This window comes from Spea bombifrons, chromosome 3 (assembly GCF_027358695.1).
Source record: "Spea bombifrons isolate aSpeBom1 chromosome 3, aSpeBom1.2.pri, whole genome shotgun sequence".
Classification (NCBI taxonomy): domain Eukaryota; kingdom Metazoa; phylum Chordata; class Amphibia; order Anura; family Pelobatidae; genus Spea; species Spea bombifrons.
In genome coordinates this window covers 13993241-14120578 of record NC_071089.1, presented here as the reverse complement: position 1 = coordinate 14120578, position 127338 = coordinate 13993241, and the positions used below count along the sequence as shown (strand labels likewise).

At 36.7% G+C, this 127338-nt stretch overlaps 1 protein-coding gene across 1 annotated transcript; it reads left to right on the top strand.

Moving 5' to 3' along the window:
• Positions 1–16129: 16129 nt before the first annotated feature.
• FSHR (follicle stimulating hormone receptor) lies at positions 16130–70260 on the top strand. Its single transcript, XM_053459670.1, has 10 exons — positions 16130–16287; positions 48097–48168; positions 52883–52957; positions 57360–57434; positions 58503–58574; positions 60408–60485; positions 60959–61027; positions 61604–61678; positions 62508–62693; positions 68926–70260. The coding sequence occupies exons 1-10, from the start codon at positions 16136–16138 to the stop codon at positions 70148–70150; spliced, it is 2079 nt and encodes a 692-aa protein (XP_053315645.1). The 5' UTR covers positions 16130–16135; the 3' UTR covers positions 70151–70260.
• The last annotated feature ends 57078 nt before the right edge of the window (positions 70261–127338 follow it).

Genomic DNA, 127338 nt, shown 5'->3' with positions numbered 1-127338 from the left:
TCAAGGGCTAAATTTAGATATACTACCCTATAGTGATACTTTTACACTTGGGCTGACTATACATAGATGGTCCCATTGTTCATGAATTCAATGAACAGCTACAAATGAATAAGTCCTAATGTAAGTAATATACATATTTAGTTCCCTTCTTACACATTATTCTGTGACACAATATGACATTTTTCCAAATTATGTGAGCAAAAGGCAGGACACCCCAGAAAGAGCCATCAAAAACACCACAAAGGTCAAGACAGCCATAAAAAAACATGAATGCAGAGTGATCAATATTTTGTCCCAAAAACAAAATAACACGGACAAGTTGACTTCTCCCAAGGACTGAAGAAGGTTTGTATAAGCTATTCCAAGCTATTTCTGAACTACAATTATTCTAGGTAGCATTATGGCAAGATCTGGGCAAAAAAGTAAAATTTTATCACATACTCTTGCCAGTTACTGCAAAAGTTAGTGCTTTTGGGCATGAAATGTGTAAATGATGTCTTTTCTTTTCATGTTTGCAGCTTTATGAGAGTTCATATGAAAGATTCTACTTGATTCCCAAATGGTATTGTTATAGATGGGCGAAGTGAGTGCACAAGTCCTCCTAAGGGTTGTGATAAGTTAAGACACACTAGAGACACTATGACTGGACTACTTCCTGGAGCTATTATTGGATTTAAAATGTTTTGTGAACATGTATTCTGGTACTTATATGAGTGACAAAACACACAATATGGGCATTTAAAAATATATGTAATTATATATGCGTAGGTGCACATATATGTACGTATATGTCTTCTCTCCCCCAGTCTAGAGAATGCTGTGGGAAACGGGTAGAGAAATGACTAGGGGTATGAGGGCAGGTGGCACAGAGAGACCTAGCGAGAGACTGCACGTCCCTTGTAACAAAGACTATAGTATTTTCTTCCTTTTGGCTATATGTAACCCATTGTATCCTGGCCTTGATTTTTTCCTGGGAAGTTTGCATTTGTTAATACTTAATAAGCAGTGCCTGTTAGATTGGACTCACAAATGCTTAATCATGTACTCACTTTAAAACTTACAGCTAGTTGAGCTAGTCAAGCCTGCCTGATCCCCACAAAAGTAACATATTCTAATCAACTGGCAAAAGTCCCAGAAAATGAGGGAGAAGATGACTGAGCTGCATCAAGCAAATTTTTGTTTGTTTCATTTGGGGCCCTCTCTGTTATCGGGGATTCATACAAACGCATGAAACTGGCAACGTGTTAAAAATAAAGTTTATACGAATGCACAAGTCTAATGTATACTGTGTTCCTATGGTCAGATTAGCTATGTTTTTTTAAAAGAATAACTGTTTTCAATTCCTTAAACAATACAACTATTGCCTGCGACATAATCTTGTGAACAAAATAAAAAAATAACAATAGGGCATGATCGATGTAAGGGTTGGCAAATGTTTTTAATGTGGAGCATCACATCCTATTGAAAAGCTGAAATTGAGTGCCCGGATATATATTATGCCCTGATGTAAGTCAACAGTTGAAATTTCCTCAAATTCTTGCTCGCTTGTGCCATTACTGAGGAAACATATCTCTAACAAGCTATTATACTAATTCCAATCATGAGGTTAGTCAAGAACAAAAATGCAAGATAAATTTCCTCTGCAAGAGAAACTGACAAACATGGTATGTTTCCAGCCTTTATAATCATCAGTCATGTAGGTGAGATTCATTTCTGTTTATGTACAATGAGCAAGGCTGTATGGGGTAGCATTTTCGTTATTGGTTTGCTACCTAGGGTTGGAGTGGCTTACCAAGAGTACAGACAATGTTCTAGGAGGAGGGAGGATGAGCAAGAGGTTATGAGCAATGCTTAGGTGTCTTTATTCATTACCCTAAAATTAATAATGGGGAGTATCTTTGGAATCTTTAGTTAGAATGATATGAGTAGGAGCCGTTAAAACACCATACTCATGTTGAGTAGAAATATGTGCCAGGTGGTGCCGGCATGGTGGCGGTGAGTTGTTAAGGGGGACGAAGGAATAAAAATTAGGGCTAAGACCCCACAAATACGTGTACATAATAATGACATTTTTTTTTTTTTGTTGACAATGAATTATGTTCCAGAGAGATTGAAGTTTTAAAAAATGTGACGGTAGAGTTATCAAATCAGCCATTTTGTCAAATCATTCATTTTACACAATGTTAAACAGCACATATGAAGCGTTACCATGCGGAATGGATGTCTATATAAAAAGAAACAAAGAATGAAATGAGTTGCTCAGTTGTTTATACAACACGTTGTGTGCAGGCTGCATTGAAGATAGGCTGAAGCTTCACTTAGGGTAGGTGGGTTGCATGAGGGTCTGTGTATGTTAGTATGTATGGGTGTGTGTTAGTGTGAGTGTTAATGTGTCTATATATGGGTGTGTACGTGTCTGTTAGTGTGTGTACCTTTGTATAAGTATCTGCGTGTTACATTGAGTTTGTTTTTGTGTGTAAGTGTATGTCTCACTCTTCTCTCCCCTCAGTTGTCTCTATTCTGTCTTTCTCTCATCCTGCCCCTTCTCAAATAAAATACAGATCCTGCATGAAGATGCCAGCTTGGTACTGAGCTGCTGACACAGATTATTAAGGACAGTATGAAGTATGCTTATTTCATTCTGGGATGTGACACTGTCCAGGAGACCTGGTGATCCCGTGTATTACATATTTTGCATTTAGGATACACTTTCTTTAAATAAATAAATGAATGCTTAAATGACTGCCTTATTGGTTGCAGAGAAGAATGGAGTCTTAAGAAGTTAGTATTACTTTTTTGTACCATGTAGTGTTGCATTAGCTGTTAAGACATATGAGCTTAATTTAATGGACCTGCCTAAATCTAGTTGTAATCAGAACATAAAGAATGGTTGTTCTGTACAAAGGATGTATGCAGTAATTCAATGCCCCGACTAAAAGCAAATTAACGACTGTTCTCAGACAAAATGCATGTAAGCACCAAACAACCATACCACATAATCATTAGACTTGTGCATTCGGATTCGTACAAACTTTATTTTTAACAAAATTTGGCAATTTCGTACATTTGTATGAATCTCCATTGAAACTAACAAAAATGAGTGGAAGAATCTCTGAAATTTGTTAAAATACATTAATTTGCCACATTTTGGCTCCATTACATACATGAGCATAGGAACCGGGGGGGGGATCCCCAGGAGAAGGAGTGAGAGGGGGTAGATAGTAAAAAAAAGAGGTGAGAGAGGGTAGATGAGAAAGGGGGAATAGAAAGGAAGAAAGGGGGGTAGTATGAATATTGAAATAAAGAGTGAGCATGAGAGAGAATGAATTAATTAATGTGTGGATGAATTGTGTGAATGAGTGAGAGAACAAATTAATGTGTGGATGAATTGTGTGAATGAGTGAAATAATGAATTAATGTGTGGATGAATTGCTTGAATGATTTGTGAGAATGCATGAATGGATATGTGTATCATGGATGTGATTTAGGGAAAGGCAAAATGGCACAAGCAGGGTGTTTGAGCCTTGGGGACCAAGATGGCAAAGACAGGGTGTTTTTGGGACAAAGATTGTGTAGGGCGGGCTGTTTGGGGACAAAGTTGGCTCACGCTGGGCTGTTTGGGGACACAATTGGCTCACTCTGGACTGTAATCTGTGTAATCTGGGTGCTGGTCAGGTTCTATGTGGGGAATGTAGATGCCATGGTTGGCCTTTGGGGTGTGCAACCTGTGATCTATGTGATCTGTAATTTAGGGGGTTTTATCTATACCTTCATATATCTATATTAATTTACATGTGATTTCCAGTTGATCTGTACCTGCAAAGCTGGATTTGTGTGTTACGCTGTTGATTCCTATACCTGCTAAAATATGTTTCCTTACATTATTTATGTATACCTGAAAATATAGGGTTTGTATGTCTTATTCAGTTGATCTATATATGCACGTGCTGTTTACATGTGTTGTTTATTTGATCTATACCTGGACTACAGGGAGCAAGTAAAAGAGAGGTATGGCTTAGTGAATGAGGGGATAAAGGGACTATGGGGATAATTACAGGAAGAGAACCTGTCACGGTAGGGTCAGAAGGAGGGAAGACTGCACTGACTCTCACTAATCTGCAGATTCAGTGTGGCAAAGATTTTGTTTTGGTGTGGGAGCAGAGGGGGTGATTGCATGCTAGGGAGCATGGAGCTGGGCCAAGGAAATGCTTGCCTAGGGTCAAATTTTTCAATATTTAAAAAACGTTGTTGACAACGATGACCTGGATTTAGATTAGGAGCCAAATGAGCTCTTTCCACCCTACAGAAGCAGTAGTGTAGCTCCTACATTACTGTCACCACTATCTCCAGCGCTATCACAACCATCGCTAATACTGCCATGTAAAAAAAAATAAAAAAAACACTAGTATTGCTGCTACCTCGCCTGGTGGACAACGCAAAATCAAGTCTGGATATCTTTCTTAACCTTGATGGTGCTGCTGTAACCAAAAGGTGAGTCAACTTTGGACGGCATACTGTGTTTTTATGCTTACATAATCCGCAGCTTGCATATAAAGCCAGTGGCTGCACACTGCTGCACACCCTCTGCCACTGGGGTGGATGATTAGGTGAGTGATTGGGTGGTATACTGTCAATAGCCCACCGGGTATTTGTATAGTGTGCGAGATGGCCAATAGTATGTATGTGCAAAAGGGTAGCGCTGCATTTGGCATGTCCTGATAGGACTTGTAAGTGAGGTTTGAACACGCTTAGCTATGTGTAAGTAGGGAAGGAGTAGCAGTGTGGTTTATATCGTATGGTACATAACATATGCCAGCATCTATATGATTATTGTGTCTACTTTTAGTTTGGTCAGGTTTAGTAGAGGTTAGATGAAAGATTTGGTAACAATTAGAAAAGAGCACTCCAAAAGTACTTCATTTTACAGGTAAGTCATCAAAGACTAATTATAGTCCTGTTATTCTGTGATACTACTTAATTATGAACCAGTACGCATCAAAAATTATGAATACAAATATATGCTTAATAGCTAAATTAACTGATTTATTATTATATAATTGCATTAAATGGATTATTTTAAGCATTCATTGTATATTAGGTTAAATAAATGTCATGATGTGAGATGTCAGAATAACTGTTTATTCACTTTTGTACTTGCGTATTTTAGTTTTTCTTTAAACAATATAGATATTCTTGTTTATTGGTCCCTAATTCTTTTAATTTTCTACCTTAAAATATTTTTTTTTCAAAAGAAAGAAAGTAATAATTTACATAAAGTGAACATAAAACAACTGGAATGGTTGTATAATATTATGTAGATAATAAAAGTGATATTGTTAAATGATTTTGGCATTCTTACTGTTTGCTGTCATTTCATCTTTATAATAGCGTTACAAAAACAATTACATGAAAAAGAGCACAGTCATAAACCAATTATATAAATGACAATAACAATTCAGTAGAATAATTATCTAAAAAGGAAATGGATAGACAATTCTCTTCCCACTAGTGATTAATAAACATCTACCTGATGCTGACTTTCATTTAGAGTTTCACATTTACTTTGCCTGAAATGCATTTGTAAGGTATTCCCAGTAATAAAAACTGAAAACAGAATTTCATTGCTTAAGATATATAACAAATTAAGCAAAACCAACATTATTTAGTTTTTTTAATGAGTTCTAGTACACTATTTCGACGCAAGGAGATCTTTTGTAGGTTTAAGCCTAATGAGCTGCAGCAAAAATATGGATAGGCCTTCCTATTTCCAAACCATATAGTGAAATAAATCACCGTTTGTTACCCTTTTAATACATCCTGCTGTGTACAATGTTTTTTTCATTATCATAACATACGTTATCACATACCTCCCAGTGGGCCATCATTTTAAGACCCAACGCCTTTTTTCCCCTGACGTTCTACTTTTCTAGGAGTGGACAGACCTGTCCTGGGCCTATATTTGAACTGCAGCAAACATTTAGCCCCCTAGCCTGTAGGCCGATGTGGTTTAACTGCCCTGACCTATTTTTGGTCACAGCCAAGCCCTGTTGGTTGGGTAGGAGTGTATTGCAGACTTGCAGAGCCCTAAATGTAATTAATACAATTTGTACACAGCAGCAACTCAACTGTTGTTAAGTGACTCAATATATCAACACATATGTTTTGCAGTTGCAGGGAACCCTCCATGACAAAGCATGGGGCATCTAGCTGTCTGATGAGAGCCCAATCCCCACTCTGCCACTCAAAGCCACCATTGCATCTATTGCACCAAGGATGATGGCACTGCAGGAGTGATATCTTAAAGTGTCAAATACCCTATCTATAATAAATATTGTGCTAGTATGAACATTGATTTGTATGACTTCACTAAATTACAAATTAGTCATCCACATCAATCAATAAGTTATCCACATCTTTAAGAGGTAAAAAACTTAAGTCACGTTTGGTGGGAGACGTGGAGATGACTTGAAGACTTCAGTGATCCCCTTTATAGCACTCTTGAAAGGAGGTGCCACATCAGAAGATTTTGGGGTCTAGTTTCCACTGTGGTCCTTACCAATCACTTCTTGGATCACCCCTCCACTTCTTCACATAGAAAAAGGGACCAGCACCTCAGGCTTCAAAAAAGAATATCTCTTTGTATCAGTTTTAAAAAATAAACCTAAAACCCAGAATACTGTACATTTAAACATAGGCAAGCTTGGATTGTCTATGGCTAATTTAAATGTTTTTTTTGTTTTTTTTTTAGACTGTCCATCAAGTTGGTTTACGTATATCAGTCATGTCATCTTGCAATGGTATGAAAATGTTTTCCCCAACACCTAAAATACCCACATGTGTTTGCATAAAATATAAGGAATAGATACTTGTGTTTTAATCATCAAGTATAAATGTTCTCTTGCAGAATTTGAAGGAGACATCTTGTTTCTGTCTGCTTCTGCTGTGTCCATACCATATGAAGTTGGTGAGTTCAAATGCTCCTACAAACGCCTATTCTTCTGATCAACCCTAATGATTACCAAAAGAATAATTTTGCAGAATTTGAAGGAGAAATCTCATGTTTCTGTCTGCTTCTGCTGTAACTCACATAGGAGTGTCCATACCATATGAAGTTGGTAAGTTCAAATGCTCCCACAAACTCTTATTGTTCTGATCAACCCTGCTGATTACCAAAAGAATAATCATGTTATCAGGTGTGTAAGTTGGCCAGGGGGTGTGTATATGCCAAGTCAGACCCCAACCATATTAGCACAAACCAACTCAGAGAAATGTTCAGCTCTCATCCCTATCTTTGTGGTCAGTTCTACATTTGGAATCAAATCTGTTCATAATTTTTTTATTATTATTTTCAACAATTCATGTATATAGTTACAGTATCACGATTACTAAAATTGTATTGTTACTGTTCCAAAATGTTATGGACCTATGCTTAATATTTGATTAATGAAATGATTTTGCAAACTTTTGGCATCCTTTCTGTTCCAAATTATTTTACCCAATACAGTTTTTTTTTATGGATGATGTAAATATATGAAAACTCAGAACTGATGAATTATGAACTTTTTCTCATCTGACAACTTCTAAGTAATTTGAAAGCAAGTGATTAGAATCCTTACAGTAAACTCGTCACCATCCATTACCTTTAATATCACAAAATGACAATCTAGTTAAGGCTGCTGATGGTGTCAGTTAAATGATTGGTTATGTCTCACGTGTAATAAATATGAATCATTTCTGCAAATCAATGAATGGCAGCAAAGCTACCATATGTTCTCATTTCTACTGACATTCAATTAGTGTGTGTAAGATGTTTTATTCATAAACAGATTACACAAAAGCAAATAAGTTATCTGGCTGTTCATTTGAGTTATACATAGGATTTATCAATTGTTTGAGGAACAGAATTACTGTTCATTATTGTCTCAGGTTAAAGGTTCACTAACCATGTTATACCGAGTTCATCATTCTGGATTCAATTCCAGTTAAAGAAGGTATACTACATAGAAAATGGTAGCAAATTGGTTTGGACTGTGCGATTAGCTGGCCATTCTTTCATATAAAAAGATTTCAGGATACAAATATAAAGAGAAATGTTTTTTTGCAATCAAGAGCATTTGGAAAACTAAGGTATGTTAGGAGCATTGACTAGAATGTATACTTTTATTGTGATAGTCACCACTTGACCAAGGGCAGACATTGCATAATGCACTTGTCTAGAGGGATACAATTTAGAAGCAACCTAGCTGTAGCTTTTTTTTTTCTTATACGCGGCAGTGTCGAATTAGGTACTTGTGCCAAAGGATGCCGGAACTGTAATGGTCATATATTCATTTATACTTCCTTAAAGTGGCAGGAAATGTAAACAAAATAAGTCAGGTTCTTTATTGTCATTTTAGCTCAAACAGTTTAATATGGATTGCTTGCACTTTGGGGTAGTTGGCTAAGGAAGTACAGTCTTCATTAGCCCTTTGAACTCATTAGGGAAAGACACCTTCCAATGCCCCGGCATGGTGTTTGTTCTAAGACGGTACTTTGGACTTGCATGATAAAAATGTGTGTATGAATAATTGACATTCGATACCTTAAACCCCTGGTTAATACGAACAGGTATCAGACTGAAAAATAAAGTCTTAAAAATAACTCTTAACTTCCACTCTGCTGTTTTTGGGATTGATGGGACCCAGCACCATCTGGAGTAGATTTTGTGATGCAGCACAAAAGCCAGTAAGGCTATGAAATACATGAATCAAGTAAATGTGATGGTACTGATAGTGTGTATACTCTAGGAACTCTGCCTTCTGCTGCTAATCCTAGAGGCTAATTAGAATAACTGTTTACATAATAATAATCAAATGAAGAATCCCCTTTCCTTTGAATGCATCTGCACAACGGTAACGTCTACAAGGAATTGTACACTTCTAAGTATACCGCTGACAACAAAATAATGTATTTCAGCTCTTTGCAATGATGATAAATGGAAATTAAAACTGTAACTTCTCTTTGTATTGTGTTTCTCTTTCGTCCACCGTCTGCACTTTTCAACTCATGCCACCGGTTCATTACATACCTCAGGTTTGGCAAAAGAAAAGACAGAACACTCACTGCGTAGTAAGTTTGCAATATGGATAGATGGCTAAAACAAGCTGAAACTCACAAATTAAGATGCAATATCACACTTTATGGGACGGGCAACCAAATATCCACAAATGAAAAAAATGATTAGTTAGTCTTACGAAATGATGACATTTTGTCTCCATGAAGTCTATAGATGATTGGGATTGTAGCACTCCTTTGATAGACAATTAGTTTTATCTGAAAGCTAAATTTCCAATGGCACATAGACCTATATGTACATGGGTTTCTTATTATAGATAGAGAAAAAAGAGAAGAAGAAAAAGGAACACCAAGTAAACATGTATCTTCTGACATTATTGAGTACAACCAAAAAAAACAGTATTTATAACAAATATTCCACTTGGATGGCATGTTCATAATACTTATACCTGTAAATGTATGAGCATTGTATGGTTTAAAGACTTGCCCAGTTTAAGTTTGCAAACATATAAAAATTTATGTTTAAAAAAAAATGTATTTCCTCCTTGGATGATTTATTAACTCTACAAGTTCACAAACAATTCTATAGACACAACACTGCATTTAAATGCATGTCTCACCTACAGTTGAAGGTTTTTAACAATCAATTCATTATTTGACACCTTGAAAAGTCAGTAAAATGAAATAAGGATGCCACTTGCTTTTACAACCTTGAATTGGAAGTTTTTTATTATTTTTTGACAGGTCCAAAGGCTCTCGAAACACCTATGTAAAATGAGCTGTTATTTCCAGGCTATGGTGGAAACATCTAGGAATGTGCCTTAATATCTTTCCTCTTCTATTAGTACAAATATATCAGCTTTAACTGATTTTGACATATCCATAGGTACAACATAAGCAATGAAGATGAATATTGTATAAAAACTTAATTTATTGCATTATAAACAGAATAGAACATAATAAATTGCATTATCTTAATATACAATGTCCACTGGTTTCTTTTAAATTATTATTTAAAAAGGTTTAACAGGGAACATGGTGTGAGAAGTTGGATGTATTTTAAAGTATAAGAAAGCATAATGTTTGCAATTTTCTGATACACACACTGCCCAAGAATTCCAAAATCAGGTACGTTTGGAGAAAGGAGCCTCCACGCAATCGTGTGATGTGACATCTGTGATGCAAAACAATAGGATATCATCCTGTTAATAGAAGTGGAAGAGCAAAATGGTGAAGCAGCAGAACACAAGGAAGGAGAAGCCACCAACACACTTAGTATTTATAGTAAATACTAAAGGAAAGGAGGCGTTCGAGCCAACTACAACACCTACTTCCCTCTAGATTGTAAGCTTGTTTGAGCAGGGCCCTCTTCACCTGTTGTCTCTGTGACAAAGTAGTTTATACTGCTACCAAATCTTATTAATGTGTGGTGGGTGAGCTTAATTATGCTTTGGCCAATCATATAACCAAAACCTCTCATTTACATTATGTTTATATATTTGTTGCCAACCTTATTAGGGTGAGAAGTGCAGACAGTTTTTGTTTTTTGTATTCTTCTCTTATATGCATAAGATGATTTTCTAATAAATATATATATATATATATATATATATATATATAATTGTGAAATCATTGAATGATAAGCAGTTCTAAAATTCTGGGCGTGAGGCAGCTGAGCGGAAGACTTACACGTTGTTCTTCTCCACAAACTCACTGCTTTAGAGTAACCCCCACTCCAGTGCAATAGATTTAAACAACATGGACCCTCTGCCATATAAATCACAAATAGAGTGTTTTAAATACTTTTTACCTGTATTGTTTATGTACTGCATCTCCACATTTATATGGATAATAATAATGAATCCCAAATGAGCCTGTGAGTCACAGGAGGAAACACATAACACTTCAGTGCAATACAGGTGCATAAAGATACATTTTGAACATATTTCTTGAAATATTTGGTTGAAGCGTAATAAATATTTTCATAGCAGGACACTATATCGCTACTTTTTATGGGTTATAGCCACCATAACCATAAAATATATTGGCATTACATTCTGTGGGTCTCGACTTGCAGTTAAACATTTCTTCCTTGATGGTAGTCATACCTGCCTCTATGGACTTCCAAATTCCTGCAATTTAATGCTGCTAGGATCTGTTTTTTAACTTGATAATGCAGCTGAGCCTGGAGTTGATGATGAATGATGAAGTTTTGGACATATTTGAGTTATGCTTCTTTTAGAAAAAATTAATATTTTTTTAATAGCCCGAGATAAAAGTCTTTAGTTGAAAATGATACTTGTTATTGAGCCAACATATAAAAATATGTAAACTTGTATAAGCTTTTAGGACTACAGAGGTATCTTTGAATAAGAGACCTCTATGGAAAACCTCAAGAGTCTCTTTTTGTAGCAATCGGCATGAGCATTGGAAAAGCATTGGAAAAGTGAATCACAGATGTCTTGGTGTGGCAAGGGAGCTTTAGTAAGTTGGCCAACATGCTAAATTAGCCTGGATGGGCCAGAATAATGCAGACAGGCTCACAGGCCCTTTTTGTACTGGAGAAATGACCGAAGAAAGAACACACAGGCAGAAGTGGATGAAGACACAAGAAAGAACAAAACAGATTAGCAAGATGAGGCAGGAGAGGAAGCTGAGCTACAAGAAAAGGAAACAGGGACATTGTAGCAGTAAGCAGAGAAGGTAGGGAGATGTTTAGAGAAAGTGAATGAGAGTGTGAGAGCATGAGAGGGTGTGAGATAGTGAATGAGCGTGGGTGACAATGAATTATGTTTTGGGAAAAGGCCTCCAAATGTTGGTGGTCTTCAAATGAATGGATCGAAATTTGAACAAAAAAATCTCCTGAATCGTGTTTGGACCATTAGCACAAGTCTAAACTATATATATTCATACAGACCTTTTTTTCACTGCTTCCTTGCGATGCTGCCAGCAATTGCCATCAAAGAGAAATGGGGAGATAAAGAGAAAAGGGAAAGATAAAAGGGTGTAATGAAAAAGGTAGAGATGGGAAGAAAGGGGAGAGATAATGAGAAATAGGAGAGATAATGTGATAGGGAGAAAATAGTATTTATGTAAGGGGAAGTAACTGTGTGTCTATGTGTAAGGGCAAGTGTTAATGTGCCTACGTATGTATGAGTGTATAGGCAGGCATGGGTGTTTATGGGCAGGCATTTGTAAGGGTAGTGTATGCATGTATTTTGTCAGTCTATCCGATATTGTTACTTAAATGGTATATGTGTAATAGGCTTAAATGGTATATAATGAATAAAGGAGGCACCTGAGCCAGACTGATAGGAGACCTGACTGAGAGGAGAACTGAGACTCCTGTGGGGTACAATGTGGGTGCTGGGTAACCTGTGGATGCATTCTGGACAAGTCATGTGTCTCCGTGCAATATGAGTGCTGGGGCCAGTCCTGTGGGTGCAATCTAGGTGCTGGACAAGTCCTCTGTTTGCAGTCTGGGTGCTGGTCAGTGCACACATACAAGTAAAGGCTGTTTTCAGGACCCTCTTCTTCAGGGCGTTTCGTTAGCACTTTGAGGGCATCTCGTTAGCACTGGACGTCTTGTTGCTCAGGTTTGTGCATTTCGCTACACCTCGTCTAGTCCCACCTCCCTGGGCATCCCTCTCTGTGCCTCCTGACATTCTCATTGGCCGGTACTTCTACTTCCTCTATGGTGGAGCACCGGAAGGGCATGTCACACCCGGCAGCAGCAGAGGTCGTCTGCGTGTATCGCACAGACGTATATCGGCTGCCAGAGAGGAGGATCCAGGTCCCCTGCAGCGCTGCAGCAGAGCTAAATGAAACAGCACAGTATAGTTAGAGAGGGCTCCAATTGGGAGCTAGGTTGTTTCTTTTTATGATTTTGTTTTGGGGTGTTTTGTTTGAGCCGTTAAAAATAAAGTAATGTTTTGGTACAAGTTGGTGTTCTTGAGCCTGTATATCATATACATTATCACATATTGGATCATGTATGTTTTATATATCTTATCTTATAAACATAATGTTGATTTATGTAACAAAACACAGGCCTAAGATTATAAACAATACAATGTGATATGGCAGCATTGAAAAGTTTTAGAAATGAATGCAATGTAAAGGACACACAGAACACAGCATGCCTTCTAATGTTTGGTATGGGAGGATTTTAATGCCTTGAGAATTACTGTAATACAGCCCTAAGAACAGACAGTACGTTATGTGCCTTCTAAAAACAACTTAAAGAGTCTAGTTAATAAATTACAAAAATAGCAGCTTTATTCTTGTGAGAAAAGTCCAGAGGTAAAAAAAGAAATGAACATCCCTCTGGCATGTTAACATTTTAATTTATAACGTTTTGTACTATAGGGTATATAGATCTGTGATCCTCCCCTACCATTAATAACGTGTTTTCTTTTGCATTTTTTTATCTAAGTCATAACAATTGTTAGTTCTGTAGTACAACTTCTACAACTGAACAGATCTGTGATTTATCAGACAAACTATTTTTAAATACAAAAATGCAGATATTATGGCCCAAAATAGATTTAGATTATAAATTGTTTCAATGCAATAACAAGAATACTTCCATTCATGAGTGCTGAGCCATAAACTCAGTGAAGTAATACCTAAAGTTGGAAATGATCCATTCTATTATGCTGTACCTTCTAAACAAATATAACACAATACACACGACTATGTGCACATTTCGCGTAACCCTTGCAAAACTTTGCAATACTGAACCGCATTCAGAAACCGAGACTAAGCCAACACTGAGTGCTAGAATGTTTTAGCACGCATGGAGAACTCGAAACTTGAATATAGAATACCATTACTTGCATGTAATAATTTATTTCTCAGTGGGTAAGTGTCTAACAATACAAGAAGAATCTCCATGGAATCATTTTGACTCCATTATTATTTATTGATTTATATAGTATTTATCATACTCTTGCACTGTTGTACAATGGGCAGTACATAATCAATGGGTATGAATAACATTTGGGTTAAGAGGTGCCCATATAAAATACCATTTTTGGCTGTTTAAGGCACAGATCTCCCACTATTGATAATATATACCATTGAGAAACACAACCCTTCTTGACTTATCCCTCAGTAGATATGTAAACTGGAAGGATTGTGGTACGGACAGAAGGTCTAACAGGATCTCTACAAAATATTCATGCATGGGATGCCCATCAGTTATATTTCCGGGAATTGGCTAACTCCAAGGGTGGCAGGCAGAGGCGTATCTACTGAAAATAGCGCCTATGGCAAGCACTGAAATTGCGCCCCTGTCCAAATATCTAAAACCCATTTACTAGCCCCTGCTGCCCATATATATATATATATATATATATATATATATATATATATATATATATATTAGTCCCTGCTGCCGATAGCAGGTATAGATCAACACACAAACCCAGATCAATTGAAATTCACTTGTGATCTCAGCACTGAAGGAATATATACCCTCTCCCCCCCACCCACTATATACCCTCTCCACCCTACCCACTATATACCCTCTCCACCCCACCCACTATATACCCCCTCCCCCCCACCCACTATATACCCTCTCCCCCCACCCACTATATACCCTCCCCCCCTACCCACTATATATCCTCCCCCCTACCCACTATATACCCTACCCACTATATATCCTCTCCCCCCCTACCCACTATATACCCTCCCCCCCAGCCACTATATACCCTCTCCCCCCGTAGTTCTCTCACTTTGAAGTCCAGCGACGGGAGAACGATGCTGCTGTCATCCTGCACCGCTCGCTGGTGCCCGCTGCTTCACTGCTGAGCGCCGTAATATGACGTCATATTTCGGCGCCCAGGAGTGAAGCAGCGGGCACCAGCGAGCGGCTTTTAAACACTGTCTTCTTTTTTTGATGCGGGGGAGAACGAGGGGCGCCGGTTCATATTACGTCGCTCAGCATGAAATGGCGGCGCCGGCGCTGGCACCGGGACCGGGACGGAGGTAGAGGCCTCCGCATCAAAAGACGGCTCACTGGCGCCCCCTTCAAATGGCGCCTATGGTACGAGCCATAGGTGCCATTCCCTAGATACGCCTCTGGTGGCAGGTCTTGGAGGGTGGCAGCAGCCCAATTGCCTCAGACAATCAGGCTTCCTGGTGGGCTGCAGCCCAATGGGCCAATTTCTGGAAATCAGAGATCTACTTTGTAAATAGCCCGTTTACAATATGAAAACCTGTGTCTAGCCAGCAGATAGCCGGTAAAATGTCACGCTGCACAACATTCTGAGGAAGAGCGCCGGGATATAACACCATGTGCAACACAAGGATGAGGACCCCCCTTCCTATAAGGTACGGCTGATGGATCAGTATTGCCTTTGAGAAAAAAATATACACTCAAAAATCCTTTTTCCTTTGAATAGAATCTAATCCGCACTTTCCTACCTGAACAGATGTAACGAAATACAGAAGATACAAACGTCAAACGTGATATTACGATTTTCATCTAAGTTTAAAAACGTGTATGTATAATAGGCATGCTACGGACGTGCGCATATATATGCCTATGTGTTCCTGTGTGCGCATGAGTATGTATATAATGAGGGTGAAAGAGCAATAGCTAAAACAGGTATTATAAACAAATCTTCATTTTACTTCCAAAGACATAGCAGTGGCAGAGAATTCAAGGACAAGAGCAACTTCAGATAAACACAGTGTCCCCTGCTCTATAAAAAAAAACCAGTTCCTTTCTACACTCACAGTGATACGTTCAAAGCAAAGCACTACTACGGAGTTTGGAAAACATTACATCTGAAACATACTCTTATCTCTGTCGGTTTTGGTTTAACTTCAAGGTTATGCTTACTCTGGAATCCTTCATAAAAATTGTCACAAAATTGCCACCAGGTCTGTTCTGTTGCTAAATAAGATTTCTCAAGACGGTTGCAATTAATCAGCATTTTTCGGAAGGCTTAGGGAAGAAGTTAGTTTCTCATTCTTAATATCCCATGGTACACCTCTGACAGAAGGCGGACCTTATACACACTGTCACAGAAAGATTTGGAGACGGTGAATAGGAGCAGCAATGGATGTTAACATGATATTTTTAACTTTGATCTGCATGTCGTTTGGTTTGCATCTGGGTTTTGGATGTCATCCCATTTGTCAGTGTGCGGGGAAGATTTTCTTGTGCCAGGAGAACAAAGTGGTCCAGATTCCACAGGACATCCCAAGGAACTCTACAGAATTGTAAGTCTTGGGAAAATGTATCATTGTGGACGTTAGTACTGAAACATGTATGAAAAACAAAATCCTACACGTTATATCCTTAAATTTATAATGAAGGAAGGGAATGAATTGTTATAGTAATTATTAAAGGGATACACATGTGGTTTGCCTGATTTAGGTTTCTCACTGTAGACGTATGAGTCTAGAGGTTGTAACTATAGGTTCTAATTGTTTACAGAATAGTTTTGTAATTACTGCAAATATTTTATTTTAAGGTCATAACTTATGGGACATTTTTGTTCTGCTTGAAAGTAAACTGTCTGTCATGTATGTTACAAGTTGTTACTTGCTACTTACAGCCACAGTGTAGTCGTAAATGTTTGTGTTCAGCTCGTTGCATTATTGAGGTTAAGGACGAACTGAAATGAGGTAATTGAAGAGTTCTCCTTATCTTACCCTCTCTTGTTTGTTTGCTGTGATCTCGGTTTGGCTCTGTAAGTGATTGTTCATTTAGCAGAGAACGAGGAAACACTTATACTTCTCCTTCTGACAAAATTGATGTGTAAAGATTTTAATTGGATACATTTCTTGGAAAACATAACTATCTATTTCTTATCTGTTTAGTCCTTCTGATCATACATGATCAATGCATGGTAACTGTAATAGAAGGCACAGTTTTATTTGAAGATCTGGAATAATAACAGCTTTTTGGATTATAGTTTAAAGCATAATTTACTATAATTAATAATTATTGGGAACCTTTACTTACCCCAAGAAGGGATATGAATCAAATTAATTTTAAACTATGAGATGATGCAGAAAAGATAAAAGCGGAATTTTAGGATTACTATCTGATAAAAGTATAGAGAGGAGTTGGATTTATGGTTTGGTTTTTCATATGGTCTCTCCTTTTCACGTTACCGGGTTTATTAGGTTCTCAGTTACGTCTCCGAGTGGAGTGAATCCTTGAATCCTGTTCAAATATTTTTGCGTGTTTATTCTCAATTATGAGAATAACAACATTATTCACTGATACACTTAGGTTTCACAATATATTATGAAAGAGTTAAGTTGCACCTAAAGGGAACACACTCTGTTTAGTAATATTTATTTATTTTTTTGAGTACTTCCTAAAAGTATTTGGGGTTTATTCACTAAACTGGGAATAAGACTTTGCAGTTCTTGTTACTGTGGGTAGAGCTTAGCTTTCCCTGCATGAGGCATACTGCAAACAGCAAATGACTTTTAAGATAAGTTACTGATTTATCAATGTATTGTCCAGGAGAAGCTCAGCCCATCATGCACTACAAGCTCACTGGAGTTAGCCCTTCAGAAAGCATAATGAAGTTGAAACTGCAACTCTCTTGCAAACTCATCCTTTAATGCCTTTAATGAATAAAACATGTCTCACTGACATGGTTTGCTTATTACACATGTTTATGGGTCTACCCCGAAGGGCTGATTTTTAAGAAGGTCACAACTGGTGTCTTTCATTGTTACCCAGCTAGACAGTCATATGCAGTTCTCATCATGCATCAAACTTTAGGGGGTATCGGAGTCACCAAGCAGCCCATTTCTAGACTATATTCAGTGATGCCCCAAAAACTAAGTAACTTTGTATTTATTAGTTTTTGAAAATTGTCCTAATTTTGGCTGGCATATTGACCAGAAAAGATTTTGGCTTTTTTATAATTTACTTCATATCAGTTTTATGTCTTCACTATAAAAACCGGTCAATCCATTCCATACCTAAAACAAACAAGTCATTTACTCTTAACAAAATATTACATGTCATAATAAAGGATTTTAAAGCAAACTATTGTGGTTTGACTGCGTCCCCATGTCTGGTGTCCTGTAATTCTTAAGATTGTTTATATCATTTAAGAAAATTAAGTTTTTACAAGAAATCTTATGAGGTGTGGTTGATAAATATTGCACGATCTGATCCTGGGGTTTCCAATACATCTGCTTCTTTTCTTCTTTCTTTGTCCATTTGATTACATTCCAGTCATTTCAACAGACCTATTAATAGGAACATGCTTTCTTATCATTTTATATGACCATGTCCTAAAATAAATTAAAGGCACTGTTCTACTTAGAAAAGGCATTACATGTACTCTCTGGTATGTTAAACGAAAAAAACTAAGCTTCTTCAATTTCCATGGTAACATCCTTCTTTTGTGTCTCATGACAATTAATTGCTCCAAGCAAAAATATGAATGAAAATTAAATGTTAAAATATTTGTTTCTGGAAAGGGTTTGGGCATTTAGCAGTACTAACATTTTTTTAAATGTTGTATTAGTTAGAATAGTGTTAAATGCAGACGACTAGGGGAAACAACACATTTAAATGTGAGTAGCAGTGATTTTTACTAATTTTATTATAAATGCATAATGCTATAATTATTTTTACTTATGTTCAATGGAAGCTATTGAATGTCCAACGTAAAATGTACACACAGGTGTCTGGAGTGCTTTGAAGGCTGGCAAGCGAGTAATTAGTAGTGCACAGGATGTAGCAGATAACAATGAAAGAAAAAGTACTAAACCTCTGTACCATTGATGATATTTTACTTGTAGTTTACATGGGAAATACTAATAATTAAACAAAAAAAGTTTTAGCACTTATACTTTGACATTCTAATGACATCCCTAAAAATATTTTTCTTTGAAATTAGTTCAGACTTGTGAAAACTAGACTTTTTATAAATGTTATTTTGCACAAAAAAAGTATTTTTTGTTAACTTGTATTGTCACTATGGCATGCAAATTGTACCAGAGAGGCACACAAAGGTGGGTACACAGAATACAGGCGTTTGCGTAGCCACGGTGCTGAGTAGGGTCATGTAATGTGCGTTATGCACAGCGAGTGTGTGGGTGTTAGTGAGGAGTGTTAGAGTGTGTTAGTGTATGGTGGGTCAGATAATGCATGTAAGGATAATAGTATGGGGGGCTGAAGAAATTCAGCATCTAGGCACCACTAACTCTGGACTCATCTCAGTTCTGCCATTCCTTCAAACCAATAAACTTTGGCATAGAAGATGTTTAAAAAGAAATTAAAAAAGAATATATTATATCATCAATTACACATGATACCCACATCAGATGATATTTGCAAAAGCCAAATAAACAATAACAATTAGCCTACCTATCTCATTCTCCCATATGGACAGATATCTGCTTATCTGCTGCATATACAGTTTACATACCCATATGAGTTCTTACATCAGAACATAAATGGGCAGACTAGATGGGCTGAATGGTTCTTACTGTATCTGCAATCAAATTATATGTTTCCTTGTTTCTAGACTAACCCCCTGACTCCCTATCATACTGCCTGTGGTAAGGTGTAGAATGGGTGAGTGCTTAATCACTCAGCCAGACCCTCTGACTAATGAAAGTCTATGTGTAGAGTAATTTAACCATTAGTACATAATATGTAGCTGGCAAAGTGGACCTCTACAGCCATCATCATTTTCAGCTTTTGAAAGACCTTTTTGAAGACCTTCCTCCACACTGCAGGGCAGCTCTTTTCTGCAATGAAGCTGCAGATTCGCTCCTGTGAGAGGGGTCGTCCGGACTTTTCTTCAAACCAGCGATCGTATCCAAGCTTCAGGGGCTTCAGTAAGTAACATGAGTGTGGGGTCCTTCCTGAATCAACTGGAATAAACTCAAAACCACTATGCCCTCTCCTGATTTTGGTGCCTCTTGCAAGCATGTAATCCTGATATACCACATATATGTGGTATCTATGTACTCAGGACTAGTTGTAGACTCTTTTTTGTGTTTTCTTTTTTTTGTTCCAGGTAACCCAGCACATAACACCCATCCTGAAAAGGTATGGGAAAAATTCCCAAATCCTTTGTTCCCATTACATTTGTGGGTATACTAGGCTACCTCAAATGGTAAGTTGGATGTCTGAAATGTATAAGCTGTCTGCTGTTAGAGAATATACCATTTGTGGAGGTTATTTTGGTGTTTAAGGGTAGTTATCTCAACAAAATTACCAAGTGTCCATTTTTGGTTGACCTGTGCAAATTTCTGAGCTTGAAACAACTTTACAGATTCATGATTTGGGGCTCTCTCATGGAGGTGAAATGCTGATATATAACCATACCTGGAAACTCTCAGTGTTTTGCCTGTAAACTCTGAGTGAAGCACCAATTATCAGGTCATTGCACAAAATCTCTGGGTCGGGTTTGGTGCTAGCCCCGTCCGCAATGTCATTGGCTCCACCCACTAACGGCAACAGGTTAGCCAACTGAAATCAGCAGACCACCCACCGATGTCAGCAGACCCGCCCGTTGACATAATTTTTTTTAGTTTTTTTCCTGTTCCATGTTCCAGGGTATGAGGGAACAACTACAAAAACTATCTATTCTTGGAAATTTTCTGGGGTGTTCTTGAAATCTTTAAGCACAGTGCTTTCAAACAGAATACATTTTTTTAGGTTAAGGGTAGTTAGTCCTTTCAAACCAAAAGCTGCATGTTTTTGGCTCAATGAAAAAAACGAAGATTTGAGGGCATGTTGGGGCCCTTCTCACTATGTGGTATAGCACACATGTGGCATTCTGTTATTTGCGACACTTTAGAGATTCATTAGAATATAAGTATATATATATATATATATTCAGCTAACATTTGTATAGTCTGATGCTGTGTTTATTGTGTAAAAATACATTTCTTTCAAAGGTGTTTGTGACTCACCGTGTTAATAAACAGATGATAAAATTGATGTGATGTGAGCTTTCAGGAAATATATACTTTATTCATATCTTGTCAGCTACCAATGACAATCGGAACTGCCAAAAAAACTACCGTATTTGCTCGATTATAAGACAAGGTTTTTTTCAGAGCCAATGCTCTGAAAAATACCCCTCGTCTTATAATCGAGGTAGTCTTCTAATCAGACCTCAAAAAAATGTCCGTTGGGGCCAGGCTGCTTACCGGTGCTTTAGTCGCGAGCAGCTTCTCTTCTACCAGCGGCAGGAGAACAGGAAGCTAGCAGAGTGTCACATAATTCTGCCCCCCCTCCTTCCTCTGGGGGCGGGGCCAGAGAAATTGCTCGCACAGCCGGGCCCCTGCAGAAGTCTTCGAGTGAGAGATCTGCAATTCAGGTAAGGGGGTGGGGGAGGGTTTTTGAGCAAGTATGTGTGATTAATGGAATGAATGAGTATTTAAATGTTTGTGAATGAGTGTGTGTGTGACAGCATGGATGTGTAAGGGGGGTGGGGGTGGTAGCATGGCATAGGGAGGCTGTACTCACACTCCTATCATCCCCAGGTTCCAGCATGTATTGGCTGCCTTGGCTTGATAGGAGTGAGATATATATATATACCTCCAGAAATGCCTTTTAACCCCCTATATGCCACTCTGCCCCATGATATACCTTTTAACCCCCTATATGCCACTCTAAGACATTACTGGAGGCAGAGTGGCATATAGAGGGTTAAAAGGCACATCATGGGGCAGAGTGGCAAATAGGGGGGGTATAAGGCATTTCTGGGGGCAGAGTGGCAACCCTGGGGGCAGATGTGCATAACTGGGGGGGGGGGCAGGTTGGCAAATAAAAGGAAATAGAAAATATATATATTTTTCTCAATCATAGCTTTCATTAAATATGAAAAAAAATAATACCGTATTGGCTCGGATATAGGCCGCCCCCGTATATAGGCCGCACCCTAAAAGTTTGGTGCTTTTTTAAAGAAAAAGTTTTTTTTCTTTAAAAAAGCACCAAAAAAAACATGCTGCCACTCTGCCCCCCCCCCCGAGATATGCTGCCACTGTCCTCCCTCCCCGAGATACGCTGCCACTGTCCTCCCTCCCCGAGATACGCTGCCACTGTCCTCCCTCCCCGAGATCCGCTGCCGCTGTCCTCCCTCCCCGAGATCCGCTGCCGCTGTCCTCCCTCCCCGAGATCCGCTGCCGCTGTCCTCCCTCCCCGAGATACGCTGCCGCTGTCCTCCCTCCCCGCGATACGCTGCCGCTGTCCTCCCTCCCCGAGATACGCTGCCGCTGTCCTCCCTCCCCGCGATCCGCTGCCGCTGTCCTCCCTCCCCGCGATCCGCTGCCGCTGTCCTCCCTCCCCGCGATCCGCTGCCGCTGTCCTCCCTCCCCGCGATCCGCTGCCGCTGTCCTCCCTCCCCGCGATCCGCTGCCGCTGTCCTCCCTCCCCGCGATCCGCTGCCGCTGTCGCTGTCCTCCTCTGCCCCCCCCTCCTCGACTTACCGGAGCAGACTCCCGGGTGTCTTGCGGGGCCGGCGAGGGACATCTACGCAATACGCGTATGCAACTTCCGGTACCGGAAGTTGCATGCGCGTATTGCGTAAATGTCTCCCGCCGGCCCCGCAAGACACCCGGGAGTCTGCTCCGGTAAGTCGGGGGTGGGCAGAGGTAAAACGCTTAGATAACCTCCCGTGCCGGCACCCCCCCCCCCCGTGGGAAGTGCTGGCAGGGGAGGCTGTCTGAGCGTATCGGGGAGAAGGATGCAGGTCCCCTGCACCGCTGCGGGGGATCTGTATCTTAACCCCGCTGCCTGCCCGGCGCCCGGGACTGCATGTCCCGGGCGTCGGGCGCTAGAGCCCGAATATAGGCCGCACCCCCACTTTAAAAACTTAAAGTGGGGGAAAAAAGTGCGGCCTATATTCGAGCCAATACGGTATTTACTAGTAAAACTTTTTTTCCTATAGGGTAGTCTTATATTCAGGCTTTTTGTTTTTTTTTCCTAAATTAATATTTAGATTATGGGGTGTCGTCTTATAATCAGGGTCGTCTTATAATCGAGCAAATACGATATATATAGTTTTTCATTAGTAAAGTAAACACTTTTCCTTGGAAACGTGGTTAAACAAAAGGATGAGGAAATTTGTGAAAATGTCTCGGTCTCCCAGGGGTAAAAATTTGGACAGACCTCCAGCACGCAAAAGGGTTAATAAAAGGGGGGGCATTAATAATTAATGATTCGATATTAATGCTACTTTATCACGTTACATGGTTCTCTAATAACTATAATATGATTAAAACTTAGATTATTTTATGCACTCGGCAACAGAACAGTATATTATTGGATTCTAGGAAATGTAAATGTTTACCACAAAAGAGAAAGCTGTACCCGCTGTTATGGCAGACCACAAGAAGTGCTGATTCTAAACATGACATAATTTAAATGTACCTTTAACTTGCTTACAATAACAGTTGCAACCCAACATCCTCTTTCAATTCCTACCACCAAAGTACTGTTTTGTTCTATATTCAAGAGGTACACTATGCCCTATATAATGTACAGGTCGCAGTGTAATAAACACCAGGAACAGACTGGGGAGGAAAACTGGCCCTGGAGTGGAGGGGGGCCCACTGGATATACACAACCACACGCTACCAGCTTGTATCACCCACCTAGACTGTCGTAGTGTATGGCTGCATGTATCCAGCGAGAGACTGCACACTAGACTTGTGCACCACAAGCTAAATGGATTCGGACAAAATTTTTGTTACGTTTTTTGCCGCTTTTGTTTTCAGGCAACAAATTTCGTTGCCTGGCCGTTCAGCTCGGACAAAATTTATAGGTCTTCAAAACTACATTCGGGGGAGGGGGGGGTTCCACAGGGTACTTCTACCTATCAGTTATTGATATGTACCCTCCTGTACACAGTCTCTCCCACTTTACCTCATCAAGGAGTGCCACAACGGCTAGTAACACTGCCAAAATAGCTTGTAATGGCAGTGGCTACACATGGCAACGAATAGACGAATCAGGACATATTTTCAGCACTTTTGCAATTCTTTTTCGTCAGTTTCGTCAGGGATCATTTTTGTTGATTACTACGAAAGCATGAAACAGGGAATTTTGTTAATAATAATGTTTTTTAAAAAAAAGAAAACAAAAAAACATAAAACTTCTGTGGACTACTAGATCAGCCGTGAGCTACAATTGTGTTAAGTGGTAGGTACAAAAATAATCAGCTCACTGATATATTCTTGTATTCCTGTTTTTAATTATGTGTGTCCCTAGCCATGGTCAGAAGTGGACATCTGTCCTACAACCCTTCCCATCCCCAAACCTTTCATTTATAAATAAATATTGAAAAACAGTATTAAAATAGATACATGAAATTCCAAGTGAAAGTGTCTTTGCCACGAAAACAGACTGATCACTGATCAATAGCGCACGCTGCCAATATTATATATATATTTCCAATAAAATAATGCTCTTGTCCTTTTTGTTTCTGCTGGGAAGATAAGGTATCCCAACATGGTACTGGCCTCATACCTATCCCCGATCGGCCGCTCATTTGGTAGTAATGTTTTATAACTAGAATAAAAAATGGGAGAATGTTAATAAGAGTGCCTGCTATGCCCAAACAAGAACTACAGAACTTTTAATGAAATATCGAATAATATCAATATGATGTTAAAATGCCTCAAAATGTATACTTTATGTAAATGTACTGGTCTTTCCAGAAGAATGATGCTATTATATGTAAGTCCTTGCACTTGAGTTGGATCAGTTATGTATTATGATATACATTTGTAGAATAATAGCCTTTTGTAACTGTTAATTTTGACCATCCTAGCATATATTTACAAATATTTTTGTTAGACATGAGGTATTTTGGCTTTGATCAACCTGTCAGAACAGCAATGCTCCGTTTTATTCCTTTTTAAGCAATAATATTATGCTTTAGATATATGGCATGTTTATTGAAAGACTAATGTGACCGACAAATCGTAGAATAAAGCCTTCAGGATTGAATGTGTGAAAACAGAAATGAATTATATGTGATATAGGCTGTGACCAATTTTCCTAAACAATGCGATTACCTTAAATTCCCCCTTATGGTGCCGTAATATGTCTTATTATATTTTAAATGTGAGTTTATTAAGAATAATTTTGGCCATAAATAATAAGATAAAACAAACAGAGGTGAATTCACAGAACTGTGTTTACTGGGTTTATGTTTATAGTCTCTTACATGAAATAATTCTTAGTCGGTCAACCCTCAGTGGGTTATAGCACGCTAGTTCATTCACACTACATCCAAAATGAATTAAATGTGATCATAACACAACAAGCGTGTCATATACTATCTAATAAGATCTAATGTTTATTTTTAGGCAGTAACATTACATACTAGGCAGTACATTGGGCATTAGCGGCACAACGTTTCCCAACATAACAAGAGGTCACTGAAGTCTGGTACTGGCCACTTACTGGGCAAATGCCAAACTATTTTGCTATAATTTATTTGTACCATTTGTGTAGGATGATGTCATTCATTTTGTAGAATTCTCCAGCACGGCAGGTTTAGATATAATAGACATAATTATGCAATTATTTGTTTGTGTCATGTGTTTACTGAACTGGTGAAAATGTAAATAAAATAAGCTGCTGAGAGATTGTAGCAATTCTACTTAAACAGAAAAGCAATTTTTCATAGGTTTAGAGAATGAATATTGTTGTGTACAACCGTTCAGTGGGATATAAGTATATGATCCAGCAATGCTGGCACAGGTTGGCATAATTTATTCCTGAATATTTCATTTGCAAGTAATACAGACTGAGAAATAAGTATAATTACCATGTATATTAAACAAATTGAAGCCGATTCTGAAATTACAAAAGCTCCAGAATACATGGCTCACCCCAAAACCCAATATTAGTATCAAGCAGCCAGCTCTTCTGATACTCCTGGTGCACTCACTATATGGTTAGTTCCCTCATGCTTGACCCAAGTCCTTTTTTGTGTTCTTGAATATGTCTCATTCCCCAAGTACTATGTTCAGGTATAACTGCACTTTTTATATTGACCCCGGATTGACCACAACTACAAGTCTCGATAGCCTACTGGTTATATTCTGTTTACAGAGAGCAAGATCTCTATAGCCAGGGTGCTTTACAAAACTCACTCCTAGGTGTCTGGTGTTTGGTAGGAAACAAAATATTATTGGCAGCTGAGTCTTTAGAATCACAACCAAAGGGAAATTGGGGCTTTTGTGTGTTAACATTATTCACACTGATCATCCTAGCACTGAAGTCCACAAAAGGTTATTTTGTTACAAATAAGATAAATAGAGATACAGTTGTCTACATTTAAATATTAAAGTAGCTGGTTAGTGTATGACCTGTGTATTGTTCTAATGCGGTGTGTTATGTGTGGCTGAGAGTGGTGAATTGTGTGTGGTGTGTCACTGAAAGTGGGCATAGTGTGGATGTGGCATGTGGTGGTGTGCATATGTATGTGGTCAAGTGTAATGTATAGTAGAGAGTAGTGTAGTTTGGCTGGCTATGAGCAGTGTAACGTGTATGTGTGTGGATGAATGAGGTGTGAATGTTTGAATGCATGCCATTTGGATGACAAAAATCTTTGTGTTTTAGCTAAAAGTGGAATGTGTGTTTGAATGAACCTCTGTGCCCGAGAGTGGTATGTGATTTATATTTGCGCCACTTTGACTCAGGGTAGTCAGTGGGTTTGAATTTCTTTCAGTGTGGCTGATGGTGATCCGTCTGAATGCGCATCTCATTAAGGGGGTATCTTTTAAAATTTGAGTGTTTGTTTGCTCTTTCAATTTAACCAGACCATTTAATAAGGGGGCATTGCATGATATTGAGGGTTATAATGAGGTTGAGGGAGATGAAGATTAGATGGTGGCAGCATGTTGATGGGGGGGTATTATGTATGGAGAGTGCTGAACAAAAAATATCTGGGCTAGGACAAATATGCATCACATCTGCAATAATAGTATTACGATGTATGGGGCTGGTGTTAAATTATTTCGAGGGCATTTATTTCCAGTCCAGCCCTGAATACAATTTATTGCTTACAGCACACAAATTACGTGCGCATATTATAGTCCGTTACACTAGACAAATCTTTAACAGTAAAGAAATATTGGGATGAAAAAATGTTTTTGAATGCATAATTTTGCTTGGGGTTTGCATCAATCTTACTAGTTTTCTGAATTATATATGAGGTCATCATGATGTTTACATAATTTACATCATCATCATAATTTACATCATCATGATGTTTACATAATTGTGTTGCATATGTATACAAACTTTGTAACACTATCAGTAACATTGCATGGTTTTATTTAGCGTCAGCAAAGAAATATAAATTTCATATTAAGAAAAAAAAAAGGAAGCTCCATAGCGGAAAACGTTACAAGTTATTTGGCAGTATACCAAAAGTGTGTTTTACATTTGTTTCCTGAATGCTACAACTTTCACAGAAACACAAGCACAGCTGTGACTGCTGAAAACATGATACGTCGCTTGCTAAGATTCCGCGTGATTAATGCACACTGTAGAAGACTGCCGTTTTATTATTAATAATAAAAACACTGGTGATATTCATTACAGAATTATAGTAAACCAAATAGCTTCATTTTATACCTGAATAGGCAATAGGCGGAACGCTCAATCCTATCAGTACAGAGCAGGCAATCAGTCCCTTATCAACAGGATAATGATTTTTACCACTGATTATGGCTCTGTTATGATTGGGGTAGACATTAGGACATTATATTGCAGACTTGATTACCGAATTCTCCTTTCGTAAAAAATGCTTGCTGTATGTTTCTTATTTCTCATTATAAAAAAAAAACAAAACTTTTCAAATGTTAACTTTCCATTTGATGGTTTTTTTTAATGCTTGTCAGCACAGCTAGCATAATATGTAGCAGGAGTATACTCCTAAAATATTACTCCTTGCTAAAAAATCTAAAACAATCAGAAAGTTCATGAACCCCAGATGCACAATTGGCAAGAAAATGGAGTTGACATGGAGCAGTAGGAATGGAAAGGCGTAGGGGCCCAGGCTTTAAGACTGAACTGGGCTCCAAGATTTTTGAAGGCTGCCCTGATCCCATTATCCATACTTTTAAACTCTCCCGGATACTCCCGGAAACTCCGGGTCACGTCACTCAATATCCAAGCTGCCGGAGCAGAATTTAGGCACACTCATTCCGTGTCCTACTTTTTGGGGCTTGTCTCCTCCACACACATGGCTCACCTCGCCCCCACATAAGTTGCTAGTGCCACCCATTCACACCAACAGCCTAGTCCCTTACAAAGCCACTCAAGCCAAAATTCTCAGGTATGCCAGTTCCCTTCAAATATATAATAGTGTTCATTTTGTGTTTCTGTGCATTTTGTGTGTGGGGGGGGTGAGCTTCTAGAACTGGCCATTGAACTTCTATAGGCAAGCAAATCTATTCTTTCTTTCAGGGTTTGCAAGTAACCAAAGATATAACTTGAGTTAGACAAGAACGAATTCTCTAAAGCCAACTCGCATTTGCACCTAAAACAAAAATCATTAATTTGACATCCAACAAACAGAATCATTTATGCAGTTAGCAATAAATTCAGCCACGTTTAAATGAAAACATTAAAAGACACCTATGTTATATATCAAAAATATATATACATTTCGTATAAAGACATTAATGATTCTATAGCAAACGTGCTATCAAAAAATGATAATGTACATTCAGACCACCAAAGTAGACAGAATAATATTAATAGAGCTACAGCTGTTCTTTTGAGAGTTTTTTTTTCTAGAAGAACAGATGTTCTAAATTGAATGTGAGAATCCTAATACACTGTGTTGTGACATGCATTGTTCCCAAAGATTAAAGATATTGATGCTAGAAGAACTGTCTGCAGTGACTAACATGAAAGTCCGGTAATAAAAGATGTTTCAAGAACTGTAATTATAGCCAGCATTCTGACTTGTCTTCTCATGCTGGGATGACTGCGCCAACAAAAGGTCTATTGCGGTTATAACAATGAAGATATGATGGTCATACAGACAGAGGAAAAAATTCAAGAGGTAAATATACTGAAATGGTCTACACAATCCTTTAAATGAAACATACTGTAAAAGTGAACTGATTATTAAGAATGTGTTTTCACGCTTTAGTACATAATAAACATTTTGGAAAGTTTTTGGAAAGCTAATATAAAAACTTATGAAATATGCTGAACCATGGTCAACATTATGGAACAAAACACGGACAACAAAAATGTTGGTTATCCATTTGAAATAAATATGTTTTTGATTTGTAGTCTTTATGATGGTAAATTTGCACTGAGCTACTGTCAATATTTTAAACTTGTTGTGAAACTTGGTTCAAAAGTGAAAGAATTGAAAGAATTTGTATGATTTCATTGAATTCATTGATGCTTGAAAGGATTTTATGGGATGCCCTACGGCATGCTAACATGCAACATTGTATTTTGCACAGTGTTTTCTAGTTTGACTATCTGACAATATTTTAACCATAATAAGTGGGTGCAATACAACAAATAATCATTTAGCATTAAAATATATGGATGGATTTGTGGATTATTATTTGTGGATATTGTGGCACAAACAATATGACTGTCACATCTCATTGGCAATGAGCCAATTACTTTACCCCCTAATTGTAATCAGAAGTGGATGGATATTTATTTATTCTTGAACCCCATCTGCAGCAGGCTCCCTATAGTGGGTGAGGTGCATGATAAGTACATTGCCTTGTGGTATTTTTAACATATTAAGCAAGGGCAAGTATTGCAACCTAAGAGCACAGCTGCAGTTGGACCATGCTATGAAAGCAGATCCTTGGATATCAGGATGATAAACATCATTGACATCATGATACTTTTGTGTTACAGGGGGATAATTTGTTATAACTTCTTTAACCCCTTAATGACAAAGCCCGTACATGTACGGGCTCAAAATGCATTATTTTCAAAGGGTTTAGGTAGGGACTGCCCATTGTCCTTAAGGGGTTAATATTTATTATTTTTTTATTTTACTTCATTGGATCATAATTATTGAATGTGGTCTTGTAGAACCCATATAATCCTTATTAGCAGTGGATTGGAGGTGAGTAAAATATCGACTTTCTCTCTTTAACTTGATTTTCATTGATCCTCACTTGGTTGTATCATCAGCAAAAAAAGAGAAAAAGTGCTGGTGGTCTCTACTTTCTATGTCTTATTTTGTGAAAGTCAATTCAAACCAAATCTGCATTGACAAAAAAAAGCTGTATTTTTAGTCATTTAAAAATTAAATATAAATTATGCTACTTGGACCACATTCCAGAATCCATTGCATCAACAGTATTGCTGTTGTTTTATCTGCTTGCCAGATTATACGTACATATAAAATGAAAACACCAATTAAACACATTAATTAATTGTACTAGTTAAAACTGCAGCTGTTTCAGAGGATATTTTATTCACTACTTTACCATGGCTATAAATATCTCTGTAAACAAGATAAATTCCACTATTTACTTAAAAGATGGGAAAACCTGGGACGATTTTTCACTGGATGGTTATGCAAAAAGTAAAATAGCCTTACTTTTGAAACAAATATCTCCAAAATACTTTACCTTACATATAACCCTCCAGCCCCCAAAAGATCATTAAAAAATTTTTTTATGATGTCATTTTAATTAGCTCAAATATAATTTACTCGTATATATATATATTTACTATTTTTCTATTTGCCATATTCAAAGAAATTCATAGAACGTATTTTGCCTTATTTTTGCCTGATATTTCACTGTCTATCTATTTAAACACTGCCTTGAAATTCCTGTTAACAAAATTACATTTATATTCCACTTCCTTATCTGCTAGACCTTCACCTTTTCTGAGAGAAAAAAAATCCACTTCATGCGTGTTTTCCTGTGTGTGTCCTGTTTTTTTTCTCCTGTGTTATTTGCCCTCCGAAGCTATGAGTTATTTTATAATATATTTCTTATTCCAACAGTATATATTACAGTGTCAGGTTATTTTATTTTTCCTTCCACTGGGCCTTCCGTCTTTTGATATATTGTTCCTATCCAAAAACAAATCAGTGTTATTATTAAATTATATAAACCATAGGATGATATATCCATAAATCAAAGTATTTGAACACTGTTGTTCACAAGGAGGATGAGGTCTAGCGGTTGATTATAATTGATTAAATTTGAAGGTTAGAAGTACAGCAAACCAGGGCCACAGTGATTTATATTGATGTTTATTACAATTGTTACACTGGTTTCCTTTTTTTTTTTAAGTCCGGCCTGATCATACCAATACAGGACCTTGTCATACGATAGCTTAGGTTTTGACCTCAATATAGAGGTAAGGTAAACCTGAACGGTGAGTTATTGGAGTTGAATACCATTTTTGACACACAGAAAGAGGTTTTTTAAAAAAATATTTACTGATTTATATTAGAACTGGGGGAAAAAATAACATTTTTCCTTCAAAGGAGGTACAAAAAAGACACTTGCTTTTGAACGCATTCACAAAAAATCTTACAGGATCAACAACTTCTCGCAAAGGAGTTGTGGGAAGAAGCAATTTTTTGGGTATTATCTAGTATTATTACTACATGCTTGGTATGCTCGTGGGAAGACAGAGCTTTGCCACCCAGGGCACTTTATTGACTAGTTAGCCACAATATAATAAATAATCTGTCCTGTTCCATTCAAGTCAGCTCTAGACAGTAGGCACTAGGCAACCATTATCCTGAGAAAAGTGAAAGGATTTCAAATGACCTTTCCCATTTTCTCTCTGCGTGCCACAGAAAAAGAAGAAGGAATAACAATTCAGCTTGGTCGGAAGTTGTCGGGATTGGAAGGATTTCAACAACAATCAGATTGTTTGAATATTTGAATATCACTGAGTCTGTTTCAGAAGCCCCGCTGGATGTAAAAACACAAAATTAAGATTTACCACTGCCTGCCTATACATATATTTTAAAGTGCTATGGTTTTTCAGATCAGGGGTCAGCACCACGATCTTCTTGCAGCCAGGCGGCCATTATGAGAGCAGAAACATAAGAATTCTTCATTAATGGAATTTGTTGCTAACATTTGTATATATTTTGCTCCCTGTACTCCTTGTTTAGATTGCTAAGTGTTTCTGCTTATATCTGGTTTCATTGAAGATTCACATTTGTGTTTTTAATTTACATTTAAGAAATTGCACACAATTATGCCATATTTAGAATAAGTGTGCTTCTTTTGTCTGGGGTGGAATCAGTGTGCGTCATTGTCAGATGTTCATTATCATTATCATTGCCTACCTCTCCCTTGGTAGACCCTTATCTTGCTGGATACATAGATTGTTTACAGCACTGAATTAGGTCAGAAGCACTGCGCTGCATAAAGGCAGTTACCATGTCTGGTGCTTTTGGACAACTCCTTGAATGACTGGTATCCTTGCGACTGATTTACACTATTCTGGGAGTTGATAAACTTTTGTCATCATCACCATCAGCAAGCTCCTTTCCTTCAATTATTGTTGGATGCAATTACAAACTAGAAACATAGAATCTGAAAGATGATAAGAACCATTCAACCTATCTATCAACAATGGGTTTTTTTTAAATAGGGGGCATAGGCTGGCTTTATAATACATAAAGGGTGGGGTAAGAGGGGAAACACTTGTCTGTTGTATTACTATTTATATATTTTTATTTATATTTTTTTTTTTTTTTTAATATTCTTTATTAAATTTTGTAGACAAGACAATACAATACTAGAAAAATAAAGGACAATAAAACATACAAATATTACATAGAAAATTACTAAAAATTCATCATACATGGGTATTTACAGGGAATAACCCTAAGTAAGTACTATAACATATAGAGTAGATAAAGCTCTTAATCTTACAGTATTTCCAAGTATCTTAACTTTACTACCATACCCATGAATTATAAGAACATATAACAAATTATGTTGATGGAAAAAACAGGAAATAAATAAATAAATGCAGTTTTACTCGTTGGTCGTTAAGAATTAACTTTTTCTCTCTCTGGGGGGAAATTATTTCAGTCAATTTGTCCAGGGGCTAATTATTATAAAAAAAAAAAAAAAAAAAAACTAGATGTTATAAAATCATATTCAAACAGCTTTCCCAGATCTTATGTTTTTTTAATGATGTAGAGTTATTTCTAGACACTCCTAATTCCATTTTTAGTTGAAGTTCTAATTGTCCCTTAAATTTAGTCCATTCAAAATCCGCATTCTGTTTCCATTCTCTAGCAATAATTTTTTTTACTGCCACACAACTGTGGATTGCTAGAGCCATTTTCGATTGGGACATTGTGGGCCAAGCTAAATGTAATAAAACTGATGTAGGAGTGTTAGGAATACTAATGTTAGCTACAGTTTTCAAATATTTTATAACTCTATCCCAGAATGTTATCAATTTTTTACATCCCCACCAAATATGTAAATATGAACCACAGGAATCCTCACAGCGCCAACAGATATTACTTATATTGGGATACATCCGCGCTAGAGTGGTAGGTACATAATACCACCTATTAATAAGTTTATAATGTGCTTCAACAAGAGATAGATCGTGGACCCATTTAGTAAATTTGATAAATGTTGAATGCCAATCTTCTGCTAGTATCAGAGTATTCAAATCTTTCTCCCACTTCAAAATATTGACATTTGATGGTGATGGGGAATCTTTTAAAGTAATACAATTAACACACTTGGCGTATACCTTTTTAGCATCAGGTTTTTGAAAAATTTTAGCAAATTCGTCTTTTAATTCTCCCCCAGAAAAGTCCAGGTGGTTTTTTAGACAATTTTTTATCCTAAAATATTTGAAAATATTTCTATTAGGAAGATTATATTGGAGATTTAAAGTTATAAAAGGCATAATCCTCTCCTCTATTAATAAATCTTCTAAGAAAACAATTCCAGCTTGTTCCCACTCTGTAAGTGTAATATCTTCAATAACGGATTCAAGTATATGTATTTTCAAAGATTTAATTAATTTGTCCTTTAGACCCAACTTTTTCCTTATTACATACCATGCTGGAATTATTTTAGTTAGAATCATATTTTCCGCTTTAGTGATCTTATTTGTTTCAGAGTATTTAATCTGCCATATAATAGAATTCAAATTCTTCCTCCCGCAAACCTCAGATTCAATTTTAAACCATCCTTGATCTAAGTAACTATATGATTGGGTCTTAGCTATATGCAACAGTAGGCTAGCCTCGTAGTATTGTTTGATCAAGGGAAAACCTGTACCTCCCCTCGAAGTTTTAAGGGTTAATATACTTTTACCAATTCTTGGTCTGGTACCTTTCCAAACAAAATTTTGGAAGTTTGTTTGGAGTATTGCTAACCAACTAGGGGGAATAGTGAGTGGTATCATTCGAAAGAGATATATCCATTTAGGTAGAATGTAAGATTTAATGATGTTAATGCGGCCCCACCATGTGAATTCCAAGTGTTTCCACTCTTTTAATAGTTTGTTGGTTTGTTTTAGCAATTGTAAAAAGTTAGTCTCCATAATTGTATTAATTTGTCTAGGAATTTTAATACCTAAATATGTATATTCTTCTCTAGTTTCTATAATTTGGAAATTCTGTTGAATTATCTCTGTTTTTTGTTTATCAATATTGATAAAGTGAGCAACAGTCTTATCCCAGTTTAATTTATAATTGGAGACATAGCTGTATTTATTAACTTCTTGCATAAAAGCTTCCATGGAAACTAGTGGATTTGTCAAGGTAACTATCACATCATCTGCATATAAAGCTATCTTTAGATCACCATTTCTCAAGTGGAGCCCCTTAATGTTTTCGTTTTTCCTAATATTAATGGCAAACGGTTCTAGAGATAATATGTATAAAATTGGGGAAAGAGGACATCCCTGTCTAGTTCCGTTTTTCAACTCAAACCAATTCGAGCATAAGTTAGTTCCTACGACTCTAGCAGTCGGAGAGGAATATAGTGCCATAATTGCACCATGTAGCCAGTCTGTTATTCCGAATGAGATCAGTACTTTACTCATATAGTTCCAACCAACTCTATCGAACGCCTTTTCAGCGTCCAATGAGAGAGTCACCAAAGAGAGATTTTTCTTTTCTGCATAGTCTAGTGTGTCTATTAGGCGTCTGATGTTATTGCTAGAGTCTCTTCCCGGAACGAATCCGATCTGGTCTGCATGGACAATTTCATTAAGCACTTTTTTTAATCTTTCTGCTAAAACAGACGAGTATAATTTAACGTCTACATTAATCAACGATATCGGTCTGTAGTTTATAACTTGCTCTGGGGACTTTCCTTGTTTCAATATAGGTATAATGTTAGCTTGTAGCATTTCGTTGGGGCAAAGACCTGTCTGGGCAATCTCTGCAAAAGTATCTAAAAGATGGTCTGTTATCTCCTCTTTAAAAACTTTATAGAAAAAATTTGTGAACCCGTCAGGTCCCGGAGATTTATATTTTACTAAATTGTCTATAGCTTTAATTAATTCTATTTTCTCTATAGGTCTATTTAAATTAGCCCTATGTTTCTCGGAGAGAGTTGGAATATCGGTTTCACATATATATTTTGTTATATTTTCTTCCGTAGAGTTTTTAGGTAAAGAGTATAATTCCTTATAATAGTTTCGAAAGGCTTCTGCAATATCATCTGGAGATCTATATACATTGTTTCCACTTACTATTTTATCTATTTTATTATTAGCACGATTTCTTTTGAGTTGGTTAGTCATTAATTTATCCGATCTATTATTTTTATGGTAAAAAAGAATTCTCATTTTTTCCATATTTTTTAAAGTTCTTTCTAATTCGATTTGATTGATAGATTTACGGATTTCTCCTATTTGTTTGATATATTCATTTGACAGATTTATTTTGTTTAGAGAGGAAAGTTTATACAAAGAAATATATAAATCCGACCTAATTTTGTCCTGTTTAACTTTATTTATTTTTTTAATTTTAATGAAATGTCCTCTAATAACAGCTTTATAAGCATTCCATCTATTTGACAAAGTTGTGTCACCTGGGTTATTTTCTAAGAAAAAAAATTTTGTCATTCTAGAAATAAATTCTATATTATCTTTAGAATACAGTAAGTAGTCATCTAAACGCCAGGAGACTTTACTAGGTCTGGGATATTTGTCTTTCAGTTCTAAAATCAACAGACTGTGGTCAGACCAAATATTATCTTTAATAGAAATATGTTTAGTTAGTGTGATCAAAGAGTGCTCTCCAAAGATCAGATCTATTCTCGAATAGGTTTGATGAACTTTAGAAAAATGGGAATAATCTTTTTCTACAGGATGCATAGTTCTCCAAATATCATAGAGATTTGCTCTCTGAATCATATTAGTAAAGACTTTTGAATTTTTTACTAAATTCCTGTGAGGATTTTTATGAGGCGCAACTTTTTTATCCAATTCTAAATCCTGGATACAATTAAAATCTCCAGCAATCAAAAGAACACCCTGTTTAACCTTCTCAATTTTATCTAATATTTTAGAAAGAGCACCAATTGGCTCTGTGTTGGGGCGATAGATATTTACCAAAGTGTATTTTTCATCGTTTAGTGATCCGACCCAAATCAAAAAACGTCCTTCAGAATCTTGATCAATAAATTTAGTCTCTACTTTTAATCTATACGAAAAAGCTACAGCAACTCCTCTTTTTTTGTTGTTTTCTAAAGATGAATCAAAGACTTTAGGGAAATATTTACCTCCCCATCTAATGTTATCAATTTTTCTCCAGTGGGTTTCTTGGAGTAAAGCTATATCTATTTTCTCCCGTCTCAAAAAATCAAATACACGTTTTCTTTTTATCGGTGAATTGAGACCCTGGACATTGGCTGAAAGACATTTAACCATACTTAAGTAAGATTAAAGAAGAGATCCCCCCAGAGAGACGACCATCGAGCAATCTAAGATTTCCATCATCATGACAACAAAGAAAGGAAAAAACAACATAAGAGAGAGAAGAACATTCTCTCTCTAAAAACATAGAATATAACACATAGTAGAAAGGAACATTGTGGAAATACACAATCTGAACTTTCTCTGAAGCTCCCATAGAGCAACTTAGGCGGGGTGAACTGCCGTCCCCCAAAACAATAGTCCCATATTTGTCTTATTTATAATTTTGATGGGAATTAAAGGGGAGAAAAAGGAAATCAGAGAGAGAGTGAAGATGGAGAAAAAAAAAAATATATATATATATATATAAGTCAAAGTATAATATTCTATTCCAATTCAAAATGATAATTTATCTATAAAAGTTTGAGATACGTGTCATAAAGGAATATATATATATATATTCATTTTGGGGGTTTATCCCGATCTAATCAAAGATAGTTTATCTAAAAAAGTTAAAGTGCCTTATGAAAATTAATTAATTCGAAAGATTAAGAAAATTAAAGTGCTTATCATAATACTTCGTATAAGTGTAGTTTCCCCCCCTTTTTTTTTTTTTTCTTTTTCTTTTTTCTCTCTTTCCTCTTCTCTTTTTTCCAAACAATACTTTATAGTGGTCTATAAACCCGTCTAGGTATGATTAAAGTGCATATAATAACTTATAAACCATCCAAATTGTATCTGCATCCTATGAATAAGATGCGAAATCAAAAAAAAAACAAAAAAAAAAAAAAAAAACAAATCAATAAGACATAATTTATATATATACTGTATCACCCATTAATGTGTAATATTGTATCACGATCCAAATTATATCTGCATCCTATTAATTATTTTGGAGTGCATTTTGTTGTGCAAATATTATAGTATCCTATATCCATATCAGTCTAAACCATTTTTATAGTTGATAACCCCACACAAGGGAAGAAAAAAAAAAAAAAAAAAAAAAAAAAAAAAAAAAAAAAAAAAAAATATATATAATTCATTATGGGGATGAATCACGATCTAAACAAAAATATTTTATCTATAAAGATTTAGATGCAATAAGAAGATTAATTAGGAAGATTAAACAGATTAAAGTGCATATCTTAGTACTTCATATATGTATTTCCTTCCCCCTTTTTCTTTATTTCTTTTTTTTTTGGTTTTCTTTTTTCAAAACAATACTTTATAGTAGTATATTAGCCCATCTGAGCATGATTAAAGTACATATAATTAATTATAAACCATCCAAATTATATCTGCATCCTATAAATTGTTCTAAAGTGCGTTAAAAAAAAAAAAAAAAAAAAAAAAAAAAAAAAACATTTCGTTATGGGGATATATCCCGATCGAAACAAGAATATTTTGTCTAAGAAGATTAAAGTGCATTAAGAAAATTAATTAAAAAGGTTTAGGAAGGTTAAAGTGCATATCGTAATACTTCATATATATGTTTCTTTCCCCTTTTCCTTTTTTTTTTTTTTCTCTTCTCTTTTGGTTTTCCTTTTTCAAACAATACTTTATAATAGTATATAAGCCCATCTGAGCATGATTAAAGTACATATGAAATTATAAACCATCCAAATTATATCTGCATCCTATTAATTATTTTAAGATGTAAAAAAAAAAATTTCATTATGGGGGTATATCTCGATCTAATCAAAAATAGTTTGTCTAAAAAAAATTAAAGTGCATTAAGAGAGTTAGTTAGAAAAATTAACAAAATTATTTATATTTTTAAGAGCAGGCTAAATTAGACTCATCTCATGTCACCTCCTCGTGGGTTAATGAATCCCGGAGTACCTGTTTTTTTTTTAATGGGTCTAAACACAAACAGTCAAGTTACTGTGAGTTGAGTATAAGTTGCTTATATAACATAGCGATATATGAACATAGTCTCTGTGTTTATTGGGTAAATTCAGAGTTAATATTTTTCACCTTTTCCTAGCCTCATGGTGTTTCACTGCTCAAAGCTTGAGCTGTGACCTTCTCTAGACACGTGGCAGAGACATATTGATATTTCAATATGTTCCTGGGTCTAATGAAATATAAAGAACATAGGTATGTATAACTCCAGCGGAAGTTGAAGATGGTTAAGATATGATGGCAGCCAGCCACCACACGTCCCCAAGACACTGGTTTGTTTTTGTATTTATGTGACCTCAGAACAGGAAGAACTTTGATCAAAGTAATGTAACAGGGGAAAAGTACAGGTGGAGTTTAGCCAATTATCTAGACAATAGCAAGAGTAGTGATAGCATAATATACAATAAGTTACAAGGAGTGTATTTCAATTTAAATAACAAACAGTAATTATCAAAATAAAAACTATACATGTCAAGTCAATGTGTGTTATTTAATGAAGAAACTTCATTATATTTGTTTATTTCAAGTTGTGTCATTGTCCTACTAACATTAGTGTTACTATTATCATTTTCCAATTCATTTTATGACTCCAGTCATCATATGCGCTTTGATGATCATGATAATTTAAAGCGCATGTTTAGAGGGCCTTTCTCTACCATCCAACTATTTGGCGTGGAGGGGATGTGTTTCAGACCAACGTGTTTTCTGATACACGATATACTTAAACACCAGTCTGCTCCAGCTCTTGGTCAATGAACATTTTGTGGGGCTCTAATGAGACATTCTATTTAATAGGAATGGTTTCCTGTCACTGAGTGGATACTTTAAGCGGCCAATCAGACCACAGAGAAGGAAGAGGGGAACTGTAGCCAATGGCGTAACTACAGAGGTAGTAGTTATCCCCTTCTCCCATTCCAGTCCAGGTCGGAAGGGCCCTTTCGAAACTATTTTAAACTGGCACAGGGAGACAGGAATGTATCAGGGTTACATCACGTGACCCTGTGGTGAAACCGAGGTTCCTCTCACAGTGTGCAAGCAGCTGGAGAGAAAGCTTGTGTGAGCACGGATGTGTAATTGCGTTTGTATGAGCTTGGATGTGCAATTGTGTGTGTGAGTACAGATATATAATTGTGTGTGAGAGCATGGGTGTGTAATTGTGTGTGTGTGAGCATGGATGTGTAGGCGTTTGTGTGTGAGCATGTATGTGTAAGTGGGCCGAGATGTGTGTTAGAATGGATGTGTACACGTGTATTAGTGAGTGTGTGTAATTTGTATAAAGTATTTACATATGTGTGCCAGAGTGTATATTGGAAGAGGGCAAGGGGCAAAGAAGGCACAGACAAGTTGTTTGGGGGAAATGATGGGACAAACCAGCTGTTGAGGTTGGGGGGCCCGAGGCCAATTTCCGCACCCGGCCCTTGACTGTAGCTGTAGGCCCCTACGGTGAGTGTTTAGCTTAACAAATTCTATTCATATATATTTAATCTATGTATTTATTGTGAACAATAATTAAAGTCTTTTCTGTCTTCTACTATACAATGCCTTTATATTTTTCATTTTTAAAATTATGAAAAAGAAAATATAAGGACATTTACAGGTTGCCTTTAGTTACATTTTAAATTCAGAAATCTATGTTTAATCTCAATAAATACTACACTAATTATAATGTATATAATATGTCTACAATAAAGCAGCAATATTTTCCAAATATGGCCTTGAAAATTAGCAGTTCGTTGTTTTAATTAAATGGGGCATGTCCTAAAATTAAACTTGAATCTTTGTTTAGACTTGAAAAGTAAGTGTTATGGGGAAAAATAAAAAAAACAAATAAAATTAATTTTGTGTGCTACATATTGAGTCCATTAAGTATGTTTAGAAACTAAATAAGCAATGTTTGGTCTATTCTGTCATCGTGGTTTCTCTCCTTCTAAAATTATAGTAAAACTTTCAAAAAAAGATTAAAAAAAAACCTGTTTCAAATGAATTCATATATTTCAGATGGTTATAATAAGGTAATTTTTCCCTGGAGGCTCTTGTAGAACGTTTAACTTCTGATGTCCACAGAACACATCAATGGATTGCTTCATCTGAGTGATATACAGCAGACATACATTAGTTTTTACTTGTGCTGAAACTGCCATTTCATCATCAAAGTAAGAACATAAATACACCCAAGAAAAGGAAATTACATTTCTTTCATAAGCTATTCTGTTGACAAAGTGTCTACTGTAAAGGCTTAACCAGATAACATCAAGGACTCATTTTGTACTTAATGTAAAAATGCTTATGTTGTAGTTTGAATAACAAATCTATGAGTTTGAAAAATAATTCTCAACGAATATAAATGTAAGCACAGAAACAGATAAAACAGGCTTGCTTATATATACCGTATAGAAATATTGTCCTGACACAATACAAAAATACTATTGCAATAGTGTTCCAAAGAGCATGTCTCAAACATTAATACATAGTTCATTTTAATTTATGATCAGCAGTCAAGGGTCTATAGGACTAGATTCCTGATTGTAGTACCTTTATCATCCAGCAGGGAGAAGGCTAATCAAAAATTACAGCAAGGTCTGCATAGACCTATTAGGAACTCTTTGCTTTATATCATCTTTTCACTGACACTGCTGGCAATTATTTAAAAGTAACTGGTCTAATCTGGCCAGCAATGCAGGCTCCTACTAACAGCGAGGACTTCAGGCTGCCTTTTATAGCCTGATCTCCCAAGTACCTTCAAGGCGATCCCAAAGACCATAGGATTTGTTATTATTATATCATAATGGTCACCTAGCATGCAATCATTAGGGTGTCAAAAATCTTATGGTCATTAAGGGGTTAACCAATATGGCAAAAGTTGACTTTTCTCCTCCATGATAAAAAATGGAACACAACTCCACCTTAATAAGCCCATCAGGATGGTTTCTGGGATTAAGATGTAATTCTAATACCTATATAATGTAGGGTACTTCTCTTCATCCTCAAAGCCATCTGTAAACCAAACAAATATATATATAAATATATATACATTACTTAAAACGTAACTATAAAAAAAGACAATACTAATGTGTTGAATAAAAAAATGTTAAACATTTTATAAAGCTTTTAATATTTTTACTATGTGAAAATGTTCCAAATAAAGGCCAGAGCAAATTTGTTAATATTACAATATCATAACAAATGAGATGTTGGAAAGCTACTACCATTCTACAATCACATTATTTATATTTCAGAAAATTGTACCATATTTCAAATTTATAGCCACCAATTATGTTACTTTTGTAGGCTATAATTCTTGTATTTTATTTTGCATGAAAAAATATATGAAAATCTAAAACAATATTTTTTGTTATACTTTATGCTTATAAGTGATGCTTTTGCAGCTGTTATTCTGTGCATATTAGTATACAAATATAGGTCTGCATTAACCAAGAAAAAAAGCCAAAAAAAAGTTAAGTATAACCTAGCAGTAAAGATGCTAAAAAGTAGAGATACAATTTGTAAATTATAGAATGCTTTTTTGTCATTTGCAGTGCAGATGGAAAAATAAATGCCTCAAATTGAGAACAAGCATTAGTGAGCACATAATTTATTCTAAAAATGATAATTTTAAATGTACAAAAAGCAACAAATGTGCTTTTATTATGAATTAGGATGAACTGTCTTAGTATGCGCAATTGAAAATATGATATTAGGTTACCTAGGATATTCCTAAGAAGTTTTCTAGCGTCTAGTGAAGTCAGGGGCATTTGGTCATTCTCTAAACCCTTCCCGTTCCCCCAGCCACTGACCACTTATACCCTGTCCATGATATGCCTATGACTTATAGCACATAACATAGTCTATTTGTAAAAAAATAACTAGTAGATTTCTCTTACCCTAGGATTTACAAAGCAACAGGATCATGGATATCAAACCTACTTATATAGCTCTTTAACGAGGCACTTCTGACTTTTAATTAAGAATTGCAAGCAAAGCTCCTGCTATGTAGCCCACTGTACTGCTATCTAGCATGATGATTCTCTAGAGTTCTCATTAAGGAAAGGGTGGTTAATCACACTAAGGGCAACAAGTATTCTAACCCTGTAACTCCTTGACAATTGCTTGTACTTGTACTTTTCCAGTTCTCTTCTACACACTGCCACTAGGATTGACTGTGACGTTTTTGGCTAAACCATGCGATACCAATAAAGCCTTCTAAGTGGTTCTAATAATAATAACATACATATTTATCCTGCACAGAGCTGTCAACTGATGGTTAATTCACCGCTGAATTTCTGAATAATGACCTGTCCACTTCAATGAGTATGACTTATGATAGAATTTAAGAGCACTAGCTCTAAGTATCACACCCTAGTGATTTTACAGTGATTACACCTAATATGAATGATACATTAACATTTATGTATGTATGAATTCATACCACATTGTGCTTTCAGGATGTTTTTTTATACATTTCTGTTTGTTGATAGGCATCGTCTGCTCTTAGCTGATATGTGGCCAACTACAGTTGGACAAAAAGTAAATGTTGCTTTCTACAGGCATATTCACCCTGTAACTTTTCCATCCTGCCCAAACATTGCAGGTGTTGACAGCAAGCATGTGAATGAGGAAGGGTAGAACCAGAGATATGAAAAGGTGGGGCTAGGGCAGGTTTGTGCTACCTACCCTACTCGGAGAGTCACCTCTCGTTCAGCTTCACAGCATCATGAGATGGCCAAATGGTCATCAATTTTACAGCTCTCTGGGCCAGGATCTCCCTGACCAACCCATGATCTTCACTTCCTGCAAAAGTGGGACAATGTCCCAAAATCTGGACACTCCCGTAGGAATCTGGATAGTTGGGACGTATGCCTCTCTACTTTACCTGCAGAGGTAATGAGAAAACTTTGAATATATACTCACTAACATTACAAAGGATGTAACACTATTTACTTCCTGAAACATTGAGTGAGGCAGGACATAAACAGTAAAAGTGAGATAAGTGTCATTACACATGTAATGGCAGTGGTGGCCGACATTACTACTGGCATCAGAAATCCTGATCTTGGCATATTTTATTTAAATTAACCTGTCAGCCATCAATCTAATTATATTTCAGCTGCGCCCTGTAATTATCTATTTTAGTTCCATTATACCATTACATAAGTTATGGTGGGTAAAGGTGATGGAAAACCCTTCCACTAAAATTAAGGGGGTAGTAGAAGTATTATTAAACACTCTTATTTACCTTATTTGCATGCGCCTACCCAGAATCCCTTGTGGTTGTGGCATCACCATGAGATTTCTGAGGGGAAAACAAGCCTTCTGGCTTGTCTGGTGTCTGTAGATTTAATAATGCGTCTACTAATTCCATTATAATAAGTAAATATTTAACATGGAACTAAAACATACAGTAATACATTACAGTAAAACATTACAATAATACATGAGTATTTCAAAATAAAATAGAGCTATAGTTTTCTTGAAGAGGGTAGCCCATATTAAACATACTAAATGTACCATATTTGCTCGATTATAAGACGACCCCCCAAAATCTGAATATTAATTTATTAAAAAAAGAAAAAGCCTGAATATAAGACGACCCTATAGGAAAAAAGTTTTACCAGTAAATGTTAATTCATGTAAACTATGTGAACAATTGTTTGTTAATAAAAGCTATGATTGAGAAAAATATTTTGTTTTTATTTCCTTTTTTTCAGCCTGCCCCCCAGTTTTGCAGATCTGCCCCCAGGCTTGCCACTCTGCCCCAGAAATGCCTTATACCCTCTATATGCCACTGTGCCCCATGATATGCCTTTTGACCCCCTATGTGCCACTCTGCCTCCAGAATTGCCTTATACCCCTATATGCCACTCTGGCATTCAGGGGGTTAAAAGGCATATTATGGGGCAGAGTGGCATATAGGGAGGTATAAGGCATTTCAGGAGGCAGAGTGGCATATAGAGGGTTAAAAGGCATTTCTGGAGGCAGAGTGGCATTAAGGGGGTTAAAAGGCATTTCACAGAGCACTCTGCCTCCAGAAATGCCTTGTGCCCCCCCATTTAACACTCCCTCCCCCTCCCTCCTCCAAACTTACCGGTGCTTTCGAGTCCCCAGTGCTTAGTCCGGGCAGTGTGTAGAGCTCTACGCGATTTGCGTAGACAACTTCCGCTTGAGTTATAATTGGGCAAATACGGTATATCTAACATATAAAAATATACCACCATACTACCTGGCATGGCAAACCTGTAGCTGCTTGTACAGGCACTCTTTCCTTTCTACTCTTACATTGGCTCTTTGAGCCCACTAGGATGCCATAAATGTTCTCCCAACATCCTAGATAAGACAGATAATTGACAGACGTGTCTGATGATATGTACAAGGTCAGGTTCTACGTTTTCTTTGTGGAGTCCTGGGCAACCCTCTGTTGTTGGGTCCCATATATACATTGTATTCATTTGGACAAACATGTCCATTTGATCACATAAGACCCTGGTTTATACAGAAACCCACTGCAGATGATATGGCAAATTTATACTTTGATATTCTAAAGGTGCATGCAGTAGATGCAGACACACAAATAGATGCAGATATATATATATATATATATATATATATATATATATATATATATACATACAAATTACATTATATATACAAACACAAAAGAGTTACAACTTAAGTTAAATTTTGTACAATCAAAGACTTCCCATCACGCAACTCTATTTAAGGACCTAAAAGCAGACGGTCTCATTCTCCTTGTCATAGAGAAGTTGACTCCAGACAAGCTCCAATGGATCAAACCATTTAAGTGACGTAGAATACATTCTCAGTGTAAGCTAACATTTCTTTCAGTTCCCCTGCCTTTGATAAAATCACGATCTACAGAGGTTAGTCTGAATATTGAAAGACTATTGGCAGGAAGGGATTTCTGTGAATGGGCCCCTGAAGGATGTTTGGGCCTTGAGCAGCTGCCCCTACTCCCCTCTGGTAAAGATGGTCCTGGATATGCACATTTTTTGAACTTCCCAAACACTTTTCTCCCCTAAGAAATAAAGAGAGAGCAAAAATATAAATAGTTTCATTTTAGTAACCTTTAAAGACATTTTGGTTGTCAATTAGAGGAGAGCTGTTATCATTGGCATTTTTGTGAAGCATCATTATTCACATAAAACTAATTTGGGATTCCATACACTTGCATAGAAAATATGCGTAAAGCTTTTATGTTGGTGGCATGACTAATTCAAACTATAAAATGATTTTAGGAGGTTCGAAAAATGCAAAGGCACTTTTATGACTACAATGAGATGTGTCAGTATGCAAAATGAGAAAGCTTACAAAAGAACAGCCTAATGGTGTGAGAAAACACTAGTGATTTGGTATCCATTTTTTGTTTTAAGTGTTCTTTGTAAGACATAAGAACATTAGAGAAACAATTCAGCTCATATACTCCACTACTGATATGATAGATATAATTTGATTGGCAAACATCATTTCATATATGAACATTGTGTACAAATGCCGGCAGGTTAGGGAATAAGATCCCTGAAATTGCTGCAATAGTAGTAAGCGTGAATGTGGATTAAGTAGCGATGACTGAGGTCTGGTGCAATAAGAAAGATGATTGGGATGTTGTCATATCAGGACACTTATCATACAGAAAAGAGAAAACAGAAAAGTAGGAGTGGTTGCCCTTTAGGTAAAAGAAAATAGTTTAAAGGGTAATCTCATACAAGGCATGGAAGTTAGCCTATTGGCAGTTTGGGTAACTTCAGATTGTTGTCTGCATAGGTGTGATCTATAGACTCTCCCCAAGGCAAGTAGAAGAGTTTGATCACCTACAAGCTGAAGAAATAACTAAGATGTTAATGAAATAATGGGGAATTTTAATCTCCCTGATCTAGATTGGAAAAAACGCACAGTCGGGTGAACCAGGAGCAGAGAGATCCTACATTCTTTACAGGGATTGTGCCTTAGACAATTGGTAGAAGAACCAACAAGGAAGGAGTCTGTGCTAGATTTAGTATTTAAATTTAAAAATGGAGACTGGATTTTACATGTCACTGCGAAATGTTTAGATCAAGTCCAGGTGAAATGGAATTATTGAAAGTTGCTTTGCTAAACGAAGCAGAACATTGCATTTGACACATCAGAGATTTTAAACATCCACGGGACATGCATAAATCTATCCCGAATCTAATATGAGCTCAAGGACTGATTAAGGTTGGAGTCTTTACATCATTTAAAAGGGCAGACAAGATGCCATCAAAAGTTTGTGTGTAACAACAGTAAAGATACATGTCTAAATATTAATTCTGAACATGTATTATATTAATGTAGTTTGCAATATACCATAAGAATTTACAAGTCATTTAAAAAACATTTTAAAAAGCCCAATGATTAAAACTTTTCAAAGAGTGTGTAAAGCTTTACTTTTTGAAGTTATGTTAGAAAGTTAGTGGAATGTTGATATTTTATGAATAAGTAATATTCAGATGCCCTTCTGAATAGGGAAAGTGAGGTAATACATATCTAACGTCCTTGGTCAAGGTGACCTTATAGTCAGTATAAAGTATACATCCATTGCACAGGTGTCATGGTAAGCCGCATGTTCTAAGAAGTGAATTAAAATTCTCTAGAGATTAGGAACATACCATAAATGTATGTGTGGTGTATGCTTTAAAATGTTCAGAATTGGAAGAACGAACACTAAACCACTTTTAGTTCCAGTTCAATTACCTCTTAGATTGCCTACAGAAATGTAAGTTTTGCTTTAAGTTCAAAGTACAGCTAGGACTAGGGCAATTAGGTCAATTTTTAAATTTATTTTAACACCATTTTCATGGACTTCTAAATGCAACAATTAGCATTTTTCAATTGACTACAATACCCTCCGACCGCAGAACATTATGCCCCAGAGTGACTCTGGTCATGCCTTGTTCATGTGGTTAAGATTTTTACTATTTTGCCGCAGGGCCACATAACATCGAGTTATGTGGTCCTGCTGAGCGTCGCCCTCTCTGTGCAAAATATTGTACAATAATTATAAATTGAAATCTGACAGCATTCATCAATGAATTGTGGATGTTCCAGAAGGACAGTCGCATGATGGATGGGTTTACAAAGTGATAAACCTGGGAAATTTACTGATCAATCAAGAGGCTGCTCTTCTTCTGTAAACTGAGAGGGGGTTTCTTTTATAAAGCATTAGCAATCCAGTCACTTTATGTTTAGGTTTACAGTAAGACTGGCATATGTGGATTATTTATGTCATTTCATTTTATCTGCTTTATCCACAGAATATTTATGCTTACAAAAGTCACAGTTATACCAAGAGGAGCTTTCTCTGGATTTGAACACCTTGAGAAAATGTATGTATCATTGTATTTCTAGCAATACCTTATTAAAATGTGCACATGTTGTTAATTTCTTATAATTAGCTAGACTGATTCAAAACGTGTTACTTAAGTAAAGTAATGGGTGCAAATCTTAATTATTCACCCATATACTCTATGAAGTCAAATGAAGTAAAATATCAAATAGTATTTCAATGTAAAATGTAAAACGGTTTAAGATGGGTCAATCAAACATTATATAGACGTTTTTCATAGATAAATGGCTTAAAAAGCTAGCTTAAACAACTCCCGGAGTTTAGACCACTGAACACATTGTGCTTAAAAGTAAGCATCAAACTATATAGGAATTGTAAATTCCTCTGGCATCTGGTATTATTGTTTATGTATTTTAGTTAATTATTTAATCATACAAAGATTTATTTTTAAATGAGAACTACATAACCTAATTCAGCATGGAAGACTTGTGCAAATGGCCAAAACAACATCTAGAGTGTGTGAAAATATTTGTGCCAGTGTGTATTTGAGCTAACAGGGCTTGTGTGTGTGAGCATTGATGTGTGTTTGTGAGTGAACATCTATGTGTGTATGAGCATGGATGTGTGTGTATGTGGGCATATATGTGTATGTGTATATATGAGCATGGATGTGTGTTTGTGTGTGAGCGTTGGACGTGTATGTGTGAGCATAAATGTGTGTGGGTTTAAGCATGGATGTGTGAGCGTTAATGTTTATTTGTGTGTGAGTATAACTGTGTATGTGTGAGCAGGGATGTGCACGTGTAAGTGTGTGTGAGAGAAAGTATGTGTGAACAATGATGTTCCAGTGTCTATTTGAGTTACCTTGTGAGGTGCCGATGGCGGGTGCAAGGGTTACAGAAAAGCAGATGAAAAGCAGAAGACAGAAGACAAAAGAACAAGAAGAGACAACTGAATAAGTGGAACTGCTTGAAAGGAGACAGGGACAGGGAAACAGTCAGTGGAGAAAGTAGGAAGACATTGCAAGAGAGATTATGAGAAAGCATGAATAACAGTGTGAAAGAATGTGCCTGAGAGAGAGCATAAGAGACTGAATGTATTATTCATGATATAACATAATGGATGTGGGCATGGTTTTGGTCAGCGAAGTTATGATGGGGACTCAGGCCCAAAGAGCAAGCATGCTGTACAATCCCTTGACAATGGTGTCCAGCAGGAAGTTCAAGGGGATGGGATCTGCAACATTTTTCATGGTTGGCTCACTATATAATGATAGGAGTCAAGTTTTACTACCGATTGTGTCTGGCTTGCTATATAATAATAGGAGTTATGCTGTACCACCTTCCATGTGTGGATTACTATTTATTGATGTAAGTTATCCTGTGCCATCATCAGTGTCTGGCTTGCTATAAAATGATGGGAGTTATGCTGTACTACTTTTATCTGGCTCAATGTATAATGATAGGAGTTATTCAGTATAACTAGCAGTGTCTGGCTCAATATATAGTAATGGAATTAATGCTGCATAAATCAGGCTCAGTATATGCTTATTCCCACTGTGAGCTGCACTGTATCATATCTATATCTGGCTCATTGTATACTAAGGAGTGCTAAGCTATAATACCAAAACATGCATAATGGTGATTAAAGTACACAACCTCTAGTGTGCCAAAGGTTGCTATACTATGCCATTGTCCCCAACATCCCATTAAGTTCATGCAAAATTGGAAATAAATCTCTGGACAACATGTACCACATAAGTGGCATATAGCATAATTTCAAAGCACAATAGATTGATAATAGTTATATTTTGTTGTCTTTTTATATTTTCGTGTTATTGATTCTTGCTGGGTTATGTGTGATATCCAATTTCCTTTCTCTGTAGAAAATGAGAAATATATTTAATAATGTGTGCTGAAATTTAGCTTTTATTTAAGCAGGACAGAGAGCGTGCTTTTATCTGTACATTCTTACTTTTTCCAGTTTAACAACACCTGGCTTTTGGCTTGGTTTCTTTTTTTGCAGTAGAGGACAGATCTGTGGGAGAGACCTTGAAGTTTGCTTTTCTGCCAGATACATGCAGATGTACAATAATACTGCAAGGAGGGGGGTTTATATAACTTTTTGGAAGAACAGTGTTATACTATAATACGATGTTGCTGACAAGCCATATTCAAGCTTTATTATTCATGTTTCATTATGGACTGGCCAGACTCCATGTGCATTTTATATGTGTGAGTGTCAATAAGACCATAGGGGTAGCAGGTGTGAGGCGAACACACTATGACTAATAAAAAACCGCGGCTGTAGTAAATTTGCACATTACTTATTTAGGCAACATTTTTCATATTGTTACTTCATATAAATTTAAAGAGACAGTTTAATGTCCCTGACAGCCTCACCAAACAAGAATGCATATTAAAGTACTTCATGAGCACTTTAATAAACATTCTTCAAAGGGTCAAATAATGCACTTACCTAAGGGAGAAGTTACAACTTCCCTCCTCCTTCATGGTCCAATGATTCTTATCAGTGACTGGCTGCTTGAGGCCGCCAATAAGTGGCAAGAAAGCATGTCCATTAAAATCAACAGTTTCTGTGCATGCCCATGTGGAGTCTCATTAACCCCCTGACACACAAAGGTTTCCGAGGAAGTTCTCAGAAAATGTGTTCAGCAAAACACATCAACCACGTGGAAAGTAGCTGCGGTGTGGAAAGGATCATGTAGGGAGATTCTGCAGATTTCCCCATGTATTTACAAGGAGGACACCATGTAAAGTTAAAGGGACATAACATATATCATATCAATGAAAGTGCATATGATAACTGGAGTGTCCATTTAATTCCAACTGTGTCATTTTGCATTCTCTAAAACTTGATGAGTAGTCAGGCATGGGGGCCACATCTAACTGCTTCTGCATGTTTTTGAATTAGGAGCAACTATCTGTATATTCTGGAATATAGCTTTTCATTTGCTTCCTTGCAGTTTCCCACAAGGCTTCACCCTAAGGTGCAGAGATATGACTTTTTATTCTAGCACTTTATTCTTTGTAAGATGTGTGAGGACCGCAAGGACGTTATAGGAGTGTCCATGTTCTAGGTGTGCCATTGGGAAGAACATCAGTCCTTGGCAGTCCTGTGCAAATATAGATGAGGAACAACATACATGATCATTCATGGTCAGAGAAACCTCACACATCAGTGGCGTGAAAAAAAAAAACTAGCACTAGGATTGCTTTGCACGCAGGAGCCGGGGGATCTGAACAGACTCCCATCAGCAGCCTTCACTAATATGTGACAGGTGTGTTAAGCAAAAAACATCTCCAGCACAATAATACGTGCAAATGGAACACAACTGAAATCTAAAGATACCTTTCAGCTATCATATGTATTAAAGTGCATATGATAACTGCAGTGTCCTGATGGAACCCAAGTCAGTCATTCAACAGGAATTAAACATGATACTGAAAAAATGTATTTCCGCTACGCCTTATATATTCTTGCAACAAGCAGAATATTTTCTTTTATTGGACTCACTTATGCTATACATGCCAGAGAGATAAGCAAATCAATGTGTCTGACATCTTCGTTGTACTCCGGGGACTAATGCTCAGAACTTATGAACTAGTATCAGTTGGGAATTAATTACAGAATATGTTGCTATGGTAATTCTTGTTAGTGAATTGGAATATTCACATGTAAAATAATCACATTGCCACTAAGAGGAAGCAACTGAATTGTTTTCTTCCTTTTATACCAAATAGAAATATAATTTTAGTTAGCATAATTGATCACTACATTTTCTTTTATTCAGTTTCATATATTTTAATATTTTTCTATTCATATTTATTGTTGTGTTAATAACACATGACTCTATATACTCTAGGGGATGGTGTGTTAGCAGGATGGTGTGTTAAAGGGGCATTCCAGTATCCCAGAGTGACACTCAAACAATTAAAAAATTTTGTATGGTGCCAGCACTGTTACAATCCGAGGAATAAATTAAAATCACACACAATAACAAACTGGTACAAAAGGAGTCTGTGATTGAGGGGAAAGCGAAACAACAGGAGAGGACTGCTTGGATGGGGATAAGTTGATAGGGTCCATATTGTCTGTAGAGGTTGTTGGTCGTTCAGATGGCTTGATTAGGGTGATGGCTGCCGATTTCACAGGGAGATGGTGTTGCAGTTCCCTATGTTTTCCCTCCAGTTTGACTCCAGTTTGACTCCAGTATAACTCTTATCTGACCACTTAGTAAGAGACCAGTGTAACTCTTATCTGACCACATAGGGAGAGTCCACTTGGGGTGAGGCCACTGCAGCTACTTTTCCAAGCAAGCTTGTTTCCAAGCAAGGTCTAGGAATTTATAGGGATATCTCACAAGTGTCAGAGATTGCATATAGGATGCAGATGTTTCACGCTTTGTCTTAATAATTGCAATTAAGCTAGATAAGTTGGCACCAAAGTTAACCTTTTGAAATCAGCACGGTATGGAGACAGGCAGACAAACTCTATTTGATATGAAAAAAACCATGCAACACCTTTACTTCTTAGAGACTTTCAAAGTTTTTGTATTCAAAACAATACAGAAAAATAATTGCAAATCTATATTTAGCTGAACGAAGGATCCTATTTCATTTAGTTTCATTGTACAGTGAGATTATATTCTTTTGAAACATAGCTGCTGTGGAAATATTTGTGTATGTGCAAAATCCATAATTCAATATGTATCATCTAATTTTGTCCTGCAGAGAAATTTCTCAAAATGATGTTTTGAAATCGATAGAAGGCAATGTGTTCGCCAACACGCCTCAATTACAAGAAATGTAAGTAAATTTAGGATTTCATCAACTTTGCAATAGCTCTTTATTTCAATACCAAAGTTATTGCTATAATAAATAGAAATTCAGGTCAAGAACAAAAAAAGGTCACCCATACCCTTACATAAACTATATGTGTTTTTATTCATGAGCTTCCTTAAAAATTAAAATGTATATATATATATATATATATATATATATATATATATATATATATACCTATACATACATATATATAAATATATAAGTATTGTAGGCAGATAGGCAGAACAGGACATGGAAATGGCATTTTTGAGTCAGCTTTGGTGCCATACATTCTACTGTTAAATGACTTTTAACTGTACACATCCAGTTTGCATGCATGTATGTATCTTTTTGTACATATACATACCAAGGAACTTTCCAAGGAATAATACCCAGAGCGACTTCATGAAGGGGCAGATCTTGCCAAAGATAATGGTTTGTTTAGCCACAGACTCTAGTGAGTATGAAATAGGAGAGAAGTGGGTGGTGGAGTTGGTGTGGCAAAATACTCTCCCTTATTATTTCACTCCATTATGTTGTTTGTTTTCTATAATAATAGTGGAATTATTCATTTTAGGGCATTTTTAGTATAATGTCTATAGAGATTTTTTTTTTTAATTAATAAGGTTCCACGCTACAGAGGATGATTCTACATCACACAACGAAGACTGAAGAACTATTGCATGTCATTTCAATTTGCTTTATATCCCACTTTGAAATTTGCTCATAAAAGAGGAAGATGAGTTTAGACGTAAATGAAAAGCTGGTGTAGTTAGCAAAATCATTTTAGCTTAATTTCATATTGAAGGTTCAATCAGGCATCAAAGTGAGTACATGCCGCAGCATGTCGATGCAGTAAGTCTACTAATGGCCTTCAACCAAGGCTTTGATACCATACAAATTCATACATATTTTACAATCTTCTTCTTCCTTGCATAGATGATTGGATAATAATAATTGATTGGTTAGTTTTTTCTACTGTGAATTGCTGATTGGTATTTTGAGACTGTCACTTCTAATGATAAACCGTCTCACTTAACAAAACATTTACTGCGCATAGTCAATCGCTCATATTCTGCAATCGAGCAACTGGGCCATTCCAAAGACATATCACACAAGAACCCTTCAATAAATATTGTTTAGATCATTGGGGACATACAAAAAAGAGGATAAGATTGTCACCAAAAAGAGACAGCCGCTTCTAAGCCTGTCCTACGGTGTGTCCCTGCTTGGGAGTATCTCAAATTGTAGCTCTTTTGTGCCATTACAGAGGAAATGATCCCACTCAAAAGGGCTGTCCAGAAATGAAATGTGGATGTATTTTCTCTGCACGAGGGAACCAACAACCCCAGATGCATGTTTCTGCCTCGTCAGTGGGGTACGGTTTGTATCCCTCTTGGCATGAGAGAGCAAGGAGGTTCATGTCTGGGCTCACCTTTACACTTGGGGTGAATCCCAAGAGATCCACAAAGGGTGAAATGCCACACAAAAAGAGGATGAGATGCTCACCAAGAACAGACCAGAACAGGGTCAATAAAACTGAATATTCAACCTGAGCTATGGACTCACTTGACAGTTTGGCCATTTGATAGGATCTGCATTTGTGAAATATATGGGTACAACTCTATAGATGAATGTTAATTTAAGTATTTGGAATAGCACTATGTACATATATAATATTTCTAATATTTCTATTTATGGAAGTTGACATGTAGTTAAGAAGTTTAACTACATGTGGGCAAATAATAGGTTTATTATTACCAAGAAAAGGAATAACGTTCTTTGGCCTATGGGTCAAATTCTGAGAAACTTCAAGCTAATTGAGACCCTTGAGATCATTTAGCTGTCTGCCCTCTTCTATAAATCTTTCAGGGATCGAGAAAGAAAGCATGATGTGTCAAGTGTACTACATCTTGCTTCACATTGCAGTCAATAGCATCTAAATCCAAAATGACTCCGCAGGCATAAGTGGTCATGACGGATCACTACTAAAGTTAACGTCAATTAAGACATTGGCTGTGTAGTTGCACAAAAACGTACATAGTTACATAGTTAGATAGGCTGAAAAAAGACATGCATCCATCAAGTTCAGCCTTTCCCATATCTGTTTATTTCTTGCTGTTGATCCAAAAGAAGGCAAAAAAAAAGTTTGTTGTTTAAACGTCTGTACAGACTCTGATAAAACTACCTCTGCAGGCAGAGAATTCCACATCCTTATTGTCCTTACTGTAAAAAACCCTTTCCTCTGCTTTAGACTAAATCTCCTTTCTTCCAGTCTAAACGCATGACCACGTGTCCTATGCATAGTCCTGTTTATGAACAGATTTCCACACAATGGTTTGTACTGGCCCCGAATATATTTATATAACGTTATCATATCCCCTCTGAGGCGACGTTTTTCTAAACTAAACAGATTTAAATTAGTTACCTTTCTTCATAACTATATTGCTCCATTCCTTTTATTAATTTTGTAGCCCGCCTCTGCACCTTTGCAATAATATCCTTCTTTAGAAAAGGTGCCCAAAATTGCACATCATATTCAAGGTGCGGTCTTACCATTGATTTATAAAGGGGCAAAATTATATAGTTATCCTGCAAATTGATGCCACTTTTTATACATGACAATACCTTACTGGCCTTAGCAACTGCTCACTGACATTGCACATTGTTTTCTAGTTTGTTGTCTATAGTATTAACTTTGTTTTTCTTCTGCCAGCATATTATCCAGCTTATATCAAACCAACGATTTACTTAGTGGTACAATGAACATTGAGTTTATAATTACTTGCTACAAATATCATCTAACATATATACTGGTCGCAGAGGCGCTGGTCTAAACCTGTAAAGTACTAACAATACAGTCAAATAAAGAGAGGTCTCAGATACCCTGAACTATATGTGTCATTCCTTACGTGTTTTATGTCTATGGAGTATTTACTCCTAAGTGATACCTTTTATTGGACCAACAGAGAAAAAAGAAACATTCTTGTACGTTTTCAGTACCTTAGACATATCCTTTTCATTGAAAGAAGAGACCTCTTAACGCTTGGGCCACTTATTCTTCTACAAACAAGACCTCTCTCTCTCTTATATATATATATATATATATACACACAGTATGTCACAAAAGTGAGTACACCCCTCACATTTTGGTAAATATTTTATTATATCTTTTCATGTGACAACACTCAAGAGATGACACTCGTCTACAATGTAAAGTAGTGAGTGTACAGCCTGTATAACAGTGTAAATTTGCTGTTCCCTTAAAATCTATATAACACCTTTGGCCCTATAATTAATAACCTTTAACCAATAGATGTTCTTGGAACTAAAATGGCTATATCAATTGTGCTTTATGTCTGTCGACCACATTTACCAAGGCAAAGACAGTTTTGTCTATGTATGATCAGATAAGAAATGGATCAGGTTTTGATGAACCCTGTGTGTCTGTTTAAATCGTCTATAAACCGACCATACTGCTAATGAAGAACAAAATAGGATCTATTCACTAAATTCCATATTTATGTGTGTTAGTTAAAAATATAGAAGTTGGACAAAAACCCAACTCACAAATCCATCAAAGCCAACTTGATAGGGATGAGTTGGAATTAGTCCCCACCGCCAAGCCCCTAGCTGAGGAGGATGATGATATCCACTTTAAGTGCCAGGAGGGCAGACAGTGAAAATTACTGTGCTCCCCTTTAGCACTCCATTACCTTTTCAGGTATTATTTTTCACTATTTTCCATAACCTTTTCAGGTACCATTCAGTGATGATCTGTTTAGGTTTTTTTCAGGTGAGGACATGTGCCTCATTACCATTTTGAACTTTTTAAGGTCTCAGACACTTGTATGCACTCGCAAACTTACTAACCGTACGTAAATTGGCCTCAGAGTGTTTTGATATTGTGAAAGAAAAAACACAGTAGTAATAAATTACTTTTACATACATGATTATTGGCTGATTTCCTACACTATTTAAATTCTTTAAAAAAAGAAAAACACAATTTAAGATGCCCACATAAAGTTCCTGCAAGCATACCTTGGTACTTGCTGAATTTAACATGAAAAGACCGTGTATCAATTGCAAGTCCTTGGGGTGAGATTTTAATAGACTCTTCCCCCTTTCTGTCTACCTCCTGCTCCCATCACCAAGCTAAGAGAGCGAGCCATGCCTCGCTCACAGCTACTTATGCGTCCATTCCTGCGACTGCTGCAACTGTAGTTACAAGAGTGCTTATACTTATCTGTATGTCTTAGAATGTAAATATCAGAAACCAGAATTGAGCATTTGAGCCAATTAAGTAAAATGTAGCCACTTCCACTAATTTATTGACCAATTTATGAGGCTATAATAATCTGTCTGGATTTTATTTTCTTTGCAGAAGAATTGAAAAAGCAAACAATCTTGTAAGCATTGATCGAGAGGCTTTCCAGAACCTTCCAAATCTCAAGTATTTGTAAGAAATTTCAACAGTTATCACAGAAAATAAGATAATCTTATTTTTTTTTATTATTACTTTATTTTGGATCAATGATAAGAAAATCCCCTTTTCAGTGTATTAATCATTACAAAATACACAAAGAAAAAAATGGCATCTTATTGGTTAATCTCATATAATAATCATAGTTATATCATAGATAGACAGACAGAGTTGCCTTATAACAGATTATCTGTCTGCTATGTATTTTCTAGAAGATTCAATAAAGTAATATTGAAGAAACAAAACTGACTTTTAGTATCAGTATAGTATTAAATTAGATCTGTTACTGTGTTTTTATTCAGCTTGACAAACATTGTAATGCATTTTATGGGTCTAGTAAATACTTTATGACTATGATATTTTCTCTATTACTACCCCTGCTTAGATATCATATATTGCTGGTAATAACATTTGAAATCAATGGAGAAAGATGAAAGTTAGATCGTGAACCCAAAGTTAATTTCATTTGGTGGCTGCTGGTCTTAAAGTGCCAGGGCCACCTTTTCATCTTCCGTCTTGCCCTTGTACAGCTCAGTCGGCACTAAGAAGAGTGAAGTTCAAGCATATGTTTCATTTGCCATATGTGTAGAATGTATGTTTAAACCAGTTCCCTAAAATAAACACACATTCACAAAATCCCAAAGATCTAAGCATATTTAATATTCTCTCTTGATTGTGAAATGCAGTGAATTATTTAGTCAGATAGCATTATGAATTTAAATGCTAGCCCATGGATATCATAATTACAATGCCCAGGGCTTTTCGTAATTCTAATATTAATGCTCTTAGTAATAAGGGACATTTCATTAGAAGGTTTCTAGGAAACAGATACATCAGACATACACTGATAATATGAATTGACGTTCAATAACCTTTTAACTCTTAGTCATTGTTTGAAGTATTTGTAAAACCAACTATAATGAAAAGAATGATTTTATAATAAGAATGTATCCACATGTATATTCTATTTTTCATTTAATAAACAATGTAATGAATGTCAAAGTATTAGGCTGAATCATAATATTCTATTTCATTTTCTTTTAGGTTAATTTCCAACACTGGAATTCATTTTATGCCTACTGTGTCCAAAATACAATCTTTCCAGATTGTGGTATTGTAAGTTCTAAGCTTCCATATTAAATATTTAATCAGCTTTGCAATGTGGACTAAAGATGTGTGTGGCTTCAGTCATGAATTTATATTGCTTTTATCGCTGATTCTTGGTAGATACATAGACAAACCGATTGACGGACAAAGAATCAGCCTTCTAATATTGTTGAACACATATAAAATGTTTCAATAAACTATATTTATCTTAACAAATTGCACAAGACCATTGGTTTACTGTGAATAACCATTGAACAATATAATTTATTCACAGTAGAATGAAGCACCCATGAACGCTTATGTATTTTGTTCAGGAAATTAAAACTTTTACATAAACTGTTATGAGAATGACACAATGTAATAATTACATGATATTCTGAAAAACAACTTGTGCTGCTACATAACAACTACAAAGAACACATAGCTATTTAGCGCTAATATTCAAAAGCAAAATATTCTGGTAATAAAAGATACATCTTGTTGACCTACATAACAATATCGGTCGCATGTTTACACATTTATCACCCCCAGGAGTTTGAAAGTGTTGGGTCACCCAATAGGACATGATGGATGCCCCAAAAATCCAGGGTCAGGGGTGATAAATGTGCTCCTTGAATAATGGAGGACATAAAATGAGGACGTTATCTACAATAGCAAGGACTTAAGGCAGTATTTATATAAGGACTGAATCATTTATGTGCTCCATGCGTAGGCTTTCTGTATGTGCTTTAGACAGAACCAGTGGTGAAACAAAAAAATGTGGGGCCCCTCTGCAAGAAATAAGGTTGAGGCCACTAACCTCCTCCTACACACCCAGTGACATACTTATAGAAACACTAACATACTAAAGAGTATGATGATGCTATATAAAGCAATAAATAATAATAATAATACTATCACACACAAACATACATACTTACACCTCACCTGATAGCTAATACATACATACTAGAACACTCACCATAACAAACACTCACTGAAAAAGACTCAGTCGATCATCACACCTCACTCTCATTGTATGTATCACATGACTCCTTCGCACACATCACTTCCTCTCATATAGCACCTCACTCCCTCACACCTATAACACATCACAACTCACTCTCTCACATCTATCACATATCACACCATCACATCTATCAAACTTCACTCCCATCACACAATATTCCTATCCATATATACAAAAAAGACAACACTAAAATTACTTCACAATATAGTTATATAAAAATACATTTTATTCAATACAGTTATAATAAATCAAGATCAATACACACTATGGAAATATATACCAGAAAGAAACACCAATATTTATCAATGCTACTAGGATATTGTTAGTGCATAAGCAACAATATACATATTTTAACCCCTTCAATGCCTTATGGATGTAGATGTACGTTCAAAAAAGCTCTGCTTAGAGGCCTTTTAGGACGTACGTATATGCCCTAACTTCCATGCAGTGACAAGGACATCACCCTGCTGCTACATCCCAGATCAGGCTGCCTTTTGACAGTCTAGACTCCCCCCTCCCAGCAGAAGACAGTAACATTGGCTTCCTGCATATCGATTCTTTAGGCAGCCGTTACCTAAAGAATGCATGATCACTTGGTCTGGTATTCCCTTCCAGAATAAGCCACCGATGGCATCAACTGAAAGGTTACAGGAAGACAGGATTTCCCCTCAGCTGGACTGAACGGTGTATAGACGTTTTATATCCACCTCACTTACACACTCACGCATACAGTAACATACTCACACACACTAACACACATACTCTATCATGCTTAGACAAAAATCTGAAACTTTAATGTAATAAATATCTCAAAATATTCCTGTATGTTTTAGGGAAATTCAAGACAACATTAACTTAAAGACGATTGAAAAGAATTCATTTGTTGGACTCAGTTTAGAAAATATTGCAGTGTAAGTATGCCTTCTTTACTAATATAGGTCACTAAAAGGGAAGTTTCAAAAATGCCTTTCGTACATCTAGCTATAGATAAACAGTTTTTTTATTGCGAGCATCTATTATATGAATAACTAGACTAAAAACTACTAAAGTAATTAAATTGAAAGATAACATTATACATTTGTATGTGTTTGTTTTTCTCATGTGTTGTCTACAGGCCTGACTTGTTTACCTGTCACATATTTTCCCTTCTTCTCCCACTATTTTGCGTCTTTCTTATTCCTAGATGTAGCTGTGAAAGCCAGGGCTTTTTAGAGGTCACTTGAGCCACATACCAGAACGCTTCACTTTACATAAGTCTAGACCAGAACCTAGACCAGGACCAGCTTCTCTAGCTATCAGTCATTGCGTCATCCTTCCAAATGTATTTTAATTAAAACGTTACCTCTGCATTACAAACAAGCTAAAGAAAACACTATTTTTATAGACGGCTAAACCAAAATGGAATTGAAGAAATCCAAAACCATGCATTGAATGGAACCCATTTAAATGAATTGTAAGTAGGAAATTTGCCTTTTCATGTGTATTATATCAAATACTATTTGCAACTAATTTTCAGAAATGTGGGGTTTATTTACTAAAGTGAGAATTGTCAGGAGGTTTTGCGGGCTTCCACTCCTTCATTAAAATATTCATTATGAACATACCTAGGAAGTTTTGGGCTCCAGCTACCCAGAGCCTACCCTTGCGGGATGCAGCTAGGACTACCCACTGACATCAGTGAGTCTCGCTGACGTTGGTGGACAGTCCCACTGACGTTGGGGGTGTTCCTGCTGCAGTGGGCATTTCCACTAACACCAGTGGGTGTTTCCGCAGACATTGTGGGAAACATCCCTACTTAAAATGTGTGTGAAGACCCCATTCCTGTTATCTGGAGCGCCGGTTCTCCAGGCCAAACCTGGAGAGTTCCCAGGTATGATTATGAAGGGCTATCACACGCAAATTCCTCTGAGCTAGCCCTGTGTGATGCATAATTCAGAATGTATAGTAAAATCAGAGAGCTGAAATGCAACTTACCTGCCAGCTATTATGTCAGCCATCCCTTTAGTGAATACACCTCTTTATTTTACAGAATCCTAAGTGGGAACCAGCAACTGACAAAATTACCGGATCATGTTTTCTCTGGAGCTGATGGGCCAGCTGTACTGTAAGTCTTCACAAATTCTACTTCCCAAACCATATGCCACTTTAATGGCCAGATAGTTTTAATACTTATATAATTATAATGAGATAATATTTTGCCCTGTCTCGACCAATGATGTACCAGCGATGTCACAAAAAATGATCCTACAGGTCCTAGTACAACATTGGTTAAAATTGCTCCCACATCTCCATGGTGGCACCACTGTGTCTAAACTATTCATGACAGGAGCCGTCAGTCTGCAGCCAATCTCCTGCATTTCGATCGCTTTTACAGAAGAAAAAAAAAATGCATGGGTAATGGAAGATGACAAATGCAATGCCTGTGGGCATTGCCACTGACTAGGGAAAAGAAAAACTTTGGTGCGCTAAGCTAATTCCAGGCGCTTAAATAATACAAATGTGTAAAATAAGGCCTACCAAACTAAGTTCTCTGCCTCTCCCTTCCTCTGATGGTTAGTTGACCCTGAGACATTAATATATTTTTTTAGATATATTGTTTAATAAGTGTAGTATGAACTAACCTGCAAACTCCTGCTTTAGTGGATACAAAAGGAGTATTTGGAGGTAAGAGTAATAATTTCAAGAGGAGTCATTGGAAACGGCACATCAACAATTATGATTGTAAAGATGTTATAATAGACTGGATAAAAAAGTTGTGGGTTGACAGGGAGGCCACTGGCAAAATAAATTTGCTGTACTTGACGTTTAATGTATCAAAAAATATATATATTTAACTAAAATCTGCACGGAAATTGAGGCGCTTACTATCTGTATTTTGCTGTATTGCAATTTTTTGAACATCTACCTGAATAAATTCTGTCTTTCATTTTTAGGGATATTTCAAAAACAAGAATCAGTTCTCTGCCAGCTTTTGGCTTGGATAATATAAAGAGGCTCATAGCAAAGTCAGCATATTACTTAAAAAAACTCCCACCACTGGAAAAGTTTTCAGAGCTGATTGAAGCAAATTTAACGTACCCGAGCCATTGCTGTGCTTTTGCAAACTGGAAGAGAGAAATGTAAGTTTTATTTTTTATTTTATTTCTTATTATTTTCCTGTAAATATTTAATTGGTGTTTGATTGCTATAATATATGTATATGAGCACAATAAAAATAAACTTGCTTCCTTAGTATTTTAGTTTGGTATTAAGTTTTAGCACAGTGCCTAAACTAATGCTTAGGACATAATGATATGTACCAAAGGAATTAATAGCCTTTAAACATCTATCTGTTTGGGATGCAATCATTTTATAATAAATTAATTGAAATCATAATTGTATCCGATCTAATCTTTTTTTTTTTCTGTATGATTATATGTATTAAAGGAATTAACAGCCTTTAGAGATATTTATGTTGCGATACCACCTCTACCACCTCTAGGTTTTTTTCACCAAAAAAGTCCAAGGTTACTAATTTAACCCCTTTGTTGACACATCTACCTTTTGGTTTGACTCAAGCTGGGAACATCCCTGGAGTCTCCAGTTCAAATGCTGTCTCCATGGCTCCGTTTTTGTGTATTCAATCTTTGGGCAAAGCATTAAGGCATGTCTGCTCCCTGCCCAGAGTTTGCCCACTTACCACTTAAAGTAGAAATGGCCCAGTACCTATGCATGGCTAACATCCACCTACTATCACAGGTGAAGGGATTTGGAGCGAGCCCTGGGAGAACCCTTGGCATGGATTTAACATCTACTTTATGGAAAAATGTTGATGTAAAATCTCTTAGACATTGGTGCATTTACAAGTTACCCTCGATATATATTTTTTTTCCATTTCGCCATATATAAGATATTAATTAAACTTAAGGTTTATATATATCGAACGGCAAACTTCATACAACTTTTTGTATTATATGCAGTATAAAATAGTATTCCATTAAGTGACTCAAATACTATTTCTCATGTTACTAGTCTGGTAATGTGACATACATTATTTCAATGTAGTATTGATTGGGAACATATGTTCCCGAGAATAGGCAATTAAAATAAATTGTGTGTGAAATAGACTTGCGGTCACCTGAGGTCTTATGAATTATGTCATTGAAACTTTGGTGATTTTTCAGTATCTTTTGACAGAATGCTAAAAATACAATGTGTCGGTTTAGCATTCAAAAGTCAAGCATGGTACCAAATGTTCCTTCCAGATTATAGCTTTTTTCCTCTTGAAATGCTACTTGTTTCTTTATTTGTCCTTCTTCCCACAAGTGAGATATAGTAAAATGCAAAGGGACCAGAAAGTATAATTATGTGATATAAATAAAATAAATAATTTAATAATAAATATTATTTTTTTTATTGGTGATGGTGTTATTTATTCAATTTATATTTTATATTTGTAATTTGTTTTTGAAACATGGATTAGTTAAAGCGGTTTTATTGGGATAAATGTTATATTACAATAAATATAATATGCACATAAATCATGATTATAATGATTTAATATTTTTAAGCAATGAAGATTAATGAACATCAACATCTTATATTTAATAATTAAAAAAGGAACAATTGAAAGGGGGGAAAAAGAAATATGTCATGCAAACTGAAACATATGAGTTGTTACAGAGATGTCTAATGAATTTAGTATAGAAGAGATATAGAAGAGTTTACAATTTGGTATAGAAGAGAAAAGAGTTTCATTAAAGAGACTTTCATTAAATATAATTTACCTGTCAAGCACAGCGAGGTTTGGGGACACTAATGCTAGGTAGGACCACAAGGAGCGGACTTTGGCAAGCTCAAGGCTAAGCCGAGGTCGGGAATCTGAAGGCCAGAATACTGGAGACTCTAATTAGAGCGTGCACTGGGGATAAGGCACTATAAAGCATATGCATGACCATCAGAGGACAAGGTCCGATGTCTTCTGAGGGCTTATATAAGATAGGCAGTGAATAGGCACCAATTAGGGGTTTTGGCGCCAAAATATTTGAAAAGTCTGACATCACTTCTGTTCAGAGAACCGGGATTCCCATGACTCGCCACTAGAGGGCACGTGGAGGCAGATGGAGGTCTTCCTCTGCTCTGTGTTGGTTGGAGAGGCTGCTGGGTGAGGGAGGGGGTCTCCCTTTCCCCTGGGGGCAGCTGCTGGTTGACAGAGGGGGTCTCCTTCTCCCCCATAGCAGCTGCTGCTGCTGGATGGCGGAGGTGAGTCTCCCTCACCTCCGTGGTGGCTGCTGCCGATGCAGGTAGGTGACATTACCCCCTTAAACTTTATTTAAAATTCTAAAGCAAAAGCCCAAAGAAAAATATCTTTATGATGATATATTAACCCCTTAAGGACAATGGGCGGTCCCTAAACCCATTGAAAACAATGCATTTTGAGCCTGTACATGTACAGGCTTTGTCATTAGGGGTTAAATCTTTTTATTTTATTTTATTTTTTTTAGGGGTTAAATCTTAAGGTTTATTTGCTTCACATGTTATAGAGAGCAATTCCGGAACAGAACCTTCAACCATATATACCCCAGAATAAGGAATATTTATATTTTAATGATCTAGAATAAAATTACATGAAAAAAATATTATTTATATGATAACATTCCGTTAAATGTGCATAGAAGTCACTGTGTACCATGGCTATCCCTGAAGTCCTTCATCTGCAACTGGACAATGGCCGTTTTTTCTGGTGATTATAATTTGTCCCAGAGGAGACTTTATATTTCTATATGCTGTGGTTCATCATCGTCCGCTATGTTGTGTCATCTATTGCACAGCAAAGCATTTATTTGAAAAAGTGCAAGAACTTCATAAATAGTTTGATGGCACACTTCCCAGTTCCTTATGTAACTGGTTCATGGAATGTTAATGAACTTTATAAAGTCTACTTGTTTTGTGTATATAACCTTGCGATAATCCTTACAGCTGTTGGTGCTGCACCATCAATAATCAACATGAAATAATAAATGTAAATTATCTTCAGCATATTTTAAACTAATGTAAAATGACAGATTGGGTAATATTATACATTCTAGCCTTCAGTTATCAAGTTATAAGCTTCTAAAGGTATCATTCACCATACAAAAAGATATAATAGATATGGAAAATGGTGTTTAATATCTAAATTCCCTTATAGTTGATTTTTAATGTGAACTTTTCTATTTTTCAGTAGCAAATGCAAGAACATTATGCCTGCATGTCACCTAGTTTTATTTGCATTGTTTTATTTTTTGTGATAGTAGAAGTATTATTAAACACTCATCTACAGACACCAGACAAGCCAGGAGGCTTGTTTTTCCCTCAGAAATCTCATGGTGCTGCCACAACCACAAGGGATTCTGGGTAGGCGCATGCAAATAAGGTTAACAATGATCACCTTTGCCTCTATATCCACTTTATACATGGATCCCTTGAAAGTAATTGCCCACTGTACAACTTCCCAGAATCCCTTGTGGTTGTGGCAGCACCATGAGATTTCTGAGGGAAAAACAAGCCTCCTGGCTTGTCTGGTGTCTGTAGATAAGTGTTTAATAATCAAAATGCATTGTTTTCAATGGGTTTAGGGACCACCCATTATCCTTAAGGGGTTAAGGTTGAAGTTCAGAGGAATGTTTATAACAATTTACCGCAGAGCAGACCTTTGTCGGTAGGGCAAATAACTACCGTTAAATAGGTATTAAACAGATGTTTCTGGCAGGAATGGGAACATGGATTAATAAAACATAAATTCTACACACGAGAAGCCTCTTTTTATGTCATTTTTCTGGTAAAAATAATAAGCGTGCGCTGAAATAAATCACAATGTAGTTTTAAATGAAATCTTAATAACCATATTAGCAATTGTTACTCAGTCCTCACCACTTACTTATATACGACTGAAATTGTTCTCATAAATCTTTTCATCTGATACAACTGTTCATGTACAATTTGTGTTCAGTTATGGCTGTTAATACATGACATTTTAAGTAATTTTAATTATTCTGATTAGTTTTACTGCCTTTCTCATACATTTCATCTACAGGACTACATAATGTTTTTTTTGGGGCGCATATATGAAATTTAATTTTATATTACAAAACTATATGCTAACTTTTATGGCACTGATATTGTACATTAAGTACATAAATCTTAAGCATTCTCACTGGTTCCAAGGAGTATAGATGATTTTACATGACAAATAGGACAAAACTAATTTAACGGGGCATTTTATTGAATAAAAATAAAGAAATATGAGTCAATATCTAGTAGAAAGGAAATGTCAGTAGTGTACCTGAAAGTAATTTGTTGGAATATTTGATCTAAAATTATTTCAGCATTACACCATAGATTACTAGCAAGCGTTCATATTTAACCCCTTAATGACAAAGCCCGTACATGTACGGGCTCAAAATGCATTGTTTTCAATGGGTTTAGGGACCGCCCATTGTCCTTAAGGGGTTAAGATATGGAGAAACTTTACAATGTGTGAGGACTTGTACCGGCCATAAAATATTGTTCAGGGAGTTGAAATAGATCACCTTGAAAGGAACATCCAGGATTTATTGGAGAAGATAATTGGACAGGGGACTTGCCAATTAGTCTAATGTTTGTGTAATTGCTGAAGGGAGATGCTACAACAATGGAAAATAAAATTTGTTTGTGCTTTAATTGATAAAACAAAAGTTGTAATCATGAAACCAGGCAAGACTGAAGTATAGTTAAATATAGTAAGAGAATTAAACACACCATTCATCCTTTTGAAACTGATGTTAGTCTGATACTAATTTTGTAATACAGGTTATCTAGTTTTCTCTCTAGTGTTTAGGCACATGTTAGGTTTCTGGTTCTGTATGTGTATTTTTATGCGTGCGGGTATGCAAAAATCTTTATTTTTTCAGCAGTGACATACAACTATATAAATAATTAAGGAAATTATAAAAAAAATACACAAAGATAGAAAGTATTTGTTAATACTTCCAAACAAGAAGTTAAGGGAACATAGATATTTTCTCATGTCCCTCTTTCTGCATAGGAACCATGCATACATGAAATAATTTAGGTATTCGACAGTGGTCTAGACATTTCTGTGCTCTGGAATTTACCTTAAGAGTCAGAAAACACAAATGGCATTGGCAACAAGTTAAATTTCGAAAGCATTGTGACCTTTTTGAAAATGATGTACCTCTGTGGCAAACATAAATCTCTTGCTTATAGGGATCTATTGAGGTAAAATTCCCTAGTCCCGTGGAACACGCAGAGTTGGGTCTATTCCAGACATTGGGCTCAGTATAGTAAAATGCACATAAAGCAAGCTGATTTCACCCACTTCATAAATAAGTCCCAGAGGAACATACACCAGAACTGAAATAAGGGAGGAAAGTTTTAGTTCTAAATCTCAATTTTCCTCAGCTCTAATCAGATCGAATTCCAAAAGACTAAAAATGAAGGGGCATACAAAACGTCAGTAACCAAATGATATTAAAATAATGATGGTGCCAAAAGGCACAGACATTTCACTGGTAGGTAGGTCTTCAGATTGTGAAGTTGAGTTCACATACAAATCTTTTAATTCTGTATTTGCCTTTCCATGTAACATAAGCACGATAATAAGCAAAGCACAGATATTTAACTATTCTAAATATGTCAGTAATAAACATAGGACATGCTAGTCAAAAATTCAAAGGCTATAAAATTAACTCAATGTACAAGTCTTAAAAGTATTAAACATGAACACTATGGGCCTGGTTTAACAACCCATCCCAAATCACCAACTCATTAACAGAGTTTTAATGTTAAAACTACACTCACTAGTTAGCAATGCAATAACCAGTGTTCACAAGTAACCAGCACTAACCCCAAATCTAAGCTGATCAAAGAAAACCTTCATGGTCAAAGTAAATTAACAATTAAGTTCAATTAAGCTAAACTAGCCTTAAAAATGTTCAGATCCCCCTGATACAAATGTAACTGAAAAAAGAAACAACTACAAGCGTCATAGTTCATAAGGTTGAAAAAAGACCTAAGTCCATCAAGTTCAACCCTTCTACCTAACCTTCCTATTCTTGATCCAAGAAGTGTTTTTCTCCATGTGTCATTTGTCTACGAACCACATTGAATCACTTAATTGTCAATATTCCCATTAGCTTAAATTGTAGCATTTATTAACAGTGATCTAGTTTCTAAGCTTGAGGATCTAATTTTAAACAGTTCATTGAATCGCAAGCCATGCTTTATTCACTTCCATTAAAACCAGTTAAAGTTTAGGCGACCATTTTATGGGTCCTACAATTCTACAACAAAACTTTTTTGTCTAACTATATTCGTTTTTCTTTTTAACAGCTCAATTTTGCATCCAATATGTAACAGAACTTTTGATTATATGGATGGGAATTCAGATCCTTCGGACAAAAGATCTACTCAGGATGAATACATGTTCTCTGGTGGAACAAGCTTTGACCAGATGGAGAAAGAAGAAGAAATGTTCTTTGATTATTTCTTATGTAATGAAATTCGTGATGTCTCGTGCTTTCCTAAACCTGACGCATTTAATCCATGTGAAGACATCATGGGATACAATACTCTCAGGGTGTTGATATGGTGTATTAATATTTTGGCTATTACTGGAAATGCTGTTGTACTGATAATATTAGTTAGTAGCCAGTATAAATTTACTGTCCCTAGATTTTTGATGTGCAATCTAGCTTTTGCAGACCTGTGCATGGGTATTTATCTGTTGCTTATTGCATCTGTAGATATTCAAACCAAAAGTCAGTATTATAACTATGCGATTGACTGGCAGACTGGAGCAGGTTGTGGTGCTGCTGGGTTTTTCACTGTATTTGCGAGTGAGCTTTCAGTCTACACCCTAACCGTAATAACCTTGGAAAGATGGCATACAATCACATATGCAATGCAGTTAGAACGCAAAGTCAGATTTCGACATGCTTTAATTGTAATGATTTCGGGTTGGATATTTGCATTCACCGTCGCTCTCCTCCCCATCATTGGGGTCAGTAGCTACCTAAAGGTCAGTATATGTTTACCTATGGACATTGAAACTCCACTTTCTCAAGCATACATCATGTTCCTTCTAGTAATTAATGTCATGGCTTTTGTTGTTATCTGTACCTGCTATATTGGCATATACATCACCGTAAGAAATCCAAATGTTGTCTCATCCAACAGTGACACCAAAATTGCCAAACGCATGGCGATATTGATTTTTACTGACTTTTTATGCATGGCGCCAATATCATTCTTTGCCATCTCAGCTTCGCTAAAGGTTCCTCTGATCACCGTTTCAAACTCAAAGATCCTTCTGGTTCTTTTCTATCCAATTAATTCATGTGCCAATCCTTTCCTCTATGCCATTTTTACGAAGACATTTCGTAGAGATTTTTATATTTTAATGAGCAAATTTGGTTGCTGTCAAAAACAGGCACAAATTTTTAAAACCGAAACCTCTTCATCCGCTCACACAATTCATGGGAGAAATGGGCATTATGTTCCTGGACCAAAAAGTAGCACCGGGTCCGTGTATACATTGGTGCCATTGAATCACTAAAATACCAGTTTCAATATGAAAACGTATCTCAGGAGACATGAAATTTTATTTTCATGATTTAGTTAATATAAATATCATGAATTGAATTAATTTACCAGCAATGTGACAAAAGTGTAAACAACCTTGGCTCCAAAAAACACTTTTATCGGCCAATGGAACCACACACTGTGACTTTCCCCCGAAGGATCCCCCTATTAATGGTTTGATCGCCTACTGTTCATCTTAGAAGGAACAATACAATGTATCTTCCAGTCTTCTCCCTCTGCACTATGAGAAGGACAGATCTAAACTACTGGGCAATTTTAGTACTATAGACATGTAAACGAAAATATAAATGCTTTATGACATTTTTTTTATAAACATTGGGGATGTTCTTCAATAAGTAAACACATTCAAATTAAAACATACTCTATGGAGCCCAGTGGTGATTTGAATATATTTAGATGTTTGGTAATTGTCTTCATAGGAGATCATAGAATTCAGACAACTTTGGGACTATCCTCAATCCACAATAAAAACAGACATCATTGACATGACAAAAAGCACATTGCTATTGGCAGCTTTTATTGATTAATTACTTAGCGTTGATGCTCAATGTCAGTAAGGGGCTGCAAAGGTCAATATGATATCATCTGGAGGTAAATTCATTTTGTTTCTTTATAAGTGAATGGTAAGACCCCATTTGGAATACGCAGCTCGAATCTGGTTGCCTATTCTTTATTTTTTTAAAAGGAGACATGAAAAAAGTAGGCTACAAATTCCTTAGTTAGAAAGGCTAGAAAATGTTTCAAAAAAAAAAATCTTCAATTTGGACAGGTGTAATTGAAAGGTCACCTATATTCATGTTACCTCTGGCAGCAAGTCTTACAAGGGCCAAAAACATGTAACCCATACCCAGTCTCCACCAAATGATTTAGCTCTTCAAGCCTTAAAGGGCAAATATCTTATGAAATCTTTCTGAATCAGAAGCCTTTTTGGAAATAAACAAAGGCAAGCCTTGGTAATTAAGCTGCAAAATATCAAAAAAGAGTGACAAAAAAAATCAACATCCCCAATGTTCTCCCATATATCAAATCTCTACCCTATATAATATCCTCTTTCCTGATCCAGGATGAGGTTTGGAACTTTTCTTCCCTTATCTATCTATAAAGGCATTTTACTGATCTTGTCTTTTCCTTACATAAGCTTTAAACATTTAGATGAAATGATGCATTAATTGGAAATATTTTTGTAATTGTATATAATGGGAATTTTTTATTAAACGTGTTTGTTGCCCATGCGAGGACTTTCAGCTGGTTAATATAAATATGACTATTGCTTTTGTTGTTAAGAATGCTATTTGCTTATGCTTGTAAACATGCATGTATGCACCTGTACATAAAAAGCGGTACATATGCTATGAGCATTTAATCAAATGTCGAGTGAATCACTTTTTTTAAAATACCTTCAATTATAGTTTGTTCAGAAAATAGGTCTAAATAAAAAATATTCTGCCAATCAGTTTCACAGTGTGTTTTAGTATTAATGATTTGTATAGCTGCAAGAGTTTACGTAGTATTTGTACCTATGGTATGACTAAGTCAAATTGAAAGTGCTACATAAGTTTAAGTGCCCCTTGCTTAAAATTTGAAATAATGATCAGAAAAAAGGCAAGATGCAGAGGAGGCAGGAGACAAATGCCAAAGCGGAAGATAGCAAGGCTGCATACAGTACAATGGACAGTTGTATGAATTCTAATCCAACGTGATGATGCATCTTTGGAGAGGTTTATTTTAAGGTGTTTTTGGTGGGGATTCATTGTAATAAATGATTAATGCATAATGTTGATACATGAACATGAAGAACCTTACTGTGGTTGGGTGTTTGTAATGCATAGTAAAAGTCTCTGCTAAAAGTGCCAACCATGAAAGAAATGAGGTGATAAAGTAAAAGGAGTGAGACGGGACAGGGGCAGTATATATTTGTATTTGTGAAGATATCTTTTTAAAAATATTCTAAGACTATTGGGTTGAAGATGCCATATTGTATATATAATATTACTGTCCCACTACAGATGTGTTATTAGAGATAGAGTTGAATCCAACACAAAGTGTTTACTACAAAAGTAGTGGAAACAGTCCGTAGTTTTTCAGTTACAGGCTATTTATTTAGCCTGCACTGCATCACCTTAAATGTCCCATGAGATAATTACTGACATTATAACAGATGAATGTCTGTTCCTCATTTCCAAAAAGATAGTTATAGATAGATGTTGTGCCGAGGTAGGTTAGTGAATGATAAATAGATCCATAACTATTTTTAATGTTATTAGTTACATCTGCTTGAGCGTTAGATTTATTATAAGCATGATAATTGTGTGCAAAAAGTTGTCATTTTTAGAATTAAAAGAATAAAAACAGAATCTGGTTCATCTGCACATCAAATTGGAACAAGTGACAGATGTTGTCCCTGGCCTGGATAAATATGGTCACTTTTGACAATAGTCATGTATCCCTGTGGTTACTGTGATATTATCTACACTGCGAAGGTCCATTCATAGACTCAACATGTGAAATTCTCTTTGACTGGCAATGTGAGTTATACATGTTCCCAAATAATTCCATGAGCAGGTGAGCGGGGGTCCATATTACAATTCCAATAAATGTAAGTTATCCTTTTGGAGCCTGGAATAAAAAACCGTGAACTGCTCAGCCCAATCACTCTGGATTAACATTAACAATTAAAAAGATCAGAAAGCACAAAATATTATTTTTGTCTTCAATAAAATGTAACATTTTGAAGTAAATGCTCATGAAAATGATGAGTGCTTGCAAAATTTTCAGGGCTTACCTCTCCCTCGCTTGCTCCTTAAACGACCCAACTAGAATGTGTGTCTGGAAACAGAGCTAACCTCCATAATACTAGACTCTAGATGGGAATGGAATCAGTACAAGGAATGACAGCAAGGCTGAGTGCATGGTGGAGTGGAATGAGAGCATGGCTGAGTGAACGGTGGAGTGGAATGAGAGCATGGCTGAGTGAATGATGGAGTGGAATGACAGCATGGCTGAGTGAATGGTGGAGTGGAATGAGAGCATGGCTGAGTGAATGGTGGAGTGGAATGAGAGCATGGCTGAGTGAATGTTGGAGTGGAATGAGAGCATGGCTGAGTGAATGGTGGAGATTACCAAAACACCTATTCAACTTTGGTATTTTGATATGGTATGATATTTGTTAACATTCAAGACAGGATGCATGGGGGACAGCATTTTGTGTCACACTGGTGCTAAGCTTATATTCACATAGCAATCCCATGGTCATGGATCGGTTCATGCCACTCCATAGTAGTCTTGCTTAATTCTAGACATAAGCAGACCTTTATCCTCATCCTTTTTGAAAAAAAAATCTAAAGCTTTCCAATGCATTGTACATGCATTTGGCACTGCAACAGTTAACACATATCTCCTCTCGTTTCGAATGATGAGAGATCACAGAGTGTTCATCATGTGCTGCTCGTAGCTCTCTTTTCAATTTCCTGTCGATGAATTATTTGAGGATGAAAGTAACGCACATAAAAGAAAAATAGATGCCATAAATGTCTTCCTCAGGAATACAAATTAACGCTTAATTTTCCTAGGTGAAAGTAACATTTTTAATATATTTTATAATGTTAAATAATACAAACCTGTAGATATTGATTTTCCAGTAAACATAATTTTAAGCGAAAAGCTGTCAAAATACACACAGTACATTACATACCACAGGTAACACTTGTCTGGAACATTAAGGCTTCAGAGGATGAGCTTAATGGCTTACTAATCAAAATGATTGAACCTTAGAACAGAAATTAAATATCACCTTTAGAAACAGGCAACCATCCAAGAAAGTGAATCTGGAATGGGAGCTGGGGAATATTGACTCGCTTGTAGCAAAATACAAAAATGTATTTTCTAGCAATACGGGAGATAACATCAATATAAATTTAGAGGGCTGTCAATACCACTGATGGAGGTTTTGATTAAAACTAGCTCATACTTGTCAATTAAAGTCAAACTAGGTTTGTGCAATAAAGGATATTATGGACATTTTAAGAATTAGCTAACTTTATTATTACTCTTAATTGGGCTCAAAGCTGTGTATTTGCTTTATTGACGGATAGGACACCCATAGAGGACACACAGAGGCTATCTGTAAAATCAGCACCTTCCATATTTCTGTCTTCATTATATTATATAATATTTTCATTATTTAATGGCACGTACAATAGTTTTCTGAGTTGGAAAAAAATATTAATATTGACTAGTGATGAAAAGCAACAATGAATAAGTTAGAATTGTTCATCTGAACATTTTATTGCTACAAAAACATTCCTCTAAATGATCTTGGAAAGATGAAAACGGTATTGGAAATAAATTCTAATATGTGGATAGGTATTAACTAGATATTGTGACTGATAAAGGAGACACTGAATAAAATATGTAAACTGCAGCTAGCAGGCATAACCCTACCATTTAAGCAGAATAGGCAGCTGCTTTGGAGCGATTGTTTTAATTCTTTTTATTGCCAACCACCAATGGGCCTAGGATGCCAACCACCTACCAAATAGGTGGTGGCACTTTATGGGCTCCTATCCATAATCATTTTTAGTGAAAAAACTTTCTACATTAGCAAATGCTTCTGGTCAGCTCCAGCCATCTTGCCCCAACCAGTGGACCTCTCACAAGTTGAAACATACACACAAGGCTTCTACTAAAGATGAAAATCCTCTCACCAGCAGGGTTCAAGCTCCTGCGCAACCTGTGACTAGGTAAACAGGTTCTATGTAACATGTAGGGAAAGGGGGCAATGAATAAAGGGACAAAAAGGAACCTGAACAGCCAATCAGAGCACATTCTGTAACCTAAAGCCCTCCCACCCTGGGTGCAGATTGATGAGTGAGAGAGAGGAGTTGGCTCTGTTGTGGATTAATCAGATAATATACATACATATGCTATATATTAGACATGTGCAAATGGGCCCAAAACTATGCAGACTAATTTTTTGGTTAATTTTGGCCTATTCATTTTCAGGCAATGAATTTCATTCCCTGCCCATTTGGTTCAGAAATCTTATTTTGGGAACAAAATTTGTTGCCTGGATCTCACATTCATTCTCATTCACTAACTCTCTCACACTTACATTCTAGTTCATTCTCACTCTCTTTTCTGCTTCCGCATATTCTTTTTCTTCATCTTCTCTCTTCTACCCTCTGCCTTTCATCTTCTTTCCTTTACCTTTAATCTTCTCCCTTCTATCTTCGTCTGCATCTCCGCAGATGTAACCTGGCGCAAACTACTATATATATATATATATATATATATATATATATATATATTTATACACTTACATAACATAGCTTATTAGCTGCATTTAAATATTATTATTTTTGCTACATAAACATTGGCTGAGTATTTTATGAAATAAACAAGGTACTTCAATTCCATTGGTCAGATAAGTGCTCTGAAATACACATTGCACTATGTTATATGAATATCTGGAATCATTTGAATATGAATATTCAAAATGCTAAATATGTGCGAAACATAATAACTCACAGCCAACTTATCCAATACATCAAGCTTCTGTAACTGCTGGAGCCAACATTATGAATTATATTTCATTGTAACATTGTGATTTATGTTGAAAAAAGTCCATCAAGTTCAACCATGCTTTTGAATTAATCCATAAAGCTGAAATTAGTGTGGCCTGTTCAGTAAATCTTTGTATACTGTTCCATGTATGTGTCTCTTTCAGAAAATTATATTTAATTTATTTAATGTATTACTTTTCTTGGGGCCAGGTTGGCAAATAAAAGGAAGTAAAAACAAAAAAATATTTTTTTTCAATCATAGTTTTTATTAAACATGAAAAAATAGTTTACATGTGAATGAATATTTACAAATAAAACATTTTCTTATAGGGTAGTCTTATATTCAGGCTTTTTCTTTTTTTTTCTAAATTAATATTCAAATCTTGGGGGTCGTCTTATATTCGAGCAAATACGGTATATTTGTGATTTCCATAACACACAGCTATGGATAACAGAAGAAAATATTGAGATTAGAAATAATATACACTATATATATACATACACACACATATATATATATATATATATATATATATATATATATATATATATACAGACAAATCATTCTTATGTGTAAATATTCTCAAAATATTTACTGAATAACTCTTGAGACTACACACAATACGGTCTTTTTATGCAGTGATACAGATCCAGTCAAAACAACCATTATAACAGATTGACCACAATAAAGGAACAACTTATTTTCCAATGTCATTTCAAGGTAAAAGGAAATCCAAGATGATAAACTGGTTCTATACTATAATATGGTCATAGCTATAGAATTGTATTATATTATATAAGAGGTTCTGCCTTTTCAAAGTGTGAGTAGAGGTCACAATACTATTAATGTTTTCAGTATAAATGCAAAAAGTCTTGACGTTTCAAACATTTGGCATGGAAGGGCTCTAGATAGAAAAATCAGACAATCATCAGAAATAGCTGGCCAAGTACCAAGATTACTAGCCAGTTCCCATCTAGAATTTATAATCTGAAATTCAACCACTATCAATGTGAAAACAATGTAAAGAAACCAAGAGCTTCTTCAATAATTTGACTAATAAAATAACCAGCCTAATTCTACACGTCACCAGTCATGCAAGACACAAAATAATTGCAGCTCCGAACAAACCACCATGGAAATTAGGAATTGCAAAAGGATAATAATTTAAAAGAGGCCCAAGGAAACAAAGTCAAGCTAAAGACTTTGATAAAAGACCTTCATACCTTCATAAAGTAAAATGAGGGTGTTCCTAACAAAATTCCAAAATAAAGACCTTTGCAGATCAAACTGCTGCAATATAAATCAACCTTCCAGCATCTGTAGCCTATAAAGTCTTGGGCAGATAGTGAAAACAATATACAGACTAATCAATCCTGGTTTTTCACTCTACAATGCAAAATAAGGAGTTGGCACAGGTGAATAGTGTCAGAAAGGACTAAATACGGTAATTAATGATACAGTCTCTACAATGAAACAGTGACCTAGATATGTTGGCTGCTTCTCTACAGTTCAAGAAATAATATAATACTCTAAGCCAATGCTTTTTGTGGGGTGACTTTTAAAAGAATTGAACACCAAGGACAGTCATGAAAAAAACTCCTCTGCATGTCCAAGGGGTCTATATATCACCTATGCAACCAACCACTTTGTTACCAAGTTCTAAAATTACCCACTCTATAGGTTCTGCTCCTTACCTTGTATAAGATTAACCTTTAAGTTATTTCTAGCATGAAGGGCAATCGTTCTTCCTTTTTCTGCCTTCCCTATCTGTTATGTATAACATGTATCCTGTTGTCGTAACATCCTGATCATATTGCTTGCTTTACCAGGTCTTAGTAACCACCTCTATTCCATTCCCTAAACTGAGGGCATTTATCATACCACTCTCAAGCTTTGCGTCATCATATGTTGTGGTTTACTTATTTGTATATCTATGCTGATCTCAAATTCTCCCTGGACCTACACTAGCTACGTCTTTAATGCTACATTTGCCCTCCTCCTGCACCATAGCTTAAAATCTCCTCTAACCATTGTCTCCTCCAGTATAGCAGCTCTTTCATAATTGTATATCTTCTTATCATTTTAAGATGCTGCTTCTAAAAATAACCTATGGCCAATGTGATGGGCTCACATATCAATGTCAATATCTGAGCTGCCTGTCAGCTTATTTTATAAAGAATAGTAAAAATAAAAATATATGGAGTTGAGAGCTTTAAAGAACATCACCAAACAACTTAAACATCTTATAAAAATCCAAATAGTTTATGAAGTTGCATAACCTTAAGTAACAATTCAGTTTAATGATATGTTTATAGTGGAATAAATGGTGGAAGTAAATAAATTAAGAAGCAGGTCTTGGCTTCATCAAAAAGCGACACACAATATTCCACCTGGTCTATCTAGCGAAAACATTCTCCAACTCTGCTCCTGCTGCCAATATTTTACTTTCCTGATTTGACCCAGAGTTTTCATATTAAACTCAGAGTTTAATGGTAAATATGCCAATTCACAGGGTCACAAAGTGTGGAGCTAACTCCTTCATATTCTACTATAATTTAATAATATTTGGGTACTCTAATAAGGGCTTTTGACTGTTTGACTAGAGGTGACCTTATTAAGTCATCCGGTTTGCCTTCCATAAGGCATGGCTATTTTAAGAACCCTTATTAGAACTCTTTGGTTTGGTTTGGCCAACATTTGTGAGTCACTGTCTTGAATTGTGAAAGACTATTAAATGATTCACATTGAAAGGGACACAGGGTTCAATTATTCATAAAGTTCCAAGGTATGACCATAAATTCTTTGTACATCCTATAAAGTGTTAAACTTTTACTATTAATGGATGTTCTATCTTGACAATCCAGAAAGGATTTCATGAGAATAAGAAGGTTTTCAAAGTGGGAATAGTCAGCAAACTATGCAATGCATCTATCAGTAGTTCTATTTATTGAGCACAAGCTGTGTGTCCAGGGTCACCATGACCTACTTGTACTATTTGTGTCGTAATTACCCATACATGTAATTGAGCATGGGTAGGAAAATATATGATTTTGGAACTTGTGTGATAGAGCATTTTTTATTTCGTTCTTTAACAAATGTATCTTGAAAATGTGTTTTAAATAGAAACCCTTGCTACAATAAACACATTTCAAATCAAGATAAATCAAGAGTTCTTCTTTTAAGAACTTATTTGTCCCTCTCACTGCATCAAGTAGTATGTTTCTATTTTGGGTGATTTTTTTTTTTTAATTAATTCAGCTACTATACTTATTATAACTATTTTTAGAGCTTATAAACTTTGAGGAGATATTGTATCTGCTTTGCTGGGGTATTAAGTTCCTCTACCACCAGGTAAAATAGAAAATGGACAGCAACATTGAGTGGCTGAAAACTTTTAGCCCACGGAGCTTGCAGACAACATACTTAGTGAATCCTGTATTCTCTTACATAGACTTTTTTTCCTGCCCCCGTTCAAGTCTTTCCGATTCCTCTTATGGGTGTGTAGGAGTGAGCAAAGACATGTATGTCCAGCAATGATCAGTCATACCCAGATCATCAAGGGCATATTGAGTAGAAGTCCTTATTTGTAAATTCACCTGCTGAAGGAGAAATCATTTGGCTTATATTTTCAACTAAAAAGTTTAACCCCTTAATGACAAAATGCATTGTTTTACAATGGGTTTTGGGACCGCCCATTGTCCTTAAGGGATCAAAGATTTTTAATAACATTAATTACACTCTGCAGTAAATTAAGCAAGAAAGGGTTTGGCCACCAAACCATACAAATGCTGCATCCAGCTACCGAAGTGTTAAATCCAGCAGAATAGATGTAACAGTTCCTTTTAGCAGTTAGCAGATTATCGAACAAAACCTTTTTATAGCTGCACCAATCCATAATCTGAAATTTTTGCTGCCTATAATCATCATTGTTTCACTTAAGATTTCTTCTTGGTTTTTTTTCCAAGACATCTATAGATATTTTTTTATTACTTATATAAAAATGCTTTGTGTGATTTTAATATTTTATTTCTATGCAAGGACATTCAAGCTGGATACTTTTGTTGTATGAATTTCCCAACATTTTATCCTTATATCCAAACATTTATGTTGTATCGGCTGCTCAGCGGAGGGAGTGGAAGAACACATATTGCGTCTTTAATGTTGTCCCAGCAGGGATATTTCTTTGCCTTTGTCTGGATAGCAAAAACACAACAGGAAACAACGTTTACTGTTCTCTTCTACCACAACAGCAGACCGTTCTAGGATGTCTTTTTTTATTATTATTAATAGTGGTAACGGCTGTTTTGACACCGGGCAAAGAAAAGTTGCGCAGCATGACTTGACACAAGACAGTTATACTGCATCAAGATATAAAGATATCTTTATAGAAAAAAAGTGTTAATAACAGGTACATGCGAAAGGCAGAAAGAAATAAACAAGGTAATGAATAGGTACTCTTCAAATTTATGAAGGACTTTTATTTGTATAGTGTATGGAAGCTATTTCAAGCCTTTGTAGGAAATATCCTGAAGACATTTATTTGTTATTTTCTTTAAGATATGTGATTACATACATTCTATTTCCTAACAAATAAAAAAGAATATGTTAACAAAGGTAATGGTATTTTAGCAATTGGAAATATAGAGGGGTGGTTTAATTTTAGATGTAACAAACTCATCATTACTAACATACCTATATCTGTATATTAGACTTGTGCATTCAGATTGATACCAATTAAAATTTTAATGAAATTTACCAATTTTATCAATCCGTACGAATCTCTATAAACAAGAAGAAACTCTCAACCAAACAATCGAAAACAAAGCAAAGAGCGCTTTCGTTATTATTTTCATTTCAATTGGAGGAACAGGGGAGAGGGTGTGTCTGGAGGCTTTGCCCTTTTGCAGAAGTCTACCGGGAGACCCGGTTCACAGAGAAGCGGACGAAGAAAGAAAACAGAAGAAACATGACAAAAGAACAAGATGATTCAAGAGAAGATACAGAGCCAGGGACACAGAACCGGTCAGCGGAGAAAGTGTGAAAGAGCATGAGAGAGTGAATGAGGCTGAATGAGGGTGAGTGACAATGAATTTAATTTTCAAGTAAACTAAATTTACCTCTTTATGCCTCAGGAAATGGTGGGCCAATAACCACATAAGTCCACATTCCCAAGAAAGTAGGGACTGGGAAGCCTTCCAATGCCCAGTAATGAGGTGAAAGCATATGCATCGAGGTACAGAACTTGGCGTGGGTGGGGTAGAAAGTTGAAGTTCCATGAATGCTTATGCAGACAAGCAGGTTAAAGGTTGAGTTATAGTGTCAAGACTCTCTCTCTCTCTCTCTCTCTCTCTATATATATATATATATAGGTTAAATGGGCAGATTTCTATGGACTGTCTGTCCATTTGAATTTATTGAATTTGAATTTATTGTGCATGTCTCACTACTAGATTATAGCCAAAGGTTCCGGTTTAAATTCTATGCATTATGAAGATGTGATTCTCCATTAGGAAGTCACTGTATTTTTCACTTTTTTAATGTTTACGGCCTGTATATTGTAGCCCATGGAACCAGCATAGCTAAATGCCTTGGAATAATAATAAGGGAAAAGAAAAAATGTCGGTGCGCTAAGCTAGTCACAGGCTCAAATAATACAAATGTGTAATACGAGGCCTCTCAAACAGGTGTAAGCATGCAGCAAGAAACAGTGTATTGGCTGTACAATGTATACAAAAAACAAAAACTGTCTGCGCTTCTTACCCTAATAAAGTTGGCAACAAATATATAAACATAATATAAATGAGAGGTTTTGGTTATATGAATTGGCCAAAGCATAATTAAGCTCACCCGCCACATCAAGGCACACTCTCAATAGGGCGAGAACCTACTCTCACCTCCTACATAGTGGGCACACAAAGCAGTTTATACTGCTACCAAAACCTTATTAATGTGTTGGGGGAGGTGCAATTAAACCCGCATAGCTAAATGCCTTGGAATAATAATAAGGCCTTGGGATAATGGGGCTAAGGGACATTGGTTGGGGGACTTTGGGAGGTCCTCTATAAAAAGGTCCCTCCATTTTGTGATTGTCACTTTTAATTTGTTTTTCTTACCTGAATGTCCCACCCTCCCTCCCTGTTATAAGTAGGATGATTGAGGGTCTTCTCGTCAGTGTCACAGTGGCGGGACTGGTCAATGTAAGGTGTGGGTGGAATAATGGTTGGTTAATAGGAAATAGTGGTTTCTAGTCGGTGGTTGAGGGAAGGGAGACAATAGGAGAGGACGGCTTGGATGGGGATGAGTTGATCTGGTTCCGATGATGTGTTGAAGCTGTTGATTGTTCAGATGGCTTGATTATGATGGTTGGGAGTACTGGGAAGGAATGTTGTACGCTTCCCTGAACAGGTGGGTTTTCAGAGAGGTTTTGAAAGTTGCGTACGAGGCAGAAAGTCTGAACGGAATGGGGAAGGGAATTCCACCGGAGGGGATATCATCCAGCTTTCTGCAGTGGTACTTGGCATGTCGTTTCCATCCAGTTTAACTCCAGTGTAACTCTTAACTGCCCACTTATGAAGAGTCCACTAGGGGTAAGGCCACAGCAGCTACATTTTCAAGCAAGCTTGTTTCCAAGTGAAACATAACATTGCTCAAACTTTTATAATCTATTGTTCTGCATAAAACCACAGTTGCCTTTCAATAGATGGAAAATGTTATTTTTTCAACAGATTATAACAACAAATTCAATTGAGGAACAATCTTAAGAAGTTCTGTAAAAATCTATAGCTCTCTTGACAAATAACAGGAATGTATGTCGTAAAGAAGATTGTAAACAAATTGTGTTTAGAAATTATATTTTATAGTAATAACATCGATTTAGGTTAAAAAAGTATTTTAGCATAAATTGTAGCGTTGGAATTGCCTGTGATTTTGGGTTATCCCTAGAGCATTTGAACAGAAAAAAGTAAATTTTACTTTTAAAAATGTGCCCTTTCAGAATTACACCATTTAATTAATGACATTGCTCTTCTTAAGAATCTCTAAATTGCCAGCAAATATGAAATATGACCAGGTTTAGATTTGACTTTTATTTTAATAAATAGTCGGATTGCCTTGGCAGCAGCTAGGATATCAATCATTGATTTTTCTATGGTTTCCTCATGGACTGGCTGAAATGCACCAAAACTAATGTCCTTCAAGCTTTGGGGCCCATATGTTTTACTTGATATAAATCTATTAACATATTTTTTTTTAAAAAAAAAAAGGAAAAAACTTTGAGAATGGAGATTCCTCACTTCATTTTTCATTATAAAGGGGTCAACACTTGAAAGGCTGAGCTGACCGTTGATAATGTGTAAGTGAGTGATATAACTATTCATTATGCAGGGCTAGGAAAGAGCTTCCTGCAGCAGAAACAGGGCTTGGACCTTCATAATATATGTAATAAAGTCATGGGTCAAAACTACATTTCTGCAGCAAAATCTTTTGTCACATTTCGCTTTAGACATTTCTTCAGTCTCTATTGATGGTGATGTAAAATGTGGTAACATTATGATACCCCAACTAAACTGAGAGACAGCGAGAGAGACTGAAAGAGGAGAGTGGATTTTTGGTAAGATACCTTGTGTGCAGCTATGACAAAAGTAAAAGTCAGTTCTGAGCATTGCATAACGTCGGAGTCTCTTACTGCAGGTGATGGAGTCCAGGAGTAGGAGAGATAGCCGCACATACGTGCAACCAGAGACGCAGTTCCACGCAGTTTGATATGGGTACAAACGGAGTGACAGTGAATAGGTGCACAAGTGCAATTCCAAAAAGCGTAATACAAGAGGATGAGGCAAACGGTGACGTCAAAATGAAAGCATTGGTTAGGACTGGTCGCTAAGCTTCTTGGTTGAGGAAACAGTCTGAAGGTAAAAGTACAAAGTATTAATATGACAGCAAACCACAAACAGCAAGTACACTGACTTAATAACTAAGCAAGACAGGAAAGTAGATGTGGCTAAATATAGGCATCAGAGTAAGTATCTCGCACCTAGAGAAGGTCTCTTTAATGGATTTGTAACTGCATTGCTATGGTGTCTCCATTTCAATGCAAATACCCTGTAGGTAGGAGCCAGACCACACACCCTTACGACAACCAGAGTGATGACGTCCTTCGTGATGGCCACGACTTCAAGGGGGTGAGTAAAAGCAAGATTGCCCTTTTCAGGCTTAGAAACCCATCAGCACTCATGTTACTCAGCTGGGGACACGACAAGTACATTTAATTTGGAAAGAGGTTCTTTACACTCTCAGATATGAAGGCAGTATAAAATAGCAACCTACATTTTTCTGAAACTAATAAACCCCCCCCCCAACTATTTACTTTATGTTTGAAAATACAAAAACAAATGTCTTTCCAAAATGATTGATTCTGAGTTGGTTCCTCACATACGTTATCTTCCTTCATAGCTAATGATTGTCATTTTAAAACCAGGTAGACTTTTTAATTATGTATCTGTAGTTGCGTGGCATAAAGGTATAAACAGCAGGAAACCATAAATGGATAATTTAGTGTGCAGTGAGTATATTAAAATAATGTTAAAATATAAGACAATGTAGCATCTTCATTCATTAGCTGGAGCTTAGTTTAGGGGATTGTCACCCATGTACACTCAAAATCACCTGGCAAGGGCAAACCATCCAGCCCTATAAATTAATAAAACACATATTAATGCAACTAAGAAACAGTAGTAAAGGGTATAGGGACGGTAGCTGAAACTATACTAAATTCTGCCCAGTTGCCCAGGGTTGTCGCATGTCAACAATCCATAAACCTGAGAAAATACTAAAAGGTTAAGAAACATATATTCAAAACAAAGGCCTGTGTGGTGAAATACTGCATCTTTTGCCAAGTATTATATAGAACATTATTATTTGTATACAGAGATTATTATTATTATTATTATTATTATTATTATTATTATCCACAAATTATATGGAGATAGAAATAAAATATTGTATATATAATATTTATATATATATAATCATTTAATATTTTAGCATGGTACTTTTTCCTTGTCCATAAGTCCAGTTCGCTTATGAAAATGAATGCTTACAGAGGTACTTAAATACCAAATTACTAAACACTGAAGAATCTGTTTATCACGGCTTCAAGGTTACTGGAAATCAGCAGTATTGTTCCATAAAATGACAAAAGCTTACAATATATGACTGAAGATGAGTTCATTGCCAGAAGTGTATAATTGGTTTAGTTTGCACATATTAATAAGAAAAAAAATAAGCAGCATGCCTTCTCAGCATGAGCAACTATTAAATGGTGATTTTTGTTTCAAAGAAAGTGATATTGGTAACAAACACACTTTGATTTTCAGAAAACCTTATTTTGCATAATATGAAAGCAGCTCTCAAATGTACCTCCTTACAGCAGTAACCGTACTGAAGTTAATCTAAAGAAAAAGTGAACTTTGAAGTCTCAAGGACAAATGGCATATTAATTTATGCAGAAGCAATTTGATGTGACATTATTAATAGCCAATGCCTAAAACAGTTGATGACAAGCTAAGTAACTATGAACTAAATTAACGGAAGGAGATAGTATCTCTAGGCAATTCTACACTTGATACTCTTCTTTGTTTTAGGGCTGTGATATTGCACGTTCGCGTAATGAACATACTATTACAAATGTCATAGTATATACCTGTGGATAAACTGTAAAAGTATTTATTACCTAAGCCATTTTCTGTAAAGCATCTCAATTTCAAAAACATTTTCAATATCATAGTTTGATATGGAATACAGAATGCTGTGCATCCATGGGTTGGTATGAATGTGCGAACCACATCATACTTAATGTACTTAGTGAAATAAAATTCTCTAATGTTTATTTGTGAAAACCAATCTTCAAATGGGTAGAAAAGAAAAAAAATAGCATTCATGAGTTGCTGTAACTTTCTTTACTTCCAGGAAAGATGGATGGAATGTCAACAGTGAAGGTTGTGGTCATGTTGTTAGCCAGAGGATCATACTGGATCTGTATTTTGACTACAGTGAAGACCTCTATTATATTATACAACAGAACACATGAAACATTGAGAAGATCGTTGTAGCCAATCCTTAAACACCTGGGGACAGGAAACATATGAAGTTTTTTTTCTGTTTTCCCCCTTTCTGTGATATCTTGATAACTATTTCAATTTCTCAAGACCTGTGGTTGGAACCCTGCCATCTCCTCCAGTGTGAGTGTGATTATTGTTTCCTAGACTGTATGGAGCCCTCAAGGACTGAAGCTCTGTAGCCCTGGTCCATTCTACTAACCCCCAGAAAAAAATTAAGCCAAATAGCAAACTCTAAATGTATTTTTTTATGTTATCATTCTAAGAACCTGCCTCTATAATAAATTGTGACGCTATATCTAATCTATATATCTTACTGTACAGCAGCGCTTGACTGTTATATCCATCATCAATAATATGTTCTGGGCATCTCTGAAGTCTCAAATAAAATATCAGTCATGGGTCTTTTTATCCTGTCCAAATAAATTTGGTAATATGTATGTTATAATACCAATGGGAAACCACATCGACCATATGTTTATTGCAAAGACTATTTTGTTCAATTAGAATGTGTAATTAGATGCTTTGATATTAGAGAAACATATGAACTATAATGTTTTCATATAAAATGAATTGAGTAAATCCTAATAACTCATGATAACCCAAGAATAATTGCTCAGTATGTGGCCATACGTAATGGTGTTTAGTTATGAACATCTTAAAGTGGTTTAGTTGTGAATGTTTCTTACTTTCTGTTCCATTAACCCCTTAATGACAAAGTGCGCATATGTACGGGCTCAAAATGCATGGTTTTCAATGGGTTTAGGAACCGCCCATTGTCCTTAAGGGGTTAATATCAAGTATCCAACAAACAAGAAATCTTAAGGTTTTAGTGTGTCAGTTAATAGAAGAACTCTTATGATACTTAACATACAGATTTAGGGATTTTTTCATTATAGCCGGTGTTTCTAGGGCAGTTTGCAGGAGAGTTGCAGTTTGACCAGCATCTGCATTTTTTTTCTAGCTTTATACTAAAACTATATTTTTAGGGTGAACAGAATAATAATTTTAATTATTTTTAATTTGTGTAGATTACATTTAAAATTATAATTAGTGTATAACAAGTATTAATGTATCAATATCAATTAGTTTGATATATTAACTTTATTATAAAATTTCAATTGCTTATCATTAGAATAATAATTATCTTTTGGACAATTTAATTTATTTAGGGCAGGAAGAAATAAAATGTGTGTCCAACTCAAGCATGATTTTCGTGGGTTAAAAACTCAAAACCTTAAAGACAATTACGAAATAATATTTCTGCATCCATGTCTTGGTGGAATAACTAACGCCAGATATTTAGGAATTAATAAATGTGCAAACATAATTACAATCTACAGTTTATACAATAGGAATAGTTAAAGATTTGAACTTTCATAAGAGGATATAGACATAGAAAAGTGTGTTTGTAAGTGTATGTTCCTGTTTTTGGAACACTTAGTGCTAAATTCTGGAGGAAAAATAATTAATACCAAGGAACATGAGAAAAATAAATCATTTCTGGCTGAGAAATAAAGTTGTTGGTTGCATAGTTATATAATAATATATAACAAATAAATGACAAAGAGTGCCAAAGCCAAATAAGTAATTTCAATACACCTTAGTAATGTATAATATTACTTTATGGTTTCATTCGAGCTCAAAATGCTAAAGCTGTTGTTTAAAGTGTTACTTAAAGTGCACTCTGAAACATAAAACCTATTTTTTAAAAAGATGTATATGTAACTGTTAAAACTTTCTGTGCTTGTTCGTTTAATAGGCAGCAGGATTTTAAAAAGAAAACTGTATGTGTAGATCTTTATATAATGTTTCATTTTATCCATACTTAACACATCGATAAATTATTAAAATGAATGGATTATTCCCAAGTACGTATGATTTTTTTTAAACATAATAGCCTGTGATACAGCAAGTTTCCCTTTTTTTAATATTTTTTTCTTCTCGTCAGTATTACTGAAACACAAGGTATATTTCCCCTTAGGATCTTGTAGTTTTACATTACATTAATTTATACAATTAGATTCCAAAAAGTGAAAAGCAACAATAACATAATAAATAAAAATTCACAAAGAACAAAACTGATATTTACCCATGTTTAGATATATTGGTACAGAAGGAGAAAAGGTCTCTGCTTACAATTTATTAGTAATAAAATATATCAACCTTAATTTAGCAAAGGGACATGAATAACTAAAATTACATATGGATAATTGTTTTTTCAGTGGTCAGAATGAAGATATTTCAGCCTATTCAATAAAAAACTCAAGTGGGTTAACTGGTTGTTTGCATGTACTTTGCCTCCAACTGTGAATTGAATGTAAACTGACATCTCCTCACCTGAAACTTACAAAACTTTCAAAAATACTTTATATAAGCCTATAGAGGAATAGACTTCTTTATTATTATTATTATTAATTCTTGTTTTATATAGTGCCATTTTATTCCATAGAGTTGTACATTATCATAACGAATGCTAATGTCAGTATATAGCATTGTGTTTTATGCACAAAGACAAAACTGTATTTTTCCACAGAAAGTCCTCTTTAAAAAAAGTATTGTAACATGTATTCATTGTTTTAATAATACAATATAATTATAATGCCAACGTTTCTTAAATTAAATAGAAAACATCGTGTAAGGCATACATCTAATCCCTACATATCGCTAGTCATATAAATATATGAACTGACCTTATGAATTAGCATTTGATTTATTTCAATGAAAAGCGGCTGTGTAGAAGAAGCCATGTAGCATTTTATTGTTGTTGTGGTTCATGTACAAGTTTTCAGTGCTTTAATATTCACATCACATAATAAATGCTGAAGAACATGGGAACCTGCGGAGTTAAAGCAATCTGCTAAAAATCATAAGGGGTATAATTGTTTGCATATAGTGCGGCAAGGCCAATACCTTTGTCTTCTTTTTCTGCCCCCTACCACTGCCACAGTAATCTCGCACATAAAACATCAATCACGGAGATAAAAACTATTAACATCAATGTTGTCCTTTAAAACATTCTGAGCTTTTTTTTTTATTTCAACTAAATTTAAATGCAAATGTAAAGTGAGAGCCTAAAGCACAAAAAATACTACAATTACAAATTCCAGCAAAAAAAACCCAGAAAAACAAAAATTCGTTTGTGAATGAATGAACAAATAAAACAAAAACATCAGTTTTGCTGTTGTACAGCAACAGAATGCATTAAATAAGCAAAACATTGTTTTCTTTTTTTAATCTCATTTCTTACTTACTTGCTAATATTGTCATAGTAGATACTTTAATGTGCCAATGAGTAAAGTGCCATATGCATGGTGATATAGACATTTGCCCTAGCCATGGGATTCATGTACATTCATGTACACAAAATAAATAATTCTCGGCTTTTCAAAAATGGTAGCGTTACAGTTCAGCCGGTTCCTGCGAATATGAATTTTCTTAAATGAATTTTCAACCGGAAACAATTTACTGATACTTCCACATAATTAGCTGAAGCCAGACAAAGACATATTAATAAGCAATATTATTCTTAGCCGTAGAGTACATAAAAACACCAAGCCTATGTGTTAACACATACATTGTAAAATATACAGTACGGCGCAAAGGGTTAAGGTTAAGGTGTGAATAAATGCTGTAAAGCAAGAATGCTTTCAAAAATGCACGTTAATAGTTTATTTTTATCATTTAACAAAATGCAAATTGAGTGACCATGCTTTGCCTTCAAAACAACATTAATTCTTCTAGGGGCAATTGCTCAAACATTTTAAAAACTAGACTTTTATATGTATGTTTAGTGTTGTTGTTTCTTTAGCACTGTAGTCTCTTCTTACCCATATCACAAGCCACCATTTCATTGTATTTTATATATTTATTGTATAGTTAAGTTGGATATATATATAGATATAGATATATACACATATTTCATGTTTTGTCATGTAAAATAATGAAAATTCGCCGCATACACAGAAAATGGAACCTCATAATTCAAGGTAATGTAAAGTATCGAAATTTACTGTAAAGATCCAATTTCCATGGAAATGCATTTCAGTATCCAAGGTCTTTTGCCATTCCACAGGAAAGTGGGATACCAACAGATGCTTTTCTATAATGTGCAGGCAGTTCTGACATTAGAATTCTCCTCACATTTGAAGTTATCATAGAAAAGCATGGTTAAAAATAAATGTTATTATCACTTTTTACTTGAAGGATGAAATTGCGGCAATTTTTTTGAGAAATGGCCAGAGCATGTGACACACAAATAAGGAAATGGTAAAAAAAAGTATTATTTTCAGTTTAACATAATACAGGAAAAACTACATACATTCTTTAGAGAAGATGGTAACAGGAAATTTGGTCTTGGGTCCCACTGATGCTGTGAAATGTGAGTTTCAAATGATTATTTATATTGTACATTAATGCACTCTAATTGCCTTGTAGGCTAACTTGGTAAAATTCCAGTCGGTTCAAGCATTCTCTATTGCCCTGTCTTGTAATTGCCTGCCGGATAGTGCAAAATATTTTAGGGAGGCAGTTCATTTTTAAAGATGCTATTTCACCTAACTGGGAAATATACTGTAATTTTTATCCTATCTAATTATTTTTTAGTATTTTGGACCACAAAACAGCATAGCTCACTTTTACCAAGAGGTCAATAATGAATTAACCCGCCAGTCATACTGATAGAAAGTTTGAAGGTCAACCAGTTCTTTCTGCTGTTTTAATAAATTATTTTTGTGGTTAAACACCCTGATGTCATCCACAGATAATTTCAATGTGTATTCTTTATCTTCATCGTTGACTCTGATACCAGAAGCATATTGGTGAAAGAGTATCTCGTAAGCCAGCACATAGAGTTAAGGATAGGGGATGGCATTTTCTACAGTAGCCGTAGCCAATGGTGAAGAAAAGAGTCCAAATTATAATATAGAAGTCAAGGGTTTTGTGTACAAGCCGTCTTCTTAAAGCTCTGTGCAATGCCATATCTTCATATAGCCTCTTCCTTGTGTAGCTTTTCAGCACAATCTTCCTTTAATATTATTGGCAATAGCTACTGGAGCAATAAATCTTGCCATCCAGGAACAAGGTCCACCTGGTTGAAAATATTGGAACCCTCCTAAAAGTATTTTGCCCTCTATTGGTAAGATACATTGAGCAGCATTGTTCCATATACTTGAAATCCAAAGTTATTATGCTACTCAATGTATCTAACCAACAGAGGGCAGCATTGTGTCCGAACATATATTAGCCATATGTGGCGATCTGCTCATTTGCATTTATTCAAATAAAATATATTCCCATGATCCTTTCGTCTAACAGTTTAATACAAAAAAAAACCAAAATAAATCGAAAAAAAATGTTTGCAAGTTCGACAGAATTAATGTCCGCGAGTGCGGACATTTAATTGTTGCAGTGGGGAGACCAGCGGATCATGAGAATATATTTTATTTAAATAATTAATAAATTAAAATGAGCACACTACCACATATGGCTAATATATCTTTGTGAAGAATGCTGCCCTCTATTGGTAAGGTACATTGAGTAGCATAATAACTTTGGATTTCAAGCATATGCCCAATAGAGGGCAGCATTGTGCCCGAGAATATATTAGCCATATATGGTAGTGTGCTCATTGGTCGCCAGAAGGAGGCCCCCTGCTGGCAACCAATAGAGTTGCTGCTGCGGTACACATTAACCCCGTATTAACCCCTTAACCGGAAAAAAAACAAAGAAAAAACGAACACGAAGAATGTCCACGAATATTCGCCCGAAGAGAAGACAGGAATGGGCAAATATTCGCGGGATACGAAGATTTTTTTCCCCCGAAGATGAGCACGAAGACGAAGAGCCCCCTGGTGCCCAAGTCTAGTTTTAAGGTATTTTCTTTGTTAAAGTGCATTGAGGTAAGTAGAGTGGGCACCAAGGTGCTCAGCAGGGTCAGGACTATCATAAGCACTTTGAACCCATATTGATCTCTCCTGGACAGGGAGTAAAGGAGGGATGTGAGCTAGGGGTATATTTTTGTGTTGAGTGTTACCCTAGTTCAGGCAAAGTCCACATTCTGCTGAGATCTATTACTGCCATATCACAACACAAAGTATATAACACTTACCTAGAAAAACTTGACCACAAGTTTTATTGGCATTGTAGTAAATAATAATTACTTGAACACACAATTTAAAATCCAGTAGACTAGTGTGCCTGTGATTATGAATGTACTAAGTAACAAACAGGTTCCCTAAGGAGTTAAGTCAACTGAAAAGGACTGAGCAGAATGCTAAAGTGTCAGACACAGTTTGAGTAGTTTTGAAGTATAACACTTAGAGTAACTCATTCAGTCATTAACACAAAGGAAATAAAACATGAGCCACAATTTTCAAACTAGACTTCATAAAGCCGATCAGCGTGAGCCTTTTCTAGAGCCAGTCGTTCTTTCTGTAATTTATTTTAATTAGAATGTGTTGTAAGTAAACATGAATTAATGAAGCTGACAAGACTTACGCAGTAACAAAAGAAAAGGCGATATTTGAAAATAAACTAAACAATATTAGTTTAAGTTGTCAGTGATGGTTCTAGGACTCAAGGGCGCTTGAATACTTTACTCAGATCTCTCGAAAAGTCTTTAGAATTTCCCATCCAAGATTTTTATTGATGTTTTGGCTACCCAGAGCATATATTCTCTATGGATATTGATATATCTAAAGCCGTGTATATATTCACTGAGAAAAAAGGGCTCCTTAACCTCATGCACAACAACAAAACAGCTTTACTTTAATGAATGACCTAGGAGCTCCGCAAGGCCTGCCTTGGACAACATCAGCAGATCCAGATCTTCACTTAAAAAGGCAGATTCGCATCTCCAGCAGGTGGGAGGGTATTGATGAAACATTCTTGCTAATCTAGATGAGACTAGGAACCACCTAATTATCATTTTATAAAATGTGTCTAATAAATTTAGACAGTGAATATGTTTTTGGACTCTATTTATTGATGTTATTCACTCCACCTGTGAGATTGGGGCTGTATTCTATATTATCAAAGATGAAAATCACATTTGTGAAATTTCAGGCTGTCCATAAATTTGGTAAAGGCTGAATAATCTGTATTATAGTATATTAAGGTTGGCGAAGCTGCATGTAACCCTTTAACCCCTTCATTCCCCTATAGACGTACTGGGACGTCCAAAAAACGCCCACAAAGAAACCCCTATGGATGTCCCGGTACGTCCAGCCCTTCGTGCAGCGTCAGGGACACATCCCTGCCGCTGCACGGGAGACCAGGCTGTCGTTTGACAGCCTGGACTCCCCCCTGGCAGCAGAAGCCGGCATCGCCCGCATGAAAGCCGGTAAACTGTTACAGTTGAAAGTGCGTTTGCAACTGCGCGATCGGGCATTCCTTTCCGGGTTGCGTCACTGCTGACGTAACCCGGAAGGTCATCGGAAGACAGGATATCCCCTGCGGGGATATCCTGCCCTCCGATGAGGCACAGAGACGCTGCGATCTCTATGCAGGTCTGTGAGGACCTGCATAGAGATCACAGTGTGATCGGTGCAGGGGGATCGCGGGGAGGGGAGTGAGAAACCATCTCTCTCACTCCCCCTCCCGTCCTGAAACGGAAAAGCTGAAAATAAAAAAAAGTTAATTCATGTAAAAAATAATATTAAATAAATAATTAAAATAATAATATAAATAATACAAAAAAAATTATAATGTGAGCTGTGATGTCATTGTGACATCACTGGCATGTTCAGGAGGTCCATAGGAGGACCTCTAACCATTTATGTATAAAAATAATATATAAAAAATAAAAAAAATGTAAAAAAAATAAAATTAAAAAAAATTTAAAAATATATATAAAAAAAGATAATAAAAAAAATTATTAAAAACCTTACTTTCCATTGCCCTAGCATAACATCTAGCCAGTATAACCCTTCTGCCCCCGTTCACAACCCCCAAACCCGTTAAGCCATAGGCATAAAAATTATACAAAATTGTACACCTTATAGTATGCTCCCTGGTGCTGGGAAAGTCTGGAAAATCTATATAAATTAGGTATTTCTGAAATCAGGACACCTGAATTAATAAACTTGGAGGGGATTTTCCATCACTTTACCTAATTTTGTGAGGATTCAGAGGGAAAATGTAAAAAAAAAATAGTTTATTTTTCTAATCTTCGCTAGTTTTTACTAAATTTCTCATTCTAAATTTTCAGCTAATCATCCAACTATGGTATCAAACGAAAGCTCTATCTCTCCTTGAAAAAAACAATATATAGTTTATATGGGTACACAATTCACAGGAAAAGAGAATCATCACTAAACCGACATACCCCAAAAATGGCAAAATTGCTCTGGGCTTTGAGGTACCAAAAACCCCTGGGATTGAAGGGGTTAAGCAGCTAACTCCTGGCACAAACAGCAGAAGCAAGAGGAAAATCACAAACACCTATACTTAACACACGTATCCGTCGACCTTTCTCATTGATTTTATCATGTACTTCAATGAAAAGTCTCGGGCAAACAGTGTGTCTGCTGATCTGGAAAGGTAATCCAGGCCAACCATGAGGAACCCAACACGTATCATTTTTAGAACAAATTTATTTACAAATGTTGCATTTACTCATATCACTTGCTCTGACTGAAGGCTTGATAAAAAAAAAACATGTTTGGAATAAAACTGCACTCATTTATCCCATTGCTGAGCACCTTTTAAATTTGCTCAGACTCCCAACCTGTGCAATATCCTGCTTATAAAACAGTTTTGATTCTTCCTCAGGGTTGCTTCTTTGGAAAAAAGTGGATTGGTTAGGTCTTAGCGCTGGGGGCACAGCTCCTGGAAATTAAGGATTACCTTTGTGACCAACTCTATTTTGCTGTTGCATACCAAATGATTTTTACATACTAATTCTCCCACCATTAAGACTTTCCCCCTTTGGAAGTCAGTGAACCAAGGGCATTAGAATATCAGGTATATTGCCTTCCCAAGCTATCATCCACTTCAGCTACCTCTGACCTCATGCCTTTATAACCACAAAGCTTTCAAAAACAGCTTTTAAGCTTTTTGACTTGCTCCATGAATATATGGGCTTATATATTATTTTGAACAGTTTTTTACACATATTCCTTTGAGCAGAACATCTTCCGTTGTGACATCATCATTCTGAAACCTAAACTGCATCTTGGTAAAACTTAGCCATCAGAGATCTACAGTGGGAGATGGATAACCAACAAAACCCTGGTTTCATAACCAACAAACCTTACGCCTGGTAAAATTAAAACATATTGAAATAACAGAGAGCAGTCATTGTAGATGGAGTCCATTGTCAATGCCACTAGGCAATGTTGTAGGTTAATTTTAGATGAACACAGAGAGAGAGTTTTAGGGGAAGAAACAATAGTTGGAGAAGGAAAATGGCTAGGAGGATTTGTGAGTGATACCGTGAAAATATAATCTGGGTTTTTTACTACTGGCAATTACCGAAACATATATCTGCTGTAAAAGAACATCTTGGTTAAGACCAAATATCCTATGTTCTGAAGAAGTGACCAATGATAGGAAGACATTTCAGCCACTAGTTTCTATATCAGTAGGGATTGTATAGAATTCAATGGATTTACGGTCCCCAAATAAAAATAAATACATCCCAAAACAGTGATTCTAGGATATACCAAATGTATCCAAAATAACAGTAGACATAGGCGGAAATGCAACCCTGCTTTAGATGCACAAAATGAATTTGGAAGCCTCAATCTGGACTGGGCACTTGCCTTGTAACCGTATTACATCATTAACGTCTTTCACGTCAGCCAATATTTCTCTACATCTAACAAAAATAAAACCATTCATGTTGATTTTTGTAATTTAATACAAAACTAAATTGAAAGCACATTTTAAAAAATAACATTCTAACAGAAAGTTTAAAACTTATATAATATAGTACAGCACCGTAATCCAGAAGTAATGACACATGCATACTTACTCTCACCGTTGGAATGTTATTTCATATTAATTTCACTTATTTTTTTCACCAAATTGTGTAATTGTTAATGTGTTGCCCAATATGAAGTTGAATTTCGACATTCAGCGTTTGCATTTAAGTTTACAGTAACACAAACCACGTAACATTTTCTTCATCAAAGCCTTTACTAAATATTGATTATTTAAGTAGTCTGCCATTGATCTGCAGTAACATCAAACATCAACAGAAACTATTTTTACGCTAATGTATTTGAGTCATTTAAATAGCCTAGAACTGGGGTTTGTATATATTTGTCCTGCTCGTTGAGATCTAGGCAGAGGGGCAAAATGTTTAAACACAGTTCAGCTATAGCAGTTCACAAATAGGTGTTGGTTCACTGAAAATCTGATCCAGTGGGTACAAGGTTAACTGAATAATGTGCCCTTGATGCTTTTCACTTCTTAATTTTGGGTACATCTATAATGAGCAGTTCCCCATTCATAATAGATAAAACCTTAATTAGTTATCGTAAGATTTTAAATAGCTCTTCTTCAGTTTTTCTTTGTAACCTGAGCACCACCACATGGTGCGTTTATAAAGTTCTCATGCAGTCACGGAGTTGTTTTTTCGTAATTTTTTTTATTTTTTAGCTACTAGGTTTGGAAACATCATGCAATGATACATTTTGATATTTGTATCAATTCAGTATGCTTTAAGTATTAGTATGCATCTCTTTATTTAATAATGTAAACATAAAAGACACTGAAAAGCTGAATTTGTGGGGCTGCTTGCTGGAGCTTATCGTCTAAAGAAAATAATGAAGGAATTGGTACATGAAAGAAGATTTCTCTTGGAGCACTGAGTATTTTCAAGTAACAAATAACAAGAGGCAGGGGCCAGATAAGGATCAGTTGGGTCCCTGGGGCAACACTGTTATATAGGGCATGTGCAAATACCCATGCTTGAAGAGAGGGGTACCATTCACCAAGGGGTCCCTATTTACAGCTCCACCTCACCCAGCAGTGCAATAAATACATAAAATTATACTGCAGCAAGCAGGTATAAGATGGGGCAAATGCCCTATTTTCCCATTGTTAATCCTTAACTGCCAAGGGAGTGGTGAGTTGTCCTTTTAGATTCTACAACTGGGCATTGCTGTTTTGTCTGTCTCCCTGAATGATAAGTAACCAGACCCTGAGATTCTGGTGGTTTATGATTTAGAGATTCTCAAGTGCAGACATTTTTTTCTCAAAGATAATACACGCCAGTTCCTGTACAGAAACAAAAGTGTATTGTAGAATATTATGCAAGGGGCATAAAATAGGAGCTGGCACCTTCTGGCATAGGAGGCAGATCCAGCTGAGTGCCCCACCAGCCCTCTTTCCCCCTGCCCTACCTAATAACTTTCACACTAGCACATACACCCTTCCATACATTCACTATAACACACAATTACTCACATACGCCGATCCGCCATAACATTACTAGCACTGACAGGTGAGGTGAATAACACTGATAATCTAGGCAGCAAGTGAACATTTCGCCCTTAAAGTTGATGTGTTACAAGCAGGAAAAATGGGCAAGCATCAGGATCTGAACAACTTTGAAAAGGGATGAATTGTGATGGCTAGACGACTGGGTCAGGGCATCACCAAAACTGCAGCTCTTGTTGGGTGTTCCCTTAAATCAACCTAGGTTGATTTAATTACTACACACACATTGGGGGCAGAGGGGAATTCATCCAGCCCCCCATGGTTAACAGGGGCTCTGGGAAACACTTGTTTCATTTTTTGTCTAATATGTTGTGAAGAGGAGGGAAAGACTTACAAGTCACCTCTCAACTGCCCGGGGAAGCAAGGTAGAGTTTACATGTTGGAACGTAGTTGTATGTTGCACTTGTAGCTCGCAGACAACTTTAAGGTTGCTTGTTTCTTCTTAACATGCATCCATTCGACTCACCAGCAGATGGGTCTATGCAAGTTTTAGGTAGATAAAGACGCTTTACATGAATTTGAAATAGTGCCCCTAAAAATACTCTAGCAGCCCCTGTATGAATCTGCAAGAAAAAGCACATGCGTAAAAATACCTTTGTGAACATAGTTCCCACATTGTTAAACCAATTTAACTACATTTAAAATAAATCAAAGCCTTCATTTTCCAAGTATAAATTATCGCTAAATATATAGTTCATGCTACTAGCTTAATGTACTTTTATCTAACAAATACTATAGCGGCTTTATTATCCACTGATGTGGATGAATGATTTGAGGTTCATATATTCGTGGCAGATTTACATATAATAATACCCTTGCATACAAGACTTTATTCCTGAGATTAAGTCTTGCTGATTATCCTTTAAGGTGAATGCTTCCAAACTCATAAATAATAGTAAAAATGTTGCATAAACATGAAATTAGGTCTCCTTAAGATTCTAATTTACTCATTTATCTTTTGTAAAATGAAAGTAACTATTTATTAAGCACAAAAGGCATAGATTGTTACAATGAAGAGGGCTTACTAATGTGCCAGCCAATGTAATATCAGCACATACCATGGGAAGCATCCGCAAGAACTTCACGTTATTTATGGCTTTAAAGAACTGGAAATGCAGCAAGTATTTAAAAATAATCATAAGGTCTAAAGCCTATTTTACCTTAATATGTGATCCAGTTGCTTGAGAGAAAAAATATGTAAAACAATTCATTTTCTTAAAATGAACATGAAATTTTAAAATTAGATTCAAAGTAGCCATTTTTTGGCTTTAATAATTGGAGATCTACTTATCTTCCATACCACCAATAATCTTATTCCTTTGACTGTCTTCCTCAATGTTAAGGGTGCAACCATCATCCCTACCCCACACTGCGTGCACTCATTATCTCCCATTTTGACTACTGCAGCTCTCAGATGGTCTTCTTCATGCATGTCTTTCCCCTTTAAAATCTCCCATACTAAAAGGTGCATGAGTGACTCCACGTTTATTTACAAAAGTAGATTGGCAACCTATGCAAATAACAACTTAACAACTCTGCACCCCCTTATATCTCTAACCTCCTATTCAAATACACGACTAACCAGACTTGATGATTTCACCTGTGCTGCAGCCCTTCTGTGGAATTTCCCTCCTCGTTCCATCAGACTTTCTCCCTTGTACGCAACTTTCCAAAGCTCTTTGAAAACCCAACTTTTTCGAGAAGAGTACAACCTTCTCTCCTAACACTTTCAGCCATTATCCTAATCAAGCCATCTGAATGATCAACAACCTCAAGAGATCATCCAGAAGCTATGAACTCATCCCCAACCAATCACCCATCTCCTATTGTTTCACTTCCCACTTCTACCACCGATTAGATTGTAAGCTTGCAAGAGCAGGGCCCTCCTCTACTTCTGTGCTAGTTTGTTATTGTGTGTGACTTTAAATTATCCCACTGATTATAACAGCCCTAAAGGAATCAGCTGGTGCTATAAATAAACATAAAACTCATCTTGTATGCCCATTTTTCTTGCACAGAGAGATTAAGAGATCGAGAACAGAAAAATCATGCGTGGAACAATAGGGGGTGCGGTACAAGGCACTGGGGCCCTTACTCCCCAAGGGGCCCAGTGAGAAAGATCATAGGACCTCTCTCCACTTCACTTGATTAGGCGGGCCCCACTCCCATGGGACCACCCAACGCCAACACCGCAACTCCCCCCAGCCAGGCAAACCACTATAACATCATACTGAAGTGCTCAGGCTCAGGGAGGGAACGTGTGAGCACTTTGAGGGAAAACCAGAAGAGATCTGTCAGCAATTGGTGGACTTTCCCCCATGAGCCAATAGTAGGAGGTATGTTTGTTAGTGTATAAGAATGCCAGTGTGTGTGGAAGTGTGTTAGTGCCTGAATATAAGAGTGTGTAAATATGTTAGTGTGTTTGTGCAGACGTATATTAGTGTGACTGATTAACTGTTTATTACTTCTCAGCTCTCCTTAGCTTTTGCAGCCCAAATTTACACAGTATCAACAAACAACATAACAGCAACTCTACCTAAACCCCCCACTTGATGACATCATGCATGCAAACAGAATACTGTCATGTGACTCCCTATAACTGGCTTGCCATTAGACTTGTGAACGAGGTCCAAAGTACTTCACGACTTAGTTTTAGTTTTGTTGATTGATTTTCATTTTGCTTGTGATGAAATTCGGTGGTCTTTTTTTATTTGGAAAGAAAATTGCATTACTTGAAAAAGATTAATCTAGAATTTAAAGGCCTCAATCACTTGGTCTACTTGATTACATGTTCATGGCAAAACTATTGAAGGGACTTTGATATTGAACATTTAACAATTCCATCATTGTATTTTAGCTCTGTAGTATGTTTATTTCAGGTACATGCAATAAAATCCAATTATTGTATATGATGAACAAATGAAAAGGGTTTTCTATTAAAAATGATTTTTTGAAATAGATTGGTGTTTAATAAATGTATTTAGAAAAACCTTTTATGATGAGTTTCCGAGATTTACAGTTTGTAAACAGGGTTGCCTAGGAAACATTCCCTCTGCCTGAATATACGCTTCATACGAGTTATATAAGGAAATTCATTAAACAATTACAGGCACCATGGGGTACGTGCTGAGATTAATTATATGACTTATGCTTGCAAAATATGGTATTTTTAATGACTTAGATGACAGATGAAATGTGGCTTTGTTAACACACATTTACACATTTGCTTACGCACAGAATAATAGAGAAGTCATTTCTGCATCCTTGCACAAAATGATCAAAAAGACTTAGAGGTCTATACACTAGAGAGGCAGATGTCAGAGTTTGAAGGTGAATTTCAGCTCCTTGGCTATACTATATATTATGAAGGGCCAACATCAGTAAGCTTCTGCTGTTGGAAGAGCTTGGATGCAGTGGCATCACTAGAAGGGGTTGATGTGGACCACACCAGGTTGACACTCAGGGCCTGGACTGCATCTTCCAAATGGGCACCTTCTCTGTGGCTCTGTCAAATGTGCTGGCTGGGGAAATATATATATATTGCCTACACTATCAAGAAGTGGCAAAAGTTACACCCCACTACGTGTGATCTAGACCCAGTCCTAAACACCTTATCTCTGCGTACATTGAAACACTCACCCCACGCCTCACAAAAAATAGTGGAATGCTCACTAAAAACTGTAAACTCTCTGGATCCTCTAAAAGAAGCAATTGTAAAAACCCTCCTAAAGAAACCTTCATTAGACCCAGACCACATGGCAAATTACAGACCAGTATCCAACCTTCCATTATTGGGGAAAATCATTGAAAAAGTAGTGGCAACTCAACTAGAGGCCCATCTATCAGGTTTCAGATGCCACCACAGCACTGACAGTGCTAGTCATACTGCTAAATAATCCCTTTATGATGAGAAACAAAGGTGATTACTCCATCCTAATCCTCCTTAATCTCTCAAATGCATTTGACACGATTGACCTTGGGATTTTAATATAACGCTTACATGACATCTGTGGCCTAGGAGGCACAGTGCTAAATTTATTCCTCACAGGTAGATCACAGAGAGTAAAAGAGAGAGGATAATGCTCATCGGCTCCAACATGATCAGCCTGTGGAGTTTCACAAAGTCACCCACGCTATTCGTAATTTACTTCCTATGACTAGAGTATATCATTAGGCGACATTGCCAAAGATACCTTTGCTACACAAATGACACACAACTCTACTTCTAATTTGCCCTAGATACCAGAGACCCGACATGCCTCCTCAATAGTTGCTTAGCAGACCTCATAGAGCGGATGAATGCTAGCTGGCTAAAACTGAATCCAGACAAACCAGAGGTACGCTTGGTGAAGGGACCCCAGGCAATAAAGATATCTCATGATCACCCAAGTGGCTTGGATGCTCTGAATTTATAAGCTCAACAGAGGTACAAAATCTTGGAGTTCTGATTGATTCTGGACTGTCATTTAAAAGGCAGATTTATTCCTTAATAAAATCTGCCTTCTTTCGTCTGAGAAACATAGCCAGGATACAACACTAAATTCCACTGGATGATATGCCAACATTAATCCATTCATTTGTGTCTTCTCGTCTAGATCAGTTTATAGTAATGCACTTTACTTGAGCCTCCCAGAAAAAGAACTCCATTGCTTACAGGCAGTACAAAATGAGGCAGTCAGACTATTGACCAATTAAATTAATTCATGTCACATGACACCTGTCCTCCACTCCCTGAATTGGCTTCCAATTAAATGGCGAACATACTTTGAAATTGGCCTGCTGACCTTTAAAGCTTTAAACAATCAAGACAGACAGTACCAGCAAGAGCTCGTCCATCTCACGCTCTTTGGTCAGCCAACGGATCCTTTCTGTCAGTACGCTGAATAAAAAGTCAGGTTCCTGATTTTTAGCCACACTGCCCCACACTCTGGAACTTTTTACAGCTCTCCATCAGAGAGGCACCATCATTACAAACTATAAAAAATAGGTAAAGACCAACCTCTTTTATCAGGTATTTAGTCAGTTCATCTGATCATCAGAAACCTTGTAATGTGTTTGGGGTCTCACAGGGTAAAAAGCGCTACAGAGCGCAAATTATTATTATTAGTATTGTTACAACTATCATATGCATTAAAGTGTTTGTATTTATTATATATCTTAGCCCAATATACTTAAACATCCTGTATTTAAAATATTCAAGTTAGGGCAAAATTACAGTGCTTTCAGTGACGTCCTCTCACCTGATTGAAGGACTTGGAAGAGAGCGTCATTGAACACGCTGCCATTTTGGCTGAAGCTCCCACTGAGTTAAGTCCATATAAATGCAATCTGAAGATAGAAGAGACAAGGAAAGAGAGAAAATAAGGGACAAGATGAAATATAGGAGATACAAGATGAAGAAGAAAAGAAGATGCAGAAGTGGTCTGCAGAAGCCAGAAAGTCAGAAGAGAAGGTAGGGAAACATTTAAGTGAGAGAAAGAGAGTGAATGAGGGCCCATTTATTTCAGAAGAAAATTCTGATCTTTTTGCATAGTTTTTGTCTGATTCATGGTGGGGGGGGGCTGGCCTCATTTTTGTGGCTTCATATGAATCGTTGAATTTACCAAAATTAGGTACATTTGCAATTTGCTTGGATCTGAATGTACAAGTCTAGTATCTACCATAAAAATGCCATTGTAAAAATCCAGATCCAAAATGTATTTTAGTTAATATAAAATGTATATATTTAAATTAAGTAATGGGAGAGAACATGAAACAAAACTACCCTCACCTTCATTTATGCATTCCAACTTGCCTTAAAACTGCATGTCCCCAGATTTCAGCTAAAAAGTGTTGCTACCTATATAAGTAAGGTATTAATTATCAATTTCGTAAAAACCAGGTTGGGAAATGTCTAATTGCTTAGCATAGGTTTGAAAATGTATTGCATCCTATCTTGCTAACAGCATATTTGGAATGTGTGTGGGTGCTGAGCCATAAATTACTGTACGATAGTATGTAGATAGAGTATTTAACCCAAATTAAATGTTTTGCCTTTGTTACACAATTAAAAGCTTTGTAATCACAGTGGGGCCTGAAGGTAGAATTCCTTTGCATCAAATCAATGTATGTATTTTAATTTGTTTTTCTTTTTTATACATTGGATGTATTTTGAGACTGTTTTATCGTTCGCAAATTATGCAAATGTCCAGCTAATCTTTTAATCTCTTGAATCCCGTCTATCATCAATAAGCAGAAAATAGATTGAAACAAAACTCAATTCAGCACCCACTGTGTGAAAACTGCTGCGGGGAGAAATATCACAGTATCGTATAAATTTCATAAACAAAAAACATAAAAGCAGGTTTGAACCAGCACAGAAAAACAGCATCATTATCTTGATTGCAAAGAATGCTTATAGATATGTTTTTCAGCATATTAATCAAAGAGAAGAAATGGTGGCCCTGCTTTAGAAATTTCTTTAATTGAGGAAGCAATTACATTGTTTTAGGTTTCAAATAAACTTTGAAAATGGATCTGAATTCTATTAACAAATTACCTGAAGAAAGCCATAAAAAAGCATGAGATTTTGTTCTTAAATGGTTATTACTGTTATTCATTAAGTTTGGCATAAGTATCGTGGTTCTGCTGCATGTGCAATATTGGACTTTTAATAAATCAAGAAGGAGGAACATTATAACATTGCTACTTTAAGTATTTTGTACTTCTTGAAGCAGCCAATCTGTGTCGATAATTTGTCAGCCAATTGGAAGAGGAGGGCACCTGTAGCTGCAGGGCTGCAGCTTCTAGCGCAGTTTTTTTTCTTTTATATATATATATATATATATTATTATTTTTATATATTTATTTATTTATTTTTTAATTATTATTTTTTTTATTATTGATTTAATAATTGATGAAATTATTTTATTTTTTATTGGGTGAAAACATAATTTCCTATAGAAATGGTGTGCGTAAGTATTAGCTAATAATTGTTTAGCTGATTTAAACTATATCCGCGCTTAACTTTTTTTACATGTAATCGGTAACCCGGTTAACTCTTACTTACCATGTACCATTGCTTTTTATGTTTGGTTTTAATACATTTCTTAGTATAATGTACTTAAACACACTGTATTTAACATACTGAGTTATCAAAATAATTAACACAGATTAAAAATACACACTGATTCCATTCTTCCAAATTTGAACGCATATCCTTTTATTTGGGTTATTGCCTACTTCATACCATTATTTCAGTTCACTCTGTTTGGTTATCCTTACAGAATAACTGTTATTTTATTTTCTCTTGTAAGTTTCAGCTATTCAGCAATTAGGGTAAATTTATGTTATTTCAGTTTTTCAACCCATTAGGAGTTTATGCAACAACAGCTGTTTAAATCTACTATTTAGAAAATGATCCTTAATTGTTTATAGGGGTTATAGCTGAAGCACATGGAATGACTATATATCTTGACAAATAACTTGACATTTCTCTAATTTTCTCATTCTGGTTTGCAGGGAGAAATTTGAGATTCCAGGTATGTCACATCAAATATCTTTTCTTTACAAAGCCAAGAGTCCCATAATATATCACTGACAGTATAATGGTAGCCCTTGTCATATAAAAAAAATAAATGTAACAGCTCTCTATAAATTTGAGAGAGTATAACAGCCCTAAAGACATCTTCTACGCTTTTAGACTTAACAATTTATTTTGCCATTTTGAAAAAATCTGAATGTTTTACTGAAGGTAATGTTATTGATTATAATGACTCAAATCTAATTGCAGGATTCTACAGAAAATCCAAAAAAAACCCAATCTACATTCCCTCCCTTGTTAAATGTGTGGATGTGAAGGCGTAATATATATCACCATATTACCATTTTATGATAAATTAAAATGTGGATTATTGGTGAAATGATATGTGAATGTAATAATAGCTAAATGAATGCCTAATGATGCTTATCAGGCACCAAATAATACAATTGTAATTTATGTACATAATAGATTATTTTTTTTGAAGGATGCACTGTTTTTTTATACATCAAGATAATATCTTAAAACATGGGAAAAATGTGTTCCCAAAAAGGGGAAGGCCGACAGCTTCTGGACTCACCTATCATTATAAAATTTTAAAAAAAAGGTTCCCCCAGAGTAAGGACGGTCAAAGAGGTGCAGCAGCAGCAGCAGCAGTAGTAGTAGTAGTAGTAGGTCACTGGGCCTGCGCAGGCAGACACTGGCAGATGATAGACAAATGCAGCCCCATGGAGCAGAACTAGATTACTCCAATATTATATATTATAAGGCCTGGTTTTGTCGCCAATATTTATTTATTAATGACGAATAATGGCTCCTAAGATAGAAAGATAACTAAAAAAATGACCTTGTCCACAAATTATAGGTTTGGCTGGTAGCATAAATCAACTAAACTCTACTCAGGAACAGGGGAAAACATGTCTGCTGCAGTCCCTGTAATACACTACAGTAGCCACTACAGTTTCTCCAATCCATCCTAAACTAAAATAAACTATTAATTAACTTGCAGTATTGTATATGAGTAATGAGCATTAATCTCTGCTAAACTAAATGTCACTGTCTCCCACTAAGCCTGTAACTGCTGCTACTGACAAGTTAAAATGACGTCAGCTCACTGCAGTAGTGTTCAACATAATCTTATTGGTAGAGACAATTGCACAAACTGCAGGACATTGGCATGTTGTTATAGACTTAGTCAATGCCTTTTCTGTATTCCCATAGCACCAGAGTAACAGAATCAATTTGCATTTACCTGGGAGAGACAACACTTACTGTCCTTCCATAGGGTTATTGGCATTCTCCTTCCTTATCTTATAGACTAGTTGCTCAGGACGTAGCGACAATGCCATCCATAACATGGCAGGTCTATCATTATATTGATGACATCATGATCTCAGAAGAACAATTTAGAAAGGATTTAAGAAATTTAGAAAGGATTTTTTGGTCCCTTAAGAAAGGGACCAAAAAAAGTGTGAAGCCCTAGAAATCAGACATAGGGTTCTAACTGGCACCTAGAAAACACAATATATCATTTGTGGCACGGAGTCCAGAATGCTGATTTTATACTGGAATTTTGGTGGTGCCTGTTGTATAGTAATTGTATTTTCTGCCCGAGAGTTCCATTAGTGCAAAGTGCAACCTCAAATGACTTCCTATCGGGCGAAAACTTTACATCATTTGTTATATAAATGAGACAACCAAACAGCTAAAGAGCTTATTTACGAATCAGATCAGGAAATTGTCATCATTTCACCCTAACGCGAACGAGCGGCAATACCTGAGTTCAAGTTATTTTGGTGGAAGTTCCGGCTAGGTTATGTCTGTGAAGATGTGCACAAAGATAGAAAATAGCAGACTGCAGATAGAAGAGGTAGCATGAAAGATAGAAGATTATAAAAAAAAGCGGAAGTGGTCGGCAGAGAAGGTACGGAAACATTTAGAGAGCGTGAGAGAGTGAACGATAATGATGGTGTGGGAGCATGTGAGAGTGAATGCGGGCACCATTTTACCGGTGAGTCCCTAGTGTGTAGTCAGGGCAGCATGTAGACATCTATGCGATTCGCGTAGGCAACTTCCGCTGCAGCCGGACGGAGGTGGCGTTAGCAGCGGGGGTTGTCTGCGTCCATCGCGCATACACCCTCCGACTGTCAAAGAGAATTCCCCGCAACTCTGCTCTCTGACAGCCGGGGAGGGTGTGCGCGATGGAAGCAGACAACCCTCGCTGCTAACGGCACCTCCTTCTGGCTGCAGTGAAAGTTGCCTGCGCGAATCGCGTAGACGTCTACACACTGCCCGGACAACACACCGGGGAGTCAGACGCACCGGTAAGTTTGGGGGAGGGGTTATATGGAGGGCAAAAGGCAGGAGGATCCAGGTCCCCTTCAGCGCTGCGGGGGATCTGGATCTTAGTCTCATAGTCAGATCTATTTGAGGTCTGATTACAAGAAGACCCAGATTATAAAACGAGGAGTATTCATCTTATAATCGAGCAAATACGGTATATATGTATATATATATATATATATGTATATATATATATATATATATACACACACATATATAAACCTGCTTTAACCCATCTCACCTTAACCAGGTCTAGAGTGAAGCATTCATAATATATTATTATTATTATTATTAATTTTTGGCCATGTTTCACTTACCTGCAGAGTAGTCTCCAGAGAGAGCCAATGTTAAAAAAAACACTATTCTACCTACTATAAAAGAACGTATGGTTTAAAAATATATTTTCCTTTGCTGGAAATATTTTATGCTACAGATTTCAAGTTGGGATATCACGTAAGATTCTGACGGCCGTAATTATCATATTGAACAATGCCATAATTGCCACTTGAAAGTGCCTCATGTCTTAACGCAGCTAATTAAACGTGACACCAAAGTTTCTTCTATGAGAATGCCGGGAACATCTTTTCCTACAAAGGAATGAGAATGCTGGGACAGAATAAAGGATCTCTTCAAATGGAATATAAATACCACCACAAGTTTAATGACCATATTTGAGTAGATTATCATGAATTTATATTTTATAATTACTTTTATTTTAAATATTCCATATCCCTACCTTTCTTTTTTATTTTACTAGACATTTCCTGTAACAATCATTTTTTGATGGCACGTAGAAGGTGCCACCCAATCCAAAACCAGACTCACAAATAAAATAATATTACTCAAAACTCAGTTACCAAGTGATGTTTATTCCACCACGAGTGGCGATAGTGCTGAGTAATATTGTTTTGTTTGTGATTAGCTGGTTCTGTGTGTAGGCCTGACCTACCTTACAATAGTTTGCAACTGGGGCACTAAACATGCTGAGCAAATGTATTCTTCCTCAAATAGAATACACACGATACTTAGGCCATGGGCTCCCTCGTAACTCCTTTTGGTGTACCACACTGTTGTATTAAAAGTCTGAGGAAAGTGCTGAATAGTAACATCTCTCTGTTTTTTTGTATTATGGGGTTATATTAGCGTCATATAATTTGTTGAGAGATTTGTGTATTTTGAGCCCCAAATACACAAATGTAATGTAATACCCAGTGTGTGGACTCCAGGAGGGGTTGGTGTGGTGCCCAAATAGAGGCCCTTTGATTTTGAGACGTTAAACTTAAACCCCACCGTCCAACCCCACCTCTCCGAAAAGGACCCTTTGGTTTGTTGTATCTTGAAATCTAATGCTAACTATATATATTCCCCCCCCCTTTATAAAAACTTACACTGCACAATTTTTGATTCTGATAATTAGCTACGTGTGCTTATATGTGTACAGTCATAATCCACTAGTGGTTTATTAAATCCTATCTGGCTTTGTGGGATTTCTGTTGAGCGAGTAATTGGTTATGGTACAGTAGCTAGAAAAAGAAATTACATCTGTTATAAATTGCTTTGTTTGTTTACGGTTCATGAAGGCTTCTGATACCGAATTTAAAAAAAAAATATATACATAATAAATATGCTGTAATAAGTAAAAAAAGGTATCATAGCCAAAACTAGATATTCAATGAGTGGCTTCCATAAATCATTCATGCCATCATTCATACCAAGTGACAATTTGTTTTTCATCCACTTAAGAAAGGGCAAAATGACCTGATGTTATTTCTGTTTCCATGGCCTGGAGTCTGGAATCACGTGATCGCATTTTTATAATATCCTTGCAGTTTCAGTAACTACACATAGTTTTGCTTAGCTTCTTTGAGCTGGAATCAATAACTGAAGAATAACAAATTTCTGGTAATTGAATACCTGTTCAAAATAAAAGATACATCTTATCTCAGTTAATGACTGACCAACTATAGCTTTTTATCCCATATTCTATGGATTGGAAGATTCTATTACATGTGCTATATTTATCACTTGTATCTAACCAACAATACATTCAGCTTTTGTGAGCATGCTCATCAACTCTGTTTCTGTTTAAATACTTCATTATTATTATTGATTATATTCTAGAACGAAAAGTACCAGGTCATGCAGGTTTTGGTCACTAGCATGGGATCTGATACATCTACATGTAAGTTGCAGGGAAACACAATGATATTCTTTAACGGCAACCCATATCATATTCTCCCTAAAAGGCACCGGGGTGTCAACTTGGCGTGACATTCCTGACAATCAGCCTTTATAAGAATGTATGATCTGACTGTAAAGGGCTGCAGGATATGTTACTGCTATAAATTAATAAAAAAATAAAGGACATTTGAGCATCCAACTGTTCCAGATATTGCTGTAAAACCTTGATAATGCTGAATATGCATTCACCTAGAATACCACATTTTAAAAAACACCACTGAAAAACTAAAAATGTATGATCTTATGCAGCCTTGTCTCTTCATCATCGCTAGGGTGACCACATTTCAGGGACAATTACTTTGACGTGTGCATTGCATCAAAGTTACGCTTAGGACTGGCAAAAACTTATTAGCCAGCGCATTTTTCAGTATTTACGCAAACAATCACTGGCTACATAAAAAGGTCATACTTCTATACATGTTAGGCAGCTCTTTTTTTAATTTCTTTCTCAAAGAGCAAGACATGTATAAATTACTACTATATACTGTATAATAAACTACCAAAGAAATTACACATTTCTTAACGTATAAATAAAAGATACATTGGTGTAAATATATTCAATAAAATACTAACAAAACAGTAAATTATAAATATAATCGCTCTTCTCATTGCCAACCTAGTCCCAAAAACAGCTTCCCAACAACTTTACGTCCATAGGAAAACGAATTGAGCCGTAACGTGACAGCCGAATATACAAGCTCTGCTGAGGGCTCTCATTGCACAATGCACAATTAATTGAGGCTGCCCGGGACGCGTGACATGAAGTCCCATTGCGGGACTGTCCCTGCCAATCCAATACATGTGGTCACCCTAGTCATTGCCCCATGGAATGTGATCATGGTGCATCTGTTTTAAACACGATCGACCCACTTACTGCTTATGCCCTATTCACAAGAACTTTTGCTGTTAGGGCATAACTGACATAAACACGTTGAAAGCATTCTCCCCACTTGTTAAGGAATCCATATATCAGTAATCAGGTTGATTTAGCAGCAAGTAGTGATACAAAGTTAATATTGGATCTAGAGCTGTCTGTCTTGGATTATAAATTCAGATGCTTATCTTGTAGCCAGCTATTGCACCCTGTATCAGATGTCTGGATGTTATTGAGCAAACCATCTGAAAGCACGTATTTAGCAGAGCAAGCATTATAATGGCTTTGTGAATTTATCCTCAATATTCATAAAGGCTTGGTGCAATTTTGTCAAGCTATCCATTGATAAACATCTGCAAACAGGGGATATCAGTAATTTGTGTTGTGTGTATTATAATGCCTCTAATATTTATGGAGACTGTAACAGCGACATACAGAAAAAACACACAACACTTGAAAGCACTAGAGCTTCATAATAGAAGGATAAAACGTGATGGCAGATAAGAACAATGCCATTTTATCTGATGTTTTTTCCTGCTATAGACTCAAACCTTAGTCAGTCTTAGACTTGTCTTAGATTCACGATGACCATATGCCTATCCCTTGTATGTCTAAATGACTTCACTGTTTTAGTCATGGTCAGGCAGGGGCTGACTAGGTGGCCCTGGCACATTAAGTCCAGTGGTCGCTAGGTGATATAAGATTGGCCACCAGCCGGTTACGTTTTTGCGCAGTCCCCCAGACTACCAGTCCAGTTTTGTGTAAAATGCTTAGATAATAACGATGAAAAGTCTAGAAAGAGATGAAGACATAGCTGAATATTGACACAACACTGAACATTTCATCTCCACCTTGTTGACAAGTTGATGTGGTGTCACCCTATGGTGTGTTCCTAGTAACCATTTAAGCAATGATTGGGGAAACCATAGCAACCAGGGAACCAAAATGTTCCTGCGAGTTGTACTTCAGAGTTCATTTTTCATTGTAAATCAATAAGGAATCTACAAATTGAAGATGCCAGAAGTTTCTCAATAAATGGTGAGCAACCTTTGAAATATATTTATATACTTAACAGAAGCCCAAGATTAGTAACAGTGCATTGTGTTCTTTAAATATGACATTTTTATGCCTAAACCTTACACAGAGCATATAAAAAGGGAATCTGCTAAAATTAGATGTCCGAAAAATGTAGAACTGCCTGGCAGGACTCTACAATAAAATATCAAATTTGAACTATTACCCAACTTTTTTTTCTCCAGTAACTACAACAATTGCGTGTAAGACAAACCTAATTTAAAGTAGACCTGAGCAAAAAGTCAAATTTTTCCTGCCTGAGTTACAACAAAAAATTCCACAATTTCACCCTTTTTTTGTGGTGACTGACATTAGGAACAGAGATATGTTCATAAAAAGGACAGAAATTGAGAATATCTGCCTGCCGATGTCACAATGCAACTTCCTTGTGAATACTTATTCGTATTTCACGTGGTTTGTGATGTAAATACTAGACTTGTGCAATTGGTTGATGCCAGAGGAGGGCCCCTGCAGGCGACCCATAGACTCACTCGCACTGCCCTTTATCTCCTGGTGCCGGAACTTGGCCTGGGGAGACCATGGTCTCCCCGCTCCAAGAGTTAAAGGTCCGTACGAGCGGCTCTATTGGTCGGAAGCAGGAAGCTAGTGGTCTCTCCCGGCCAAGTTGCGGCACCAGGATTTTAAAAGTCTGTATGAGCGACTCTATTGGTTGCCAGCAAGGGGCTCGTCTGCCATCAACCAATGAAGTACAGGTGCACTCTCATTGGTTGATGGCAGAGGAGGCCCCTGCTGGCGACCAATAGAGTTGCTCGTACGGACATTTTAAATCCTGGCGCCAAAGCTGCTGCGTAGTGCGTACCGCATTAACCCTGTATTAACCCCTTCTAAAAAAGGCAAAAAATGAAAAAAAAATGAACACGAAGAATGTACACGAATATTTGCCCCGAACCGAACACAGGAACGGGCGAATATTCGTGGAATCCGAAGATTTTTCCCCCCACGAAGACGAACACGAAGAGTTGGCCGGTGCCCAAGTCTAGTAAACTAAATACCATATAGTGTGATGCAAAAGTCACAAACCATGTAACATAACAAGCTACGTAAAATTCTGCTGAATATCCAAAAACAAAGAGGGATCCTCAATAAAACAAAAATAAAGCAGAGAGCTCCAAATAATCCTTTGCAATTGCATTATATTAATTATATCATCCATTCTTATGCTCTCTCACACTCTCTGTCTCAATGTGTCCCTACCTTCTGTGTCCCTGCTCCACTTCTTGTTTTACCGCTTCTCATTATTCTGTCTTCTTACTTGGTCCACTTCTCCCCGCTATCCACTCAGTTAACCTGGGCTCCTGAAGCGCTTCCGCAAAAGGGTGGAGCTTTGGCACACCACGTCATGGCTCTTCCTTATTTTGTGTAAGCCCTTCCAAATTTGTCTGAACCAAATGGAAGGAAACTAAATTTGTTGTCTGAAAACAAATGGACCAAAAACTAAAAGACGAATTTGTCCATATCATTTTTGGTCCATTTGCAAAAGTCTACCCAACAATGAGTTAACAAAAGTTAGATTTTTGCAATTCAACACAATTTAGCTATCATCATGAAGAGTTACTTTAGAGAGTCTTATTTTCAGGCATATAGTGAAAGCAGAATCATTATTCTGCAGGATTAAACATCTTTGAAATTGTACATCCTGTTGACAAAGTGGTGGCGTTCTCCTTTATCGTTGTTAAATGGATACCGTTAAAAAATGCATGTCTTAGGAATGTGTGCAGGCTAGCATACAGGAACACTTCTGGAGATGCAGATTTACATCGGTGAGATACCACAACATTCGCATTCCATTGTTCCAACAAGCCTTTGTTGATTGCACCCTGTATGCAACAAGACTGATGATGGACCTTTAACTGTCCCATTGAGTAGTGGTGCTCTAGGTAGCCTGATCACCCAATTAAGTCCTCCGAATTTTTCCGAGCTGAAAGGGAAGAAAAGAAAATGTATTGTCTGAAAACGAATAGACCAAAATCTAAAAGACAAATGTGTCCAAATCATTTTTGGTCCATTTACACGAGTCTACCCAACAATGAGTTAACAAACATTTGTTTTGCAATTCAACGCCGTTTAGCTATCATCATGAAGAGTTACTTTATAGGCACATAGTAACAGCAGAATCATTATTCTGCAGGATTAAACATCTTTGAAATCGTACGTCCTGTTGACAAAGTAGTGATGTTTTCCTTTATGGTTGTTAAGTTGCTACCATTTAAAAAAGCATGTCTTAGGAATGTGTGCAGGCCGGCACACAGGAACACTCCTGGAGATACATATTAACATCAGTGGGATAACACAACATTAGTATTCTATTGTTCTAATAAGCCTTTGCTGATTGCATCCTGCATGTAACAACCTTAAATTGGAGATATATTTTAGTGTATTAGCTGCTTCATTCATGTACATGACTAAACCTTTCACCTTCTTTCCCATTGCAGTCAAACTAGTTTTTCTGTTTTCTATGTGTGCCAAAATGCTCTGCTTTATAATTTAATTAAAAAGGATCGCATGGATGAAAAACATACATTTCAGAAACTAATATCAGTAAGTTTGAAAGTTCTCAGTATTCCGAAAACACCAGGATGTAGACAGACAGACCACACCTAATGCGTTTCTTGCTAAATTACTTATAGGCTGCCAATGAGTAAGCCCTGTGACAAACCCTGTAGCATGAGGGCCACACATGTCACTTTTAAGGGTCTTAAGCACAGTCCTCTAGGGCAATCAGAGTCAGGAACACCAGTGTTTAATACAACAGCGCTTTATTTTAACCGCTTAAACCCCAAAACCAAATCATAAAACAAAAACCTAGCTCCCAATTGGAGCCCTCTCTAACTAAACTACGCTGGTGCAGACTGACCAGCCTAATCACCCACTATCTCAACCTCCCAGCCAGACCCAGCTACGCCAGGCTCTGGAAAACCTCCCCCAGACAGCACACAAAAGAGTCCAGGCAGGTATTGCCTCACTTGGCTCAGGGATGATCTTGTTCAGGGCCTCTCCTTGCCCTGGGAGCACAGGGAACTTCCTCTTCCCCCAACAGTCTCTCTGAGTATCAGGCTCCAGGGGTTTTTAATGTCCAGCACCTGTGCCTGATGTCAGCCTCATAGAAATCCCGGACCAGATCCTGTGGACTTCTTGCCTCATGGAAAACCCAGCATGGAGTTTCCACAAAATGGGGAAATGGAGCATTGGCCCACCCTGCTCTCCAATTGCTCCACCCCAGGGACCCATATGTATAATCTGCATAGCAGCTGTACCCAGATGCCATGCCAATCAACTCCCTGGGGTTCACACTGTCACATATCCTCCCCACCAGCTCAGAACCATGGGGCTGAGCGACCATGGGACTAAGCAGCTCTGCTGATGACGTCCCTCTTAGGTTGGCATCAGGGGGCTTTCCTTTCCACACACCATAAATGTGGCCCGGTAGTGGACACTTCCTCCTTGTAGCCGTCTGCCCTTCTGGGTTTCTGCAGTGATCAGTGAATGGGTAACACTTTGCACAGCCACGTCTCTTCTCTGTACAAATGAAGACCATCGTAGCTTGCCCATGAAGAAGGTCTACCCTGTGTGGTCTACACGATACAGCCAAGCGCACACCATCTTCAAGCTGTTTCCCCGTAGCTTGTTCACCATCACTCCATTTAATGCCAAGCCCATGTTTATGGCCATTTACCCTAGATGCATGTAGAGGATGGACCTTACTGTCATCTGTAGAAGGTTCCTCCTTTGAAGAATGGCTTCTGCTGGACCTGGGACCAGCTGCTCCCTGGAGTAGCTTACTGCCATGTTGATATTCTAGTTGGCCAGTACTCCTAGCACAATGCATGGACCCTCCTTCACTCAACCCATAAAGCTTACATTTAATGGCATTCTTAATCACAGTCTTTTCCTCCAGACATCTTGTATTGTAAGGTGGCTGCTCACCTGCTGCTTGTACAATATTGAACGTTTCAGATACAGGGTCCTCTTCCTCCTGGACCTTACTCTGTTGCTGCAGAGCTAGCTTGGCCTCCTTTTCTTCAGCTAGCTGTATACCCAGTTCATCTAACTGGAGTTGTAGTAGTACATGTTTTTCTACTGCAGTAACCCTTTGTTCCTCAAGGGTTGCTTTCACCTCTCTCAGCTCTAAGGTTGATATTTCCAGTTGATGTCTGAGGGATTTATTGTCTTCATCCAGTTCAAGCCCAACTTGTTGAAGCTTTACACTCAAAGTCTTGGCATTCTCCAGACTCTCTGCCATTTTGTCTCTCTCAGCCTGGATATCAGCAACCTGCCTCAATAAAGTTTGCTTGTCCCGCTCTGTGTTAGTCAGTATTGCTTCCAGGTTACATTGGACCATCTCGCTTTCCCTTAAAGCTTGATCCCTGGCACGGATAGCCAAGGCTAATGCCTCCTCTTTTAGAAGCATTACTGCCTCCATTTGCTTTAGCTGGGCTTCTTTGGTCTGTAACTGATCCTTACAAGATTCCAGTTCAGCCTTTTCTTGGGAATACTTATCTTTTAGGATCGAATTGGCCGTAAGAAGTTCAGCATTCTCTTTACTGGTTTTAAACAAGACTTGGATTTCATCTTGTAGTTGTTTTATAGTCTCCTGCAGCTTTACCTTTTCTAGACGCTCAACTGCAAGTGTTAAATTCACACTGCTATTCTCAGAAACGAGCCCGAATACACGCTCTGCGTCCTCTTTACCTTTCTGGGACACCTCTGCGAGACGTTTTTCAACCACCAGCTTTTGTTCCTGCAACTGTTGAAGTTTTGCTGATGTGTCAACATCATGTTTTCCTCTATAAGCAGCTACTTCAGTTTGCAAAGTGAGATTCTCTCTCTCAAGCTGGCCAATAGTTAGGTGCAATTCCGCCTGTAATTGTGCTGCTTGTTTTTTAACCTCTATTAATTCATATTCTTTTAGCATACACTCATCAGTCAGCTTTTTGTTCTTGCAGATCTGTTTCCCAACATACTCTGACTGCTCAATCACATACTGATTCAGCTCATCTCTTGGCATAGCTTCCACTTTCCTGAGCTTGGTAGTCCATGCCACATTGTTACATTCACCACGACTCAGTTTTTCATAGCAAACATTCAACTCTGTCAGTCTCTTAATTTCATAGTCTCTCTGTTTGATAGCATCTCGTTTATCGGTTACTTTCAGCTGCAAGTTCAAATCAGAGACTTCACCCTGGTGCAGCCACTTTAAGGATTCAATTTCCTCCTTTAACTCTTGAGCCTCAACACAGGACCCTGCACAGTTTATATATGCTTTTTGTGCCAGTTTCAGTGGTTCCACATATCCACTGCAGGTTGGCTGGCGAGTGAAACATGGAAAGGACATTTTATTTCCGCTTTGCTGTCCTTTTCCCATCTTGCATTAGACCAACAGTCAGTGCAATACACAAATCCCAGAGTCTTTAATCGCTCCCTCTGCAGCATGCAATCAAGTAATTACCAGCAGGTCATAGCGACAAAATGCTTTTCTTTTGCAGGTTTCACAGCTATGCAATACTTTTATCCAGCAAATAGAAACTTCACATCCGGATCATCAAGACCATCCTCCATAAGCATATGTATTTGAGCCAGCAATACACAAGGGCACATACCATGCAACAGTCTTTCCAGAGTTTCCACTCAATCCTCCGGGTTAAGCTGTGATCACTTCTGGCACATCCACTGCAGCTTGGTAGCTTCAGGCCGCACAACACTTGGGGTTCCTGGATCCACTGTAGCACTCGTCACCAGCATCCACTCAGTTGCTCACTTGGTTCCTGCTTTCTGCCCACAGACCATAGCAGTGCTTTGCCCGCATTCTCCACCATATGTGACAAACCCTGTAGCATGAGGGCCACACATGTCACTTTTAAGGGTCTTAAGCACAGTCCTCTAGGGCAATCAGAGTCAGGAACACCAGTGTTTAATACAACAGCGCTTTATTTTAACCGCTTAAACCCCAAAACCAAATCATAAAACAAAAACCTAGCTCCCAATTGGAGCCCTCTCTAACTAAACTACGCTGGTGCAGACTGACCAGCCTAATCACCCACTATCTCAACCTCCCAGCCAGACCCAGCTACGCCAGGCTCTGGAAAACCTCCCCCAGACAGCACACAAAAGAGTCCAGGCAGGTATTGCCTCACTTGGCTCAGGGATGATCTTGTTCAGGGCCTCTCCTTGCCCTGGGAGCACAGGGAACTTCCTCTTCCCCCAACAGTCTCTCTGAGTATCAGGCTCCAGGGGTTTTTAATGTCCAGCACCTGTGCCTGATGTCAGCCTCATAGAAATCCCGGACCAGATCCTGTGGACTTCTTGCCTCATGGAAAACCCGGCATGGAGTTTCCACAAAATGGGGAAATGGAGCATTGGCCCACCCTGCTCTCCAATTGCTCCACCCCAGGGACCCATATGTATAATCTGCATAGCAGCTGTACCCAGATGCCATGCCAATCAACTCCCTGGGGTTCACACTGTCACAGCCCTTATTTAGCACGAAATGCGTCGGGTGTGGTCTGTCTGTCCACATCCAGGTATTCGCTGAATCCGCCACAATCATTTTCTACTTTTAGATGGATACACTTTGTGAGTAGCGGAGTGCTTTGTTTTTGTGTTTTACTTTGATGGATAGTCTGGGAGAGTTGGAAGTCTCCATTACATGCACCTGCTCTCAATTTGTTGGAGTGCCAAAATCAACATTGCTGGGACCTGATGTACGTTCCCGACATATATGGATAAAATGATACATTGTTACAGCGTGAGGAGTGTTTTTTCTTTGCTCTCATTTTTTGTTTATTGAATTGTTTGTGAATTCTTTAGATGGATCAAAGCTGCATACACCACGGATTTTTTTTCCCTTGGAAGAAACGATAGCTTTGAGGCTATGCATGTGCTTTGAAGTTTTCGTTATATTACTGACCTCTGTAGTCTTTGATTGGAATTCAATTCATGATTTAAAAAAAGGAACAGAAATATTATGAAGTTTCTTTTAGTGATAACTTGCCTTTTTTGGTATTGTCAAAGTTTTTTTTTTAATTTGTTTGCCTTTACATATGGGAAGGTTGCTAGGCATAACAAGCCAACATAGAATTCCCAAAAGTCACATTTCTATTGTCTGATATGTACAGTGGATATAAAAAGTCTACACACCCCTGTTAAACATGCCAAGTTCTTGTGAATTTAAAGAATGAGACAAAGATCAATCATGTCAGAACTTTTTCCACCTTTAATGCGACCTATAACATGAACAATTCAATTGGGAAAAAAAGCTGAAATGTTTGAGGGGGAAAACAAAATAAAAAAAAACTTATAAAAACATTTGTCTTCAACAAAGACTCAATAACTGTTATTTGTATAAAAAACTAACCCAAACTGACATGTATTTATGCTTTTATTTTGGGTGACTTAAAATATTATTTGACAAACATACACAGCAAATGTGATTTTACTTGCTTGTTGGTTCTCCTGTTGGTGAGTCCCTTTCATATTTTCATTTTTAGTCATGGAAGTACACAACCATCCCTAGTGTTAATGGGCTAGTTAGGTAGATCGATGATGTCCCATTGAGTAGTGGTGCTCTAGGGAGGCTACTTGTTCTGTAGGACCCTGAACCTACCACCCTAGGCCTAGGCCACAGCTTGGGACGGGAAAGAGATCTGTTGCTCCCCATACATATGTTGAGACTTAATTTTTTGTGACTTTACTAATAACATCAGTGCAGAAAAAAAAAAAACGGAAGTGGTAAACCTGTAATTAACAAGGTTAACAACAGAAACTGCAAATGTTTGAACTTCATGATGGTCGATCCAGAAATGAGGTTTGAATTAATTTTCTTCAACACGGTAATAAGCATGGATGGCATATTCTGCGCAAAGATGTAGTTGCAAATGGGCCAAGAATGATTTGTTTGATTTTTTTGGTTTGTTTTTGGCCCATCTGTTTTCGGGCAACAAATTTTGCCCAGTGTTCACTCTTACCCTCTCTCTCACACTCCGGAGGACATCACTGCAAGCACCGTCACTTTGCCCTCACATGAACTGCCGGTAAAGAAGGTAGGGAAACATTTCGAAAGTGTGAGAACGTAAACAAGAATGAACATGTGAGAGAGTGAGTGAATGTGAACCCACAAATTTCAGATGAAAATTATGAGCTTTTTGGCTTCATTTCTGTTTGAGTCGTGAGGAGTCTGGTCTTGTTTCCATAGCTTCATACGAATCGACAATTTTACCTGATTACATTATAGATGTGAGGATTTGTTATTTAGAGAATACATTCAGTGACACAAAGAATAGTTTGAGGTTATGTGTGAATGATGATTATGATACAAATGTTAATCGTATTACCATAGCAACCAGTGGAAGGGTACTGCTGATTGGCCTATGCTTTTGGTCATTACGATGATAAAACTGCTTTTCACTTTACTAACTACGGGAATGTTAATTAAGTTAAGTCTACTGTCGTTCCAACGAGTTTACCTGAAATAATTAACACATAGAGGGATATGAAAGAGTTAAAACTACTTTGCACCACAATGCCATTTTATATTTAACCCTTTTTACTTACCCACTTGTGCTATATTTAGCCACTAGTGGATTGTGCAGACAAATATTATATTATTGCTAAGACACACATTTACAAAAGTATTTATTTTGGTCACAAATTAACTATTAAAAGTAACTTCTATTGTGTAGCACCTCCCTATGTCTTCCCTCTTCTAAAACATGCAGACATGGCAAATTTAAGGAAGCTCATTTTTAATACAAGCATGGGAAAACAATAATTATACATATATTACTGTCACGGTCCGCGTCACGGACCGCAACGTAGCGATTCCCGCGAGTACCCGCGGCTAGCGGGTACTCGAAACTCACCTCTCCCGCAGCTCCGGGACCTTGCTTCGAGGTGCCAGCAGCCAGCAAGCACCCGGGGCAGGTCCTGCATGGTATCCCCATCGCAAGTGATGGGCGGTACGTACGGGGGCGAACCACGCCCCCTCTCTTATAGATTGCCTCCCTGGAGACGACGTAACGTAACTAACGTTACGTCACCCGCTGGGGGCGGAGCCTGGTCTGAGCGGCAGATTCAAAAGCCGAGCACTGACTTCCATTCAGTGCTCGGTTATTGTTCCTGCTGAGTAGTTCGTTCTGAAGTTATACTTACCTGATTGCCTCTTCGTTGCTGACCTGTGCCTGTTCTTGACTTTGCTGCCTTCTCTACTCCTACCCGGCTTGTATGAATACCATCTCCGTTGCTGACCTATGCCTGTTCCTGACCGCGATACCTTCTCCACTCCTGACCTGGCCTGTTTGACGATTCTTGATAGTTCTGTGCCTTGCTGCATACTGGGTTCCTCACACAAGAACACTGTGACAATTACGTTTATAAAATTTTTATCTGATGATATTGAAGGGACTCTTGTCCCTCCTTACTGATATGAAAATTAATAAATCCATAGAATGTTTCCTCCTCATTAATTTGAAGTACCTTATCCCAAAACCCTTTATTTCCGAGTTTCAATAATATGGTCATATAAAATGGATCATAGGTTATTTTGCTTTCCTAAAACAAGATTTCTTTAATTTGGTTTTATTTAATATTCTACCTTGAATTAAGTACCCATGTTATCTCTATCCTTGGAGAGTTCTCAGCATTGCTGCGTTAGCTTACAATTCCTATAAAACATATCACACTTCTTCAATGTTATGTGGATGATTAATTCTAAATAATCTTCTTTTATCTCACAGATATGGCTTCTAAATGTTTAGGGTATGGTAAAAGTACCATAGAACGTCTCAGACCAAACAGATTGAAAAGGCACAATAATCCCATGGTATACTAAATATAATTTTATATTACTAATCATAAGCATGACCTCTTATCATTAAAGCAAACTTTACAGGACCATAACCATATACTGTGTATATTTCCTATACAAGGGCATGCGTGATGATCGGGATTACCCAGTTGATGTCTCCACAACTTTGAGAGTTGGTTGGGCTGTCAGTTGCATTAAAAATATTATCAGCTTCAAGATATGGAAATTCACTTTGAACTTCCTTCATTAGAATGGGGCTAAATTAACAACGAGCATGTTAAATAATTTCTAAATGTTATTGCTGTACTCAGGTTCGGAATTATTTATTATACTCTTTATACAGCATGGTCTGTTAGTGGACAGTATACATGCAGTGTTTGCTTAGAAAGCTCTGACCATACAGTGTCTACTCGGAAAGCTCATTAAGACACATGTCAAAAAATCATGTGACACTATATATGCAGATATTTTGGGGACCTGGCATGGTAGACACACAATGTGTGTGCCCCCCAAGCATAAATGTATTTTTATTATTAAATGTTTGGGACTGTAACACAGCCTCCATCAGAAATCTTGGGTCCTGATACAGCCTTAAAGCTAGGGCCCCCATCCTACTCCAATCCTACTCCAACCCTTCCCGTGAACCATGCTTTTTAAGGGTAGGAGATGGGCAGATAATGTCTAGACAGGAAATTGATTTTTATAAAATTATATTCTAGTTCTGCCACGGTTTGCCACCGACATCATCTTCCATAAGTTCTTTAATTTTAAACCAAATATCTTCAAAATTATTATTCTGTTTGAAAACTAAATGCATAATTGTTCATGGGTAGCATTTTACAAAGTACCGTATATAGGATTTTGATTAAAAAAGGTCATATGTGCATAACATTTGAAATGCTATAAACTTCCAGTGGTATAAATGGTATATTGCTACATAGTGACAAATTCATTCCTTGCCCAAAGCAGAATCACCTTACAGCAAACTAATTCATATTGCATGAGATTCAGAAACGTTGCCAATCAAACTGAAATGTGTCACTGAAGGTTCTAAGCAGAAGGAATGCTTCTAATATTACTCCATAATACAGCAGAGACAGGTGGGTCAAATCCCATAAAATGCTATTATTGTTTAGAAAGTCTGATGTTCCTAAAATACAAATGTGATTCAGTCAAACATTTGATGCACATTTCTGACACATGATCCTCCACAGCTGTCAAATTTTGTAGTTTCAATCCCAAGGGAAGATATTGTTTCCTCTATCTATGCTTTAAACATGCAGACATAAAATTGAATAAAATGTTGAAAGTAGACTCGCGTATTCGGATTTGTACAAACTTTATTTTTAAAAAAAATTGTCAATTTTGTGCGTTCATACAAATTTCCAATAACAAGCAAGGCCCCCAACGAAACAAACGAAACCTCTGCTGCCGTTTCGCTGCCATTACAAGCCATTTTGGCACTCTTTGATCAGCTAAAGGTGGGACTGGTAGTAGGAGTGTACATATAGATAATTGGTAGAAGTAGCCGAAAGAATTGGAGGGATGGTTGACTGTGATTATTGAGTCCAAGAATTTGAGGACGTTTTTATTCTGGAGAATCAATTTGGATATGTCTTTCTAACAGTGAGTGCCCCGTGGCCTGCCTTACATCTTTGCCTCAATAATATTCCTTACTTAATCAATTCTTCTTTTTTCTAATATAGGGAGGGGAATCAGTATTATGGCTACTACTATTGCCAGTGTCTACCCAAAGCCCTACTACTACTACTGCTGCTACCTTATCAACGTCCTTACTCCAAGGGTTCAATTTATCAAAATGCTCCAATTTTTGGAGAAGTTCAGTATAACATGCTGCTGGAATGTGTGTATCCATTGGACTGCTGCTGTTGCTGGTGGTCCTGCAGTACAACATTGAGTCTGGATCTCTTCCTAAACCTTGAGATGGTGCTGCTGCAGGTGAACGGTGAGTCCAGAAGGTGTCAGGGACCTCCACCTTTGGGAACGCACCCACATGCCATTTCCGAATCAAAAAAGGCCTCAGAATTTCATCCAAAACAAACTGCTATTGTAACACCGATTCACAATTTCACTTATTGTTTTTATAATTACTGTATACAGCAGTTCATGCTCCAAATGTATAATACGCATGAAGAAGAGACCTACGAGTCTCAAAACCTTGCTATCTAATAAAATCCATCTAGCCAATAAAGGTATCATCTGTAACAAATGCACTCATCCTGTTTCTCAATCAAATACCTTCCCACTGGAAAAAGGAAGTCAACGTGTGCTCCAACGTTCCATAATAATATATATATATATATGTACTATCTATTTTAATTATTTATTCAACCAGGTTGTAATTGTACCAGCTCATACCTGCAACAAACTCTAGATTACACACAGATTGTACATACACTACACACATTTTTGTCTATCCTTGATGATGGCACCCACATACCTTTACTGCTGATCATGATGGTGACCGGGTCATCTAGTGTGTTGTCATGCCACTGTCGTGGCCAATTTTAATCCCTATTCCGTTTCCGTATGAGGTAACATTTTATACTCTATTTCCATACTATAAATTAACACTGTAAATGACTGGACATTTTTCTCACAATTCATTTTCACACGCATGTCAATGCAGAATGAAGAGATACGGCATTCTACAAAATCAGACTATGATAATAAAATGCGCGCTTAAGTCCTTAAATACCTAAAAGTGTGGTTGAGACGTACAAGGCCATATGCATTCCAGAGAGATAAATGTCAGGCTGTTTACAATGCAGTCCTAGACTTAATGTTATTTCATTATACTCAATGTCATTTTGATTTTATGCTTGCTTCAAGGCTACTTATTTCAAAAGGGACATCATGGTGAAAGTGTTCTAATGTCGTTTCTTTCTGAAAACTATATATGAGAGAATGGTTACTAACGTGCCTCCATATCATTTGGGAGATAATATTAATTCATTCTTGTTGTTATGACCCACGCTAACCTTTTTTATGACAAACTACACTTTATTACAGAAAACATGTCAGCACAAAACGGAAGGAAATGGTTCATGTTTTTAAATGAGCTTCATCAGTGTTCCACGGTGTTAGTTTGTACTCACTGGTGACATTTTAATTAGGGGGAGAAGATGTTTTTAGAAGACGTAATTAAAATATTTAGGAGAATCCAAGTCAAACATAAAATGGATGAAGGAACAATACATATTTTGCTTTAAAATGAGTCACAGTTTAGATGATTGTTGTCCTACGTTTGTTGTAATGGGGGGATGGGGAGCCTCGCTCTACCTTTTCGGTCTGCTCTCCTATTTCTGCACTTTTCTTTTTTCAGGCTGAAGGAATGCAGTGGGAAAGACTAGGTTATGCATATTTATTTTGTATATTCTGTCTTTGATTGAAAACCCCTTATAAATTTTGATTTACCAAAAATGAATTTTAATGATGTGACATCATAAGAAACTTATGCCGCACTTTTAGTCTGGGTCAACCCTTCCATATAGACAAACTAGGAAGATTCCTAGGTCATTGAGCACGTAGAGGGTGCTGTCATTGGGTTCTCTTCAACATTAACAAGCAAGTGTATGCAGAATTATGCCATTGACATAATTTACATAGGCTAACAGAAACCTTCGGGACAGCACTGTATGCACTAGTCTTCGCTGTCCTCACCTAATGAGCACAGATTGATCAACTGGGTTTCTAATCAGTTGCTTATATATAGAGTGACCCCAAAATCTTAGACCGTAGTTGAAAAATGGGCATAAAATAGCACTTTCCACCCTGCAGGAGCTTTTGTGACATTTCAGTTAACAGTTTTTGCATAATTTCACACCAGTCAATTGTGTTATAAGAAATACAAAAAAATTAGAACAATGCAGCTTCCCACAAAGGTCTACTAGGGGTGGAAAAGTCACCCTGATTTTTTTTTAAATAAATAAACATACTACAAAACCTTTTATCTATACCATGTGTATAAAGCTATTTTCTGCAGAGGTGAACATAGCAAACGTTTTGTTTTCACAAGAATACTTCAAGAATTGTATTTCTCTCCTATCCCCCCAACCTTTCCCCTATCCCCAAAGTGGTTGGCCTCTTTTGTCAGGCGTCTAATAGTACAGAAGTACTTGCATTACATTTTCATTGCAAAAAAAGTAAGCAACTAATTGAGAAAAATCTAGTATTGAAATATGTGCATTAAACAAAATGTTAAAACTACTAAATTTTAAAACGATCTTACAACTTGGAGTAGGTTGTGCATTCTTTACTTTTTATTGTTTTACTCACCTATAATTTTTTCAACTTAATAGTTTTCAGAGTAGCTCAACAGATTAAGACCTAATGTTCTCAGATTAAAGTACGCCAAGAACAGATATGTTACCTTACTGCAGATGTTGAACAATATTTTGATCTTGGCTGTTATTTTGGGATCTCAGTATAACCACCGGATCAAAAATTACTCCTTTTGAGAATTCTTTGCAGGAATTCTAAAATCCTTTTCTTCTATAATGCAGCAGACCCCATGGGACCTAATCATTTGTGTTTGCCTTCCAATTGCTGTGAAATAAGAATATATTCTCTTTTATTTATTTTTATTAATATTGTTATTATTCCAGAACACATGTATCTATTAACAAATTTCACAAATATTTCACTAAAACGTGGGACCTTCGTCTTCATCAAGCCCAAATTATTTAATGTGATGCAATACTTGCTATGCCTTTTTTCCCACTGGACAGTGATACAGAACATGATGTTGCTATATAGAATGACCAGATGATCCTCCTAGCTAACTTATAATGTAACTAAGCACTCAGTGTTGTTTGTTCACTGGCCACCAAAATAAAGCACAATAGAGTTCTATGGCAGAGTGGGTTTCAACAGTCATTAAAGGTACACTTCAGCCATGATATGCACTTTAACCCCTTCGTGACAATGGCTGATTTTATTTTTTGTACCCTTCCTGACAAAGGCTGTTTTAACATTCCTGTGGTGCTCGGGTTTTGCTGTAATTTTCTTCTTTCTCGTTTACTGAACCCACACAAGTTATATATTGTTTATCTTTGAGCCTGGTCAATTCAGCGTGCCCAATAAAACCATATATTTTTTAAAACTAGGCACCCAAGGGTATTTCAAATGCTTGCATTTTATCACCAGCCTTTGTTAAAGTTTGCAGTAGTATTTTTTGTGTATATGTGTTGTACTTTAGGTATGAATTTACAGGTCCTGGTATATGTCACTGTCACACAACACCCCAACATCTCCTGAGTACAGTGATACCCCACATGCATGGGTTTGTTGGGAAGTTTGGGGGCTGAAAGGCCACATTTAGAACTTGTGCATTTTCTTCATGACAAGACATCTGGTGACATAATTCAACACAATTGTTAAATCCATTTAAAGAATATTTTTGCTTTCCGTTTTGACATTTTTAGCTATTCAAGGCAGCATTTTTATGTTTTGCATGTCTATTTTGAAAGGATTAACTCATATTTAAGTTCAGGAATTAGTGTGGGATCATATCATAAAAACGTTTGTCTATTTCTGATGTAACATGTTAATAATGTATTGTAACTGACTAGTTTATCCTCAGAATTAAGTTATCAATGTAGTGCAGTGTAATACTTCATAGCCATTTGTAATACAAGAATAAAAGTAGAACAGCATATTGGCCAGAGAAAGTAGTGTCCTTCACAGTTTGTCTTACTTTTCAGTGGGTCAACATATTCAAATAAAAAGATATAAAGTAACAAGCTTTCAAAACCTCATAATTTCGTTGTGTCCTGGAAAAACACGTACTAGTTAAATGAGTTAACTCTGTTTTACTGAGATAACAAGCTAAGGTTTACTGCTGTATTCTATTTCAATAGTGATACAATAGTGGTTCATGTTGTTTCTTTTCTAAGATGAATATCAGCTTAATCCCTTCAGTCCCCTATACACGTACCAGTACGTCTAAAAAACGCATCCCAAGAAACCCTTATGGACGTACCGATAAGTCCAGCCCAACCGTCCCCAATACACGTACCAGTACGTCTAAAAAACGCATCCCAAGAAACCCCTATGGACGTACCGGTAAGTCCAGTCCAACCGTTTGACAGCCTGGACTCCCCCTGGCAGCAGAAGCCGGCAT

What these genes read in the sequence shown, in the direction of transcription:
- FSHR (XM_053459670.1), top strand. Translation starts at nt 16,136, where the DNA reads ATGATATTTTTAACTTTGATCTGCATGTCGTTTGGTTTGCATCTGGGT. An exon ending in CCAAGGAACTCTACAGAATT is followed by an intron (nt 16,288 to 48,096) that starts GTAAGTCTTGGG and finishes CTTTATCCACAG; the next exon opens with AATATTTATGCTTACAAAAG. An exon ending in GCAAACTGGAAGAGAGAAAT is followed by an intron (nt 62,694 to 68,925) that starts GTAAGTTTTATT and finishes TCTTTTTAACAG; the next exon opens with CTCAATTTTGCATCCAATAT.